Source organism: Mytilus trossulus, chromosome 9, assembly GCF_036588685.1.
Source record: "Mytilus trossulus isolate FHL-02 chromosome 9, PNRI_Mtr1.1.1.hap1, whole genome shotgun sequence".
Taxonomy (NCBI): domain Eukaryota; kingdom Metazoa; phylum Mollusca; class Bivalvia; order Mytilida; family Mytilidae; genus Mytilus; species Mytilus trossulus.
Window position 1 is genome coordinate 57,848,204 of NC_086381.1, and position 144,179 is coordinate 57,992,382.

General features: G+C 32.0%; 3 protein-coding genes across 6 annotated transcripts; 2 read left to right on the plus strand and 1 right to left on the minus strand.

Moving 5' to 3' along the window:
* Positions 1-7,264: 7,264 nt before the first annotated feature.
* LOC134684791 (uncharacterized) lies at positions 7,265-8,785 on the plus strand. The gene has a single exon (XM_063544101.1). The coding sequence runs from the start codon at positions 7,265-7,267 to the stop codon at positions 8,783-8,785; it is 1,521 nt and encodes a 506-aa protein (XP_063400171.1).
* A 15,420-nt stretch (positions 8,786-24,205) lies between these two features.
* Positions 24,206-99,826, minus strand: LOC134683163 (histone-lysine N-methyltransferase SETDB1-like). 4 transcript variants are annotated; one of them, XM_063542273.1, is made up of 33 exons: positions 99,718-99,826; positions 91,358-91,542; positions 89,657-89,812; positions 88,060-88,153; positions 86,708-86,911; positions 83,727-83,934; positions 82,706-82,791; positions 81,871-81,973; positions 78,598-78,709; positions 77,524-77,605; positions 68,349-68,422; positions 67,700-67,773; positions 66,057-66,115; positions 65,256-65,376; positions 64,563-64,689; positions 61,667-61,945; positions 61,247-61,348; positions 58,592-58,663; positions 58,106-58,211; positions 57,195-57,378; positions 56,300-56,485; positions 51,477-51,598; positions 48,068-48,172; positions 42,098-42,191; positions 41,196-41,383; positions 40,157-40,216; positions 34,489-34,563; positions 31,234-31,496; positions 30,827-30,898; positions 29,483-29,596; positions 28,564-28,667; positions 24,751-24,839; positions 24,206-24,522 (listed from the first exon to the last, which is right to left on the minus strand). In XM_063542273.1, the coding sequence occupies exons 2-33, from the start codon at positions 91,503-91,505 to the stop codon at positions 24,405-24,407; spliced, it is 3,981 nt and encodes a 1,326-aa protein (XP_063398343.1). In that variant the 5' UTR covers positions 91,506-91,542; positions 99,718-99,826; the 3' UTR covers positions 24,206-24,404. The 4 variants fall into 4 exon arrangements, with proteins under 4 accessions (XP_063398343.1, XP_063398342.1, XP_063398344.1 ...); XM_063542272.1 differs by having other exon boundaries at positions 34,465-34,563; XM_063542274.1 differs by lacking the exons at positions 89,657-89,812; positions 91,358-91,542; positions 99,718-99,826 and adding an exon at positions 88,720-88,764 and having other exon boundaries at positions 34,465-34,563.
* A 17-nt stretch (positions 99,827-99,843) lies between these two features.
* Positions 99,844-119,987, plus strand: LOC134683164 (ATP-dependent RNA helicase DDX55-like). The gene is made up of 5 exons (XM_063542276.1): positions 99,844-100,273; positions 112,412-112,896; positions 115,422-115,996; positions 117,145-117,406; positions 119,877-119,987. Exons 1-5 carry the CDS (start codon positions 99,886-99,888, stop codon positions 119,928-119,930), a joined length of 1,764 nt encoding a protein of 587 aa, XP_063398346.1. The 5' UTR covers positions 99,844-99,885; the 3' UTR covers positions 119,931-119,987.
* Positions 119,988-144,179: the final 24,192 nt, after the last annotated feature.

Genomic DNA, 144,179 nt, shown 5'->3' on the forward strand with positions numbered 1-144,179 from the left:
ATGTTAACGTTGCTACTTAACTTATGTATATTATGACGTTACTTATAGCAATAGCTAGACGTTAGAATAAACACGATCTATACACAACGCATTTTATCTACTTTACACAACATTTATGGTGCCGTGACCAGGATCTCCATTGCCATGTCGCCCAAACTATTGAAAGTTTCGCACTGACAAATGCCAATTACACCACTGCCGTTAATTTGCTCAAAGATCGTTTTGGATCGCCTCACAAGATTATTCATGCCTACATGAAAGCTTTAATGGATCTTCCTTCACCGTCAAATGATTTAAACAGCCTAAGAAGGTACGGAGACCACCTAGAAACGTACGTAAGAGGTCTTGAATGTTTGGGTCAAACACAAGAAATGTATGGCGCGCTATAAGTACCTATAATTATTAGTAAACTACCATTAGAAACAAGAAAAAGTATTGGCCGTGAATATGATAGCGATCATATAACTCTTAACAACCTCAGAAAAGCCATCACGGAAGAAGCGAGAATACTTGAAGCGGGAGAATTTACCGACCTCGAAGGTTTACATACTACCGCAACATTTCTGACCGAAGCTCGTATTAAAACACAGCGAAATTTCAAAACAAACAATTCACGTTTCAATGACAAGAAACGTCCATGCATATACTGCACTGGTGTACATTTTCCGGGAGATTGCACGGTAATTTCTGACGTGAATGCAAGATTGAACATCGTGAAGCAAAAGAAAAAATGTTTCAACTGTCTAGGAAACCACGGTGTTTCCGATTGTAAATCGTGTAACCGATGTAAGGAATGTAAAAAGAAACATAACACCAGTATTTGCGGGGAACAAGCTACAAATGGAAAAAAAACAGGACAGCAAGGAGACATTAACCGTTGTAAGCTTGGTAAAAACCGAAGAACCAGAAACCGCAGTAATGTATACCTCACAACATACAAGCGTTTTCTTAAAAACAGCTATCGCACCAATATCATACTGGAAACAGATCACAGAAGCTAGTATTTTATTAGACGAAGGTGCCCAACGGTCATTCATCACTCAGAGCATAGCAGACAAATTACAGATAAGACCAAGCGGAAGGGATACAATTGAACTGTCAGCTTTTTGAAACAAGGAGAAGAATATACGCCATTTGGATCCAGCAACCGTTCAACTACAAACTGACAAAGGTGAGATTGTAAACATTAATGCATTGATTGTTCCAGATATTGCAGTCCCACTTCAAAACCAGACGAAATACTTTACACGCAATTTGCCATACTTGAAAGATTTAAAGCTCGCACATCCGGCAAATAACGCTGATAGTTTCAAAATTTTACTCTTGATAGGAGCCGATTATTATTGGGATATAGTTCAAGATCACGTGATAAGAGGGAATGGACCTACAGCCGTAGCATCAAAAATTGGTTACTTGTTATCTGGACCGGTAATAAGAAACGGAGAGAAATCCTTGACTTCATCAGTTCTTCTGAATGTTACTTCACACCATGCAGAGGAAAGCAAGATCAAGAAATTCTGGAATCTAGAATCGTTAGGAATACGTCTACCACAACAGGACGATGAGGAGAGTTTTGTAAAGACTTATCAACAAGACTGTATCAAATTTGAAAACGAAGGTTATTCTGCCAAGTTGCCATGGGAACTGGATCATCCGGATCGCCCTATCCTGTACCCGCTCGAAATCCGAACAAACATTAACAATTTAGAAGACAAAAATGAAGATACTTCAACAGAGAGATTGACAAGAGTTCTACCAAAAAGAGAGGCATCTGTCCGAGCGCGAGAGAACATCAAGAAATGGACTAACCAAAAGTGATAGACTTCGTTAAAAATGGACATTTCATAAGTGAATTATTTGAATTTGTTTTAGAAAGACAATTAATTATTTAATTTTCAGTAATATCTATTCGATTGACATTTAAAGTATTTAATAATTTCATATTTTAACTTTTTCCGGCCCCGAGAATGTCGGGAATTTATCGCGAATTAAACATGTGAACGTTGCTACTTAACTTATGTATATTTTGACGGTACGTATAGCAATGGCTAGACGTTAGAATAAACACGATCTATACACAACGCATTTTATCTACTTTACACAACATGCCCCACACTGACTAATGGCGGCCATGTAGGCAAATGAGAGCAAAACTATCTACGATCAAGACGAAAAATAAATTACAATCGAAGAATTACTATATAATGACACATCATTTTGATTTGGACAGTTGTTGCTACTACTGCTGCTTCCTTGTCGTACATGAATCTCTACTATCCCTCTAAATTAAAAGCACTCTTTTTAAGATAAAACTGAGAATGAAAACAGAGAATACGTCAAAGACGCAACAAACCGCTCATGGAACAGAAAACATCCCAAGCCCACTAATAGGTCTTCAACAGAGCAATAAAACTCCTTATTCATAGACGGGATACAGGTGTCTTCTTAACAATAATGTATACAAGTTCAGCAAAATTGGACGTCAAACTAAACTCCGAAACATATAAATGACTCAAATTAAAACCATACAAGACTAATAATAAAGGCCACGAGTCGATTTCACTATAACAACCTTCGATAAGTCATGAAAAAATCAGTATACTTTCGATAAATCTGAGTCGTAAGTTAATTTGTGAAACTGACTCAACATGTTCCTAACTTAGGACAGTCGCAAAAATACAGCGGGGTTAAACATATCGTGTTTGGTGATATCTCAACTCCACCAATCTTAATACATCTTACCAATATTGAATAAAGAAACTCACAGCAATACGCATAATAGAAATCAGTTAAACAGAAATACTGATCTTTTTATAAGACCTCAACCAAAAACCGCTATGGCATTTTATTATCTCAAAACAGAGTGAAACCGGAATTGCTCTTTTTATTCAATGTATTTGCAGATAAGTCCCAGCTCTCGATTCACTCATTTGCAAATGCATTACCATTATGAATAGCAAGATATCTTTTTTTAAGAATTTAGCTCCTGTAAGCCTTATCATCTTGATTTAATGTTATGTTTAAACTCATTGAGGTGAAGTACTATCATTTGTTTTCTTTCTGAATTAAAGATTGAATGTAGAGTGACCTCTTCCGAATTTAAAAGGAAACAAAATATTTTTTTTTTACAATACAGGAACAAGTCTGTTATATAAAAAAGACATAAGTAAATCCCATAATATAATTATCACTTGTCTATATATTTTAATGTCCATCATTAAAATGTATGTTGTGGGTAATAAGGACATATAAATAGGCTTAGGACGGGTTACGGAAACAAGGAAACAAGGAAAAGAGAGGTCGATAGCAGGAATCAGGAGAGTGGAGTGAAGCAGGAGACAGGGTGCAGGAACCATAGGAAGAGGGAAAGTCAAAATAGGAATATGCTGGGAAAAGTCTTTAATTAGGACGGACATGGGGGAGTACGTGGTAACGAATTATTAGTTTTGAGGGAAGGAATGTTTGCGACATTAACCCCATGTATACCCCTAATTTAAAGCATTTTTTATTTTACATTCCATTTATTGATATGCCATATGTCAAAATTGCGTGAGTTATTGACGGGGTACTAGTTAAAAAAGGAAGAATTTCGGATAGTGTCCATGTCTCATAGTTTGTCCGATGCACAATGCGTTATAAGTTTTACATCCAAAACAGTTCTTTTTAATCATTAATGATTGTTAAGCTTTGAACATGTCATAGGACTATGTTTAATCTATTTGCAAATAAAGATACATCCTATAATTCATGACTTCGGTGACAATATTTTCAACTGGATACACTTTGTTAAAGTTATAAAAAAAAATCGTCTGACTTAGATATTATAATGTTTCATTATTCAGTATACATTTTGAATAATAGTGATATGGAATAATTTAGTTAACTACAAATTATCTGGGAAATTACCGTTTCCCGTTAAACTTTTGGAGATGTTATGATCAACGTGCTGAGTTTTGTTTATAAATGTTAGTTTCCGTATACGCTATGTTAGTGATCTTTCAAACAGATTAACAGTTAACTACAATTCGATTTCCTTTTTTCGGAGATTTAGGATAAAATCTTACTTTTTGTAACAATTTCTTAATCGTTTTCTTTTCCAGTTTACTTTCAATATCAGGATTGTGGCGTTTCAAAAAAAGATATATTGCAATAGAAGATCTTACTCTTTTAGTTATTTCAAACATACTCAAATTATAAGTTTTATTAATTTTTAAGCATTTTATAAATGGATTGGCTGAACTTACAGGTTCATGCTTGTGAAAGTAGGTGATGTCATATATAAGTGTATAATATTATTTTAAATTACAATTCTCTACAAAGGCTAGTAAAGATCTTTATCCATAATTTAAAGGGTTTTTATCATTTTGTAAATCAAATATGATGACATTCCGGACAAACAAACTCAAGCAGTTTCAGTTGTAATTTTATTGATTTTTAATTATTTTCTGAATTAATCCACTGGACTGTTACTGGTACACGTATATAAAGTAGGTGATTTATTATAAAAGTATACTATTTCTAAAAAGTACTATTCTCTACACAACTCAATAAAGATACACGTATCTATCTTATAACATTTAATTTTAAGATTTTACATACATACTTTTCTAAAAAGGAGAATATTTTTGTCTCGATGGAATTTTAACTACTGCAAATCAACATTGTAAATACACGATTCACTATTCACTTTCAGCCTTGTTCAAGTCAATCAACAAGTAATGGATACAAAAAGTAGAATAATAAAGAAAATGTTTCAAACAGAAACATAGTACTATACAACAGGATTAAGTTCATAGATAAAATAAATGTGTTACAAAATATGTGAATAACTAGCACAGAACAAACACAATGAATGTGATTATAAATACACCTTGTAGCTATATATTCCTGTTCAGATACATGTTAGTTCTAAAATTGTCTCGTTAAAGTCATACCAGTTAAAACCATTTTAGGCCTTGCCCAAACAATGTATTTTGCCTAAACCTTTTCATAGAAACATGTTTTAACCATGATCATGATCACAACAAACAAAGCATTTCAATAACTTTAACTTGACTTTTAAATATTGCTTCTTAAACTATCAAAATATGAAAATATTCGCCTTCCAAACTTTTTCCTTCCTCGGCTCATCATTGAGTACTTTTTTGGGGTTCCGCTTGACCTAAATAGAGAGATGTCTAAGTAACTACTTTTTTCTCCAGATTTTCAAGGGGAAACAATCTAATATAGTATCACCTGCTCATCTATGTGCTAACCAGTTTTTTTTTTATTATGAACTGAATGTTCTTTTTTTATTTTCTACCAAACAAAATGAATTAAATTGAAAGTACTTTGTTATGTTTATAGCAAGGTAAAAGTTATAAGAGAACGAAAAATGGAGCAAGATGTTTTAATTTATATTTTGAGTCTGACTCAATGAAAAATTTTGAAACAAAAATGTAGAACTTGATTTGCATCTGTTGAGCATTGTCTTTGAAATAATACATGAAATTTAATCAGTGTTTTTTAAATAAAGAATGTTTACGAGATGTATGCATGAGAGGGTCATATTTAAAAAAAACTGGTCTCTCGCTGACCCTTGGGACAGAGTAAATTATTATACGTTACGTTATTTAGTTAAGATTTTGATTGACGTATACGAGGGAAATATCATGTCTATCCTATGACCCAGCGGGAACCATTGGTTTGAATGTCACCTTCTCGTACAGACCTATCAAAAAAAAATTGAAGGACAACTATGAGATAATTACAATGCTCAAGATCTACGTTTTGGCCATTGTATTAGCCATAAAATCTTGCATTTTAATATGAAGTAAAACAAAAGTGCACACACTGAAATGTCTCGCCTTCTTTACTAATCATTGATATTATGTTGATAGTCCTAAGTGTAGAGCTTTATTTTAACTGTCACATAAACTTAACATTAACCAAGATAGCTTAAAAAAGACCAATGAACTGTGATAATGAGGTCAATGTTAGATGAATTATGCCAGGGAGACATATACAGTTAACAATGCTTCCACACATTAAATACAGTTGAACTGTTACTTACAATTTAAGAAAAAAAAACTAAAACACAAAAACTTAACACTGTGCAATGAAGCGTGAAATTAAGGTCAGGGTCAAATAAAACATGCGGGACTGACATATAGATCATAAAATATTTCCATACACCAAATAAAGTTGACCTTTGGCATATAAAATTAGATAAAAAGACCAAAACTCAAAAAATTAACTATAACCACTGAACAATGAAAATGAGGTCAAGGTCAAATAACATCTGCCCGCTAGACATGTACACCTTACAATCAGTCCATACAACAAATATTGTAGACCTATTACATAAAGTATCAGAAAAACAGACCAAAACACAAAAACTTAACTAAAACCACTGAACCATGAAAATGAGGTCAAGGTCAAATGACATCTGCCAACTAGACATGTACACCTTACAATGCAAGCATTCAATACATCAAATATAGAATACCTATTGCATAAAGTGTAAGAAAAACAGACCAAAACACAAAAACTAAACTATAACCACTGAACCATGAAAATGAGGTCAAGCTCAGATGACACCTGCCAGTTTGACATGTACACCTTACAGTCCTTCCATACACCGAATATACTAGCCCTATTGCTTATAGTATCTGAGTTATGGATTTGACCACCAAAACTTAACCTTGTTCACTGATCCATGAAATGAGGTTGAGGTCAAGTGAAAACTGTCTGGCGGGCATGAAAACCTTGCAAGGTACGCACATACCAAATATAGTTATCCTATTCCTTATAATAAGAGAGAATTCAACATTACAAAAAAAAACGGAAACTTCGTAACATGAGGCATCTATATACAATGTATGAAGCATCCAGGTCTTCCAGCTTCTAAAATATAAAACTTTTAAGAAGTTAGCTAACGGTGCCGCCGCCGGCTCACTATCCCTATGTCGAGCTTTCTGCAACAAAAGTTGCAGGCTCGACAATAAAACCAGTTATCTTATTTTTAAGCTGGATGTATATAAGCAATATCATCACAAAACAGTTCGGTTCCGTGACATTCTTGAAATTATGTCACAATTTTTATTTCACCAGAGACCAAAATTAATCACTATATTTCAATAACTTGGCTACCTGAATAAATGAAATACTATAAACATAGAACAAGATCTTTCCAGTTTATAATTGTTTTTTGTAGACATATGGCTGCTCGAAATGTAGGGATGTCCTGTGTTCTGAATGTACAATTTCTCACAAAGATCAAGCCATGTCTCGACATCACCATTTAGTAGAGATGGATAAAATACCAAAAGCAGTTAATCTTTCCAATAATTGTTCAAAGCATCAACATTTGCCTTTTGACTATTTTTGTGACTATCATGATGTAATATGTTGTAAAGGATGTTTGCCAACAAATCATTCAGCATGCAAGAACATCATATCAATTGATATTGCGTCAAAGAATTCTAAACAATCGCAGTCGTTCATGGATTCACAAGAACAGTCGCGCTCTATCTTAGAAGCTTTGGAAAAACTAATAAACAACCGCAAGGAAAACTGTAGTCGATTAGAAGAAGAAGAAGAGAATATTCTGAAAGAAATAGCAACAATTAAGCAAAACGCTAACAGTCGTTTTGAATCTTCAAAAGACACACTTCTAAAGCAATTATCCGAACTGAAAGGAAAATACGAAGCAGGTATAAAACGACAAGAGAAAGATCTAGGTGATTTGGTAACATCTACAAAAGGTGTGAAGGAGGAATTGGTATTTGTTAGAGATAACGGTTCTGACCAACAAGCATTTGTTTCAATCCATTCATCCAAACCAGTCTTAGATGAGATGGAATACAAAGTTGAGCAGCTAATCGAATCATTTGAAGACGTTTGTCTAGTGTTCGTCGAAAACATATCGAAGGGAAAAAATACAGATATCGGATCAATCGAAATGAAGGAAACACCCCTTTCTTTTTCATTCATTCCATATAAGCAGCGACAGGCACAGGTACCAGTCATTGGGAGACGTCAGATTTCATCCTTTACCCATCTCTATGACATTGACATGAAAAGAGAAAAGTTGGATGGAGTCACCGGTATCACGATATCAGATAATAACACATTGATTTTCTGTGATTTGAATACGAGAAAGATTTATTTTTGTGACGAATACGATATTTATCAATCATCTATCAAGTCTTCATATGAACCATGGGATGTAGCTGCAATACCAGGAACAGATATGGCTGTTATATCTGGTAGAAAAAATCCTTACATACAGTTTCTAGATATTGAAAGACGTATGATAACCAAGAAGGTGAAATTGGACCAGAGCGGAAGTGGCGGTATTACCGTAACAAAAGATAACATATACATAACAATAACACATAAGATACAGGTTCTAGACTTGAATGGAAAACTGAAAAGAACAATAAGTCTTAAACAAGAACAGAATATAAATTGGTATATATCTGTTTGCCCAAATGGGAACATTTGTTATTCTAATGAAAACGCAGTTCATTGCATTACAACAGATGGGTGCCCAATGTTTTCATATGCTTCATCTGATATTCGTTATGCCAGAAATACGATAACAGATGATGTAGGTAATATATACGTCTTGGATTACTATTCACGTAACATACACAAAATTTCGTCTACCGGAACTTTAGTTGACAAGATTTTCAATGATCGTTTGTCCGGACCTCTTGTGTTTTGTTTTAGTAAGGACTTGTCCAAACTTTACATTGCTAATGGATTTGGAACCAAAATATCAGTATTCACAACAAGTTAGTTTTTTTCTTGTATGTACTTTGAACGTAGCTTGTTTAAGTATGTCAATAAATTGCTCCAATTATAATTGGATTTTAAATTATGATTAGTTGTAAAAAGTAAAAATAATAAAAAAAATCCGAACTACAAGGAAAATTAAAACGGAAAGTTTCATCAAATAGCAAACTCAAAAACCGAGTGTTTTTTATGTATATAAATTGGTGGAATAAACCGGGTTTTACAGCAAGTTTAACTTCTCAGTTGTAAGATAGTTGCATAAAAATTACATAATATTGACAATGTATGAACTAAAAAAGCAGACACAACAGGAAAAAGTCAATAGTTGATGGCACAGAAGAAGCACCGTGTAATCATTGTAATCATTATAAAAAAATAAAACAAATCAAAGTAAAACATTTTATACCAGGTCAAGTTTTGTTATATATATAAACCTTTCCAGTAGTATTGTTTCGACACAATCTAGCACTCTAGGACATATTCATTTTGTTTAAGTAAATAGTTATCAAAGGTACCAGGTCTATAAGTTAGTACACCAGACGCGCGTTTTCCTACGTAAGACTCATCAGTGACGCTCATATCAAAATATTTATAAAGCCAAACAAGTACAAAGTTGGAGAGCATTGAGGATCCAAAATTCCCAAAAGTTGTTTCAAATACGGCTACGGTAATCTATGCCTGGGATAAGAAAATCCTTAGTTTTTTAACAGGAAAAAATGACCACATTATTGATATTCATGTCAACACCAACGTGGACTACTGGACTGTTGATAGGCTACATACCAACATATTCGCGTCATGAATGTTATATTAATAAGTCATTGAAAAGAAAATATAAATATATATTGATATAGGAAGATGTGGTGTAAATGCCAATGAGACAACTCTCCATCCAAATAACAATTTAAAGATTAAACCATTATAGGTTAAAGTACGGCCTTCAACACGGAGCCTTGGCTCACACCGAACAACAAGCTATAAAGAGCCCCAAAATTACTAGTGTAAAACCATTCAAACGGGAAACCCAACGGTCTAATCTATATAAACAAAACGAGAAACGAGAAACACGTATATATTACATAAACAAACGACAATTTGTCTGTTTCCTTGTTTGAATCATTGATGATTACCTTCATCTAAAATGTGTTTGATGTCAATTGATGATTACGCGTGATATATATCAGAGAACAGAATGTACGTTTGGTGCATGAAGCAAAAAAATCATATACAAGAGAGAGAAAAAAGTAACAATATACGCATTATGATAACATTAATTTGGGATGGGTCAGAGATTGTTGATTATGTTTTTGTCAAATATTCTAACTCAATTCAAATATTTGTAAAAATTACTGAGTTCAAATGGAAAGAAAGTTATTAACCACCTTCTTGGCCTACTCCTATCATGTTATCTTAAATACTTTTTCTTCCTAACAAAACTTAAAACGTGCTTTTCATCCCACAAAAAAAAAACTTGTATTAAGCAGCAAACAATAAAGAACCAGTAGCGTTCAAAGCGGACCCATTTGCTACCAGGAACGACCATATATATAAAAAAAAAAAAAGAATTATAATTGTGAATTTGTATTACCAACTGGAACTTCTAAGAACCAAAACGGTTTACGGTACACATTTCCTGACTGTTTTAGAACCTTTATCTATACCAATCGCTTCGATATTATTAGGTTTTTAAAAGACAAGGAAATACTGAAAAACGACAAACACAAACGTTATATACAAGTCGACGGCGAATGAGGGATAACGATCTGAACGGAAACGCACATACATTTAGATGATCACAGACAGGGGGATCACATCCGCAAACTTTCAGCAAGTACAGTCTGTGTGTTTTCATTCTTAACACTTGCTACAATCCCCTTCTCTTTCTTAAATTTGACCTATCGAATTAGACTATTTACCGGATTTGTTATCACATAAGCAACACGACGGGTGCCACATGTGGAACAGGATCTCCTTACCTTTCCGGAGCACCTGAGATCACCCCTAGTTTTTGGTGGGGTTCGTGTTGTTTATTCTTTTGTTTTCTATGTTGTGTCATGTGTACTATTGTTTGTCTGTTATTTTTCTTCATATTTAGCAATGGTGTTGTCAGTTTATTTTCAATTTATGAGTGTGACTGTCCATCTGGTATCTCTCGTCCCTCTTTAATGGACACTGTGAATCAAAATAATGGAGTCACTCCCCTCAATCAATCACGAATAAGAAAACACAGTTTATAATGTAATTTGACACTTCAAAATGAAAAGAAAATAACCAATCAAACATAAATAATACATTTTCTCCTTTCAAAAAATGAAAATAACACTTCAGATACTGTGTCGCTCACCTTGGTCTATGTGAATATTAAACAAAGGATGCAGATGGAATCATGACAAAATTGTGTTTTGGTGATGTTGATGTGTTTGTACATCTTACTTTACTGAAAATTATTGCTGCTTACAATTATCTTTATCTGTAATGAACTTGGCCCAGTAGTTTCAGAGGAGATGATTTTTGTAAAAGATTACTAAGATTTACGAAAAATGGTTAAAAATTGACTATGAAGGGCAATAACTCCTAAAAGGGGTCAAAGGACCATTTCAGTCATGTTGACTTATTTGTAATTCTTACTTTGCTGAACATTATTGCTGTTTACAGTTTATCTCCATCTATAATAATATTCAAGATAATAACCAAAAACAGCAAAATTTCCTTAAAATTACTAATTCAGGGGCAGCAACTCAACAACAGGTTGTCTGATTCATCTGAAAATTTCTGGGCAGATAGATCTTGACCTGATAATCAATTTTACATCTTGTCAGATTTCCTCTTAATGCTTTGGGTTTTGAGTTATAAGCCAAAAACTGCATTTTACCCCTATGTTCTATTTTAAGCTGTGGTGGCCATCTTGGTTGGATGGCCGGGTCACGCCACATATTTTTAAAACTAGATAGATACCCCAATGATATTTGTGGCCAAGTTTGGTTTAATTTTGCCCAGTAGTTTCAGAGGAGAAAATTTTTGTAAAAGATTATTAAGATTTACGAAAAATGGTTAAAAATTGACTATAAAGGGCAATAACTCCTAAAGCGGTCAACTGACCATTTAGGTCATGTTGACTTATTTGTAGATCTTACTTTGCTGAACATTATTGCTGTTTACAGTTGATCTCTATCTATAATAATATTCAAGATAATAACCAAAAACAGCAAAATTTCCTAAAAAATTACCAATTCAGGGGCAGCAACCCAACAACGCGTTGTCCGATTCATCTGAAATTTCAGGGCACATAGATGTTGACCTGATAAACAATTTAATCTCATAACAGATTTGCTCTAAATGCTTTGGTTTTTGAGTTGTAAGCCAAAAACTGCATTTTACCCCTATGTTCTATTTTAAGCCATTGCGGCCATCTTGGTTGGTTGGTTGGGTCACGCCACACATTTTTTAAACTACATACCCCAATAATGATTGTGGCCAAGTTTGGATTAATTTGGCCCAGTAGTTTCAGAGGAGAAGATTTTTGTAAAAGATTACTAAGATTTACGAAATATGGTTAAAAATTGACTATAAAGGGCAATAACTCCTAAAGGGGTCAACTGACCATTTAGGTCATGTTGACTTATTTGTAGATCTTACTTTGCTGAACATTATTGCTGTTTACAGTTTATCTCTATCTATAATAATATTCAAGATAATAACCAAAAACAGCAAAATTTCCTAAAAATTACCAATTCAGGGGCAGCAACCCAACAACAGGTTGTCAGATTCATCTGAAAATTTCAGGGCACACAGATCTTCACCTGATAAACAACTTAACCCCATGTCAGATTTGCTCTAAATGCTTTGGTTTTTGAGTTGTAAGCCAAAAACTGCATTTTACCCCTATGTTCTATTTTTAGCCATGGCGGCCATCTTGGTTGGTTGGCCGGGTCACGCCACACAATTTTAAACTATATACCCCAATGATGATTGTGTCCTAGTTTGGTTTAATTTGGCCCAGTAGTTTCAGAGGAGAAGATTTTTGTAAAAGTTAACGACGACGGACGGCGGACGACGACAGACGACGGACGACGACGGGCGACGACGGACGACGACGGACGACGACGGACGACGGACGACGGACGCAAAGTGATGGGAAAAGTTCACTTGGCCCTTCGGGCCAGGTGAGCTAAAAAGTAATGATACATATTCAAATTCATTTCTGAATACTATTAGTATAATGAAACTTCTTCAGCATGTTTAGTAAACTGTTTATGTAGAATATTTTGCAGTGTTAGAAAGTGGTGAAAATTTTAAAAAGGCTATCATTATCCCTTATGGCCAGGAAATACTACCGTGCCACCTAAAGCTGAATATTAAAAAGCAAATGATGTCTATAAACACGGAAACTAACGATAAGTTTTATAACCATTTAATAACTATGATCAACAAGTACTTTATCTTTATTTCTTACATTTCTCTATAGCCATGTTGCTCTCAGTTTCTTTTTTACTTATAAGTTTGGATGTCCTTCTGGTGTCTTTAACTTTCCTCTGTTCAGGGAAATACTCATCCGAATAACAGGTGTGTGATCTGATTTTCATACTTTCAAAATTAATACTGAAATCAATGCCAAATCAAACGTATACGAACCGCATCTGATTACTCAATGAAAATGGTAGAGGTTACATTGTATGGTTGGAGAAAGGGGTAGGAACCAATTGTATACCTCGTGTTAATCTATATAACAATAAATTCCTAAAGATTCGTAAGAGTTTGTTTTCAGTATGATACGGGAATGCACAAAATACATTGTCAGTTAAAAAATAAAAATCCAGGATGGTTCATGAATCTTTTAATGCTTTTAAAAACTTTCAATTCAGACTGTAAAGTTAACAGAAAGAAAAACTAAGTCTATTTATAAGTAATACATGTATACAGAAAAACAGGAAATATATTTTACAGAATGTCCTTCTAGATACTGTCGATAATAATCAGAAAAAAGCTTCTGTTCAAGTTCAAATCCAGGATCATCGCAAATACGTTATTAAAATTTCAAAAACTGTAAACACAGAGTGAATGTTTGTAGCGGCGTGAACAATTTTTTTGAAGCAGTCGAACATGTTAAAAATGAAAATCCCGGTCTTCTTCCCATACAAGAGAAGCTTGTAAACGTAAACTAACAACGCCATGACAAAACAAAAAAAACCAACATAAAACTAACAACATTATACAAAACACATCACACATTTTGTCACAGTAAACTTTAGACTGAATACCAAAATTGCAAACATCAGCAGACGAAACTTTTTATATTCGTAGTCAATCCACAAAAAAAATCCACCTCCCTCGTCCATGGATATCAAATGGTCGAACCCTGCTAGCTCTTGAATGATACTGTTTAAGCTCTGAACATTCGAGTACTATACCAATAACTCAAGGTGAGGGGTTCTTCGATTGCTTGCACTTTATATATTTTGCCTGTTTAACTTTTTTTATTCGAGCGTTACTGATGAGCCTTTGTAGAACGAATCGCGGTATTGGTTGCAAACATACAATTCCAATCCTTGTATCTTTGATGATTTTATATGTTGTTGCAGGGAAATCAACCAAATCTATGTGCAAGTCGTTCTCGTCAAAACTATGTTTAAACAATTTTTCGAAAAATTTACACACTGAGAAAAACTTCAAAACACACACTGAGAATTAAAAATAACACACCGAGAATTCAAAATTACACACTGAAATTTCATAAAGACGCACTGAGATTACAAAAATGAAAAAAAATCACTGAGAATTGAAAATTACACACTGAGAATTAAAAATTACATTCTGATATTTCAAAAAGACACACTGAGATAAATAAACTGAAAACACGCACTGACAATTTGAAATTACACACTGAGAATTCAAAATTACACACTGAAATCTGTTCACAATTTTTGTCCGCACGTATCTAATTTGCATACTTAATTTGAATCTATTACAAGCTTAAAACAACTACGGGACAGAACTCATTAGTCCTGAACTTTGTTCCAAATTATTTATAAAAAACTTTTTTTTTACAAATACAAGAACAAGAAAAATACCCACTTACTCTTATTACAAAATATAACCAAATGGTGAAAAACTTTTTTTAAATTATAAGAAAACATTGGAGCAAATTAATCTGCCAAAAATATCAAAGAATGCAAAATTTTTACTCAGGTATATAAAAAAGAAGATGTGCTATGGTTGCAAATGAGACAACTGTCCACAAGAGACCAAAATGACACAGACATGGTTAACAACTATAGGTCACCGTACGGCCTTGTCTATCATAGCATATAAACGTAACAAAAGAATAAAAGATTATCTTGCGAAATCAGGGTAACAGTTGAAAGACTTTTGAAAAGGGACCCACGCTTAAACGATTTTATTTTTTTTTAAATCCTGATACACTGGTGGTAATGTTCTGAATTATAGGCAACACACTTATGAATATGAGCGATGTTAAGTCTTGAAATTTATAATGAATGATGGTGAAAGGGATCGTATTACATTATAATGGGGGAAGGGGGGCTCTATAATGACAAGAGTTCTTGAGATCAAGATATCAATCTGTTGAATTATTCATATCATGAATATTCATTAGTAATTTGTATATTAACCTCAATGTGTACTTTTGAAATCTCAGTGTGTAATTATCAATTCTCAGTGTGTATTTTTTAATCCATTTCATCTCAGTGTGTCTAATTAAAATCTCAGTGTGTAAGTTTGAATTCTCAGTGTGTGTTTTTTATTTTTTTGAATCTCAGAGTGTAATTTCGATTTTTCAGTGTGTTATTTTAGGAACATAAAGAAATGTTCAGAATAAAACGATTGACGTGAGGGCATTGCTCTAAGCCACCGGTATAAGTCTACAGATTGTTTGAAACCAATCGTATCCCAAAAAAACTAAAATAACACACTGAAAAATCGAAATTACACTCTGAGATTACAGAGAATGGCTCTTAAATGTTCATTAAACGACCTAGATTGTTCTCTATTTCTTTATGGAACATCTCACATTCTTATGATTGTCTTGCTTTAAAAGATAAAAACAAACAATGGGATTACACTTAAACAACTTTCCTATAATATTCTTTTCATAATCTTCATGTTTGATAACTCACTTGACTTATATGCGTGTTTTTAACAACGCGGAAACTCAGAATTCAGCAGAATTCATATTTAGTGTTTTTTTATAATTTAGAAACACGTCAGAGGGAATTCCCAGTTTTGATAAAATGTGAGAGATCTCTGAATACCGATAAATTTATTTCTGCCATATAAGAACTGAAGTGGAGTTTTTCTTATATGTTACCGTTATGAAACTGATATTTGAGATTGTACTTCCATAAAGAAATAGAGAACAATCTAGGTCGTTTAATGAACATTTAAGAGCCATTCTCTGTAAGGACCAAAATTAGTGTTTACACCGATGTCACAGATTTTTACCATTCTTTGTACACATACTACATAACTAATATACTTAACAACTAACACTTTAAAAATTGATTTTGGGCTTTGTTACTATGGAAATGGCGGCCATTTTGATTTTGGGCTTTTTTTTCAATGAAAATTCTAAAAATTCTAAATATCAATGCTTATTTTCCCGGAATCCTGACAGTAAATGATGCAGACAATTATCACATCTAAAAGCTGTTACCTTTGCCTTTTTAAAAATATATCACATATTTGGCTGACAATTGTGTACATATGCTTATTTTCTATTGGAGAAGGGGGTGATTCTGACATCTAAATGAAAACCAAATTTCACCAAAATTCATTGAAGCTTTGAAAAAATTTCCGAGATAGTTTTTAGAAAATATTGTCCAAATCATAAGGATAAACCCCCCATTTAAAAGTAAAAAAAAAATTCAGGGATGTGTTTTTTGATTTAAGAAAAAAAAATGTGGATTGAAAACTTGAAAAAATCAACTATGTGTCTATAAATTATTATCTCCCCTTTATGGTTCGAGGACGTGGTGTTTGGCAATAGAAGTCGGATGCAGGGGCTTTGCAGGACAGTCAATGTGGCGGGCACTTAGGACCTTGGGAGTCGTAGGAGCAGAGAGGAAGAAACTGATAACAGAAGTGTGTAGAGAAGCAGAAGTGGCATCACAGTGGATTTGGAGGAAAAGAGACGAAGTGTGGAAGAGTACAAAGTGTTAGAACAATGAACAGTTATTGTGTAGATAAGGGACAGATATAGATATACAGAACAGCATTCAGTTACAGAAGAACAGCAATGACATCAGCTGAGACATCGGAGCCGTGTAGGCCATCCAGTTCCAGGTTCAGATTGATCACCTGATCCGGCGCACCTCTGGAGGTTGTTGTGGAATAGCGCCGAAACAGCCAAGGAAGGAGGACCCCACCTGATGATGGAATTGGATCAGCATTCTTTTGATGTTTACAAGGTAATAAACATTGTAAAATTAAATGCACAATGATGAAAAATGAAACACTGCCTTTCAGAAAAGGAAACATTTACCGTGTAAACTACCAGTTCCAAGTTCAAATAAAGGAGGAGGGAAGTCCTTTTTCTTCTTATTGGCGCAATCGTATGTTTTATTTTTGGCGCAAATGATATCATGCAATTTAAAAAGGCACTGGCGACGGTTCCATGGAAATGTAACAATAATAAAAATATTATTGTTACATTGGAGACTAATTGCCGGAATGCAAAGTTGGGTAAATAAAGGCAACAGTAGTATACCGCTGTTCAAAACCGATTAATTACGAATGTAACAATAATTATTGAGGCTACGGTTACATTGCGTTATTGTTACATGAAAAACAGCAATATACGCTGGATTTATTAAATTTAAATCTTCTATAGTTTTGTTGCTTAATTCTTTCATATGTACCAAACTAATACTTGTAATAATGACATATAATAAATATTATTATTCAACAAATTGTGTTTGAATAGTTTTACGTATTAATGGTTTTGATGTTCTTTAAGATACTGTCCCAAATCAGGAGCCTCTGGCCTTTGTTGGTCTTGTATGATTTATAATTTTAGTTTCTTGTGTATAATTCGGAGTTAAGCGTCTATTATCACTGAACTGGTATACATATTTGTTGAGGGGCTTGCTGAAGGACGTCTCCGGGTGTGGGAGTTTCTCGCTACATTGAAGACCCATTGTGGGCTTCGGCTGTTGTATGCTCTTTAGTCGGGTTAGGCGAAAATTATAGTTCAATGGTTTGTTGTTGAGAACCGAGTCGGGATGAGAAAAGTGTCCTTTTATCAGTATTTCACTGCACATCTACTCTCATAACTGTCATTATACTTTGAACAAAGGATGAAGAGATTCCTATTACCAATTTAGTTGGATTGGTTTGAAACGAAACTGATTTAATAACAAGACACACATTTCATACAATTATACAAACGCAGTTCTGAAAAAATTATATATCAAAAGCAAAGTTTGCTAACTGTGAACTTCTGTATACATGTATTTATGGAGGACATAATTTCGTTTCAAAATCACGTGGAGCCTAAACCAAAGGTAACTTTGTTCCCTTTTTTTAAATCTATATACCTATATACAAAATATTGTTTGGAGAGGTTTTTAAAAAAAAAAATGTGTCGGACTTTAAAATGCACATAAAACCACTTACTGGATATGTAGAAACTGTCATTGTAAATAAAAATAAATAAATAAATTGTATGTAATAATTGTACGTATTGTTAATATAAAATATATGTTTTCAACTTTTATTATTAGTACATATTACTAGTCCAATCGTACATTGCCGTTTTTTCATGTAACAATAACGCAATGTAACCGTAGCCTCAATAAGTATTGTTACACTCGTAATTAATCAGTTCCTTACCCATTTTTGCATTCCGGCAATTAGTCTCCAATGTATCAATAATATTTTTGTTATTGTTACATTTCCATGTAACCGTAGCCAGTGCCATTTAAAAATAGGTGGCGCAAACGTAGCATTGGAGAAAAAAAGTTGTGGCGCAAAAGGACGCATTTTTGGCGCAAGCGGATCTCTCCAATACAATCTAACTCTTTTTCATCTTGCAATAGTACTAAAACAGTTGACTTTTCTTCCACATTCCAAACTAAAAGACAAATTGAAAGAGTTGGTAGTACTTTGTTTCATAAAAACAGAATGGCCACGTAGATACAAGTATCTTGTCTAACGGAGGGATAACTACCTACTTTGTAAAAGATCACTCTACTTCAAACAAAAAATTCTCTTAAACTGACATTATCAAGATGCTTGATTTCTTGAATGACAACATATTTGTTACGTCCGGAGGACCTGTGTGTTTTCAACAGACTGTCAGCATTTCAATGGGAACCAATTGTACCCCTCTTTTTGCCAACTTGTTTCTTTATTATTATGAGGCTGAATTCATACAGGAACTTCTTAGGAAGAAAAATAAGGAGTTAGCAATATCCTTTAACTTTACTTTCCGCTATAAAGATGGGCAGTGTCTGCGCGTACCCGCATGCGGGTACGAATAGTCAAATTGCCGTTCTAGGCTGCGCGTACCCACATCCGGTTTTCTAATAAAATGCCTTCGAATCGGGTATAAAACGTGAAATATCTACGGAAATTATCGATAATATGGGGATATCGTGTAGAACGAGTGAAGAGTATGCAAAATAATACATTCAAATTGTATTTATCAAATAATGATACATAATAAACATTGCAAAATTGCAAAATTAAATGCACAGTGATGGAAAATGAAACTGTACAGTCCCTGTAAAATAAAAACATGATAGAAATTATTATACTCTTTTAAAATTTTAAAGCAAATTTAAAAAATAAAATGTTTATAAATTAAAAAAATACCCATATGATATTTTAAAATAATCTTGCAGTAAAATGTAAAACAGAAACTAAAATTTTAAAATATATAAAACTAAAAAAAAATAAAGCTTGAGTTTATAAAAAAATTAATTTAAAGAAGCGAGTAATAATGAATAATGAAACGTGAACGTAGGCTGGCAACATTAAACATTTTGAAATGTGCAGCCGGGTTGAAATCTGTGCCAAAACAATCATATTTGATATGAAAAAATTGTTCCAAATCTTATAATTAGTTACATGAATCTTTAATAATTGGTTTAAATTGATATTATTACTTGCTTCTTTAATTTTTTTAAACTCAGGCTTTAGTAGTTTTATTTTACTTTTTTCTTTTCAGGGACTGTACAGTTTCATTTTCAATCATTGTGCATTTATTTTTGCAATGTTTATTATGTATTATTATTTAATAAATACAATTTGAAAATATTATTTTTTTCATATTCTTCACTCGAAATCCCCATATCATCGATAATTTTCGTATATATTTCACGTTTCGTTCACGATTCTATGGCATTTTATTAGAAAACCGGATGTGGGTACGCGCAGCCTAGAACGGCAATCTGACTATTCGTACCCGCATACACTGCCATAAAGATGATGTTCTCTCACTAAATAATTTAAAATTTTGTGACTATGTTGAACGCATCTTTCTCATCAAACTAGATATAAAAGGGTACTACAGATACCGTTAAATCGGCCTCATATCTTACCTCACATCTATAAATTGACAATGACGGTCGGTTGACAAAAGAGATGATTTCAGCCTACTGATTGTGAACTTTCTATTTCTAAATAGCAACATTCAAGTGGCACCTGCATACGGGGTATATACATCTCTCAATTTATACGAAATTCCCGTGCTTGTATTTCCTATCATGATTTTCTTGATAGAGGATTGCTGCTTGCAAGGAAGCTATTAAACCAAGAGTTCCAAATGGTGAAGATGAAATCCCTTCATAAATCTCAAGGACGCCGTGATTACGAGTTGGTTTACCATTATGGAATAACCTTTTCAGATGATATCGGATATGTTCCTTACATCGTAACTACAATTCCCTTCCATTCATGAATGAGACCTACCGAGTTAGACTATTTATTGGATTTGTTATAACATGAGCAACACAACTGGTACCACATGTGGAGCAGGATATGCTTACCCTTCAGGAGCACCTGAGATCAACCCTACTTTTTGGTGGGGTTCGTTTTGCTTATTCTTTAGTTTTCTATGTTGTGTCATGTGTACTATTGTTAGTCCGATTGTCTTTTTCATTTTTAGCCATAGCATTGTCCGTTTATTTTCAATTTATGAGTTTGACTATCCCTCTGGTATATTTCGTCCTTCTTTTCTAAGAAACAGACTTAAACATGAAAACTTAACATTGACCAATAAACCATGACAATTTTATCAAGGTCAGATGAACCATGCCAGGCAGACATGTACACCTTACGATCATCGAATCAATGTAACCATTTAACAAAGTTGCCATATTGCTTATAGTATCCGAAAAAACATTTAACCATGAAAACTTAACATTGACCAATAAACCATGAAAATGTGGTCAATGTCAGATGAACCATACCAGACAGACATGTACACCTAACAATCATTGAATCAATCTTAGCATTAAACATAGTTGACATATTGCTTATAGTTTCTGAGAAACAAACTTAACCATAAAAACTTAACATTGACCAATAAACCACCAAAATGAGGTCAAGATTAGATGATACCTGTGAGACAGACGTATACAGCTTACAATCTTTTCATACAACAAATAAAGTTGACCTATTGCTTATAGTTTAAGAAATAACAGACCAAAGCACAAAAACTTAACAGTGAGCGATGAACCATGAAAATAAGGTCAAGGTCAAATGAAACTTGCAAGACTGGCATGTACATTATAGAATATTTTCATACACCAAATATAATTGACCTATAGTAATAGATTAAACAGACCAATATTGGTGGTAGAATTTATTCTTTTCTGATGTTTCTTTAGTCAATTGCTGATAAACTCTAGTATATATATTTGTTTAGGGGCCAGCTGAAGGACACTTGCAGGTGCGGGAGTTTCTCGCTGCATTGAAGACCTATTGGTGACCTTCTGCTGTTGTCTGTTCTATGGTCTGGTTGTTGTCTCTTTGACATATTCCCAATTTCCATTCTCAATTTTATGTTCTTTTTATCTGACGAAGTCAGGCATGGTTGCCTTTTTCCATTTAGTTACAACAAGTATTTCAGATAAAAGTTAAAAAAAAGTTGACATCATATTGGAATTTTAAGCAACAAAGAACTGAGATCAAACATACCACACATTGATAATTTAAGTAATAAACAAGCCAGGAAAAGAATTACAGAAAGATTTATAAATACTCCTCAGACTCTGTTTGTAAAAAATTAATTGACTTATGCACATAAACATATAATACAATTAACAACATATGAACACATGTATATTTAGAAATGATTATGTCATGATTTAAATGTTTAATGAAAAACAGACACTCATGAATAATGTACAAATATCTATACCGGGTAATTTTAAAACATACAGCCAAATGACTTGAGTGTGTAGGTTAAGGTTGCTAGCTGAACCATGAAGTCATTATTAGGTTAGGTATAATAACCTTCTTTATGAGAAGACTTAAGTATGACAGATAGCCAATCTATCAGTATGTAGGACTAGACTTCTCCCGAAGAAGGGTAATTTATCTTACCTTATAATGATTTCATGGTTCAGCTAGCAAGCAAGATAGCCAAAGATATTTACCTACACACTCAAATTTTTTTGCTGTAAATGCTTAAAAACAATAACTGGTCATCTGACTGATTTTAAATGTTAGAACGTTCATTGATAAATTAATGTTCTATGAGCATCATGTTACTCTGTAGAATTATGATCCAATGATAGTAATCATTCACTATCACAATAACTAAATAACAACTTCGACATTTATTTACAAATGCATTTAACATCAAGCATCAAATATCAAATATACCAGACATTTTTACAACTTATCCTTTTGGAAGAAGAAATCTCATGAGAGTTTGTGTATAATAAATTTTGCTAAAGGTCTTACAATGTTAAATACATCGTCATGAGAGTTTGTGAGGAATAATTTTGCAGAACGTTGATACCTGCAGGTGGTATAAGGTGAAATGGGTCAAGGTCAGTTCTGTGTAAAGCGGATATATTGAGCATACTGATTTTCTTAAATGCATTAATGGTAAATTCTATATTTCTATTGATCATGTATTATATCTCTTTCCAATCAAATTGGGTCTTAATAAGTGGAATCGACCATTGGTGGGTCTTGCATCAATACAAATGTACTTGATCATAATACAGAATCGATATAAAAACACCCTTTTAATAACAATATATTACGATATAAGTTGATGTTTCATGTGGACAATAGAAATAATAACAAACTGATACAGTCAAAAGGTGGTAATTTCACAAATTCATGACTACCATATAACTTGTCTATTCTTTTGTCATCAAAAGGTGAGGATTTGAATGATCAGTTCTAGTACACATAGTACATACATACATTCACATTCATAATCATAACATAAAATATACTGTTTCATGCATTTTACATTAATTACATTCATAGACTGACTTAGTATAAGATATGTTTTTTTAGCACTTTTAACTAGAAATGACAATTAAGAACTATTTCACATATTAGCGTACATGACATAGATAAATTTTAAATTTCTTTCTGAAATAAGTTATTTGAATTGCAAAATGAGCACATATATGCACAACTTAAATTAGATTTTTTGGTTAGCTCACAAATTTAACAGAAAGAGAAAAAAAAAGATAAGAAAAATATTGCGTGAATTGGAAATAATCATTTTTTATGTGACAAGTATAAAATAAAAGTACTTGACTCCATGACATTTAAGAAGAAAGTTGTATCTTGAAACATTAATTGTCATTTTATTTTTATTCACTATGATAAACAGTCATCCTAAAGTAGGGTGTTAAAGTCATAAGAAACCTCAAGTCAAAAAAATTTAATGCATATGTTTTTTATAACTCAATGGATAGTTTTCATTATAAAACTTATGTACATATACTTTTATCTGAAGAAAATTCTTTAATTTATTCATATTTAGAAGAAGTTTACTTTATTTGAATTGCTTCCTTCCAGCAAGCTATTCCCCCGACATATTTTCCGTATGCAAGGTGACCTCAGTGTGACCCATCTCGTAAAAATCCGGTGACCACAGTACGCATGGATGTGCTTAAAATAAACTATTATCTGTATTTACATGTTAAACACGTGCTCAATTTCCATGCTTTTTTGTTTATTTTTCGTCAATTGTTGACAAACAGGTGACAATCGTTAAACTTCGGCTTCAAAACACGAACTTTAATTACCTGCCATATTTTCACAACAACACTGACCGATTGATAAAAAAAATGACGATTATACGAAATTTACACGAAAAAAATGATAAATTCGAGTACAGATGACTAAGTTTATGATGTTTGTATGCGTTGGTTCAAGAATTGGAAGAACATTATTTTTCACCGGTCACTCGTTTCTTATGACTTTAAAATTCATTTTTCACTTCCCAATTTAATTCTTTCATATTTTTTTAGAAACAATCTGTAATTCATTTAGTTCACTATTACTTTATAAAAATAAACAAATTACAAGAATTAGTTATCACTTGTAAACTTTGAGAAAATACACCAACTTAAAGAATAAAGCTTAACACCTAACGACTGGTCCCTTGTTGTAACTAAAAAGTAATTTCATAACAGTCTTCCACGACAGTCTGAAGAACCACAATAACAGTATAGAACTTTTCCAGGCACACTGCCAACTTCATAGTTATAGTCCCATGTCAATTCTGTTCCTGCACGTATATATCTGTAATAAAATATATTATAACTGATCAGCTTCTAAAAATACTATCAAAACTTACATTGTGTGTATACATGTATTACCAATTAAAATTTTAATGTACCTTCAAATATTACGGACATTACTTTGTAAACTAAAAAGATGCAACAATTGCAGACATTTTAAATGGTCTTTCTTTACATTTGAACTTAATAAACTCATGTGTAAAGAGTTTATCTTAAAATAAATACTCACTGTCCAGCCCAAAATGTGACCCAGGGGAATCTGAGATCATGTGTGTCAACAAATATATTCTGCACAAACACATTTGGTGTGCAGCTATGCTATAAATAGAATGAAAATAATAAATAAACATTTATAAAATTTTCCCATAAAGTCACAATAATATGTTTGGTTCTTTATCCTGTGTATTGGACAAGGAAGTTCTCCAAAAACAAAACGAGCCTGTGTTGCTCACCTTGGTCTTTGTGCATATTAAACAAAGGACACAAATGGATTCATGACAATATTGTGTTTTGGTGATGGTGATGTGTTTGTTAATCTTGCTTCAATGAACTTTCTTGCTACTTACAATTATCTCTATCTATAATGAACTCGGCCCAGTTGTTACAGTGGAAATAATTTTGAAAAATTTACAAAATTTATTAAAATTGTTGATAATTGACCATAAAGGGCAATAACTCCTTAAGGGGTCAATTGACCATGTTGGTCATGTTGACTTATGTTTAGGTCTTACTTTGCTGTACACTATTGCTGTTTACAGTTTATCTCTATCTATAATTATATTATTTTAAATTACCAATTCATGGGCAGCAACCCCTTGTGAATGGTCTTAAAATTGTAAGGCAGGTAGATCTTGGATCTAATAAACATTTGTTCCCCATGTAAGATTTGCTCTTAAAGCTTTGCTTTCAGAGATATGAGCTAAAAACTGCATTTTACCCAATGTACTATTTTTAGCCATGTCAGCCATCTTGGTTTGCGGACAAGTTCATTGGATACCCTAATTGTGATTGTGGACAAGTTTGTTAAATTTGTCTTAGTAGTTTCAGAGGAGAAGATTTTTGTAAAAGTTTACAAAAATTTACGTAAAATTGTAAAAAATTTACTATAAAGGGCAATAACCCCTTAATGGGTCAACTGACTATGTTGGTCATGTTGATCTATTTGTAGATCTTCCATTGCTGATTTATCTGAAAATTTGAGAGCAGATAGATCTTGACCTGATAACAATTTAATCCTATGTCAAATTTGCTCTATATGCTTTGGTTTCAGAGATGTAAGCCAAAAAAAGATTTTATCCCTATGTTCTACTTTAAGCAATGGCGGCAATCTTGGTTGGTTGGCAGGTTCACCGGACACATTTATTTTCAACTTGATACCCTATTAAATCATGATTGTAGCCAAGTTTGGTTGACTTTGGCCCGGTAGTTTCAGAGGAAGAGATTAATGTAAAAATTAACAACAACGAACAACGACAACGGATGCCAAGTGATGAGAAAAGCTCACTTGGCCAGATGAGCTAATAAGCATTCATCATAATATTAAAATTTACCAATATTCAGTATGAAAATAAGGAGACGTGGTGTGATAGTCAACGAGATATAAACTATCTACCAAAGAAAAAACAAATTACAGATCAACATAATGCCTTCAACAATGAGAATAAGACCTTCTATATAGTAAGCTATAAAATTCAAATAAGAAAAAGTGAAACCAAAAGATTTTTTTTAAAGTACACATTGAAGTCAATAATAGTAATTATAACTGTTGTTAGTTCAATACAAAAATTTAGAAAGGTTTGTTATAAATCATGTCATGTACAGAAGTGCTGACTGTTGAGCTGATGATACACTCAGGGACTGATAGTCCAGGTATCTATTTACCCAGTGCTGACTGTTGAGCTGATGATACACTCAGGGACTGATAGTCCAGATATCTATTTACCCAGTGCTGACTGTTGAGCTGATGATACACTCAGAGACTGTTAGTCCAGGTATCTATTTACCCAGTGCTGACTGTTGAGCTGATGATACACTCAGGGACTGTTAGTCCAGGTATCTATTTACCCAGTACTGACTGTTGAGCTGATGATACACTCAGGGACTGATGGTCCAGGTATCTATTTACCCAGTGCTGACTGTTGAGCTGATGATACACTCAGGGACTGTTAGTCCAGGTATCTATTTACCCAGTGCTGACTGTTGAGCTGATGATACACTCAGGGACTGATAGTCCAGGTATCTATTTACCCAGTGCTGACTGTTGAGCTGATGATACACTCAGGGACTGATAGTCCAGGTATCTATTTACCCAGTGCTGACTGTTGAGCTGATGATACACTCAGGGACAGTTAGTCCAGGTATCTATTTACCCAGTGCTGACTGTTGAACTGATGATACACTCAGGGACTGATAGTCCAGGTATCTATTTACCCAGTGCTGACTGTTGAGCTGATGATACACTCAGGGACTGATAGTCCAGGTATCTATTTACCCAGTGCTGACTGTTGAGCTGATGATACACTCAGGGACTGATAGTCCAGGTATCTATTTACCCAGTGCTGACTGTTGAGCTGATGATACACTCAGGGACTGATAGTCCAGGTATCTATTTACCCAGTGCTGACTGTTGAGCTGATGATACACTCAGGGACAGTTAGTCCAGGTATCTATTTACCCAGTGCTGACTGTTGAACTGATGATACACTCAGGGACTGATAGTCCAGGTATCTATTTACCCAGTGCTGACTGTTGAGCTGATGATACACTCAGGGACTGATAGTCCAGGTATCTATTTACCCAGTGCTGACTGTTGAACTGATGATACACTCAGGGACTGATAGTCCAGGTATCTATTTACCCAGTGCTGACTGTTGAGCTGATGATACACTCAGGGACTGATAGTCCAGGTATCTATTTACCCAACTCAGGGACTGATAGTCCAGGTATCTATTTACCCAGTGCTGACTGTTGAGCTGATGATACACTCAGGGACTGTTAGTCCAGGTATCTATTTACCCAGTGCTGACTGTTGAACTGATGATACACTCAGGGACTGATAGTCCAGGTATCTATTTACCCAGTGCTGACTGTTGAGCTGATGATACACTCAGGGACTGATAGTCCAGGTATCTATTTACCCAGTGCTGACTGTTGAACTGATGATACACTCAGGGACTGATAGTCCAGGTATCTATTTACCCAGTGCTGACTGTTGAGCTGATGATACACTCAGGGACTGTTAGTCCAGGTATCTATTTACCCAGTGCTGACTGTTGAACTGATGATACACTCAGGGACTGTTAGTCCAGGTATCTATTTACCCAGTGCTGACTGTTGAGCTGATGATACACTCAGGGACTGATAGTCCAGGTATCTATTTACCCAGTGCTGACTGTTGAGCTGATGATACACTCAGGGACTGTTAGTCCAGGTATCTATTTACCCAGTGCTGACTGTTGAACTGATGATACACTCAGGGACTGTTAGTCCAGGTATCTATTTACCCAGTGCTGACTGTTGAACTGATGATACACTCAGGGACTGATAGTCCAGGTATCTATTTACCCAGTGCTGACTGTTGAGCTGATGATACACTCAGGGACTGATAGTCCAGGTATCTATTTACCCAGTGCTGAATGTTGAACTGATGATACACTCAGGGACTGATAGTCCAGGTATCTATTTACCCAGTGCTGACTGTTGAGCTGATGATACACTCAGGGACTGTTAGTCCAGGTATCTATTTACCCAGTGCTGACTGTTGAACTGATGATACACTCAGGGACTGTTAGTCCAGGTATCTATTTACCCAGTGCTGACTGTTGAGCTGAAGATACACTCAGGGACTGTTAGTCCAGGTATCTATTTACCCAGTGCTGACTGTTGAGCTGATGATACACTCAGGGACTGATGGTCCAGGTATTTACCTAGTGCTGACTGTTGAGCTGATGATACACTCAGGGACTGATAGTCCAGGTATTTACCCAGTGCTGTAAAATATGTTATATAACATAAATATCCATATTTATTAATGACAACTTACATTAAGGTATCTTCCTATGTTACCCATTGATTTAGCATCCATTATGTAACATTCTTGTCCGTCTTGAAAATAAGAACGAGTTGATATCATATCTTCTTGTTCTTCTGAAAAATAAAAAAATAAAAACATAAACTGGTTATTCCAGAATTTCTGGGAATTAAACATGTTTAAAGGCTCAAATCAAAATTCCAGAAAAGATCCTTACCCCTGTCTAAGGACCCTGTAGATACCATAAAAAACTCTTGACAAGGATTGCAACCAGTCTTGTTAAAATAAACAGCTGAATAAAGTTCAATAACTTCTCATTGTATATCCGAAATTCATGTAAAACTGAAGGGAGGTTATCTTAAGAGATATAAACCAGTCACCAAAGTTTCATGATAACTGCCCAAGAGCAAGAGCATTGTCGGAAAACTGGAAAATCCTTCTTTTTTATATATAAAACCCCATAACTCATGATCGTAAAAGTAAAATCCTATATTTATAAAAAACCAAAAGATATATACAATTCACCAAAGTCTCTTGTAAATTGGTGAAAGTGTTTTTGAGTTATTGTCCAAAAACTGGAAAATCTCCCTATTTTCCTGAAGAAAAAAAAACAGAAGTCAAAAACTTAAAATTTAATAATCATAAAAAATTAAGAAGAGCTGACATCAATAGATATAAACAGTTCACAAAGTTTCATGCCTATTGATTCAAATGTTTTGAGTTATCGTCCATTGTGTTGATGACTTACGGATGGACAGATGGATGAAGGTATATCCATAATAGTCTGTAAACAGGAGTATAAAAAATGGTAAAATTATAATTTTGAGAATTTTCCACCTTAGACAAATCAGTAAATTCTAAAATTTCCCAGAATGCAGTATATTGTTCTACCAATATTTTGTTTTAATATATTTTCTCCTTTTAATTTTACCTTCTTCCTCTTCTTCTTTGGTGACATCCTCCATTCTGACATTTGTTAATTTCTTCCTCGGATCAGGGAGGTTCTTAAAGCGAGAAGTCTTGTTTGCTGTAGTACTCCTTCTTGCTATAAATAGAAAACGTAGCATTGATAATATTGTTGATCTAATTTGCTTCTTGATGCTATACATAAAAAAAACCAAACTCGATAAGAAATTTTCATGTGTGGTCAAACTGACTGCCTGAGAGGGGGCCCAGTCCACTCTTGTCATGCTTCAGTGATTCCCTATATAATCAGCCTAAATTTTCCTAGAAAAGGGGGGCGCCCCATGCCCCTAAACCCCTAAACCCTCCTCTGCTATAGGTTTTGAAAAAAAGATGTAGATCCTTAAATAAGCAGTTTTTTATGAAATTCTTGCTTCTCTTCAAACCACCAAATATGTCTACTGGCTGATATACACTGTTTTTTTTGTAGATTATCTCCTCAGGAAATAAAATTCTCCAACAAAACCGGATCAATTGCCAGGGGCCCACTGGTGCATTCACACAGATTTTTTTTGTAGATAACGTATTCTAAGAAAATGTCTTTCTCTAATAATAAATCAAATTGCCATACTGACAGATACACACTGAGAGTTTCGTTGATGAATGATGGTATGCTCTCACTTAAAACTATCTACTGTTGCTACTGAATGATACGCAATGAAATAATCAGTTGATGATATCCCCAGATTTAACATACTGGTCAGTGATGTTGACAAAAGGAATTTCATAAAATATGTCAGATAATGATTTAATGTTAACCAATTAAAGAATTTCTAAATGATATGTCTTCTGTTATAAATAAAATGGTTAATTACAATACCGGTAGAGCTATTCAAATTTTAAAACTCATGGATGGGAAGAACATATTCTTGACCACAACCACCCATAATATATTGTGTACCTTTTACTTTTAATTCTTACCAAATTGTTCAGAAAATGATACAACTCCCCTTTGAAAACTTATATGCCTGCCATCTCCCAAATGTGTTTTAAGCTATCCTAAACAGCTCTTAATTATTCATGCCTAATTTTTATTAACTATGTTTTTACATTGTATCACAGATCTAAGTTTTATTTGTTCACTGTGTGTTAATTTGTGCAACTACGTTTTTAGATTGAGTTATTAAGCCTTCCAATTGGTATTTTAAAGTGTGTCTTTCTATCTTGTGATGTTATACTATTGTTTCAGAAAAGGGAGAAGGTACATTGACCTGTAATGGTTTACATTTATAAATTGTGACTTGGATGAAGAGTTGTCTCTTTGGCACTAATACCACATCTTCCTATATCTACTTTAAACATTAAATCTTACCAAATCTTTTAACACCTTCCTCATCTGGATAAACATCTTCCAAATTAGGTTCATCTGGGGCAAGAGTAGCACCTAAAATAGGTAAGGTACAATATGTATAAGAAAATGTTAGTAGGACACTATGTCAAGCTCACACAATAAAGTTCTGTACTGTGGATTCATATTTTTTTTTACTAAATTTCTTTGATTTTGTGGGTATATTTGAACCATGAATTAAAAATTATTCAACGATTTGCAAATTTCTAAAAGTTTGAATGCAGACTTTGTCATGCCAAAACCATAAAATTAAATATTTACGAAAATACAGGCATCTTCAATCCATGAGATGATTTTTACAAGCCAAAATTTTTTTTTACAATCCTGTGCTGCTATTCCTGTGGTTAAGCTTGAAGAATGTCAATACATACGTCTGGATCTTTCTTGAGTAATATTTTTGGTTCCCACTTTCTTTTCTTTCTCTCTTTGCTTTTCTGTTTCCTGAACAACTGGTTCTGCATCTAGATCTGGCAGGGAATCAGAGTCACCCATAGAATCGGCTGATGCTGACTGCTTCACTTCAGCAGACTGAGAAGATGATTTTTTATCTTGGTCTAACTCATCTTCATCGTCATCAATCATTATTGGACTTTCACTCGAAGACTGTTGTTTCACTGGGGTTGATTTTACACTCCTATAAAAAATAAAATGCCTCCATTGCAAAAAAACAAACATTCAGGGTTAATTACATAGAACATATTGTATACTCTCTAGTACTGACTTGTTCCTTTATTAGTTTTTGCTGCTGTCGATAATTTTAGTGAGTATGTTATAGATGACTGTAACACCTCCCAACTATGAGGGTGTTAAGGCTTGGTTTTGGGTTATTTTTTTCACTGTATGTGGTTCATTTTTACAAAAGAGCAAAATCGAGTAAAACTATCAAACTAGAGGCTCCAAAGAGCCTGTGTCGCTCACCTTGGTCTATGTGAATATTAAACAAAGGAAGCAGATGGATTCATGACAAAATTGTGTTTTGGTGATGGTGATGTGTTTGTAAATCTTACTTTACTAAACAGTCTTGCTGCTTACATTTATCTCTATCTATAATGAACTTGGCCCAGTAGTTTCAGTGGAAAATGTTAATAAAAATTTACAAATTTTATGAAAATTGTTAAAAATTGACTATAAAGGACAATAACTCCTTAGGGGGTCAATTGACCATTTCGGTCATGTTGACTTAATTGTAAATCTTACTTTGCTGAACATAATTGCTGTTTACAGTTTATCTCTTTCTATAATAATATTCAAGATAATAACCAAAAACAGCAAAATTTCCTTAAAATTACCTTAAAAGGGGCAGCAACCCAACAATGGGTTGTCAGATTTATCTGAAAATTATAGAGCAGATAGATCTTCATCTGATAAACAATTTTACCCCTGTCAGATTTGCTCTAAATGCTTTGGTTTTTGAGTTATAAGCCAAAAACTGCATTTTACCCCTATGTTCTATTTTTAGTTGTGGTGGCCATCTTGATTTGATAGTCGGGTCACCGGACACATTTTTAAAACTAGATACCCCAAAGATGATTGTTGCCAAGTCTGGATTAATTTGGCCTAGTAGTTTCATAGGAGAAGATTTTTGTAAAAGATAACTAAGATTTACGAAAAATGGTTAAAAATTGACTATAAGGGCAATAACTCCTAAAGGGGTCAACTGACCATTTCCGTCATGTTGACTTATTTGTAAATCCTACTTTGCTAAACATTATTGCTGTTTACAGTTTATCTCTATCTATAATAATATTCAAGATAATAACCAAAAAAACAGCAAGATTTCCTTTAAATTACCAATTCAGGGGCAGCAACCCAACAAAGGGTTGTCTAATTTGTATGGAAATTTCAGGGCAGATAGATCTTGATCTGATAAACAATTTTACCCCATGTCAAATTAGCTCTAAATGCTTTGATTTTTGAGTTATAAGCCAAAAACAGTATTTTACCCCTATGTTCTATTTTTGGCCGTGGCGGCCATTTTGATTGGTGGACGGGGTCACCGGACACATTTTTTGAACTAGATACCCCAATAACAATTGTGGCCAAGTTTGATTGAATTTGGCCCAGTAGTTTCAGAGGAGAAAATTTTTGTAAAAGATTACTTTAATTTAAGAAAATGGTTAAAAATTGACTATAAAGGACAATAACTCCTTAACGGGTCAACTGACCATTTCGGTCATGATGACTTATTTGTATATCTAACTTTGCTGAACATTATTGCTGTTTACAGTTTATCTCTATCTATAATAATATTCAAGATAATAACCAAAAACTGCAAAATTTCCACAAAATTACCAATTCAGGGGCAGCAACCCAACAACAGGTTGACCGATTCATCTGAAAATTTCAGAGCAGATAGATCTTGACCTGATAAACATTTTTACCCCATTTCAGATTTGCTCTAAATCCTTTGGTTTTTGAGTTATAAGCCAAAAACTGCATTTTACCCCTATGTTCTATTTTTAGCCGTGGCGGCCATCTTGGTTGGTTGACCGGGTCACGCCACACATTTTTTAAACTAGATACCCCAATGATGATTGTGGCCAAGTTTGGTTCAATTTGGCCCAGTAGTTTCAGAGGAGAACATTTTTGTAAAAGTTAACAACGACGACGGACGACGGACGACGCCGGACGCCAGACGCAAAGTGATGGGAAAAGCTCACTTGGCCCTTCGGGCCAGGTGAGCTAAAAATGTGCTTCGTCTGCCAGAAATTAAACTTATGTAAATGAATATCAATACATCTGTAAATATTTTGACCAGTTGAAAAATCTCTATGCAAATCATTTCACTGTTTGAAAATAGAGTTGATAAATGAACCCTACAAAACAGATGAAAAATCATCTTTTATTTTGTATTTGAATATCATGAAATCCATCAAAGTCCTACACATGTACATGTATGTATAAGCAGTTGCATAAGATCAATTTCTATCCAACACAGCTCAAATCATACAATCTCAAATATAGTTGACAACTGTTATATAAATTCTACACACTGATTATAATGCCGCTCTTGGATATATAGGGGGATTTCTAAAATGTCTATGTCATGCTTAGGAGTGTAAAAAACATCATGCAATTTCTGATTCCTAGACATATCAGCATTAAACAGAGGTCCAAAAATCATTTTGCTGTTTCTAGATACATTTCAGGATTTAACTATATTTCCTCTATAATTTAATTTTGGTGTAACAAGTCTTCTGATTGGCTGACAGTGTTTTGTCTATCAGCTCATAATGTTGTCATGTGACACCCTTTTTTGAATTAACAACAGTTTAGATATAAGAGACTTTTATTAAAATTAAATTAAATTTTACAAAAACACATAAATATTTGATGACAAAAACACCTTCAAAATTAAATTCTTAATTGACTGTGCAATTCAAGACAAATTGTGTAACTAGAAAGCAAAGAATCTGCTGGCAAATTTTGGTGTAAATGTCGAATAACTCCCTATAAAATAGTTAAATGGACTCTGAGTATTGTTGTCTTTTGAACAAATGTGTAGTCCTTATGAGACTATTACTTTACCCCCAGGGGTGCGAGATCTTAAAACAAAAAAAAACTACTGTAACCATGGTAATAATACTTAATGGTAAAATTACCATTCTTCATCTTTTACACCTGACCTAGAAGAATCTCTTCGTAGAACTATTTTTCCTAACTGCTTCCCTGTCGCATCAGTTCTGTTTCTTGATGACCTTCTGTGAAAAAAGCAATAACTAATCATTTTTAAAATCTTAACAAACACTTTTAAATTGATGAATAAAATAAGCTATTTCAAACAATGAAATACTTCTGAGTTATCAGTAGAACTAACAGCTAAAAGTAAATAGTCACAGTTAAAAAAAAACCCACCCCAAAATCCCTTAGCAAATTACAAATATGTTAAAAAAAAATTGTGTGTGTTTAGTAGAAACTTTAGAAATTTCATGTGGCCAAAGTGCTTTTCTCAATGTACCTTTATCAGGAATGTTCAAATCATAATATTTGAAAGCAAAAGATGGGTGACACTGTCAATTTTTTACATCTACTTCTCCATGGTCGGATCTAGTTTAAAAGGAAATCAAAAATACGTTTTTGAAACATTTCCTAGTTGAAATGTGGAACAGAATCATGAAACTCATTTTTGTTTTAATAATTTTTCTTCTTAAATGTTTTATACACAACTGAACAAGATGCATTTTGTGAGCAAATTGTCAATGTACTAAATGCAGTGTGTGAGTTTGAGACCATGTCAATATTTCATAGCACAGGTGGATGGCATACCATAGATGCAGGTTCAGTAAGTTAGTATTGTTTACACCATGCTATCATTGGTTTCTGATGGCAGGTTAGATGTAAAACAGAGCCAGTGTGAAATCATTATTTCCAACATGCACTTCTTGGCCAAGGTGTCGATCATTCTTTAATATATCTGTGTGAGTCTACCAATCTTGTACATGTACTGTGTAATTCAATATTAGTGAAATTTGTTGTCCTATTTACAAATAAAAATCCTTGGATTATATTTCTGTTTTAGATGGACAATTATCAGCAGAAATATTTGGACCACCAGTCTGAACGCCATATGTATAGTGAGCAGGGATCAGTACTGGTACTTCAATACTTTAGAACTATATTTTGTGCATGTTTCATTATAATACTGAGGGGGAGGACAGGGGGGTACCCTTCTCCCTTCTCCCACCCCTCTTCTCCTTTCTCCTACCCCCATTCTCCTTTCTCCCATCAGAATAAAACATCTCCTTTTGAGATATTTTTTCTTGGAAATATTAGATCATTTTTTAAAAGGAGAGATATTTTATTTTTTCTCCTTTCTCCAACTTTTTCTCCTTTCTCCCAGCCTTCCTCTCCTTTCTCCTACCCCCTTTCTCCTATCCCTTTTCTCCCTGTCTCCCTTACCCCTGTCCTCCCCCTCAATACTATATTTTGATTGACTATCAGCAATCTCATGTCATTCTGAAATTAACCTTCTTTCAAAATGAAATGTAACAATCATGATGACACGAGATTCCCCAATATTAATTGATCGCAGAATGCTAAACGTCCTGTGGCAAATATTTCATGCATGTTCAGGACAATTCACATTTTGCAATAAAATGCACAGGTAAATAAAAGAAAACGTGATTTAAATCATGTTTTCAAAATCCTAGCAAAAACATTTAATCCTAAGTATTGAATGCTTCTTTTAGTAATTCTATAGGGTTGGAAAAGCATTGACCTTGCACACATTTTTGAAAGAAATGCTTGAAGTTTACCTTAATAACTTCAGTTTGATAACAAAACATTATAAAACCTAAGATGAATATTTTGATCATGGTGTAGAAACTTAGTCCTGATATAATTTCACTTCTTATACTAAAGTTAGTTGTAAGCAAGGATGTTATTCATGTTATTATTATTTAACATTGCAAGTTCATCTAATAAACTCACTTCCTGGTTCTGAAAAAAGTAGGTCATAGCTATTACACATATACTATAAATAGCACAGCTAGATTTACACATAAACTATAAAAAGCACAGCTAGAGCACAGCTAGAGTTTGCTTAAATGATTCATTTGAACAACATTTTCCACCCAATAGTTCAATGCAATATGAAAAATCAAAAAAATTTGTGTTTTGAAAATGAAAGTGGATTACAATACAATTTTATGCTAATTGACCTTTTACAGTGAAAACACTTTATTTATTATAACAATTAATACCTGCCAACTTTTCCATAGGGAATTTTAAGTGCATACAGACCTAATTGCTCCTCTTATATTGTCATAAAAGGCTTTAATCTACTCAAATATTGAATATTTAGTGGGGATCTCACGGGTTTTGATTCCAAAATTCCCGGGCTTAAAGGTATGAAATTCAGAGGTCCCAAATTTAAATCCCAACAATCCGAAATTTGAAGAAAAAAAAATCCTGGATCCAGAGGGGGTCAATCCCAAAATCTAAAGCTTAAAAACACCTGACCAATGAGGTCCCAATTAAGTCCCCTTTAGTGTTTGAATGAGTACACTGTATTTATATATGTGCTTAGCTACTCATTTAAGTGTGAGATGTTCAGTTTATATAATAAATAATTTCAAAATTTAAGTCAACATCTCTCATGGTAGATATCTCCCATAAATTGGGAAAAGTTGTTATCTGAAAACTTGACAAAATATATGATAATTCAATGCCTACAGTTATAACCACATGTTCAAACAATATAACAAAATTATAAAAGCTGAAAAGTGAACAATTTCAAAACAATATAACAAAATAATAAAGGCTGACAACTGAACAAGAAACTTTGAAAAGCAAGGATAAATCTGAGTAAAGTGAACTTCCGTTCAGCTTAGACAGATTTTAACCTTATCAATAAAATTTTACCCATGGTATTTTCTGAAAGAAAAAAATGAATGTCATTGCAACTTTGGCAAGATGGTATAGCACTCTTTGTAATAAACATAATGATTGTAAACCAATATTCAAACCAAAAGATAATGCTCAAATGTTATGAGGCATGTTTATCAAATAGATATTTTGAAATGGATTTTCATGGTTTAGTAATATCAATAAAATGAATCAATTTCACTGTGAGTTTTATTCCGAGAGTGTTTTATTCCGAGAGGGAGGGAAACTAGAGGCTCTAAAGAGCCTGTGTCGCTCACCATTGTATATGTGAATTAAACAAAGGAAGCAGACAGTTCATGACAAAATTGTGTTTAGGTGATTGTGATGTGTTTGTACATCTTACTTTACTGAACATTCTTGCTGCTTACAATGATCTCTATCTATAATGATTTTGTCCGTGTAGTTTCAGTGGAAAATGTTAGTAAAAATTTACAAATTTTATGAAAATTGTTAAAAATTGATTATAAAGGACAATAACTTCTTAACAACAACAACAACAACAACAATACTTTATTTTAAGAGGGTTACACAGTTAGCTATATAACTAATCTTCCCTGAGGCCCTCGTAATGAAAAATCAAACAAAACACAAACATATACTAGTACATTGCATACATACATTAGCATAAAAAGTCAAGTGCTAGGTTGATTTCAATAAATGATCTGTTATTTTGTATTTGAAAGAATTAATATTTGTAATATTTCTTAACGGTATTGGCAAATTATTCCACAAGAATGGTCCAGAATACATAAAAGATTTTTTGAATAATTCTGTTTTTGGTTTAGGGAGTATGAGGTTTCCTTGAACAGCATTTCTCAAAGGGTACGGATTTCTGTCTGAAACATAATGAAACTTGTTAGTAAGATATGATGGGGCATCATTATTAATACACTTAAATGTCATCACTAACTTATTTTGCAGTTTATGGGGTCAATTGACCATTTTGGTCATTTTGACTTATTTTTGAGTCTTAAATTGCTGCACATTATTGCTGTTAACAGTTTATCTTTATCTATAATAATATTCAAGATAATAACCCAAAACAGCAAAATTTCCTTAAAATTACCAATTTAGGGGCAGCACCCTAACTAAGAGTTGTCCCATTCATCTTTAAATTTCAGGGCAGATAGATTTTGACCAGATAAACAATTTTACCCTTTGACAGATTTGCTCTAAATGCTTTGGTTTTTGACTAATAACCAAAAACTGCATTTAACCTCCATGTTCTATTTTTAGCCGTGGCGGCCATCTTGGTTGGTTGGCCGGGTAAAAAAACACAATTTTTAAACTAGATACATCAATGATGATTGTGGCCAGGTTAAGATTAATTTGGCTCGGTAGTATCAGAGGAGAAGATTTTTGTAAAAGATCATGGATATTTACGAAAAATGGTTAAAAATTGACTATAAAGGGCAATAACTCCTAAAGGGGTCAACTGACCATTTTAGTCATGTAGACTTATTTGTAAATCTTACTTTGCTGAACATTATTGCTGTTTACAGTTTATCTCCATCTATAATAATATTCAAGATAATAACCAAAAACAGTAAAATTTCCTTAAAATTACCAATTTAGGGGCAGCAACCCAACAATGGGTTGTCTGATTCATCTGGAAATTTCAGGGCAGATAGATCTTGACCTGATAAACAATTTTACCCCTTGTCAGATTTAATTTGCTCTAAATACTTTGGTTTTTGAGTTATAAGCCAAAAACTGCATTTTACCCCTATGTTCTATTTTTAGCCATGGCGGCAATCTTGGATGGTTGGCCGGGTAATAAAACACAAACATTAAACAAGATACATCAATGATGATTGTGGCCAAGTTTGGATTAATTTGCCCCTGTAGTTTCAGAGAAGAAGATTTTTGTTAAAGATCATGGATATTTACGAAAAATGGTTAAAAATTGACTATAAAGGGCAATAACTCCTAAAGGGGTCAACTGACCATTTTGGTCATGTTGACTTACATGTAAATGTTACTTTGCTGAACATTATTGCTGTTTACAGTTTATCTCCATCTATAATAATATTCAAGATAATAACCAAAAACAGTAAAATTTCCTTAAAATTACCAATTTAGGGGCAGCAACCCACCAATGGGTTGTCTGATTCATCTGAAAATTTCAGGGCAGATAGATCTTGACCAATTTCAGATTTGCTCTAAATGCTTTGGATTTTGAGTTATAAGCCGAAAACTGCATTTTACCCCTATGTTCTATTTTTACCCATGGCGGCCATCTTGGATGGTTTGCCGGGTAATTAAACACAAACTTTAAACTAGATACATCAATGATGATTGTGGCCAAGTTTAATTTAATTTGACCCAGTCTCAGAGGAGAAGTTTTTTGTAAAAGTTAATGACGACGGACGCAGGACGACAACGACGACGGATGCCAAGTGATGGGAAAAGATCACTTGGCCTTTTAGGCCAGGTGAGCTAATAAAAATACATGATCCTATTATTTAAAGAAATTCAAAGGACCAAATCTTCCATTTTTATTATGGGAAATATTCAAAGAAAAATGTATGGGAGAGTCAGAATCCATGTGACATATCTTCTGTGGGTTAAGGGGTAAAAGCAAATACAGTTATCCTGATTTAGAGTAATTTCTCACAGTTAGACTGGCTGATATTGTCCTAATAAATTTCAGTACAATTTTTTATAATTTGAATTGGAATTATCTCCCTTATACAATTGACATTATAAAAAAGGTGTTGAGAGTTGCTCTCTAGTCCTAATATTTTTTTGATTTTTCAGTTTTAGATCAAATATCTTAATATATTTGGTATATATCGTCCTATAAATATTTGAATTTGAACATAAAAAATTGTAATTTAACAAAATCACAGTGTGCACATGTGAAATCCTACAGATATGTAAAAAGTAAAATAAAACATAATTTACCTTGTGGTTTGAGCTGTGCCAGATTGTCCACTGTTCTTATAATCATCACCAGAAAAATCGCTATAATAGAACATGAAAATCATTCAACATTCAAAATGTGTCAGCAGAGGATTTTCCTATTTGTAAAGAAGAAAAATTTTGGGTAAAAATGATGAGGGGAATGCAAGGCAGATTCTAATCTCTCAGGTCAATAACAAGAATAATTTAAGTGTCATTTTGATTGATTGCACAGAGTAGACTCATTGGCAATCTTACCACATCTTCTTTTTTATATTTTTACTTTCACATCATTCTAACTTTGGAGGATAGTTGTTTCATTGGCAATCATACCACATCTTCTTTTTTATATTCTTACTTTCTCATCATTTTAACTTTGGAGGATAGTTGTTTCATTGGCAATCATACCACATCTTCTTTTTTATATTCTTACTTTCTCATCATTTTAACTTTGGAGGATAGTTGTTTCATTGGCAATCATACCACATCTTCTTTTTTATATTCTTACTTTCTCATCATTTTAACTTTAGAGGATAGTTGTTTCATTGGCAATCATACCACATCTTTCTTTTTTATATTCTTACTTTCTCATCATTTTAACTTTGGAGGATAGTTGTTTCATTGGCAATCATACCACATCTCTTTATTTCAATTTTCACAGATTCATTTAATTTTTAATGTATACCAATACTTGTCGATTGAGGAACAATTGTATTTTCGTTGATATTTGATGTTCCAAGCCTATAGAAAATTTGCACTTCATAGAAAATTTGAATGTGTAGTTTAAACATTAACAAATTGAAATTCCATTTATTATAATAAATCTATAGAACTGTAAATTCAGAAAATTTGTGATGTTTTTAAAAATGCTGCAGGGTGATCATCGCAATAATCAAAACTCCCATTTTGATAATTTTTCTTTGAATCAAACAGGATTTTCTGGATATTGCATAAATAAAAATCGCGTTATAATCTTAAATGACAAAATCGTAATAATAAATGCTGGCAATAATTTCTAAATTTACAGTATTCAGATATTTACCTGTCTGTGTCATTATGAGATAGATTGGCCCCTTCATCGTCAGTATCGTCAACATCTTCCTCTTCATCGCTCCCGTCACCAAGTCCTTCGTCCATGTCAGCCTCACTTTCATAACCTTCCTTCTGTCTCTCTACCACTTCTATGTAATCTAATTCCGCTAAATATTCATCACCAAACTGTTGTCCATCCTAAAACACAAAATGAAAAACTGACAGTTCAGAAATTGTTGCATTGATTTTATGATTGTGAAAAATGTGAAAAACATTGGTGACATAAGAAACTGCATTTCTAAAAATCTGAATAAATTGTTATGTAGCATTATTTTGTTTACAGTATTGTGTGAAACCATAATGATTAAACTAGTCCTCCAGTCAACTGTTGGACAATATATCAAATAAAAGCATGCTTTGAAAATTTCCTGTCCTACTAAGTCAAGCTATCTGGACCATGTATTGTTTGTTGTTGCTTGCCTTTATTTGTACATCTAGAAGCAGATTGTCAATGATTGACGTGACTGTTGTTCTTTCAAAGATTTGGGTAAATCCTTTTATCTTTTTCATGTTTTATTATATTAAAACAAATCAAAGAGGTTCTCTTATAAGCTGTCAATAAAATAAAAATATAGTAAACACAGTGTAAAGTAGGGAATGACAAAACATACAATTACCAGAGCCTAGAGATGATTCATAGGCCAACCAGTTCTGAAACCTTTTTCAGAGGAAAAAATTGTTAGAATGATTTCTGCTGATACACATATCTGATATGGATTCAACTAACAAAATTTCTTTCAGAGCTTTTGTGTTCTGACAGAAACCTCTTTACATCATTTTTCTCTTCATTAATAGAAAATTTCATCAGTACATACACACATCTTATTAAGTAAACCAAGAGATAAAACAAACCTCATTTGCACCTTGTTCTGTTAGCAGCTGACCTGCATATATACATATAAAGTTTCCTTTTGCCAAATCATCCAAACAACGGAGACCCCATCCTCTGGAAAAGTTCAAAACATAATATTTGATTGTACAGCTATGCAGCTAAAAGAAACACATGCAATTATGTCTTTCTTCTTAACATCAGATGGCATGTCAACAGTTTGTTAAAAGGTATTGATGAGGTAAGCTTGAAGGGGATTTCTAATAGTAAATCTACTTTTTTATTCATTGTCTTTCTTTTTCATATGAATTATATGCCCCTTAAAATTATAAGAACCCAAGTCCAGTACAGGCCTGTCGCCAGAAAGTTTCAAGGGGGGGGGGGGGGGGTATTTGGACTCACGAACTCAACTTCAGGGCTGTAACTAGCCTCTTCTATTAGTGAGGCAAAATATAATTGCCGAATAATTTTTTGGGCGAGGGGTCTGGGGGCGGCTAAAGGCCCCCAGAAGCTCTGAGAAAAATAACGCAAAACCATGCATTCTGAGCGTTTCTTATACTCTTTCTGACATTGAAACGCGATTGATTTTTACCTATTTTTTTCTCCACAAAATTCTGGTCTCAAAGCAAAAACATAGATTCATTATAATTTAAGACTTTTACGTTTTATGGACAACATTTGAAGACTGATATGTAGGATGAAGCAAAAAACGTAATTCTCATAATCATTAATACCGGATCCGTCTGTCTGTTCTCGTCTTGTATTGTGCTTAGACTTTGGTGGTTTTTTATGACTAAATTTATAAGTCATAAATATAGTGACAGTGCAGTATTATACTTAAAGTACTAGTACTGATTAAGTCTACACTAGGGACAATCTTGGTATTGATGCAGATTATTTTATTCTTGATGAACCCTCCAGCAACTTAGACCATTGATCATTAGTATTTTTTCTTTGCATTGACTTTGTGTGTGATTAGGTTTCGTGCACATTTACTCCATATTCCTTTATTTTCTGTTAAAGGGTCTGAACATGACTTAAAAAAAGTTTAACCCTTCAATATTGTTAAAGCTTATATGGCAATACATTATTGTTTTTTTTTTCAAATTATTTGATATCGGGAAATTGGTGACCTTACTTTAATTTAAACCATTTCAGCTATCTAGTTTTATCTACCAAAAAGCCTGTTTTGTTTTCTTTGATATCAAGTTCAATTAACCATCCAGAAACGAACATTTTTTTTTGGGGTCTTGTAGCATCGTCTATTCTTCTCTCGCACAATATCTGGACATCGGTGGGCATGCAAAACCACACGTTTAAAAATGAAAATCAACACTCAGACTATAGAAATAAAGTAGGACAATAAATGAAAAAAAGACAAAAGCGGCCGGACACAGAAATACAAACAATCGACCATCAACTTGAAAACTAAAAGTAAAATATAATTTTGGACCACGAAAAACAAACAGGGGCGACACTGGAGAGTGAGGACTTGCTTCTTGATAGACACTTTCCGTAAAAACAATTTGATATTAAGACAATCTTTTGTTTCAGTTTTTTTTTATTTTTTATTTCTAACATGAGGCATTTGCCTCATTTGCCTCAATGTAGTTACGGCCCTGAACTTTAGCAGTCACAATTCTAACAGAATGTTGACTTTAACAGTGCTAATTTGTTTTCAAGGGGGGTTCGGCCCCCCCGGCTTGGGGTATGCATTAAACCAGATGCTCCGCAGGGCGTAGCTTTATACGACCGCAGAGGTTGAACCCTGAACGGTTGGGGCAAGTATGGACACAACATTCAAGCTGGATTCCACTCTAAATTTGGATTGTGATTAAATAGTTGACACAGCATAGGTTTCTGACACAGAATGAATGTATTCAAATGAACTTAAAATTTTTGTTTTCTCTTAGAGCAATTCACTATGCTGTTGAATATTAATCCTCTCAAAAAAATGTTTGAAGAAATTTTCTTTTTATTTATGAAATTTCAAATGAGAAAAATTGAACCCAATTTTTTATTCACATCCCCCTTTCCCTTATTCCAAAACTAATTTCAATTAAAATATTCTAATGGAGTTTGCAACAATTACTACTCATTTAAATACATCATAAAATATTAAGATGTAAAAAAAACTGCTTGTTATCACTGAATGGTAAAGATTATTTAAATTTACCAGTTGGTAGTAAAAAGTGAATATACATTGTATATTGTATATAACAAAGATTTAAGTTGATTCTGGACAAAGAAAGATAACTCCAATTAAAAAAAATTCTTGCAGATATTTCTTTCTTACTATACTGGACAAAGAAAGATAACTCTTAATTAAAAAAAAAATTGCTATTTCACAATATTGTGAAATTAGATATTTCTTGCCATTGCACAATACTGTGCAATTGAAATGACTTGCTATTGCACAATACTTAATATAATAATTTTAGATCCTGATTTGGACCAACTTGAAAACTGGGCCCATAATCAAAAATCTCAGTACATGTTTAGATTCAGCATATCAAAGAGGCCCAAGAATTTAATTTTTGTTAAAATCAAACTTAGTTTAATTTTGGACCCTTTGCACTTTAATTTAGACCAATTTTAAAACTGGGCCAAAAATTAAGAATCTACATACACAGTTAGATTTGGCATATCAAAGAACCCCAATTATTCAATTTTTGATGAAATCAAACAATGTTTAATTTTGGACCTCGATTTGGGCCAACTTGAAAACTGGGCCAATAATCAAAAATCTAAGTACATTTTTAGATTCAGCATATCAAAGAACCCCAAGGTTTCAATTTTTGTTAAAATCAAACTAAGTTTAATTTTGGACCCTTTGGACCTTAATGTAGACCAATTTGAAAACGTGACCAAAAATTAAGAATCTACATCCACAGTTAGATTCGGCATATTAAAGAACCCCAATTATTCAATTTTGATGAAATCAAACAAAGTTTAATTTTGGACCCTTTGGGCCCCTTTTTCCTTAACTGTTGGGACCAAAACTCCCAAAATCAATACCAACCTTCCTTTTATAGTCATAAACCTTATGTTTAAATTTCATAGATTTCTATTTACTTATACTAACGCTATGGTTCGAAAACCAAGAAAAATGCTTATTTGGGTCCCTTTTTGGCCCCTAATTCCTAAACTGTTGGGACAGAAACTCCCAAAATCAATACCAACCTTCCTTTTGTGGTCATAAACATTGTGTTTAAATTTCATTGATTTCTATTCACTTTAACTAAAGTTATTGTGCGAAAACCAAGAATAATGCTTATTTGGGCCCTTTTTTGGCCCCTAATTCCTAAACTGTTGAAACCAAAACTCCCAAAATCAATCCCAACCTTTCTTTTGTGGTCATAAACCTTGTGTCAAAATTTCATAGATTTCTATTAACTTAAACTAAAGTTATAGTGCGAAAACCAAGAAAATGCTTATTTGGGCCCTTTTTGGCCCCTAATTCCTAAAATGTTGGGACCAAAACTCCCAAAATCAATACCAGCCTTCCTTTTATGGTCATAAACCTTGTGTTAAAATTTCATAGTTTTCTATTCACTTTTACTAAAGTTAGAGTGCGAAAACTAAAAGTATTCGGACGACGACGACGACGACGACGACGACGACGACGACGCCAACGTGATAGCAATATACGACGAAAATTTTTTCAAAATTTGCAGTCGTATAAAAACTGGAAATGTATTTTTTCATATTAGTCTTGTCCATACAAAACAGATATACCCTTGAATATCTAGTTAATGGTTTGACCCATAACAGTTTTTTCTAAAACAGGGACATCCAGTTACAATGGGATATACCCATATAGGACTAGGGTATCATACTTTTTAACAGGTAAATCTGGACAAAAATGGTTTAATCCATATGTATAACAGACCAGACCATTTTTTAATAGGTATATCAGGTTGTATGTACATCTCAACATAAGTTGAGTCCATTTTAAAATTTGTAATATTGGACAAAAATGGTACAGTCCTATACATTAGTTCATCTATTAAAAACTAATCATCAGTGTAGGACACAGCCGGTCGCCTGGTCGCCAAATGCGACCAAAACCTTGTTTGGGCGATTAGAAACTGTAAAAAGATAGGTAGTTACTGACCCAAAAATAAATCATTGGGCGAGTGCATTATTATTCTCAAAATCGTAATTACTCCTATAAATAACGCAACCCAATTTCGGAACAATCATTTTCGGAAATCCTCTGGTCACATCTTTAAAACGTACAAGTTGAGGAGGTGTTCCATAATTGGAAGGATACACATATAGAACAAAAATACGTGCATTAGAATATTAACATGACGGATGACAAACACATTGTGCGTGATATTGCGTGTTTAGTAGGTCAAATAACGCTTTACTGGCAATGGGGGTCGCTAAACAATTTGTGTTTTATAAAAGATAACGACAGCCATTGACAGTAAAATCCCGTCTGACCCACTAAACCAAACAAGGACAAGGGAATTTTGAAAAGAACTCCGAACACGGAAACAACCACAGGCACTTGTTTCTATCCATACGAAGGTCGACTATCCATAGAGCATGGATAGAAACAAGTGCCTGTGGATACAACTGAGAACCTGTCAAAATATTTTTCATACGATTGTGGATAGTACACCTCCAAGAACAGAAACAAGTGATCAGAAAATATTACGTTTATAAAATGTCTTTTGATTTTGTTTTGCACTGAATTTTGGACTGAAATACAACCTTTTGAAATGTGACCGAATAGAATACCGCGGAAATTCCCAGTACTAAGATCTACTAATTTTAAAAGATCAATTCGCAGAAAACTGTTTAATTTTAAACACAAGAACAAAATCTTCAGTGACGGGCACGAAATCACTATGCAACCGAAGTGGAACTTCACTTCTCGCTACTCTCATCATGAAATGAGACAGAGAGATCACTTTTTTCTCTTCAATACCCTATATCGATCTATATTAGGCACTGAACAGTGAGGTTCCATTAATTCAGTGACAATGAAGATTGGAAAGTTTTTTTAGTGTTATGTGTCGGCAAGGTTTGATTGAAGGATTAAGAATTTATATTGTTTTTTTTTCATTTTTTATGCGTCAACATGGAAAAAAAAATGTGTAAAACAATTGGGCTACCAATTTGCATTTTGGGCCTGTGAAGTAAATTTTTTACTGGCCCAAAAAAAAAATTTCGGGCCAGCCTTCGGCTGGCCCGACTGTCCTACACTGATCATCTGAACTCTGTTCTTCAATACTAATCAGAATTCATTTATAACAGAACCTAAGAAAAAAAGATTAATAATCAAAGAGAAAAAAAATCATGTCCTATGAGTGAACAAATCTCAACAATGATCTAATCTTGGTTTACCTACTAAAAATCCATAACCAGGGTCACAATTAATATTATCAAGCAGTCTAGTGAAAAACATTAATCATCATGCTGATCAGTATAATTTAAGGAAGCTGGCTTGTCAAGTTTTGGAATTTTGGTCAGATTTTCGGAATCCTCTGGTTTTAACCATTTGAATGCCTTAACAAATTTTGCCTGGTGACCCCCATTTTTCTTTTTATAATTCTTTTACATGTAAAATGATAAGCTGTCTGTTAAAATCTTATAAAATTTTAATCATTTTTTAATAGTTTTTGAAGACTTAAACCTGTCAATGATAAAGCTATGAAAAGTCAAGAGAGAACATTTTCCCGCCAAAATTTTAATGGCTAATATCTTGAGAACAAGCACGGTGACCTATATATTTTTTTTGCTCTATTGATTCCATTATCAATCCCCTATCAATATATGCTAGTGTTTTGAAAAGTTAATTACAATGAAACTGAGAAGCCAACTCCCTTAAAATGTATTTACATTTATTTAACATATATTTTATTACCAACAAAGCCATATCTACAAAATTTGGAAAAGAGAGAGTTTCAGGGATGAATAAACCAAATTTTTATACAAACACATTTGATGCAAATTGAATGAAAAAGGTATTTTCTTACTTTTTCTCTGTTTTGAATACTTGAAGTCTGACTTGAAGGCCATTCTGTACTACTCTATTGATACAACGTTGATCACATGAACAGCTTGCATTGCACTCAAACACCCTAAAATAATAATGTTATCATTCAAATTAGTACTGTTAAACCTCATACACCCTGAAATAATAATGTTATCATTCAAATTAGTACTGTTAAACCTCATACACTCTGAAATAATAATGTTATCATTCAAATTAGTACTGTAAAACCTCATACACCCTGAAATAATAATGTTATCATCCAAATTAGTACTGTATAACCTCATTCACCCTGAAATAATAATGTTATCATCCAAATTAGTACTGTATAACCTCATACACTCTGAAATAACAATGTTATCATCCAAATTAGTACTGTTAAACCTCATACACTCTGAAATAACAATGTTATCATTCAAATTAGTACTGTTAAACCTCATACACTCTGAAATAATAATTTGTACTGTTAAACCTCATACACTCTGAAATAATAATGTTATCATTCAAATTAGTACTGTAAAACCTCATACACTCTGAAATAATAATGTTATCATTCAAATTAGTACTGTTAAACCTCATACACTCTGAAATAACAATGTTATCATTCAAATAAGTACTGTTAAACCTCATACACCTGAAATAACAATGTTATCATTCAAATTAGTACTGTTAAACCTCATACACCATGAAATGATAATGTTATCATTCAAATTAGTACTGTAAAACCTCATACACTCTGAAATAATAATGTTATCATTCAAATTAGTACTGTTAAACCTCATACACCCTGAAATAATAATGTTATCATTCAAATTAGTACTGTTAAACCTCATACACTCTGAGATAATAATGTTATCATTCAAATTAGTACTGTTTAACCTCATACACCATGAAATTATAATGTTATCATTCAAATTAGTACTGTAAAACCTCATACACCCTGAAATGATAATGTTATCATTCAAATTAGTACTGTTAAACCTCATACACTCTGAAATAATAATGTTATCATTCAAATTAGTACTGTTAAACCTCATACACTCTGAAATAATAATGTTATCATTCAAATTAGTACTGTTAAACCTCATACACTCTGAAATAATAATGTTATCATTCAAATTAGTACTGTTAAACCTCATACACTCTGAAATAATGTTATCTTTCAAATTAGTACTGTTAAACCTCATACACCATGAAATTATAATGTTATCATTCAAATTAGTACTGTAAAACCTCATACACCCTGAAATAATAATGTTATCATTCAAATTAGTACTGTAAAACCTACGTGAATCAAAGGAGTAGGTCCCATAAGGACATAAAATTTCAGGTTCATCTGACGAAAGATTTTGACCTCTTTTTAAACACTTAAGGATGTATTTATGTGAGGTTAGGTAAAAATTAATAAATCAAGAAGTTAAAATTTATACTATAAGCTGGTAGAGCATCAATTAAGGATACAAATAAGCTAAAAATATTGATAGGTCATGGACCTCCTTTTCGAGATATTTGAAATTTAAAATATGGCGGGAAAAGACTGACTCGGACTTTTACCTTATATTTGCATCGGTATTATTGGGTCTCAAAACAAAAGAAAGAAAATTAAGAATCTTCTAATATTTTGGTAAATGACCTTTCATGGGGTATTTAATCTTATATGGAAAAATAAATGGGTATTATAGGGCAAAATATTTTACATTGTGTTGTATGGAAAAACACCAAGGAGTCTGAACATTTGACACAAATTCTAAAACCTCACCTAAGTACATCCTTAAGTGTCTATTTCAATTGAATCAATTAGTTAATGTGAAATTTTTAAACTGATTTAGTCATTAAAAACCATCCGATTCAAGCTCAAATATGAAAAATTTACCAAATATGTCGGAAATATGTCACTTTTCAAATTGTTTTTGTCAAAAATGAAAGCGGCCGCATCCCTGTTCATCCAAAACCTTTATATATGTTATGTATTATCCTAAAATACAACTCGCATTTCAATATTAAGGATGAACATGAATGTGGCCACTTTCGTTTTACACGAAAACCGTCTAAAATTTATCTAAAATGATAGAATTGTGAAGATTTCAGTAATTTAGCGTGACTTAATGGTGCTAGTACTCGATATGTGTGCATTGTATTGCCAAAAACAACCCATATTTATGTAGCAGAATCATTCCACTGTCCAATAAATACCTAAAAGTTTACATTTTAACTGTTTTGTAAAACTGTTATATTTTGGGGCTAAAAAAAGGTCTTACGGGACCTACTCCTTACCTGGTGGTAAGAAACATACAGGAGGAAGACAGTTTCTATGGGCATACTAATGAAAAATCTCAAGATTTCTGTTAAGGAGGCTCGAGGGTACAAAATTTCAGCAAACTTTTAAACATTCACTTTTCATTACAAATTTTATTTGTTACCCTATTAGTTGTTACTTTATGATATAGTACAAAAATCTTCCAAAAAAATCGATTTGTTTTGGCCCCAGATGACTTTTAAAATGTTTATATTGTTGAAAAAGCTCCAAATTATTTCCCTTTTTTGCACAAATGACATTTTTTTGCATGAAAATTGAGATATTTTGTTATATCAATTATTATTTTTTCAAATAAGCTGTACTTTTCTTGTAAAATTTAAGTGATTTCTGTAAATTAGTTCTTTTTTTTATTTCAATATTACCTCTATTTCTGCTGTTAGTTCAACAGAAAAAAAGTACTTTAACAAAAATGCATGCTTTTTTTCGAAGGCAGATTGTGAGCTCAGAAGAACGTTTTTTTATTTTATTTGTCTATCAAATATACAATTCAGTTCATTTATTGAAAAAAAAATAGCAAAATCCTATAATTTGAAAACAAAATTGATTCACACACGCGAGCCCCCACTGTTGAGATGATAAAAGGATTCAAATTCAATTAAAATCAAAAGTGAAAGCTTCTTAAAAAAGTTTTTTACAATGAAATGATGCTGTAAAATCAGCAACTGATTAAGTAATCTGATATTATTGATTTTGTTAATAAAGGATAAAAATATATTAAGATGAAATTGAGAAAGAAAAAGGGAATGTGTCAAAGCGACAACAACCTGATCAAAGAGCAGACAACAACTGAATGAATATTTATTCATATGAGGAGCTATGCTATAATTTTGATCCTTATGAGTTCCACAAGTGTTCTTCATTTAAATAATAAATAAATACTTTTTAGTAAGCTACTGCATGTTCATGGGTGTTTATTTTTTAATTCTTTTCTAGTCACAAAATGTAATTCCTAATCAATTTACTTTTTAAGGGTACTTATGTTTTTTTACATTTGCGGTATTTGAAATTAGCCAAAAACCAGTATTTGAATATGTACCAGGTGAAAGTTGATAAATAACAAGCTATAAAACCTTACCCAGTTATTAGAGGTTCTTTAAGACGTCGGTGTTCCATACCAGCATTGGGATTAGGTTTCCCAGATGAACTGACTGCTGTGGCATCTACAGTTAGTTGCTGACAGGCACATTTAGATTTATCCTACAAAGAAACATTATTTTATTGATTCAGACAGTCACATTTAGATTTATCCTACAAAGAAACATTATTTAATTGATTCAGACAGGCACATTTAGATTTATCATACAAAGAAACATTATAATATTGATTCAGACAGGCACATTTAGATTTATCTTACAAAGAAACATTATTTTATTGATTCAGACAGGCAAATTTAGATTTTTATCTACAAAGATACCTCATTTTATTGATTATTGTGTATAATTATTCAAACGGCACAAACTCGCCTCAGTGGTCTTGTGTATGCAAAAAAAATCTATGATATTGAAAATAAGATAATGCGATTTAAAACTTCTTACATAGAAAAACGCAAAAAATTATTATTTATAAAATATATATACATAAAACATATATCCATATTTTCAACTTTCAACATGATTGTGGGAACATAAATAGAAGAAAACTGTTAAATATGAGTCTATGTATATAAAGAGTCAGGCATTTTAGCAGAATTTAAAAACATTAGCCAGACAAAAATGCATCCCAAACCATTATATTTTGAAGTTGTCCTTATCCTGAGTAAGAAATAGTAGGTCTTTTGTTTCTCCATGTTCTGGTAATTCGAGGAATATTTAGATAACTTTCGGTTAGAATGACAGCAAATTTGTTCCCTATAATTATTAATTACTAGTGAAATTAAACCAGTGATTAGTGATAGTGATAGTGTTTAGGGGAAGTGGCCCATGGCCAATGCAATTGGAAATACAGTTTTGTGAAATGTTGGTTTTGGGGAAATATTTTAGTTCATTTATATCGATGGCACACAGCATCAGCCATATCACTGGGATTAAAGAGATAATAGTAACTGAAATTACGATTATCCCAATATGGCGACGGTAGATATAGGTAAAATCTTTACACTCGTTTTTCTTAAATGTAGCATGTACATGTATTTGTCAATAGTTACTCAGCTGCAAGGTTTATCTATACCATTTCATCATATTTTAATCGTAACGGTGCTCTGGAATTGTTTAAGCGCTGTGAAAATAGCCGTTGAAAAATTCGGGATGATAATCGTAACTCGGAAAGAAAGATAATCGTAATTATGTATCTAAAAATAAAAAAGATAATCATAACTGGAAACTGTTTTATTGATATTGACACTAAAAACGTAAATCTGATGGCATATTATGAAATTATGGCGATGAATTATTTACGAAACGTACCAACATCTTATGACATTTCTTTTCATGCATATATTATTAATAGTTCTTACGAAAACAGCTACATACTAGTATATCATAAAATTGGAAGGGTGAACAAGCTTCAAGAAATTTGGAAATGGGAAAACACGAACTTTGTTAATTTACAGAAATTTCCAAACACTAGGTATGCCACAAAATATGTGAATGAGCGATGGAAATTATGATGCATGACAATAATTGTCAGGCGACACGCATGTGTCACCTTATATCAGATTTCTGATTAAGACAGTAAACAAAAATTAATTCCTGAAGTAAATAGTAAATATAGTTAATATTGTTTAAATTCATTTATTGCAGGTGGTTATATGTGCTATTTCTGCCCCCGGGAAGCCACTGCTGATTTAATTCTAGAACATATACCCTATTATGCCAAAAACCGTTTGACGAGAAATTAGTGGCTACAGTTTTCATGTCACTTCGATCATTTTTCATGGATGATATCATAACTTAAAAGCTATGATGAATAAGGGATAACTTTGAAAAGTGTTTTACAGTGTCATTTCAGAGTCTTTTATAGCTGACTATGCGGTATGGGCTTTGTTCATTGTTGAAGATCGTACGGTGACCTATATTTGTTAATGATGAGTCCTGTCGGTCTCTTGTGGAAAGTTGTCTCATTGGCAAACATACCACATCTTCTTATTTATATTGGCTACTTCATGACTGTCACTGAAATTCAGTATCTCAGATATAAACTATAAAAAAATCAAATTTAATTTTGAATTATGATAATATGACATCCTTAAAACATTTAATGCTATATAAGATAAGAGAAAGATTGGCCCTACATGGGATTCTTTGTGTATTATGAAATTAAGTAACGTGGAGTTCATTGACAAACATGGATTTGTGTTCTTTTATAGTTTGGCAAAAAGACCGAAAATCAAGAAATAAAATTGATGTGGCTTTAAATTTTCTTACAAGAAATACTAATTCAAAGAATGACTGCAAAATTGAGAATTAAATAACGCATATTCCCCAAAATAAGAAACAAACTTATTAAAAATTCATAAATGCTCGGTATATGAAAAATATGCTGCATACATATGCATGGAAGATATTATAGAAAAAATATTGAAGGTACTAAACAAGGAACATTTTTGTATTTGCATGCTTGCCATATATACTGAGCCAAAAAAGTTTAGCAACACTTTTTTTTTATATATTTTTTTTTATTGTTTTTGGAAAAAATTATTCAAACATTGATATAATCCTTAGTTTTACCTGTAAATTAAAACAGTCGTACTTTTTTCCTGCTGTTTGATTTCGCGCCATTTCAGCTTTGCACGTGTAAATGATGTTTTATCTTCTGTATCTGTACTTTTAAAACAATATTAAAAAAAATCTTTTTCACTAACGTTCAGAAACACACCATTGGTAAGAAAAACACAAACACCTTTGAAAAAATTGCATGGGGAGTCAACCAGGCCTCCCTGAAAATGACAGTCAGAAAGGTCTTGAAACGGTTGATGCCGGAATGAGGGTTGCTGACATTATAGCTCGATTTAATGTGCAAAAGGCAACAGTTTAGAGACTAACACACAGATATCAACAAATTACAACTGTACAGGATAGGTCGATATCTCTTAGACAAAAAAAAACTATCGTCAAGGGAGGAGCGATTCCTTCGCTTTAAATCAACACGTGACAAGGTTTTTCCGGCTAAAAAAGTAGTGCATTGACTAAAGACAGCTGCTGGTGTGCCTACCAATCATTCATTGGTGCACTTAGGGCATGACTGAAAAAATTGATTTTGAGAAACACTTTACTCATTTACGCATTTTGACCTCTCGCGCTCCATACAAAGAACATCCTAATGAATGTGAGTGATAAACATTCATGTTGCTTCTGACATATCATAACTCCATTTTTTTATTATTTAATTTATATGTTGTTATGATTTTGTAATAAAATAAAATTTCACATTTTTGTTTCTAAACTTTTTTGGCTCAGTATAATTAGTACTTTTCTATTAAATTACATTTTTAACACACAAAATACCATTGAAATGCTGAAAGACACATTTATTATGTTTCAGTTACTATTATCCGATTAAGAAAATTATGATTATCAAAGAAGAAAAATACCATAGAGTTACGATTATCATCCCGAATTTTTCAACGGATATTTTCACAGCGCTTAGACAATTCCAGTGCACCGTTACGATTCAAATATGATGTAATGGTATAGATAAACCTTGCAGCTGAGTAACTATTGACAAAAGCATGCTACATATAAGAAAAATGAGTGTAAAGATTTTACCTATATCTACCGTCGCCATATTGGGATAATCGTAATTGCAGTTACCATTATCTCTTTAATACCAGTGCATATACAACTTGGAATTGCATGCCCCCTAGATAATTTTGAAAAATTTGGTGCAATAACCTGCATTTTAAAAGGAATAAGTTATATTGCATGAATTGTGAACAAGATTCAATATATTTGTAAACAAAATACCACATTACGATACTAACAAAATCTGGAAACCATGTCTATATACAATTGGGAATTTAAGAGCTGAATATTGGGAAAAATAGCATATTTCTCTTTGGGACAGGGGCCCAAATTCAGACCCAAATATGAGGGTTGGAAAATCCCTGTAAACCAAATTATATCTAACTATTCCAGAATATGGGACAAGGAAATGATTGTTATATGTGTGCACTATCATACAGTCTGAACTTAATTGTAAAATAATGAGCAGGGTTTCATGTCATGATTTCACCACTGCCTGATTCTTAGGTAGACTTGCACTTAAATATCTATTTGTACTCTACTAATAAATGTCTATTTATACTCAACTAATAAATATCTATTTATACTCTTACTAATAAACCTCTATTCATACTCTATTGATAAATACCTATTTATTCTGTGCTAATAAATGTCTATTTATACTCTACTAATAAATGTCTATTCATACTCTACTAATAAATATCTATTTATTCTCTACTAATAAATGTCTATTTATACTCAACTTATAAATGTCTATTTATACTCTACTAATAAAAGTCTATTTATTCTGTGCTAATAAATGTCTATTCATACTCTACTAATAAATGTCTATCTATATTCTACTAATAAATATCTATTTATTCTCTACTAATAAACCTCTATTTATACTCTACTAATAAATGTCTTTTTAAACTCTACTAATAAATGTCTATTTATACTCAACTAATAAATGTCTATTTATACTCAACTTATAAATGTCTATTTATACTCAACTTATAAATGTCTATTTATACTCAAATAATACGATGTCTATTTATACTCTACTAATAAATGTCTATTTAAACTCTACTAATAAATGTCTATTTATACTCAACTAATAAATGTCTATTTATACTCAACTTATAAATGTCTATTTATACTCAAATAATACGATGTCTATTTATACTCTTCTAATAAATGTATTTTTATACTCTACTAATAAGATGTCTATTTTACTCACTCTACAATTGTCTGTACAATCACAGCATGCCATGAATTCTGGATTAAGATTTAGATTAACTCCCTTGGCTGGGATACGGACATTTGAGTATTCTACATAGTCGGGATACTGTCTATCTATACCATTGACACACTGGATAGGAACACTTTCTTTCCCGTATGACAGATCTTTGATGTCACAGAATGTCTACGAAAATAGTTAAGATATTATGAGATAAAATCAAGTTTAAATAAAGCCATATTAAATAAAACACATGCAAAATCTTTTTGTGAAGACACCAATCATTAGATAATCATTCAATATGTTATTTTGCTTTTTATGTTTTTTTTGGCTGTGAATGTATTGCTTTTACTATTATACTAAAATCCTACAAAAATCAATTATTACAAACTTTGCAGTTATCTCCCATTTATAATGACCATTGGATCATAGCTAATATTTTTTTCTTCTTTTTAGTGCATTCTTTTGTAAACCAATGCCAAAGGAAAACCACTGTCATCTTTTATCATTGAAGTTAAAAAAGTCAATTGGAAATTGTAATCATTTTTTTCATGCATATCTTCAAGAGATATTTCTATCCTATCAAATACCAACAATTTGTTAATGAGAGGATAGGAATACTTTGGATTCATTATTATTCGTAAGATACCAAATTTCATGGATTTCCTGGGTAAAGGGCAACCATCCATTAAAATGTTCAACGAATTAGAAATTTGCTGTATGGTTATGGTTATATGCAAACTTTTGTGAAAATCAAGAAACCAAATATACAGGTTTTCCTCAACCTAACAAAATTGGTACCCATGAAAATAAATGAATTCACAGTAATAAAAATGTTCAAACTATTTCTATTTTCAAATGTCAAAATTCCTCAATTAGTAACATATGCTCATACCTTTACAGGAACAAATTCTGTGTGAACATGTAATACAGGATCATAACAAAAGAGATCAATTGTCATCTGAGAGGATGTCAACCCTAGATATTTATCTAACTCCTGCATGTTACGTAGCCGTCTGCCACAGGGTGCTCTATAGGCCACCATGCGTCTTCCACCTGGCTTTACTTTACATACATGTCTACAAATAAATAATAGATATGAGATGTTATGCATGATTGTTTCTTTTTTCGTGAACACAAGTTTTGAACATCTGCTTCTTTTTTCATGAACACAAGGTTTAAACATCTGCTTCTTTTTTCCTGAACATAAGCTTTGAACATCTCTAACTATAAATCCCTCTTTATTGCATTATCTCCCATTCTAAATACTGTGTTTTATGTGGATTCATTATTTTTCGTTCGATACCTACTTTTGTGGATTTCTTGGGTACAGGTAGAGGAACCAATAATTTACCATTTGAAACAAGTTACGAATTTTCTATAGGAAAGTATGCAAATTTAGCAAAATGATGAAATCAGACATCCTCAATCTATGAAAAATTGGTTACAATGAAAATAAATTAAATCTATTGTAGATGTTTAGAAAAGAGCTTCAGTTGTATTCTTAATGTCTCTAATTGTAACAATTTCATATAACTTTATGGAGATTTATGAAGCCTTGAATTTGAAATTATACTAGAACAAATTCAACATCTTATTTGAAAATTAATTTGTACAGTTCCAGAATCCTTGTAAATGATGTCTGCACCAATCAGAAATTGTGAATTTTCCATAATGCAACACCATTTCTGAAATTGTCATTTGTTATGAGTAAGAACTGAAGAAGAAATAAAAGCGAAACTGTATTGCAAGTCTTTCAAAGCCAGTCTATTGTACACATCCACAACATTATATATATAAGTGTACCTTTCCCAGCCACACAAGAGTGGTATGAGTAATGGGTTAGTTCCCCTGAATTTCACCGGATCATCTTCTAAACCTTTCAAACACTTATGACAGCAGCTGTGTGGATCTGTAAAAAATTAAAAGAAAAAGAAAATAAACAACATTTCAAAATTAATATACTCTTTCTCAATGAAACAAACAATGAATTAATATATGAAGGAAAACATAAAACTTACTTACATTTATAGGGGTGCTTTGCAAATATAATTTGCAAAATAATCAGTTTTAATTAAATCCAATAATTTTTTTCAAAATAGACAGCAAGTCAATTTAGTCTTGGTCACAAAGAAAATAAACAAATGTCAAATAATCGTTTATTTTTTTTCAATTTGTTTTAATCTCTTAAACTTCACTATAAACCTTTCTCCCTAAGAGCAATATAATTTCCAATTGCATGTCCTTTATTTTTTATAAAAAATATCTTTCTGTGCAACATACAGGACTTACCCATATGCTCTTTCTGTCTGTTCTGGATGGGAACATTTACTTTGGATTCAACTCTCTCCCCCATGCATTCTTCTACAATAATAAATTAAGTAAATATATAACCTTTTATTAAATATAAACCAGATGCTCCGCAGGGCGCAGCTTTATACGACCGCAGAGGTTGAACCCTGAACGGTTGGGGCAAGTATGGACACAACATTCAAGCTGGAATCAGCTCTAAATTTGGATTGTGATTAAATAGTTGACACAGCATAGGTTTCTGACACAGAATGAATGTGGTCTAATGAACTTAAAATTTTTGTTTTGCCTTTGAGCAATTCACTATGCTGTTGAACATTAATCCTCTCAAAAAATGTTTGAAAAATTTTCTTTTTATTTATGAAATTTCAAATGAGAAAAATTGAACCCCCCCCTCCCCAATTTTTTTTTCACATCCCCCTATCCTTTATTCAAAAACCGATCTCAATTCAAATTTCTAATGGAGTTTGCAACTATAATCACTCATTTAAATACATCATAAAATATCAAAATGTAAAAAAGTGCTTGTTATCACTGAATGGTAAAGATTGTTTTAATTTATCAGTTGATAGTAAAAGTGAATATACATTGTATATTGTATGAAACATTGATTTAAGTTGATTCAACTACTATTCTGGACAAAGAAAGATAACTACAATTGAAATTTCTTGCTATTGCACAATATTGTGCAATTAGATATTTCTTGCTATTGCGCATCACTGTGCAATTGAAAATACTTGCTATTGCACAATACTGTGCAATTGAAAATTTCTTGCTATTGCACAATACTGTGCAATTGAAAATTTCTTGCTATTGCACAATACTGTGCAATTGAAGATTTCTTGTTATTGCTGAGTACTGTGCAATTGAAAATTTCTTGCTATTGCACAATACTTAATATAATAATTTAAGATCCTGATTTGGACCAACTTGAAAACTGGGCCCATAATCGAAAATCTAAGTATATGCTTGGATTCAGCATATCAAAGAACCCCAAGAATTCAATTTTTGTTAAAATCAAACTAAGTTTAATTTTGGACCCTTTGGACTTTAATGTAGACCAATTTGAAAACAGGACCAAAAATGAAGTACATACACAGTTAGATTTGGCATATCAAAGAACCCCATTTATTCAATTTTTGATGAAATCAAACAAAGTTTAATTTTGGACCCCGATTTGGACCAACTTGAAAACTGGGCCAATAATCAAAAATCTAAGTACATTTTTAGATTCAGCATATCAAAGAACCCAACCGATTCAATTATTGTCAAAATCAAACTAAGTTTAATTTTGGACCCTTTGGACCTTAATGTAGACCAATTTGAAAACGGGACCAAAAATTAAGAATCTACATACACAGTTAGATTCGGCATATCAAAGAACCCCAATTATTCAATTTTTGATGAAATCAAACAAAGTTTAATTTTGGACCCTTTGGGCCCCTTATTCCTAAACTGTTGGGACCAAAACTCCCAAAATCAATACCAACCTTCCTTTTATGGTCATAAACCTTGTGTTTAAATTTCATAGATTTCTATTTACTTATACTAAAGTTATGGTGCGAAAACCAAGAAAAATGCTTATTTGGGTCCCTTTTTGGCCCCAAATTCCTACACTGTTGGGACCTTAACTCCCAAAATCAATACCAACCTTCCTTTTGTGGTCATAAATATTGTGTTTAAATTTCATTGATTTCTATTTACTTTAACTAAAGTTATGGTGCGAAAACCAAGAACAATGCTTATTTGGGCCCTTTTTTGGCCCCTAATTCCTAAACTGTTGGAACCGTAACTTTCAAAATCAATCCCAACCTTTCTTTTGTGGTCATAAACCCTGAGTCAAAATTTCATAGATTTCTATTTACTTAAACTAAAGTTATAGTGCGAAAACCAAGAAAATGCTTATTTGGGCCCTTTTTGGCCCCTAATTCCTAAAATGTTGGGACCAAAACTCCCAAAATCAATCCCAACCTTCCCTTTGTGGTCATAAAGCTTGTGTTAAAATTTCATAGATTTCTATTCACTTTTACTAAAGTAAGAGTGCGAAAACTAAAAGTATTCGGACGACAACGACGACCCCAACGTGATAGCAATATACGACGAAATTTTTTTCAAATTTTGCGGTCGTATAAAAACGCAAGCTTTCTTGTTGAAATAAAAAAATAAAGATCAGTATATTTGTATGAAACATTTAAGGATAATTACTTTTTATTGTAGTGGAGAATTGATATTTCTCAAATGCAATTGTGTCTAAAAATTAAAGGATGTTTTTGTTATGGTCAAATGTCTACATAAATAGAACTGATAACACTATTTTTTTTTCTTAAGCTTACTTTTTAGTAATGCTTTTAAAATAAAAATCATTTAGAGTTCAATTTGCTTTAAAAAAAAAAATCTTATTAAATACATTAGCCGCTTATTGTCCTTTTTTCTGATTTTTCAATATGCTCACTCTGATTTTTTGGATGCTAGGATCGGAAATATGTTGGCAGTGTACACACACATGTTCAAAATAGAATTTCCTAAGTTCAATTTTTCCAAAATAAGTATCCAATTCTTTTTTAGCTTTTGTCATAAATTTTTCAATCCAATACTTCCAATAACTATGAGGAAAATTCACTATAATAAGTTCCTTACCAATATCATCAGAGGGGTCAGCCGTTTTGGACAATCTTTCTTGTAATAGACTGGCCATATCCTTCCCAGCTTTGTTACTGCTTATACTACTGGCTATAAAGTCTGCAAAATTCACAAATTATTTAAATCCCTGTTCCCTTCAAATTCTGAATTGGCCAACTCACACTTTCATTTTCTATTTTTTTGTACTGGCAAAGTTGCACTTTATCAGAGTGCTAAGTTTCCATAAAGTATTTTTATTTTTACTAAAACATTGGTCTTTGTAGTGGATTCTATCACTGATACAGATCCAGATGAGCCTGTTAATAGGAGAATGTCTCGAGATAATGGTGAACAGGGAAAACCCAAGAAAGAACAACAATGTTTGAAAGTAAGGACTACAAGATCTATCAATATTTCCATCCATACATTTTTTTTTACCTGTAGATTTCTGTAAATTAGCCGCAGAGCTATTTTCTTGTTTTATTTGGGTAATTTCTGGTTTCTTTTTCTGTGGCGGCGGCTGTTGAAGAGATTGTTGATGAGGCTGTTGATGTGGCTGTTGCTGTGGCAGTTCCTTTTTCAGCCAAGGTGCCTGCCAGGGACCTGAACTATCTTCTGATGAGGACATTGTCCTAGATCCACCTGAAGTGCTTTTTCGGGCAACAGCTCTTTTCTTTGTACCTTCTTGACTTGGTGATCTTTCAATTTTTATAGGAGCTAAAAAACAAAAAGGCATTTTGTATTATACTTACATCTGTCATCTCAAGAAAAACTTTATCATTTTTAGTGGCAGTCCATTGTGTGTATGAACTTATTTAGTTTCATGGGAATCAAATTATTTCGTTCCTTTCCTTTTATCATATTTTATTGTTTTGCCAAAGCCTACACAGCTACTTTTGCATAGGTACTATTTCTGTACTAAAAATATGCAGTACTGGAAATTTACTTTTAATATTTAGTACAACTTCTTTACCCTAAAATTATGGTAATATTTAGGTACTTGTATTTTACATTACTTGATTTGCACTAAATATTTTTGTACAGAAATAATACAATATTCCATGTTTGAAAATCATAACTTTGAGAGATTTGTAATAGAAAAATCTTACAAAATGCTGAAAATGTAACGGTAGTAACCAAAAATCTGTTGTACCTAAATTTCAAGTACAAATACAATACTGTAAAATACAGGTACCTAAATATTACCATAATTTTGTAGTAACACAATAGTACTGAATATTAAAAGTAAATTTCCAGTACTACAAATTTTTAGTACAGAAATAGTACCTATGCAAAAGTAGCTGTGTATAGAAAATTAGTACTTAGGTAAATTTTTTTTTATTATGGAAATATATTACTAGTACTTCCATGTTCTGATAAAGCAACATCTGCCACATTAGTCGAAAGACTATTTAGAACTGCTGTCAAAGTGTTCAGACCAGGGGGTTGTAGACGAAATGAAAAACAAACATTAAAACTACAAATGATCATCAAATGCTTACATGTACATGAACAGTTTACACATGCGTTATATGTATTTGTATATATAATATTATTAAAAAATGTTAAGATGAAATGTAATGTGTAATTTAATTAATTACTTTAGTAAAGTAATTGTAATTTAATTAATTACATTTCAAAAACAGTGTAATGTGTAATTGATGTAATTGATCATTTTTGCAATGTAATGTGTAATTTAATTAATTACATTCCATTGTAATTGACCCCAAGTCTGAGTTGAATATTTAAATTCATGGTTCACCTTCATCCATGATACTGATTATTTTATTCCTTAAATAAAGATAAGACCAACATGCTTTTAATATCTTTCATATCAAGTCTCTTCCCAAAGGGGTATAACTGTAAATTCAAAATTCAGAAAAGCTATCTGAAATTTAACCTCACATTACAAATTTTGAGAGCATTACTGTGGATTCATTATTATTCCTTGGATCAGGGCTTCCAAAAAATATTTGAGCCAGCCGGACATTTTATATCTGATCCCGATTTTAATCCCTTAAGACTTAGTCACAAAAGGCAATTATGGTAATCAGATGGCCATTCCAATGATTGACATTACATTAAAAAAAAAAACTGATTTTAAACTTTTAATTACTTTGATATGATATGAATTTGATGTTTGGATGTAAACTGTTGGCAGTGCATCATTCAAAGTATGCACATCAGCGTGCTCATATCTACATAAGACTCTTCATTTGTGCAAAATGACGTTGTCAAAAACTTTTCTTTTGTTTTGAAAATCACATTTTTCTAACCGGATGTTGACTTGACAATGGTAATACATGGACCATAAACGGATACGTAAAATCCGTGTATGTTTACAAAGCTCGACTCTTTTCCGAGTTATTTCTTCAACAAAATACTTGAAATGAACGTTAGATACAGGTATAAATGATAATTTTAGCATTTTTGAAGAAATGTTGGATGCATAATTAAATTTCCAACCTGTGCACATGCGCACACATGTTCTAGTTAATACGACATAGTTCTGACGATTTTTCATTTAAAACCTCTTTAAATTTTTCATCAAATCATGTTGATAAACTAATTTTTCATTATTTTAATCTTTTGGACTAAATCAATTAGATACAAACCACTGAAATGTAAGAAAATAATTGTGTGAATAAACCGATAAATTTATACGATGTCCGGTACTGAACAAAGTTCACCTGTCACCTGAACAGGTAGATTTCAGCTGTCCAACTACTAATTAGCCTTGATTTAGATTATAAAGTATTGAAGTAGGTGTTGTTTTGATAGTAATTAATCATCATGTCACATTTATGACCGGAAATGTGTTGATGTTAAAGGCAAAAGGTTGGGTTAAAAAGATCGTGAATTATGTTAAAATGACCGAAAAAGCCTTGAAAACTAAAAGTATATGACCGTTTCATGCTTTGCCCAGCCCGACTTTTAACGGACATTATACAAATGACCGGAATATATGACCGTTTTGGAAGCCCTGCCTTGGATACCAATTTCCCTGGATTTCGTGGGTACAGACCTAGGTAAACAAGAAATAAATTGTTCAACAAATGACAAATTTTCTAAAGTCTTGTATGCAGACCTCGGCAAAACCATAAAATTAAATATCCACAAACATATAAGTTTTCCTTTATCCACGAAAATTGGTACCCATGAAAATAAATGAATCCACAGTATTCATATGCAGCATTTACAGAACTTGCAATAGCTATTCTTCAATTTTTGTCCATTCTTCAAGAATTCTAAGTTCTTAGTACACACTTCGATAGTTTATTAGATTTTGATTTTAAAATCATAATTTGAAACAGAAATTAACTCAAGAATATACCTGAACCTTCCTCGTTAGTATTATCACTAGACTGCCCTCTGGTGTACTCCACCACTGCTTTCTGTTTAGAACTATCTAAGTTATGTCTTTTTACTTTCCCGGTCATTTTAGTTTGTTCCTGATTAGCCTGTGAAGATACAAATTTGAAAATATTTGAGCTGCATCGAAAAGTTAAGACGGCATGCAAGTGCATGTAGGCATTTTCATGTGTAAGACTTTGATAGATTTTGGGAACATTCTAAGAAGAAAGAAAAAGATTAATTTTGGTGTGTTTTTTAGGGGTTAGTACAAGTCTGTAGCCAGGGTGGTTAGAGGGGTTCATATGAACCCTCCTTTGAAAACAAATAAGCACTATAAAAGTCAATGTTTTGTTTGAAATGTGACTATTAAAGTTTAGATTTTGTTTAATATGTGAGTTGCTATTACCCTCCTCTCGCTCCTTTCAAATTCCTGATACATTGGTTGCAATGATTTACCAATTTGCCTGTCAAATAAAATAAATCTAATTTCACAGGTAAGAAATTCGAGGGGTTTTCCAGGCACTCAACAAGTTTTTTTCATTTTTAGAAGTTGAACCACTGATTCAAATTTCCAGGGTTTTTCTAGTTTTCATGGTATTTATTCCAGGGTTTTTCTTTGTCCTTTGATAAATGAAGATATGCAAGTCATCTAAGAAATATATTTCAAACTTACAAGTGCTGAATATAGAGGTTCCAATCGGGTTGATCCTCTGTAAATAAGTTCTTCTCTTTTGTCAGCAAGGAAAAACATTTTAACCAGACTGGCATCCACTTCAACAACTTTTGCTGTCCACCTAGAAACACATTTCATTGTGAAAATATTGGTTACATTTCATAGCTTATCGTACGATTTATCTGTTAAAAATTTTCAGATGAAAATACAAAGCAATTAGCTTATGCAATATTTATTTTTACATGTTTCTGGGTCTAGATTATGTTCTGATACTGCGGACTCATTTATTTTTATGGTTATCTTAAAATAATTGTAGATTGAGGAAAAATATTATTTTGTCATAGTGTATATAGAGAATAATACATGGCAAAATCCGAATCATATGCCGTATATTCCAGAGACACCAATATCAGCCCAAGGGTGATAGGGCATGTGATACAGATTTTGACATGTTTTATACGCTTTTAATCATATATTTCAAGTAGGGGTGTAATAAAGGGTAAAGGTGTGATAAATGGTATGCGATAAAGGGCAGGGGTGTGATAAATGGTATGTGATAAAGGGTTCACATCAAAGTTGCACGATATGGATTAAACAGCAGGCTATTTATCGAATATTCAAAACTACTCTAATTACTACTAAACATATGATAAATGTGTATACAATCCTATTGAAAATTTAAACTTTGTTGAATCTATAAATTCTTGGTTAAACTTATCTTCCATGAAATCAAGAAAATTAGTATCATATGCATAATAATGAATCAACAGTACGTTCCTGAACTTTGACCTAATGACATACCATTTCCCATTCCACTCTGTTTTAACTTGTTGTCCTTTGTGCAGTCTAACCATAGGTCGCTGAAATTTTACAAAATAATTTTTAAATAAACATCCTGTAACCAGGCCAGTAGCCAGGAATTTCCAGGGGGGTGTTCGTTGGACTCACAAACTCGACTTTAACAGTCACAATTTGAACAGAACATTGCCTTTAACAGTGCTTATTTGTTTTCAAAGGAGGGGGGGGGGGGGGGGTTGTCTGAACCCCTCGAACCCCCCTGGCTACAGGTATGCTGTTACTTACACTTTCCTTTGATAAAAAATCTGATTGTAGTCGTCATGGTCATATATTGTAATAAACCTTGATAACTGATTAGTAGATATTCAAATAAACAAGTTAATATTTCAAACTGAACTAATATAAAAGTTTAAGTGATGAAGTGCTTAAGGTGGTACCTCACACTACAGGGAGATAACTCTGTAAAATCAGCTAAACGTTTTTATCACGTTGTATTGTTAACGAAATTTTAAGCTTCTCAATAATCAAATTTAGTGTTATTCAAACTGCTATGTATCCAATGAAAATTTTCTGGGATAGTGTTTGGTTCAATTGTTTTGAAATTTTATATTTTTGTCAAAGGGTCAAAGTGATTATTTTGTCAAAAGTTTATGAAAATTAAATGAGCCAAAATAATCTTTGTCAAGATGTTTGGTACCACCTTAAATATCTTGTAGTATATGCATGTGTTCATTGTTGGGTTGCTGTGTTAAAGATTAACATTATTTTTCTTTGTTTTTTTTCATGAAAAAGGTATAAACCATATTTCACCAAATATAGTGCCCACACGATAAAATGGGAGATAAAAAACACAAAATATTTAGAATCTAATACAATCATGCACAGAGAACAAAACGAATTTTGTATTGCATCCAATATGGCTTTTCGATTTAAGCGTACATCCTTTTCATTTAAACTTTGATGGATATTTGTCAAATTGGTATTAATTCATACCGCAATAACCACATCTACTTATCTGTTTATCGTAACCAGAGAATGTGTAATCAAAAAGACTGACTACCTATAGTGGCAAATGAAACAAATATGGGTCACCATGCAGCCTTCAACAAAAAGAACCTTCTCTTTAAAAAATACATGTTACCATGGAAAAGCTCAGATGCTTCTTTATTAAAAAGATAGGCTAATTTTGTGCCAAAAACATATTGTAGCATCTTTATTCTGTCTCATTGTTTATTGTGTAATAATTAAATAGATCACAAAGTAATAATAAATTTTTCATGCAAATTCTAATTGACTTGATAAAAAAATCTCCAATCCTTGATACTGCTGTAGTCTCTACGTCGAAATGTTTTTTTATACATTTAAAACATTTTTATATTTTGTTTAAAAGCCTCAATATAGTTACAGTATAGCAGGTAATTTTCGTGTGTGGAAAATTTTGCGATTTCCATTAAATAAGGTATACGAAATATTTTGGCAGATTCAAAATTCATATCAATACCTTTGCATGTGCACTTTTAAATGGGCAGAATTTATTTTGGCGATTTTGTTCTATCTGCAAAAATAAGCAAAAAATTTACACCCCAGGAAAATAACCTGCTATACAATATCATTTTTATGATCATTACCCTTAAAAAGTCTCATACCTCAGGATACTGCTTAAGATATTCTTTGATAAATTCTTGAGAGTCTTGATGCACATCTTCCCATACGTTGATACCTAAGATACAAAAAATATTCCAACTATAATTTATTTTATCTCAAAGTTTACTGTTTCTATTGTCCTTCATAATCACATTTAGTAACACACTCTTCTATGAAACTAATAATAGAAATAGTTTTAATTTGCCCTTATCTTATATTTCTAAGGGACATAACTCTTTTTTTTAAATGGATCATCCACAGTTATAGAACTTGTCCCAGACATTGCTGATATTAACCTTTAGAATAAGATTTTTAAAATTCTCAAAAATAAATGCATGCCATAACTTCTGAATTTACAGTATTCAACTTTTATTAAAATCATATCAATCATATTAACACATGACTGACTGTTCCAAAGATTTTTGAAGGTCGTTGTTCATATCGACATAAATGAGTAAAACACCTTTTTCCACAGCTTTTCACAAATATATTTCCATGATGGTTCTTGAAGAAAATGGTTCTGACTATTATTTCTATTGCATAATACCATAATTGTGTCAGACCTTTGCAAAATTATTGTGGTCAAAACCTTCAGACCACCACTTATCGGAAATTCTGATTCCAACACTCAAAAATATTTTAAATACATACTTTGATCAACAACTTTGTGAATTTCTTGTTTAGAAGAATATTGAGCGTAGCCATCATCGAAGAATACCAAGTATCTAAAAGAAAAAAAATTAACTACTACAATATAAACTGTTACGATGGATTCATTTATTTTGTGAATTTGAGAAAAATACATATTTTGATGAAATATGTGATTTTGTGGATTGCCAAGTCTTCATATCAGCTTATAAACAATATGAACTTTAAACATTTATGCTGTTAATAGTTATCAAAAGTTGCAGGATTAAAAGTTTTATAAACAGGAAATTTATAAAAATGACAATATTATTGATATTCATGTCAACACCAAAGTGCTGACTACTGGGCTAGTGATACCCTTCACTGGTATTAAAGAGATAATCGTAACTGCAATTACGATTATCCCAATATGGCGACTGTATAGGTAAAATCTTTACACTCATTTTTCTTAAATGTAGCATATTTTTGTCAATAGTTACTTAGCTGCAAGGTTTATCTATACCATTACATCATATCTGAATCGTAACGGTCCACTTGAATTGTCTTAGCGCTGTGAAAATAGCAGTTGAAAAAATCGGGATGATAATCGTAACTCTATGGCATTTTTCTTCTTTGATAATCTTAATTTTCTTTATCGGATAATAGTAACTGAAACGTAATAAATGTGTCTTTCAGCATTTCTATGGTATTTTGTGTGTTAAAAATGCAAATGCCCAGTTTAAAGATGACATTGGTGCATATAAAATAAATAAAGAAACTTACAGGTTAATATCTAGGATAAATTTACCTATATATCTCTATTTATAACTTACAACAATGTGCATAACCTTTTGATATATACATGTACCTGTTAAACGGGAAATGAAGCAGCTGTCGAGTCAGTTATTGTGGTAAGTAGATATTTTTATCAAAGTTTCAATGATGTGCGCGCGTTTAAGTTTGTTTGTTTTGTTTTTTTTTTTTTGGGGGGGGGGGGGGGGGGGGAATGAGAAAAAGGATGGATAAGCTATATTTCATATCCCAAAAGTGCAATCCTTTCAATTCATTGCTCAAATGAAAGTCAGAATTCTAAGCGAAATGAACAAAATTTTCCGTCAATAACTTTATAATTGTATTATCGGATTTCGTGTTCGTATTTCCCTTTTTCTTATAATTCAATAAATATAGCCGTCCATATTTTTTCCCTTGGATTCACTTTTTTCTATTTTATACTGATATAATATATGATTTTAAAAATTAAATTCAATTGTTTCGATCAAATACCCATGTATTTAGGACGTTTCTTTAAACGCCTTCTTTTAAACAGTATAGATGGTAAAGGATCTAGAATAGTTACCAGTTTATTGTTACTTTTGTTGAAAAAAGCTTTTGACTCTCTACAGCGAAACTTACTTCTGTTCAAATTATTGCAGAGTGAAGTAAATGGGGAATTTTTTTCGTGTTATTCAGAGTATGTATAATTATGCCAAATCTCGTATTATAAATCAAGGTAAAACATATGATTTCTTTCCTTGTGAGATGGGGGTGCGTCAAGGGGAAAACCTTCACCTGCTTTGTTTTTCATATTTTTAAATGATCTTCAAACTTTTTTTGAAAAAAGTTCGTAATAGGCTTAAAATTTATAATACAAGAAATTGAAAATGAGCTGACAGTATTTTTGAAATTATTTTTACTTTTATATGCAGATGATACTGTTTTATTAGCAGAAAATAGCACTGATCTACAATATATGTCTAGTACATTTAACGGTTATTGTGAAGAATGATAAATGAAAATAAATACAAATAAAACTAAAGTTTTGATCTTTTCGAGAGGCAAAATGCAAGCAAATCTCAAGTTCACAGTTAATTGTAACCACATTGAAATGGTAAAAGGATACAAATATTTAGGTGTTTTGTTTCTAGGAGTGGATCCTTTTTATCAAATAAAAAATATTTAAAAGAACAAGTCACAAAAGCTATGTATAGTGTTTTAAAAAAAAAGGTAGACAAAATAATTTGACAATAGACTGATCAGTTTCAACAAGAATGCTTTGAATTTGTTGCAGAATCACCTAAAACTTTATGCTATCGTATTTTTAAAAATAATTTTCAATTGGAAAAATATTTTTCTGTTTTCCCTTACAAAGTCGCCACTTGCCGATTGAGTCTTGAAGATGGCAGGGTTTACCGAGAGAAGACAGAATCTGCCGTCTCTGAGACACGAACGACATTGGTGATGAGTACCATTACATTATAAATTGTGGATCATTTATGTTTGAAAGAAAGAAATGTTTACCTACATAATGCTGGTCTAACCCTAATATCTATAAATTTGATCAACTGTTTAATTCATGTAATATTGTAATATTAGAAAAACTATGTCAATTTATCAAAGTTAGAAATGTGCAAGTCAGTCCTCCAATTTAATTTCATTGAATTGTTCACACATGCTTGTAAAAATTGAACCTTATAGTTATATTTATGTATGTTCTCTATAACTATGTAATTGTAGTTTTATGAGAAATAAAATATTCGTAGTATTCGTTTAATGTTACTTTTGTTTATTGTTAATTTTGTTGATTGTTACTTTTGTTTTTTGTTAATATTAGCCTTACCTATAGTCTTACGAGGTATTTGACGGACTGAAAAAAAAACCACAAATATTTTGTAGCATACCTAGTTCTTTGCAATTTCTTTATATTAACTTAGTTCGTGTTTTCCTCATTTTAAAATTTCTTGAAGCTTGTTCACCCTTCCAATTTTATGATATACTAGTATGTAGCTGTTTTCATAAAATCTATTAATAATATATGCATAAACAGAAATGTCATAAGATGTTGGAACGTTTCATAAATAGTTCATCGCCATAATTTCATAATATGCTATCAGACATACGTTTTTAGTGTCAATAACAATGAAACACTTTCCAGTTACTATTATCTTTTTATTTTTAAATACCATAATTACGATTATCTTTTTTTCCTTGTTACGATTATCATCCCGAATTTTTCAACGGCAATTTTCAAAGCGCTTAGACAATTCAGGTGCACCGTGACGATTCAAATATGATGAAATGGTAAAGATAAACCTTGCAGCTGAGTAACTATTGACAAAAAATATGCTACTTTTAAGAAAAATGAGTGTAAAGATTTTACCTATATCTACCGTTGCCATATTGGGATAATCGTAATTTCAGTTAGGATTATCTCTATAATACCAGTGCCCTTGGGGACAAAACTTCCTACAGCAGTGGCATCAACCCAGTGGTGTTAAAAGTTATCAAAGGTACCAGGATTATAATTTAATACGCCAGATGCATGTTTCGTCTACATATGACTCATCAGTAACGCTCAGATCAAAATAGTTAAAAAGCCAAACAAGTACAAAGTTGAAGAACACTGAGGACCCAAAATTTCTAAATCCTTAGTTTTTCAAAAAATTCATAGTTTTGTAAACGGGAAATTTATAAAAATTACCACATAATTGATATTAATGTCAACACCGAAGTGCTGACTACTGGGCTGGTGATACCCTCGGGGACGAATCATTATTCCTATGTTTATTTGATATGCTTATCTTTAAAAAGAAAAAAAAAGACGGGTTTTTAAATAAATATTTCTAAGACTGGTCTTCAAAAGATAATTTCAGATGTTACTTATTCAAAAATTTCACTGATATTATCTTGAGAGTAATAGTGTATGTAGACTTCTTTTCAGATATTTTAATTTTTAATAAATATCAAAATTTCTGACACAAGTAGAAAATCTATTTTCAAAGTGTCTGCCCCATGGGTGTCATCACTGTCATGTATAGTTCTTGTATTTATATTGTCAGAGAAAATTTAATATCAAAATACATAACACATTTATTGGTACATGCACTTGGAAAATAATATCTTCAATTGAAAACTTTTTCAGCAGAGATGTATAAATCAATGATATAAAATTTATATACATTTTAGGTATTTTTTACATATAGCTCTTCAACAATTTTCAGTACTTGTCTATCTTCAGATTTCAAATGTTCAGCTTTGAGCGTTCCTGATGAAGGAAAATCCAGAAAAGCGCTTTGGACGCAAGAAATTATTAAACGTGTTGTTTTCAATTTTTTACATCCCTGGGTTGATACTCCTGCTGGTGGACTATCAGTCCCCGAGGGTATCAGCAGCTCAGTAGTCAGGGCTCCGGTACTGACATGATTTAACAAACTTTACTAAAAATGTCCGTTAATAAATTTTAAAATTATTATGAAACTTAGGTTTCAACTCCCTCAGACAAAGTTGACTTAAGATAAGTTTGGCTATTTATTTTAGGTATTTTTGACATATAGCTCTTCAACGATTTTCGGTACTTATATCTATCTTGGGATTTCAAATTTTTGGCTTTGAGCGTTCCTGATGAAGGTAAATCAAGAAAAGAGCTTCAGAGGCAAGAAATTAATTAACGTGTTGTTTTAAAAAATTTTAATGGATCTCAGAAAGAAAAAAACATTAAGGTGGAACCAACACTACAGGGAGATAACTCTCTAAATCACCTAAACGTTTTAATGACGTGTTGTTAATGGAATATTAAGCTTCTCAATGATCAAAATTAGTTTTTGTCAAACTGCTATATAATCAGTGTAAGTTTTCTGATCAAATGGTTGGTTCAATTTTTTTGAAATATTTATATTTTTTTTCCAAGGGGCAAAGCAAATACTCTGTCAAAATTTAATGAAAATTAAACGAGCCAAATTGATTTTAGTGAAAGTATTGAGTACCACCTTAAGAATTTAAAAGTGTCAAAACACAAATCTGTTTTATCAAGGAAAATTGTTCAATATAAACTAAATAGTAATCAAACACTTTATATTGCTTTTTATTTCTTAATCACTGGCTGGCCCAAGAACACAGTTATTTCGTAGTGCATTTCTTTTAGACAATAAATTCAAATTAAAAAAATCGCACCTGCTCTTTCTCAAAAAGATTTTTACAGTGTAGTGTACTACCAGTGAGACAAATAATATCAAAATTATAGAAACTTCTACCAGCTCTAACTCAAAATATTGACAATTCTGTGTTAAGGGGGTGTAAAATTCAGTTTGACAGCTTCAGACGTGCTAAAATTTGACCTTTTAGAACTGGACCAATTTACTTCTTAACATAAAGATTCAGCACCCAATTTTTTTTTACATGTTATTACATCCCCCTACTTGATATTTCATGCATTTAATATCAAGAAATAAATTGGGAAAGTGTATCAAATAAGACATGCAAGTTATACACTGTTTACACTAGGGACTATATTCGTAGACAACGAAAACCAAAGGACGATAACTGTGTCCTTGGACCTAACAGGACAGAAAGACTTGACCAATCTTTATAAAACTTTGCATAACCTAAGCTTAGGCAATTGCGAGATAGGTTGCCAAGTTTCATGGCCATATGACATATATTAGAGACACTAGGGTCATTTTAATATAGACATTTGAATGTTTATTTTTGACGTGTAAATCAAATATCTTCAACTGTCAAGATTTTGGCCTTAAAATTTAAAATTTTGCAAAAATTTGCTTTGTAAATGCTCTTGAATATCAAATATTAAGTATTAAAAGCATCTGAACACTCATTTTATTTATCAGATGTATTGTAATTATTCCAAAGTTAAATTTATATAAGCCTATGCCTGAAAATAGAGATTTTCCAATTTAGGGACGCCTTATATAAATATGCATTTTTCTCAGCCAATTTGAAGATTTTGAAGTTTTTTATGCCTAATTTATTCTTTCATATATATAAAATGTACTTTAAATGTATAGAAAAGTGTCAAAAAGCATACCACATGAGTATAAAATGGTCTTGGGCCATGAAGTACTGAGAATTATTTAGAGTCGATTTAGGCGGTAGCCCATATTGACATATAAAAATGCACACAGAAGCTATTAGAAATGAAAATGTGTAACTTTTTGCTCATTTCTATGCTAAGGCGTTATGATACAAGAAGTCTAATTGCAAAAGGACTCTTGCATTTAAATTTTTTAGAAACAATATGGTCTGATAGCCAGTTTTTTCACTTTTCAATGGAAAACTTGCATTTAGTTTTAGCCTTAATAGGCATAAAGTTGGACCACTTACTATCATACAGAGAAAAAAAATGGTAACCTATGAGAGGAGTAAGGTGTACTGAGTATAATAAAGTGCTTTTTTTACAGATTTAGTGAAATATTTGTGATGGACTACAGATTTGATGTACAAAGCTCTTCACATTTTACATACATCTATTAGGCCGTTTAACCATGACCGTGAATACAAATATCTGCACTTTTTTTCTGTGATAATCTACTTTTCTCTATATCCAGAGTTCACAAATGGTTAATTAAATTTGATTTAATCATAGAAACACAAATATCAGGAACAAAAAAGCTGTCAGATAGAAAGTCAGCATGCCTCTTAGCCATAAAATGTAAACTGCTTTAAAATGCTTATTATAGCCGTAGAATGCCAAAATGGCACATTTTAACAGAATTTCTGTAAACCAAAGATGTAAATCCTTTACTTTGATTGAGTTTGACAAACTGAAACCAGCAAATCATTCAGGAAAGTTGCCAAAGTACAGAATCTAGATTTCAGGAATCCATCTCTTAGGCCCGAGAACACAGTTATTTCGTAGTGCATTTCTTTTAGACAATAAATTCAAATTAAAAAAATCGCACCTGCTCTTTCTCAAAAAGATTTTTACAGTGTAGTGTACTACCAGTGAGACAAATAATATCAAAATTATAGAAACTTCTACCAGCTCTAACTCAAAATATTGACAATTCTGTGTTAAGGGGGTGTAAAATTCAGTTTGACAGCTTCAGACGTGCTAAAATTTGACCTTTTAGAACTGGACCAATTTACTTCTTAACATAAAGATTCAGCACCCAATTTTTTTTTACATGTTATTACATCCCCCTACTTGATATTTCATGCATTTAATATCAAGAAATAAATTGGGAAAGTGTATCAAATAAGACATGCAAGTTATACACTGTTTACACTAGGGACTATATTCGTAGACAACGAAAACCAAAGGACGATAACTGTGTCCTTCGACCGGCTGATAGAAGAATTACTATAAAACAAAAGTATTAAATTACAAAATGAAAATGGAATGAACCTTTTTCTCTAGTATGACATCCCTATTGGAAAATGGACTTGTTATTTTGGGATATACCAATTCAAGTAAGATGTCCCTAGATTTTTAAATGGACTGGTCCATGCATGAATTATTTTGGGACATACCATTTCAAGTATAATGTCCCTAGATGTTTAAATGGACTGAACTATTTGGAACATACCGTTTTAACTTTTAAGTAAGATGTCCCTGTTCAAAAATGTTTATGGATTAACCCAATTTAATATGGACTTCCCCGTTATATGAGAAACGAGAAGAAATAATAAAGTAAACAACTGTTGCCCAAAACAATATTTACCTAGAAAGTATTTTTTACATATTCACCAGCAAAACATGATTTTGGGGTGGTGCATGTACTCTATGATGTAGCAAAATGATTCCTTAAATTTGCATATATTTTATAAAACCTAAATTGTTTTGATGATAACATTTAGGTTTTGATAAGATATATATGCCAATTTTAGGAATATTTTTTTATTTTCATTCAAACATTTCTGAGGTCAGTCAAAACATACACAAAATGGGATAGTCGATAGTATCATTGGTTTTCAAATTTAATAATTAGATCAAATAAAGCAAAACAATGTACCTTTTTTTCAAAGTGCACTAATGCCATGTGTACTTAAATTGAGAAGCTTTAATATCTAAAACAAATCTGCACATTAAAGCAGTGAGCATAGATCATTGATATTAATTCACTTTAGATGTGATAGTTCAACAGATCTCAGAAAAAAATACACAATTTAAAAGTGAACACAAGTCTACATTTTTTCTGTAATATAAAGGAACATTGTTCAATACAAACTAAATAGTGACCAAACTCTTACTAACTTGCTTTTTGTTTACTAATCACTGACTGATAGCCTGATCAAAATAAAATGAATGGAACTGTTTTAAGTAAGACATCCCTATTGTAAAATGGACTGGATTATTTTGGGACATACCATTTTAAGTAAAATGTCCCTAGATCTTTAAATGGGCTGGTATATTTTGGAACATACCATTTTAAGTAAAATGTCCCTAGATCTTTAAATGGACTGGTATATTTTAGAACATACCATTTTAAGTAAAGTATCCCTATATCTTTAAATGGACTGGTATATTTTGGAACATACCATTTTAAGTAAAATGTCCCTAGATCTTTAAATAGACTGGTATATTTTGGAACATACCATTTAAAGTATAATATCCCTTAATCTTTAAATGGACTGGCATATTTTGGAACATACCATTTTAAATAATATATACCTATCAGCTGTATTTGTATGGGTATGAAGATACCAATTCTGGCTTTTACTCAATGGGAGAGAGAGAGAGACCTATTGGCAGAGTTGGAGAGCAGCCTTGAAGCTCTCTTAACTATATTTGTGCATACAATATTTTTTAATGGACTAGGTTATATTGGGACATACCCTTTTAAGTAAGATGTTCCAATTGAAAGTAAATCTGGATTCATCCAAATTTAAATTGACTTCTTATTTTACATCATAAATGATCACTTGACATGCATAAAACTACATAAAAACAACCGTTGCCGAAAATAATTTTTACCCAGAGTTATTTTTGTACTTATTTATTTACAAGCAAAAACAAATTTTGAGTGATGCTTGTACTCACTGTAGATTTGTCTAATAATTCCTGAAACTTGCATATTTTTTTATTGAATTACTTTTAAGGTTTTAATAAAAGCATGTTTGATCTTCCTCAATCTTGTTTTCTTTGTAAATTTTGGGAAATATCTTTTTTTTTTCTTTTGGTCATGGTGTTATCATCTCCCCAAACTGTACCTTCCTATTTTTCTGATTACATGGTTGAAAGAAGTAAAATAACAAAAATACCAAACTATGAAGAAAATTGAAAACAGAAAGTTTGTAATCAAATGGCAAAATCAAAAGCTCGAACACATTAAACAAATGGGTATCAAGTGTCACTCATATTCCTGACTTGATACAGGAATTTTCTTATTTAGAAAATGGTGGATTAAACCATTTAAGGCTAGCTAAACCTCTCACTTGAATGAGATGGCTGGACATAACAAAATACCTGAACTGGTTCCTGCCATTTGGTGTCTCAGCAATGATCCCTGCATAGAACGAGGCAGTTGACTCTTCGTCTCTATACAAAGCTGAAATTTTTTAGCAAATAAGTGTAACAAACTATCAATCATTTTATTCTTCATTTAAATCAGTAAATTATAATAGTGCATTTCAAGGGAAAATACTAGTTTTTTTTCTACAGAAAGTTTATACATAGAATCTAAATACAGTATTTAGGTTAAGTGAAAATAAATCTCATTCATGGAGAATCGAACGCTAGCTATTCATAAACAGTAAATACAGAACATTTGAAAATACCATTGAAAGTTAATTTCCTTATAAAAATCAGCGTTTGTGAAACTGAATCAATTTCTATTGATTGATACCCCAGGGAAATAGAAAATTGTCAAATTAGTCTTCTTCAGACATGCATTTGTCTTATTGTAAGTAAACTAAGTTTAAGTGGTCACTCAAATTTTATTAGAGACATCATTTTGAATGCTAGTTTTGAAAACGTATATTAATTAATTTCTATAAAATAGATAGCTTATATGTAACTACAGTCTCAAAGTAGTATAAGCTATAACAGACATCTTGAAACCAAAAATGTGTACATAGTACATGGATGCCCCACAGGCACTATCATTTTCTATGTTCAGCTGATCGTGAAATTGGGGTCAAATCTCTAACTGAGTATTAAAATGAATAAGATCATATCATAGGGAACATGTGCACAAGATTTCAAGTAGATTGGACTTTGATGATGAACTTGCATCAAAAACTACCTTGACCAAAAACTTTAACTTGAAGTGGGACAGACAGATGAACAAATGAATGAACAAACAGACGCACACTCCAAAATACATACTGCCCACAAGTGGGGGAAACTTGACTCAACTTATCTTTTTGCTTAAGATATTCAAAACTTCTCCCAATGAGATTACAAAGTGGGATGCACAATTTCACTGTATAATCAACAATTTAATAGGTTTGAAAGCTCTAAGTGGGATGTACAATTTCAATGTATAATCAACAATTGAGAATGTTTGAAAGCGCTAAGTTTACTGATACCCTGTCTTACCAACTATTCTGGTACCCACAGCTACAGTTATGTTTATATGATCTCTGAAAGCTATTTCCCTGGCAGACAGTGCCCTTCTTCCTTTTCCATCAAACTTAATCATATATTTTCTCTGAAAATAACAGAAAAAATAATTAAATTTGACTAAAACATAAAAAAAACACAGTTAAACAAAGTACTCCACAAGTACAAAAAGATCCATTGTTTCGATCGGCTGATCTTTAAACTTGACTAATGCATTTAGTATTACTGTTATTAAAAAAAATATATAATAGAAACTCTTATTAAACATATATATTGTTTAAAAAAAGGCTGTTAATTGGTATTAGCTATACTGATTTTCTTAGCACAAATAATTATTTAGAAGTGGGAGAAAAGTTCAAATATCATGTCAGTTTGTGGTGTTGTTCAATAATATCACCCAGAATGTCAGCTGGTAATAAACAGTACATCTGTATAAACATATGGACCATAATTTGCTATTGGGCTCCGTTTCCTATAACTATAGAAAAGTGATAAAATGTGAATTACTGTAAGAAAAGTTGTAACTACATCTAAAGATACCATTATTTTTATAAACATACAAGTGAATGCTACTCTTCCTTAGAATTTGAAATATACGAATTTCATCGATTCTACAACCGTATTTTTGTGTCGTTTCTCGCGTTACTTTTTGCTTCTGAAGAGCATAACGCTGACTGATTTATAGATAATCGTCACTGGCAAATTCGTAACTTTTGCTTTCAAATAACAAAGAACATCGACCAATAAGAATAGTGAGAAGAAAATGCCGAGAACTATAAGTATTTATGTAGCAGATGTAAGAACAGTGGCCTGACTTTTGTGTCCGATTTCATAACGCAAATTTTAGATGATGTAATCTGCTTTGTTGTAATAGAATTCTTAAAAACAATATGCAAATATGAACTCTCGCGAGATGTTCAAACAGGTAAATCAGAGATGATTTACATTCTTGTATTGATCTTCGTAATAGTTAGGTAAGAAAATGACGTTATTGTTATGCGTTACATTTCACACGAAACAGAAGTCCAGTTATTTATTAAAATTGTTTTTGTCCTCAAGTTCTAATCATTTCCGGTCATACATGAAACATGTGACTAACATGTGATCACGCCCTTACAGCCGACATACGATATACTAGTTCTAAACATTGTTTTTGTTTCCAACGGGATGTTAGCAAACATAATCTGTAGACTTGTTTCGACTTGTTTAAAAAAGGAAAATACAATTTTCAAAGAGATTGCGCCGGGGGTCTATTATTTTTCCTATGTGCATAATGTTACATACGATCTTGGTTGAAAATAAATGCCCAATGACTTGACAAAATTGATTTCAGATTTGACCGACGTTTAAACACACTACGTTTCCCAATAACGATGTAAAGGGTCCTTGGAAAATTCAATCGAAATTAAGTCTCTTATCATGGTGCCGATGTTCGTTGGATTGATTTTGCTTCAGCAGTAAATATTACTGGATATTTTAGGTGAATAAAGATAATTAAATGAAAAATGCATGTTAATATACCGTTACACTTGGAATGTACAAAGTTGGTAACTTTGTAACAATTTTTAATTATTTTTTTTTATTCATGGTCTGCAAACACTTTTCAGAAACGCAATAAACTTGTCAAAGGAAAAGTAAACTTTTACCTAGCATGACTTGAAAGGAAGTACTTTATTGATTTTAGCCCACTAAAGTAGGTTAAAATGTGGAAACCATGAAGTTGGTGTACAGGTCACAAATATCACATGGTGCCTATTTTAAAGGATTAATTCCAAGTTAAAAGTTTTTTTCTTTACTGGATTTAAAGAATTTTACATTGCCAATGATTTGGAATAAATTTTATATAACTGGAATTTCAAAACCATATATAAATATATTTTTTTGGCCAAAACATCAAGATACAACGATTATGGTATCTTGTATCAATGAAGAAAATATGGAAAATTCTGAATAAATTGTACTAATTGTTTTCAAAACAAGCACATATTTAGGAGTTTTATAATACTGTTACATTTAAGATGGATTTTAAGAAAAAGTATACTGTTCAGATTATTTTAAGCAGATTTTGCGATAAAATAAAACTAAAAAAATGCTTTCGGTTTCTTATGGTTTCCTGTCACGTTTAAAAAAAACTTTAATATAACATTGAAAATAGATATTAAATATTAACATGAAGCAAGTAACACCAGTAATGGTGTTTATTTATGCCTTTTGAATTATATTGTGCAAAATAAAGAAAATAAAGATTGGTTTCCTGTCACATAAACAGTGAATCAAAATGTATTAATTTTTTCTCGAAAAACTCAATTGTTCCATTCATACTATTCTAACACCACCCACAAAATAAAACTTAAAATTTTAGAACTTATAAAAAAGGATACAAAAAGAAACCAAAGGCAGAATACCAAATTATGGTCCATATCACACTTACATATTTGTTAACATGTCCTAATAATGCCTGTATTTGTTAACGTGTCCTAAAAATGCCTGTATTTTGTCACGGGATGTTAAGCATACTGTCAATTCAGAAATTAATGTGTGCATTAATTATTGTGATTTTGTCATTTAAGGGGGTACAGAACACCAAAGAAAAGATAAGTCTTACTCAAAGTCTGATTCATTACTGTGTTTTAAAATTATGTGCAATATGCAAGCTTTTAAAAGATCATGATCAGAATGTTTACATTATTGCTAAGATCAGCTGTACACCCTTTGTTATTCATTTAATCCTTAAAAATCATTTAAAGTTAATCATTTTCAATAAATAAACCTCCAATGAGACATATAAGGGAAATTTCAAAGTAAAAATAAATTTACCAAAAGAAAACATGGATGTTTGAAAAGGAGGGAAACAGAAAGAGAAGGGATCATAACTGTTTTTCGTTTTTTTTTTTTACGATATAAAGTATTTGGGATATTAAGAAAAGTTTAATTCATATAAAAAATTCAAAATGGAAGTTTAAATTATTGCGATTATAACCCTGTCGCATTTTCGCAATAAAAAATTGCAATAATTTCTGAATTTACAGTATCATGAGTATGTTTTACATGATCATCAATTGTCATTTCATGATTAAAATCAGGGCAGATATTTACATTTATTTAAATATTGACTCAGTGGCAGATCCAGAGGGAGTGTTCCCGAGGGTTGGAACCCCCCTTTATTTTGGACATTTAATGTATTTGAATGGGGATATATAGTTGGACATCCCCCCTTTTAAAATGGCTGGATCCCCCATTGTGACTTACCTCATTGACAGGAAGCTGACTATTCTGAATATTTTCAATTGATCCACGATACCATACTTCATTCATTTTTTTACCATACACCTTTGAATCTCGAGCTAAAGCTCTAAAACAGATTTTTTTTAAATCATAGTTATATAGATTGAATCAAGTGTATTACAATATTTTCTTACTTAAAACTACAATTAAATTTTAATGTTTTAAGTGGGAGGCTTGCTGAGCTTTTTCAAATAATTAAAATTTAACTGTTGAGAGTTGAGAATAATCATAATACACGAGTTAAACAGGGTTCTCACATGACCGCTAATCCATGGGTGAAGGACTCAATGAAAATCTGTCTGAACTCAATATTAATACTGTCAGATGCGTCCAAAGAGGCATCAAGATAAATATTTTGTAGAAACACACTTAACACACATATCTTAATTTTGTAAATAAAATCAAAATAAATAAATGTACTAATTTAATGACACTTCAGGTAGGAGAGTGTCTCAATCTGAATTGGAAAGAAAACAAATGTTAAATCCGAAATTCATGTGAAAATAAAAATAGAAAGCACTAATCACAAAAAAAGTTGTTTTACAGTATACCATGGTACTGTAAATTCAGAAATTATTGCTTAAATTAATTATTCCAATTTTGTCATTTAAGACTAAAATGAGTTTCTAATTTTTACCTCTTGAAAAAAGTCCAGTTTAATTCATATAAAATATTTCAAAATGCAAGTTTGAATTATTGTGAATATAACCCATAACATTTTTGGCAATATAAAGAAAAAATAAAAACATCGCAATAATTTCTGAATTTACAGTATGATAATATACAAATTTAAACTTACTCTACTGCAGGAAAATAAGCTGATGCTGTCTGTGTAAGTGTTAGACTTCCGTAAATAACCTGTCTGCCATTGGCCACCTCAGGACCCTGTGATGAAAACAAAATTTATCAAATTATTCTGTACTGTGGATTCATTTATATTCGTTAGATACCAATTTTCATGGATTTAGAACTATAGTGGGTACAGGAGAAGCAGGATTTCAAATATTCAACGAAATACAAATTTTCTAAAGGAATGAGTGAAGACTTTGCCAAAACCACGAAATTAAATATCCACGATTATGTAAGTTTTCCTCAAATCACAAAAATTGGTACCCACGAAAATAGATCAATCTACAGTATATACATAAAATTATATAGTGAAACCTGCCTCCAAAAGATTACTTTTGGACAGAAAATATAGTTTAGATTAGACATGTGTAAAATTTCTGCAGGCTTGAAAGCATGGCTTTGCCCAAACCATAAAATCAAATATCCATGAAAATACATTCATTCCTCAAAATCCACAGTACTATTCTACTTGTTTGATGTCTTTGCTAGTTCATGTACATGAATTTGTTTTTTTAAAAGTGTTACAGCCAATTTCATTGAGTGTGTAGCTAAAGATAAAATCTTTGAATAGCTGGCATGCTAGCTGAACCATGAAGTCATTACATGTATAAGGTAAGGTATACTACCCTCATTTCGAAGTAGCCTTGTCCTACAGATAGATTGGTTATCAGTCGAACTATAAAAAAAAGATGTGGTATGATAATACTATGATTGCCAATGATACCACTTTCCACAAAACACCAAAATGACACAGACATTAACAACTATAGTCTTTTCTTAAAGGAGGGTAGTTTACCTAACCTAATAATGACCTCAAGGTTTAGCTAGCAAGCAAGCTAATGAAAGATATTACCTTCAGCTACATACTCAATGAAATCAGCTGTAGGCAGAAAATGTACTTTGTAACACTGGTCAAACTTTTTTTTTTCTGTTTTTCTACTGAGTAACTAAATGCATTATAGCAAACTTACCTTAATTATTTGTACAGTGGTCCCTGGTGGTGCCATTTGCACTGTTTGTTGCGGTGAAGCGGTGCTTGTTATAACTTGGTGTACTTGTTTGTTGATGGTAGCTGCTAAAGCTGCCCGTAGATTTTCTAGTTTAGATTTTCCCACTTCTGGACTAGCATTTGCACTGAAAGCACTTGCTTGACTAGCTGGTACTTTGAGGATAATGGTTCTGTTATATAAAAAAAAAATACATAGAAATAGAACTGTTACAGCAGAAACCATTTAAGTGTGTTAACTCATCTTTGTTTTCTGTGTGTATGGTGAATTTGAAATACAGTTCATTCCACCTTATTGGATATTGGCTAACTGAATTTATCGTCTATTGTTATATTATTTCAAAACACCAAACTCTTCCCTATATAATTAGTGTTCATTTTATCGTGTTATCGAATATTGGATATAAGAATTTATCATATGTTTAGTAGTAAATACAGTAGTTTTGCATATGTGATAAATAGCCTGCTGTTTAATCCATATCGCGCAACTTTGATGCGCACCCTTTATCGCATACCCTTTATCACACCCCTATCCTTTATCTCACCCCTACCCTTTATCACACCCCTACTTTTTTTTCTTTTTTTTTTTTAACATAAAGTCAGTTTTTGTTTTTTTTGCTTATGAACAATTTTCCTCAATTTTTTTTATGACGTCATTGTTTGGTATGTGACATCACGAACGTCGTTTTCATATTGTATGTGACGTCAAGAACGTCATTTTTTTTTCCTTAATTTTTGGCACACTAAATGCAACTATAAAAAATACAAAAATAAACAAAATATTTTTAAAACAACAGCACGTAAATTGTAAGGTAACCAAGGTGCTTCGGATTAGTAATTGAGCAGTTCTTTTTTAAGGCCTTTAAAACAAGACAAAAGTAGAACTGAAGGTAACCCAGTGCTATGAACCAGAAAACAGTTCATATAATACTCTTCTTTTGAAACATATGATAAAGCGTATAATACATGGCAAAATCCGTATCACATGCCGTATCACCCTCGACCAATATCATATGTCGGGCCTAAAGGCCCTTGGGCTGATATTGATGTCTCGGGATGATACGACATATGATACGGATTTTGCCATGAATTATTCTCTATGCATCAGCAATTCATATTCAGGTAATTTTATTAAAAAGTAATAATTTATAAGAAATTACATATTTAAAAGTTTGAGACATTTTAAGGTAATAGCAGAAGATAATTTAACAAAAGTTTTGTTAAACAATTTTAAAAACTTGTTCATTCAGGTAAAACAATTGTTGATGAGCTGATACTTAAAGACAATCCTTAATTTAATTGACAGGATATTTCTTAGATTTATAACAAGTAAATCTTTCTCAGTTAAACTGTAACTCTATAACAGAATTCTTAAAGTATAAGCAGTATATCAATATAAAAATAAGAAGATATGGTACGATTGCAAATCAGACAACTCTCCACAAGAAACTAAATGACACAGAAACTAACAAAGGTCATTTTACAATCATCAACAATAAGCAAAACCTATACCACATATTCAGCGAATCTATTCAGATCAGCATACATCCTGTTTTGGTATTTTTCAATGGATAGTTGTCTCATTGGCAGTCATACATATTATTTCAATTTTTATACCATCATCATCATCATACCTAGGACCTTTACTAGGTGCAGGGTTTCCGCTGGCGGTCGCCATTTTCGCAATTTGCGAAAAAATAATCATTGTGGCGATTAAAATTCGTCATTGGCGAAAGAATTTGGCGAAAGAAATATATATACAATTTATTTGTAGCCATCTTTTTTATTTACATTTTTTCGGGTTTCTCGGATTTTACCTGATCAGACAGTATACTCGGAATTTACCTTGAAATCGTTAAGATTTTGACAGAAAATCAATAATGATCAGCTGATTGCATTTTGTGATATCGATAACAAAGGACTAATTAATAAAAGTGTTGATTGGTTTGTTTGACAAAATTATATGGTTAAATGGCTTCTGCTAATGTCATTTATTGAATTTATTAACTATTTTGCAACGCACGTGTTTGAAGCAAACTTTTAAAGATAGTTTAGAGAAGAAAGCTGTTTATGTGATGAAAAATGTTCAAAAGCAAGAAAACTCTCCGATTTAAAACTATAATTATCCTTTGACTTTTATATAGGTAATTGATTAGGGAGACAACTTCAAAGTCGTTTGAGTGACACACGTGTTTCAAGCATAGTTTTACTTCTCAACTTTTTCATTTACGATGGTCAAGAAAAGAAAACTGTCGTTATGAAGAAATCTATCAAAAAGGTTGGGAACAACCCCTCGAATGAAATGAGGGATCAATTTAATGTGATAAAAGCTTTTGTTTTGTTGTAAAAACCACTGCACTTCTTAGTACATAAGGGCACATCAGTATTTTAATTTTAAAGAACTTTCCTTACGAACTATACTGGTATTTTACATGTTATATGATCAAAACATGTCCATTAATTTTGTTATATTCCAGGACTTATATCTTTATTTATAAAGTATAAAAGTATAGTGGTCCCCTCATTTAGAAAAGTTGTTTAAAATACAACGAATACTTTTCCTTTTTAAGTTAAAACATTCTGTTGTTTTAAAGTAAATGATTTAGTGTTCATTCATTAACATGTAGACTCTTAAATAAGTCTGAGAGAATAATCAAAGACACAATGGGGCAAAATCATCTTATTTAAGGTTAATTTTAAACGAAAAATATGTTTATGTCATTTGGCGAAAAAAATAATAAAGTGGCGAAAAATATATTGTTTTGGCGAAAGAGGTGGCGAAATAAATAATTGACCCAGGGGAAACCCTGACTAGGTGAGGTGATATTCAGTGTCTATAAACTCATACCTAGACCCTTTACTAGGTGAGGTGTTATTCAGTGTCTATAAACTCATACCTAGGCCCTTTACTAGGTGAAGTGTTATTCAGTGTCTATAAACTCATACCTAGACCCTTTACTAGGTGAAGTGTTATTCAGTGTCTGGATCAAGTTGGTACTTTGTTCTACGATTGTTTTATTCTTATTTGCAACATCTTGATCAAAACTTTCGGATATAAACTGTACATCGTCGTCACTGTCAGTTTCCTCATTCTTTAGGTTGGCTTCGGCAGCATCTTTGGCAGCCAATTCTGCAGCAGCTTCTTTCTGTCTATAAAAATATATATATAAAAAATTAGATTGATTAGATAAGTAACTTTGCTATTCAGCATGTATTCATAGCTTGTAATTTTATTCTCTGATTTAGGGAGACAGATTTATATAAGAGAACTGCTCTTGTTTTCTAATCCCAATTATTGAAAATTTTGTATATTTCATATTTATGTCTTTACCCATATAGCTATATATATAACGATTTCTTTAATCAAATATGTTTTCATGACTAAAAACACAATTTTTTTACCAAATACTATTTCATTATTTTTATTTGTGTGGTATTGGATTGATTAGTTGTTGCTGTTTTAGGCCACTTTGAACATTAATGGTTATAATGTAACTGTCCGAGTTTACTGTATTTTTCATCCAACCGTATTGAAAATAAACATTTAAACATGTTTAACCTGCCGCATTTTTGCGCCTGTCCCAAGTCAGGAGCCCAGGACTTTGTTAGTCTTGTAAAAATTTTTAATTTTAGTTTCTTGTTTACAATTTGGAGTTTAGTATGGCTTTCATTATCACTGAACTAATACATGTACATATATTTGTTTGGGGGCCAACTGAAGGACTCCTTCGGGTGCTGGAATTTCTAGCTGCATTGAAGACCTGTTGGTTTCCTTCTGCTGTTGTTTTTTCTATGGTTGGGTTGTTGTCTCTTTGACACATTCCCCATTTCCATTCACAATTTTAATGTACTGAGTTCAATACATTTAATATTGTTTTTGTTTAGATTTTCAACAGTTTACTTTTCACTCTTTTAGAACTGACCCCTCCTCTAGATCTTTTACCGTATTAACAAAACTTTCAATCTAATTCGATTCAAAATTTCAGAAACTCTTTCGAAAAATTCCACAAACATTTAATGCATGGCCACTATGAGTATTCTGTAAACAGGAAGTGGATATGCAATGAGTCATGCCTTCCATTTTATAACCCAAAATAATTCTTCTTTGATAGCTATAGACTGGGCTGCAAAATGGTACCAAAGTGAGTCAATATGTCATTTTTACAAATTGCCTCAGGTTACCAGGTAATTTTTAAGCAAATAAAACATCTCAATATAAATTTAAAGGTGACAGGTTCTTCTGGATTCAAGGTCACCAAGCCTCTCCAAGGTCAAAAGTTGGAGGTACATAGACTTACTCTTCTTCTTTATCAAGATCTTCCAATTCTTCTCTATATTGTTGAATCTTTTCATCACATTCATCTAAAATTTTGGTCACTTGCTTTTGTTTGGCTAAAATACAAATAAAAATATGATAATTTTGTGTCTGTAGGTTTTTTGTTTCAACGGCCATCAAGCTTAGAGAACTTAATAAAGAATAAAGTCATCCCTGACACCAAAAAATTTAAAAAGTATGTTTTATAATAAAATTTCGAATGACTAGTGTCAAAGCAGTAACTCCTGCAAGCTAATAGAGGGGGGATAGGACCTTTGTCGGGACTACAGGATCGGGTGTTTTTAAGCTCAGGATTTCGGGGTTTACACCTTCAGGGACCAGGAATTAATTTTTTTCAAATTTAGGGTTCCTGGATTTATCTATATTTAAATTCGGGACCTTTGGATTTCGATTTTTTAAGCCCAGGATTTTTGGATTAGGATCCCTCCTAACCCGACCCCATCCCCCCCCCCTTATACCCTCAGACAGTAACACTAAACTAGAAGGGCAATGACCAAATACGATGAGTTAAGGTGAATCATATAAATAAACTGATGATACAGAGAGATATTAAAAAGAGAGAATTTTTTAGATAGTAAAATTAGTGTTGAAGTGTCATTCTGTTGATTCTTTATTTACTTACATTCGACTGTTTTAAGCTGAGTTGAGAAGTTATTTTATGTCTGTCATTCTGTTGATTCTTTATTTACTTACATTCACCTGCTTTAAGTTGAGTTTTCACCTGCTTTAAGTTGAGTTGAGAAGTTATTTTATGTCTGTCATTCTGTTGATTCTTTATTTACTTACATTCACCTGCTTTAAGCTGAGTTGAGAAGTTATTTTATGTCTGTCATTCTGTTGATTCTTTATTTACTTACATTCACCTGCTTTAAGTTGAGTTGAGAAGTTATTTTATGTCTGTCATTCTGTTGATTCTTTATTTACTTACATTCACCTGCTTTAAGTTGAGTTGAGAAGTTATTTTATGTCTGTCATTCTGTTGATTCTTTATTTACTTACATTCACCTGCTTTAAGTTGAGTTGAGAAGTTATTTTATGTCTGTCATTCTGTTGATTCTTTATTTACTTACATTCAACTGTTTTAAGTTGAGTTGAGAAGTTATTTTATGTCTGTCATTCTGTTGATTCTTTATTTACTTACATTCAACTGTTTTAAGTTGAGTTGAGAAGTTATTTTATGTCTGTCATTCTGTTGATTCTTTATTTACTTACATTCGACTGTTTTAAGCTGAGTTGAGAAATTATTTTATGTCTGTCTGTCTGTTGATTCTTTATTTACTTACATTCGACTGTTTTAAGCTGAGTTGAGAAATTATTTTATGTCTGTCTGTCTGTTGATTCTTTATTTACTTACATTCGACTGTTCTAAGCTGAGTTGAGAAATTATTTTATGTCTGTCTGTCTGCTGATTCTTTATTTACTTACATTCGACTGTTTTAAGTTGAGTTGAGAAGTTATTTCATGTCTGTCTGTCTGTTGATAAGTTATATACTTACATTCGACTGTTTTAAGCTGAGTTGAGAAGTTATTCAATGTCTATTGATACGTTTTCTACTTACATTCAACTGTTTTAAGCTGAGTTGAGAAGTTATTTAATGTCTGACGATATTTTATTGTGTCTTCATCTTTATCTAGGTCTGTTAGGTCTGTTAAAGTTGATCCAATGAGCTCATCCAAATCAAAGTCAAATTTATATACAGTATCATCAGAGACATCTGCCAAAAAAAATAATATTCTATTGATATGTTACAGTGTGTTTTAAACTATCTATGTTAAGATGTTACACTATTGTTTTAAATAAGGGTGAAGGTTGGTACCTATTTAAACTCTCTGCATTTGTTTACACCTGTCCTAAGTCAGGAATCTGATGTTCAACTTCAGTAGTTATCGTTTGTTGATGTGGCTCATAAGTGTTTCTGGTTTCAAAAGTTTTTTATTTAGATAAAACAGTTGATTTTCCTGTTTGAATGGTTTAACACTACCGGTAGTTATTTTTAGGGCCTTCGTAGCTTGCTTCTTCGGTGTAATCAAGGCTCTGTGTTGAAGACTGTATTTGATCTATAATGGTTTGCTTTAACAAATTCTGACTTGGATGGAGATTTGTTTCATTGGCACTCATACCACATCTTCTTATATCTATATCTTAAATTTGTTTCATGCAACTATTTGTTGGGGTTTAAATGAAGGCATTGACAGAAGAACATTTTGCACTTCGTACTCAATTCATATAAAACAATCATTTGATAAACATGACTTATACTGATTGTCTTTTGTTACAGTAATTGGTTTTCCCCCTTCTCACCTTTAAATTTCAGACAAAAAACACTTTTTGTAACTGTTAGAAAATTTTGAATAAACCTCCTATAGTTTCAAACTGTGTGTCATCATTTGCTGTATTTTCAGAAGAAAAAAAACCCCCTGTTTTCTATCATTAAATAGAAGTTAAAACTGATTGCAAATAGTTCTAGAAATCTTCACCAAATATAATTGAGAATTTTGTGTATGTTTAAACAGGAAGTTTGAATAGTACATGTAAAATAAAATGAAATATGGTGAGAGTGTACATTTAATTGTATATTTCTAACTCACAATGCAATATTAAAGACACCAAAAATTGAAATCAGATAATTTTATCAGAGACTTGTACGGTAATTGTATATTTCGATCAATAGGACACAAAAAATCTAAATCAGAAAATTTTATCATGAGACTTGTACGGTAATTGTATATTTCGATCAATAAGACAAAAAAATCTATATCAGATTATTTTAACAGAGACTTGTACAGTAATCATGGTAATTATATATTTTGATCTGACAATAATGCAATAAGACACAAAAAGTCTTAATCCAATAATTTTATCAGAGGCTTGTATGGTAATTGTAAATTTCAATCAATTATTGAAGACACAAAAAATCTAAATCAGAAATTTATCAGACTTGTACAGTAACTGTATATGTTGATCAATAAGAAACAAAAAATCTATATCAGATAATTTTAACGAAGACTTGTACAGTAATTGTATATTTTCATCAATAAGACACAAAAAATCTAAATCAGAATTTTTTTATCAGACTTTACGGTACCTGTTTGTTTCGATCGATAAAACACAAAAAATCTAAATCAGAAAATTTTAACAGAAACTTGTACAGTTATCTTATAATTTTCGATCAATAAGACTGGACACTAAAATTCTAAATGAGAAGATTTTAACAGAGACTACAAAAAGTACAAAATGGTTGCAGAATAAATCTGTATACCACTTTCTTCATCCAAATCAGTCTTCAGCTTCTTTGCTGAATCTTCAGTTTCAGTGTCTTCTTCTTTCTTAACATCATGAACACCAGGTAGATGTCCCTTCTTAAACCATCCTTTCTTTCTTCCCATTTTGCCTCTCGATTTTCCCATACCATGAAGAAATTATGGATTAGGAGAATTCATAGTCCTACAAATACAAAGTGTAAACTAAAGGAGACTCGAGGGTAAGAGAATTTCAGAAAAAAATAAACATTTGTTTTTCATTACACATTTTATTTGTTACCTTTTGTAGTTGTTACTTTATCATATGGTACAAAAATCATTCAAAACAATCAATTCGTGTTGACCCCAGATGACTTTCAAAATGTATTCATCATTGAAAAAGTTCCAAATTATCTCCCTTTGGTGGAAAAATGCCATTTTTGGCTTTAAAATTGAAATATTTTTTTCAACTCATCGGTGACCTATATTTTTTAATATAATTTCCATATAAGCTGTACTTAAACTAAATTATTGTAAAATTTGAGCGATTTCTGTAATAAATTTCTTTTTTTTATTTCGATATTAACTTTATTTCTCCTATTACTTCAACAGAAAACACCCACTTTTACAAAAATGTATGCTTCTTTCAAAGGCAGATTGTGAGCGCAAATGAACGGTGACCCCACTTTTTTATTTTATTTTTCTATTAACTATAAGATAGAGTTCATTTATAGAAAAATATAGAGAAATCCTATATAAATGATTTAGACCCGCGAACCCCCTTAAGCTGAATGCCAGTCTAAACATGCTAGAAGAGATGTTTTCAATAATAAAACAACTCCATAGGTGAAAATTACTTGCCAAACAAGATATAGTTTTTGTACGCTGGTCACAGTTTAAGGCCAACTAAATTTAATTAGTAGATTTCCATCCAAATTTTTGAAAAAAATGGGGGGGGTGGGAGGATTTTACTTTTTATTTTTTATTTCATATCAAACCATCTTGTGACGTTTCATTCATATATATGCAAAAGTAATAATAAGCTTATCGCATGTCTATACATGTACAAATAGAAGCGTAAATTATTTTTAAAAATCCTTAAAATTAATATAGATCTCTGATTGGCAAACACTGTTCTACATGTACATGATGATGTTGCCGCTTTAGAAACCTATTTTTTAGTAAACGACAATCACATGGGAAAATGCTCTCTTCAGTTAAACTAACTAAACAAAGTTAATTTTGCTTTCTTAGAATGAAGCAAATATGCATTGGTATGCAACACAAGAATTATGAGTACAGAATAAAGTGAAAACTCAAACAGTGTTGAAAATAAAAGGGTTGGTGCTTTTAAGATTCTTATCATGATATCGATGCAAATATAATAACAATGTAAAACACGAATTTAACAATAAGAAAAAGGTGTTTAATGACTCTATTGAGGGTATTGGGGCAGAGGTTGTTTACTGTTTCTGATCTCAACAAAAAAACAATAGCCATGGTTAAATCTAAGTGTATGTTTACCGACTTTTTGAACTCAGTATACAGTAACAAGTTCGAGCTTGTGTCAATTGTTTTAGTCCAGTCATTTTTGTACCAACGTGTTCCACAATTCTTTGGCTTGGGATATCATTCACAGTCCAAAATTCCCAACACAAAGGCATTGACATTTTACAGTATCAATAATAATTTCCACGGTTTTCTAATCATAGAAATTTGTGTCATGCCACAGCGATTTGCATTCTTGGAACAGCGTATTAAACATAACCCTAATATTTTATGCCCTTCTCGTAATCAATCTCTATTCTCGGTAGATGATGTTGTCATCATAGATCTGTAATGTCATTCTAAATTACTCAAAGAAATACGAAAAACAAAAATTATTAAAACAGGATGTTTTGAATGAAACGAAATCATTGACGTTTAACGGTAACAGAAATGAACAAAATCCTGAAATCGTAAATTTTTCAAAATAAAAAAATCCGGGGCGGAACGATTTCAGAGGGGCAGGCGGGGATGAAAATCTATCAATTAATTTTAATTGGCCTAATAGAAAATAACAGTTTCATGGAGAATTGTTTTGGACTATGGGTTAGTAAATTTGATGATATACATTTGTATTGTGAGTTGTCTCCCCTTATTCATGTTAATGTATTGGCTTACATTTTTTTTTTATCTATAAACATTCATTGCATGTAATACCTTCTGATAAAACAATAAGGTTAATTTGAATGTGCATTAGTTACTAATAATAAAGTCAAGATAGTTATGATACCATTGAATATTGCCTATTACTGAAAATGTATCTTTTTTTAAATCAACCTCTGCTGTCATGATGCTAGGTACATGTACCAATAAAATTACATATTTTAATATAAAATAATAATCTCCTCATGCATGTCCTAGTCATACCTTTAAATTAAAAAAAAAGGAAAGTAAAAGGTAAAACAAATATTTGTAAACTGGACCTGTGTTGTGTCCACTTCTCGCTACACTACATGTATATATAGCATGTATAGCTAACAACAGGTACATGTAGGGCCTAATAATCCAGGGCCAGTGGTCAGCTTTCTGTCTATGTGATTAATAATTTAGACGAGACTTGTGCATCATGTCATATGTTTAATACATGTATGCATGATCATATATTAAATTGAATGGAAATCAAATGTGAAATTTGCACATTTCTATCTCTAAGTGTGTTCTAACACAAATGAAAGATACCAGCTCAATTTATCAAGAATATGATAAAACTTGTGGGGTATTTATCTGTGATGCAACCATGGGTTTCATTAACAAATAATCAACAGATACTTGTTTATTTGCAGCATCACAGTATTAACATTTGAAGTCATGTTCCTGTTAATATAATTTGTCAATTTTGTAGCGAATCGTAGTCCTTGTAAGACTTGTCTAATTAAAGTAAATGAGACAATTCAGAATTGCTCCAACCAGTGTTCTTTCAGTGTGGAGATTAAGATGGAAGGGCCAGCCAGTTTAAAACATTCTGTGTCAAATTGACTTACTCAGTAACCAAATTGGCAAATATCCAAATGACTTTAGGTGCTGATTTGAGAGGGTGGTAATGCGCTTACCATTTACCGTCAGGCGTCACACAATTATTTTCGGTTACCGTTAGGGTCAAATTGGTTAAAATTTTACCTCATAGCGATTCGTCAGATGTCTAAAATAATTACCTTTACCGTTATTTTGGAGAGAAAAAATAGCGTGATTTGTGAAATTCAGCTGATTTTTCTGTTGTCTTAAAGAAAGTGTACATTTTATCGTCATGCACTAAAAATTACTGTTAACGTTATTTGGCAAGAATTTTTACCGGTATACGTCATGAAGGTACCCCCATTACTACCCTCATTTGGCCAGGTGCCTAGTTGATTATTTCTATAGGTGCTGATTTACCTGTGGAATCAGAATTTCTGTTGAGTTAATAAATATTTTTTTATATGTACAGTCAAACCTGATTAAACCGGACCCTGAATAAACCGGATTCCTGTCCATTCCGGCCGAAAATAAAAGTCCCATATTTTTCCATACAAAGTCTTTGTTAAAATACCCTTTGTAAACCGGACCTTGTGTATTCTGAATTCCGGTCTAATTATGAAGTCCCAATACTCTTAATTACATTAATTATTACCTGCCAAAACCGGTTTGTCTAATAAATTTCAATGATCGATATGCAATTAAAACATAATTGATTATCAATTAGTCAGGTGTCAAACTGTGAACCTACATTCGTTGTAGTAGTGAGCTGTATTATTTATTAAAACATTATAAACAAGTAAACGAAAAAACACACCGAATATAATTCGGATTGAACTTTTGTTTTAACTTGGATAAACAAATTACGTTTGATAATAATCTGGCTTTTTAATCGGCCATTCCAACATTTCAAATTATTGATCATGGAAATAAAACGAAACTCTCGTCTCACAATCCAAACAATGCGAGCATTATGATGCATGTGCAAACAATGAAAACGAAGTGAAAGTATTTTAATTTATCAGATATAATTTATGATCAGAGAAAACTTTAACATGCAAAATGTCGGACGTCTCAAGTCATAAACTTCCGGTCAAAACGGAAACCTGAATAAACCGGGCCCACTGTCTAAACCGGCCCTTTTGCATAGTCCCGTAGCCGGCCGGTTTATACAGGTTTTACTGTATATACCAAATAATTTTATTTTCTTGAATAAAATTTGAGGAATTATCATACAATTTTTTTTTGATAATGTGATAATGAATTAAATTATTAAATGTTAATTATGTATGACTACTGCTAATTGGTATTTATACACAGCCTAATTTGGTGTTAGTTTTTAATGTTTAAAAATCATGATCTTTTAACTTGCTTTGATGTAAATAACTGCATACATGGCATATATTTAGCTTGGTATGACTAAAACTTTTAAGATTTTAAATATAAAACATGAAATATAATGGTTTAAACAGCTTGTATCCTTTGATCTCCTGTTAGTTTGGAAAAGAATGTAAAATGATGGCCAAATATTTATTGTGTATGTTCCGGACCATATGAGTATTTGGACCATACGCGTATGGTCATGACCATATGCGTATACTCATATGGTCCGACCGTACCTGTATGGTCGGACCATATGAGTATATACTCGTTTGGTTATAAACGGGCCGGACCATATGAGTATTTGGACCATATAGGTATATTTTTCAATAATATGCATGAAAAAACTTTATAAAATAACAATGATTGCTACATGCAATTGTATTATTTACAATTCAAATAACATTAAATATTGATTCCAAAGTTAGTTTTCATCGCTAAATGTCCTCTTGCATGGATGCGTAGGGTGATATTTACGTCCACACGGTATCATAGCTTTTCTTAGGGTCCTTGGCCATTCCGATGTGTCTACGGTGAAAAAGCTCTAGATCTCCGATATCGTAAAATGACTGAAGTTCATCGTATCACCAAAAACTTTCAAAAATAAACTAGTGTCCTTGCCGGTGACGTCATTCATTTTTTTTTTACAAAACACGTATAAGTATAAAAAATTATGAATATTGCACTGCTGATGCTAATTATATTAAGTTTCAAAAGTAATCAATTTAAATAGACTCTTTATCCTGTCAACTTTTACGTCAGGTTATTATTAAACAGTTTACTTCTTGTGTAACAGTTCATTAATATATTTTTGGAAGTTATCTTCCCAGGTCGACATTTTGCCATTAACTGGTAATAACATATCGGTAATGAAAAAAATGTGTTTACTATAGTTTTGACTATTGATGAAGTTTACTGTGTGAAACTGCTTATTTAATTTGTTATCTTGTTAATACTAATTGTTAATGAAATAATGACCTTTGGTATTGTCTTTTAATGATGTGACAACTAGAAGGGTTATTTAAAGAGGTAAGCATAAATGTACCTGTTAATTACCCCGACCATACGCGTATACCCATATGGTCATGACCATACGCGTATGGTCCAAATACTCATATGGTCCGGAACATGTACAATTTGGAGTTTAGTATGGCGTTCATTATCACTGAAATAGTATACATGTATATTTGTTAAGGGGTCCGCTGAATGACGCCTCCGAGTGCAGGAATTTCTCGCTACATTGAAGACCTGTTGGTGATCTTCTACTGTTGTTTTTTTCTATGGTCTGGTTGTGTTGTCTATTTGACTCAATCCCAATTTCCATTCTCGATCTTATAGCAATTCACTTTCCAAATCATGTTTACAAATTCTTAAACAAAAAGCCAATAAAATCATTAATTTTTATTTTTTTACAAAAACAAAGAAGATTTGAAGAAAATTAGATACAATGTACAATTTTTTTTTATGTGGGGACAGAGTCCCAAATCAGTAGAAAAATCAAAAACAAAAATTCAGGAAAATTTTCCCGAAATTTTCATTCTACTTATGACACCAAAATAGTTTCCTGCATCTGCACAAAAATCAACTGCCTTTTTCAGGTCTTGTTTGCATGAGACTTTGAATAAAATATATATTTAAATCAGTCTAGTAAAACATAGGATTAGGAAGGATCTCAATACCAATTTCGATGATTTTTAATAGTTTTTTTATATGAAAAATATGCTACATGTACCTGATGACAGTGTTTCTTTGTTTACATTGAATATATATATATATGACATGTATGACGTCATAACTTAAATAACGTCACAACTAAAATCCTTAACAATAGAACCAAAATTGGAAACGTTACGGTATTTCCGCATACATGTGATGGACTGTGAAACTCAGATCAGGAGATTTGGAAATTTTGGTCAGGAGATAAGGACTCAGATCAGGAGGTTTTTAATCGACATAAATTTTGTCGTAAATGTAACCATATGATGAAGAAATTGTGTTTTTTCTTCAAATTTCCATCAAATTGCTATATGTTTATAGTAAGTATCCTTATTGCCTTTCTATTTGAATAAAATAAAATATTAAGAAGAATCCGTTTCTTGTTTAGTTTTGTTTTATTTTTGATAAATGATAGTTCACTGCTTGCAAATAAATCATTATATTTATTTATCTTATCTGTATAGATTTTTATTCATGTCTCCATTTCCTTATCATTGGTAAATGTATAGACAAATAAGAAAGAAATAAGCTCTACATGTATATTTGCAACATCATAAATTAATTAAAAAATAACAAACACTAACAGTAGTACTGCATGGCTTTTAATCATTATGAAAGTCATATTTGTAGAAAACTTACAAAGACTTTGTGTAAAATGTTTTGATAATCTGAGCAAGGACTTATATTAGACGTATATACGTCCCTGTTCTGGGTTACACAATAAAATCAACTACCATTTTCAATCCCAAGGTTTATTAGCAATTAAACTAACTTTAAAAATCAAAATGTACATATTGTGTATTCCATACACTAGATAGCTAATCAGATTTAGAATATAAACTTCAATTTAATCCTTGAAAGAAGGTCTAGCTTGCTGTAACAAATTATAAATTTGTATTTTTTTATTTGTCCCAAAACATTTAAATTCATTTAATCAACATCCTTTTATGATTATTTGATTAAAATATTAATCATTTATAGTCTTTTTACAATTTACATTTTTAAAAGCAAAATAACTGAAAACAGGATAAAACAAAGGGAAGTAACAAAAAAGTATTTCAATATTCCCAATACACATCGTTTTGATGACGCAACGGCAGTTAGCCGGAGGCAAACATCGTTGATTACCAGTATGTTTGACACCCAAGCTGTCAAGTGAAGCCATATAATTACACATATTCTTTGATGTTCAGGTAAAATTTAACACAGGTGTCAATTACACCCGTACAGTAGTAAGAAATGATAAAATATGGCGTCTGAAAATTTTCATTCATGAAATATTTCATACACGGGAGTTTTTTCTCCTTAACGGGAGGACGGGAGGAGACCCCTGAAAACGGGAGTTTTGTACTCCCGTCGGGAGGTTCACATGTATGTTTCCGTTTCTTTTTTAACATGTCTGAATTTAAAAAAAAAAAATCATACAGACTTCGTCCCCTTTCCCCATTTGTTCCCAGGTAATTATAAAAAAGAAGTGGTACATGTATGATTGCCAATAAGACAACTATCCACAAGAGACCAAAATAACACAGACATTAACAACTGTAGGTCAAAATACAGCCTTCAACATTGAGCAAAGCCCATACCGCATAGTCAGCTATAAACGGCCCCCATAAGCTAGACAATGTAAAACATTTCAAACGAATGTGTCAGGGGTAATTAAACATGTGTGCTTCATATTAGTTTATGATAGTTTAATTAAAATTTGGGCTCGAATGTGTAGGGTGCAAACATACTTTCTATGCGAACATGTAGGGTGTGAACAGACTTTCTATGCAAACGACACGTATAGGGGCAAACCTGAAAGGTGGTGAATGTGAATGGGCGCGAAAGGAATAGGATTCTTGGAACCGTAACCTCTACTGTGATAGTCGACTTTGGTATCTTTTTACCCCCTTATAGTAATATGATAGGATTTCAAACTCCTGTGGTATTACATAAAAAAATCAGTAGCAATAATTCATATATATCTTTAAATTAGCTTGTGCATTTTTTCTGTTTTAAGTTGGAAGTATTATTTGTTCAAATGTTAGTTTAACCCTTTGTTTGAGAGAAGCTCTACTGTGATAGTCGACTTTGGTATATTTTCATCCCCTTTATAAAAATTTATTCAATATTGATAGGATTTCAAACTCCTGTGGTCCGAGCCTGTGGTATTACATTTCAAAAAAAATCAGTAGCTTTAAATTAGCTTGTGCATTTTTCTGTTTTAAGTCGGTATTGTTATTTGTTCAAATGTTAGTTAAACCCTTTATTAACTTTCAATTATTATGCATACACAACTTACACTAAACTATGAAGCAATCAAATCGGCGTGCATATTTTCTTGTTTTGCATTGTTTGTAAGGGCACTCTTTCCATTGAAGTTAAAAAGAGTCGGGCCTGACTGATTCATTATTATCCTTGAACTTAATTCGCTATGCTCTTTTAGAAGTTGTCAGAGGTACCAGTTAAAATGGCTGGCACGTGGAAAAATTTGTCAATCGGACTTTCGTTACCGATCTGTAACATTTTAAGGGAACTTAATTTCGAAGAGCCAACCCCTGTTCAGTCAGCATGTATTCCATTGTTCATGAAAAACAAAGATGTAGCCGCGGAGGCAGTTACTGGAAGTGGCAAAACATTGGCTTTTCTAATACCAATTCTTGAAATGTTGCACAAGAAAGAACCTCTTTCAAAACATGAAGTTGGAGCAATTATAATTACACCTACCAGGGAATTAGCATGTCAGATATACGAAGTTTTGTCAGAGTTTTTAAAAAAGTTTCCTGGAATAACATCTGCTCTCATAATAGGAGGGAAGGACCAAGACGAAATGATAGAGGCTTTAAAGAAAAATGGAGGCAATTTACATTTTCAATTTGTACTTAAGTTAAGATACATGTAGTTGGCCATCTTTTACTTTTGGGGATTGATGTACATTGTGGTCAGAGTAAGGTCTGAATTTGGGTCAGTTAAGGTCCATGTTGGTATTGTGGTATTGCCACTAGTTCAAGATTACCCTGACGTCCAACGACTGTTTTTCCAGAAAAGCTGGGGCTGTGGGACATCAGAGCTTGTATAATATCAAAATTGGATACTTGCCTGTCCAAAACAGATTTGCTACTTTGTCGCTTCTGGTGCTGACTAACAGCCTTGTAATTTATTATATAAATAGACCACTTTCGAGTTCACCCGTCTCCGGAAAAAACTCGTCAATTATTTGCGTCTTTATGATCATTTACCAGATAGAGGGGGTCGCCTGTATCCCTGTACTATTAATGTTCATCTAGCGTCTTGGTGAACGTCATTGTGCAGGATAAACTAGAAATAATTGTTGTTCTGTAGGAGGGCAAAGTAAAAAAAAATGGTCCAGATTTATTTTTTTTGGTCAAATTTCAACATAGTTTTAGTCCATTTTCTTTTACAGTATCTTGATACATATACATTTAAGTTAATAAATCCAAAAGGATATAAAAAAGTATAAAGAAACAAAAAAGTTCTGTAACTTTATTGACATAAACCAATTGAAAAAAATTAAATCAAATATACCTTTTGGGAATATGATTTCAAACAAATTCTATCAAATATTAATATTTTTTTCACCCCATTTGATTGCAGAAATCCAAACATTACTTTTAATGCAAAAATTAATAATCTCATCTTTGATTATATTTTTTTTTAATCACTTCATTGAGTTTGGAAACGTTCATCGCTTTGGTAAGCCTGGTCTTAATGGTGCTCGCCCGATCGTCGCTCGATTCATTTATCACAGCGACCTCCAATTTGTGCTTAATAACGCCAACAAGCTGAGAGGTGCCCCATTTGGCATAAGTGAACAGTTCCCTGCAGAAATTGTTAAACGTAGGAAAAAACTATTCCCGATAATGAAAGAAGCTAAGCAACAACAAAGGGATGTAGTTCTCGTCCGGGACCGCCTGTATATTGATGGACAACTTTACAATATACAGGAAGATGATGACTTTGAAAGACATATGGAAAGTGACAGTGCTGTAAACCAAGCCCTTCCATCACCATTGAGGTCACCGCCGAACAACAGAATAACGCCAGATAAAAGACCAACTAAAAGACGTCGTCAAAATGGTACAACGCCGAGTTAGGGATGTCAGGGAGAACCCACAAGCACAAGTCTTATTGTAGATAATTCAAACTGTTTCCATCATAATGACATTAATAAACCTGTTTTGAATGTTAACAAAACAAAATTAAAAAGTAAAATTGATGAGGTTGATCAAACCGAAAATATTGACAATCAAAATGTTATTGATAAAAATGTAAATATGACTACAGACAGTTTCTATGATACAAATGCTTCTTTTGATACAGAAAATTTAGATATGTCAAATAGTGGTTTAAAAAGTACATCTCCTGATATGCTCAATATTTTATCACTTAATTGTTGTGGAATTATTAAAAAACTACAATATCCTGAATTTGAAACTTTGTTAAGAAGTCATGACATTATATGCTTAGTTGAAACCAAACTTGATGATAGAGATGAAATAAAACTACCAGGTTATATATTTAAATTTAAAAATAGAAAAAAAATTGCAAAAGTGAAATCTGGTGGAATACTACTTGGTTACAAACAGAAATATGAACACTTCATTGAGGTAATTGATACATGTAGCAAGTTTGTTTTTTGGTTCAAGATAAGTTCTAAAATTATGAACACTGATACCGATACAGTTTTTGGAATTGTGTATATTCCACCAGAGTACACGTCTTATGCATCTTGGGATGCTTTTAGTCAGATTGAAAATGAGTTTCTGGACTTGTCATCACGATATAAATTTGTCAGTTTGGTTGGAGATTTTAATGGTCGAACAGCATCAGAGAAAGATTTTCTTACTTTAGACTCACATGATCCTTCAAATAATTTCTCTGATTTAATAGAAAATAGTGTGTCCATTTTGGACTTTTTAGATATTCCGAGGGAAAGAAAAAATAGAGATATTGGAAAAAATAGGTATGGTTCTTTATTATTGGACTTTTGCAAAGGGAATAACTGTTTTATACTTAATGGGAGGATAAATGGTGACAAGGAAGGAAAGTTGACTTGCAGGAATGCAAGTGTTGTAGATTATTGCATTAGTAATGTGAATTTTATAAATAGATTTTGTACTTTGGAAGTAGTAGATTTTTCAAAATTATTTTCTGATGTACATTGTCCATTGTCTATTAGTGTGTATGCAACAAATGTAGAAGGATGTGAGGTACCTGATTATATAGAAGAAAGTGTAGAAAGGATAAGAAAGTGGGACAGTGATAAATTGATAGAATTTCAGCAAAATATAAACCAAGGTAAAATAAAAGATCTTTTGTATAACCTGAAAAACCAAGGGTTGATGTAAATGTAAATATACATGTTGAGAAACTATGTGAAATTTTTATAGAAAGTGCAAAAGCTACATTTGGCATTTCTCATAGTAAAAACGGGAAAACACGTCAGAAATCGTCTATGAGTAAACCCTGGTTTAACCGAGAATGTAAATTTGCGAGACAAAATTATCGTAAATTTAGACGAAAATTTAAAAAAAATCGAACTACAGTAAATAGATCCAATTTGGCTGGATCGGAAAACATATACAAGAAAACTCTCGACAAAAATCATAGATTATACCGACAAAATCTTTCAAAAAAATTGAAAGAATTGAGAACAAAAAATTCTAGAGACTATTGGAAAGTACTTAACCAGGGAAAGCGTAAAAAACAACCGGATATCCCAATAGAGAAATTATTTGATTTCTTTAAGGATCTAAATGCTTCTCCAACGGATGATAATGGAGCTGATTTACCACCTCTCGACGAAGAGCAGGTTAATCAACTTAATTATGACTTGAATTTGTATATAGAAAAAGGAGAAATTTTGAAATGTATTAAAAATTTGAAAAACGATAAATCTTGTGGTGAAGATGCTGTTATAAATGAATACATAAAAGCAACTTCAAACCAGCTTATCGATATTTATGAAACATTATTTAATTTGATATTTGATACCGGATTTGTACCAGAGAGTTGGTTAGTTGGTAATATCATACCAATATTCAAGAATAAAGGAGACCGAAATAATCCTAAAAATTTTCGGCCAATTACCATTGTCAGTTGTTTGGGTAAACTGTTTACGGCTATTCTAACCGCGCGTTTGAACAAATATTCTGACGATTTCCTAATTTTACATGAAACACAATGTGGCTTTAGGCAAGGCTATAGCACTATGGATAATTTATTTATATTACATTCTTTGTTTGAACTTTTGAAGAAAAGAAAGAAAAAACTTTATTGTGCATTTATAGATTTTGAAAAGGCTTTTGACAAAATTTGGAGGGATGGACTTTGGCATAAACTACTATTAAACAACGTAAATGGGAAAATGTTAAATGTGATTCAAAGTATGTACAAAGATATTAAATCAAATATTATTTTTAATAACAGCAAGTCTGATTATTTTCCATGTAATAATGGGGTAAGGCAAGGGGAAAATATGTCCCCTTTTTTGTTTGCAGTTTTTTTAAATGACTTGGAAATTTTTTTACAAACAAAAGACTGTAAGGGCCTTTTGACAGTTACAGAAGAATTAGAACATGAACTTGATGTATTTCTCAATATCATTTTATTATTATATGCTGATGATACTGTGTTAATGTCTGAAACACCAGAAGATCTTCAAATACAGTTAGATTTTTTTTAATGAATACTGTAACTACTGGAAATTAAAAGTAAATGTATCCAAAACCAAAATATTATGTTTTTCATATGGAAGATTACCGGACAATTTACACTTTGTTTTAGATGATCAAGAAATAGAAATCGTTCAAGAGTTTAGCTATTTGGGTATATTGTTGACAAAAACGGGAAATTATAAAAAGGCGATTAAATCACAAGTTGAAAAAGGGACAAAAGCGATGTATGAGATACTAAAAAGGGGAAAATTTCATAGCCTATCAGTTTCTTGTCAGTTAGATCTTTTTGATAGAGTTGTAAAACCTGTTCTTTTATATGGATCAGAAATATGGGGATTTAGCAACTGTGATATTGTCGAAAAGGTTCATCTAAAATTTTGTAAGTTGCTCCTAAATCTGAAATCTTCCACTCCAAACTGTATGATATACGGTGAGCTAGGACGTTTTCCACTCTCTATTGATGTAAAATTAAGGATGATATCCTACTGGTCTAGATTAATTATGGGAAAACAGTCAAAGTATTCATGTATTATTTATAAGCTACTGTACCACTTGTATTGTACTAAACACATAGATTTTAAATGGTTAATATGTGTTAAAAATATATTCGATGAATGTGGATTTTCTTATATCTGGAACACACAGCTCTTTTTAAATGATGTATGGTTGAAATATAATATTAAAGTAAGATTGTGTGATCAGTTCAAACAAACATGGAACGATACTATTCAAAACTGTTCCAAGGCCTTGAATTATCGTATTTATAAGAATTTATTGTGTTTTGAAGAATATTTTAATATTTTAGACGAAAAAGATTTTTTGACATTATGTAAATTTAGAATATGCAACCATAAACTTCCAGTCGAACTTGGAAGATGGTACAATATAGAAAGGGAAAATAGAAAGTGTAATTTATGTAAGCTAGATATTGGAGATGAATTTCATTACATTATTAATTGTTCACATTTTAGAGAAGAGAGAAATAAATTTATCAATCGAAATTTTAGTGTAAGGCCAAACATTATTGTATTTACTGAAATTATGTCGTCTACAAATAGGACAGATCTCATTAATTTATGTAAGTTTATACGAATTATAAACAAGCGAGTGTGTCCTCCTGAATAAGTTCTTTTTGTCTTTGCTGTTGTTGTATATATTGTATATTTATGTTTATGTAGTTAATATATTGTATTATACATGCATGTCTTCTCTGTACCTATGTATTTGGTGATGAGAATAAAGATATATGCCAATGTTTTTGGCTATTTTTTGTATCAATTCATTTAAAGTTAATTAAAAAAGTTTTAATTAAAAAATAATTCATCAATTAGTTGATAAATAACCTTCTCCTTATCAAAATTAACCTTTTTTTAAATTCAATGACAAAAAAAAATGATAGGTAAATCTTTTAAATGCTGTCAAATTCATGGTCACCAATTTGACTCAAATTCTCATATTTGATTAATAACAATGTAAAACATTTATCCAATCTATCAAACGTTCAAAATAAACAGTTTACAGAGCATGGGGTAGATGATATTTAGGTTCATTTCGTGTGTATTTAAATCCAGATGCCATCTAATTAACTATCGATTTGACCTCAGATGACCATATAAGCGATGTAAACACAAATAAAGATATGAATAGGTTAAACCAGCACGTGCAATTGGATTTTTATTTGTCTGTTTGATTTGAATTTATAGATTTAAAATATAAGTTTCTCATTGTTTTCAACCGTATAAGAATGATTTATGTGGATCGAATTAGTAATCAAATGATTTACCGTAGTTTCACTTTCATTGTTGACATTTTTTTCTTTAAATAACCAGTTCACGTACAATGCATGCGTTGTCAGTCTCTAGCTAGGGGGTTAAATTGAAGTTCACATGAATACCGGTTAGAATGATGATGACGTATTTACTTGCAAGTGAATCAGTCAAAAATTATGTATAATTGCTTATTTCAACAAAATTAAAGCAAATTGATTGCTAAAAGCAAATTATTATTTCATTATTCCGATTTAGTTAATGATTAATCTAAAAAAAAATCATACTTTATTTTTTTATATATATATCGTAGCTAGTGCTCCTTTAAGAAAAAAGATGTATCTAACAGAAAATACATCCAATTTCCCCTGTTTTTGTTGCACTCCTGACATATTATACACCAAACTAAAATACAGAAACTAGAACAAAATGCTCATGATTTTTTAAATTTTTTAATCATTTATGGTTTATAAGGACCTAAATCTGTCATTTGAATGTAATTTCTGTTTTACCTTATGCATCTTATGCACTTCAGACCATATTTAAATTGGATTTTCTGACACATTCTTATACAATTGAGGGTAAGTTACCAAACTATGAACTAAATTCCATTAAATATCCATCAGAATTGTTGTTTGACAGCTTAAAAAGAGATCTGCAATCTTCAAAATTTTTCTGAACTCTTATTGTTTTTTAAATTATTACCTATATAAGGTACTTTATTTTACCCTATCTTGTTGCACTCCTGGCATTCAATATATATCATAACAAAATAGTTTATCCATTATCAAAACATACCATGATTTCTAGATTAAGTGTTTATATACATTTGTGCCTTTCAGATTTGACATTTTATTTTCATTTAAACAATATTTTTATTAGCTATATCATACATATCACTTATTGTATAAATAAATTCACATCTCATCACATTTCGCTACTATTTTTTTTAAATAACAGTGATTGCAATGTCAAAATGGGCTGAGTGTTGTGGCTTGATGTGTAGATTAATCCTGCTAAATATCTTTGTTAAATTTCGAGCATTAGACAAATTACATTAAAAAAAAAATGCCAAAATTGTCAGGAGTGCAACACTTTTTCTTGACATTTGAAAAAAAAATGTTTTATTTGAAAGACACAGCAACTTGTAATATGATGACATGTGCCATAGATTCTTATGTATATTAGAACTAGTATGTCTTAGGGATGATTTCAGCTCAGAATGAAGCTTATCTATTGAACCTTTTTGATACGAATGTGTTTTGAAAAAGAGTCGTGCCATGTCAGGAGTGCAACACAAAAAAAATAATGTTACTGAGGAAAAGATGAATTTTGCTTAAATGGCTCACACCTAAATATAAACAAATAGCAATCCTGTATAAGGCAGATTTTACAGTATTGTGTTCTGTCTCCTACTTTCATGTTGCTAACGTGACGGAGACAAAAATAAGTAACGTTAGCGACATTTGGACATGTAACATGAGCAACAACATCTTTAAAAGTTCAAATGTATGCACACAGTGATGTTTAATATATGCCTGGAGTAATAAAATTGTACAGTCTGGTTTAGAATTTCTTAATATACAGAATGTCATTTGCAGGTGTACTTTATATCAAATGAATACACATGAAACCAATTCGTAATAGTAACATTAGCAACATCTACTATCATGACATTACGTTTTGTTGCGAACGTCTTTTTGATGGACGGAATACATTTAAGGTCCTCTTGTAACGATATTACATACAACTAACCTTCTTTGCTACCCCATCATGTGAAGGAACTGACTCCGAATCTAATCCTGCAAAGGGCGATATCGTAACTCCTATACAGGAGAGTTACAGATCTAAATATATGTTGCTCACGTGACACTGATTTGGACGGAAACCTCAAGTAGTAACGTTCGCAAAAAATAAAACAGCCAATGATATTGATTCCTCAAGTCCTTTGACCCCCTTACGTCATCCAAATTTAATATGATTGCTATTTTCAATTATTTATAAAACCCGGGATAAAAATAACTACAATTGCCTGTCTGAGAACCAACAAGAAAATTGCGATCGTGACATACCACAATGGACGGAAAAGACGTGACGTTAGCAACAATATTATTAAATTACCTTTTTTAGCCTTTACCAATAAAAATCTGCCTTAAAGTTATGATTAAAACACAAAAGAAGACTTTTTATTAAAATATAAGTCCATGTGATAAGGCTCAACTTATAAATAATACTTCAAAATTCCACTCCAAATAAGCTGGATGTCAGTAAAGTAGGTCATGATGTCTATTCCATGTCCAATATTTTGAAATTGAAAACCCTCTAATTCTAACAAAAAACACAAGCACAGAGTAATTTTTATTTTTATTTACTCAGAAAGACACATTTTATTCAATAACATAATGCATTACTCCATTACACAGTCTGTTTCACAGTTTCAGCAATTGCTTTTTTGATGGATACAAAAAAACAATAATTCCTTCTTATTGTAAAATCTGCCATAACAAACATGTTCTTTTAGAATTTCAAAGCAGGACTCATAGATTTATTAGTTTTAAGTATATTTGTCCTAATCAAAAATTCTTGAATTTTTATATAATTTAGGAAGCTGATTCTCATAAACTGTGCATTTTTAAGAGAAATAACCATATTTCAGTTTCAAAAATTTTATAATGGTTTCTTGAAATACTAATTAAATTATTATAACTGTAATAACAAACAGTTAATTTTTATGAACTCCTGACATGAATTTACCCCAACAAAAAGTGTTTGCATATATTCAATATTTTTATCGTAGAAAGTTTCTCAAATTTTGAGTTCATCTTGCTTATCCAACCTTAAAATAAATAAAAGATGGGAAAGATAGTTGATGAAACTAAACTTACTAAACTTACTTGAGAATAAAATCAGACAGACTAAGGGACCAAAACACACCATCAAAGTCAACATCGACTATAACTTTGATGAGCAGAAAATTGAGAAAAAAATCTGAAAGAAGATCCACCTCAAGGACACACTAGACATTATATAACCAAAGAAAGCACAAGAAATGTAAAACTTAATTTAAATACAAAGACTTTAACCTGAAATCAAAAAACATAGTTTTAATAAATGGAAGAAAAAATAGAGAGATTGGCAACAGAAGAGAAAAATAAATTTACACAATCCAAAAAAAATTGAAACCCACAGAAAAATATCCAGTTGATAAGTAAAAGTACATGTTAAGATACACCATCTAGAGAAACAGAAAGAGAAGACTTGGTTTAGGAAAAATTCGTCCTGACAAACACAAATCTTGCCCTATAAAACAATTGAATACATCATAGCCACAGCTAAACCAAGGTAGTTAGAAAGAACTAAAGTACTGATGGAAGTGTGCTAGAAGTTGATGGGAGCTGAAGTGGAAACAAAGTTGAGAGATCCTTAATAGATTTGGAAACTTGAAAAGAAACTGGCATTTTCAAAAAGAATAGAGGCTACCTAAAAAACTTAGACTTAGAACTTAAAAGGAACTCTTTGAAAATGTCATTTTCTTTTCAACAGTTTTCAGATATTTAAGGGGTTCCTCATCTTTGATTATACTTCAACATTTTAAAACTCATCAATTTCTTGTACTCAGCTGCCATCAGTTCTCATTAACTCTGACAACCACCTTGGTGAAGCTGTGGATATGATGTGCTCAATTGATTTAGCACAATATTTGGAATGGTCAGGCAGATAATGTCTTTTTTTTTTACTTCTCTTTCTGATTTTTTAGGTATTGTTAGTCCATCTGTACTTTTGCTACATGACTGGACAATTTTCTGTTGGTTTGCAACTTTTTCAGCATGTGTCAAGTTTCTTCTTCTCTTTTGTTACCACTTTCTCTGTTTTGTTTTCCTTCTCTCATATGTGATTTAATTCTGGTCAAAGTCTTTTGAATTAAGTGTTACATTGTTTTGTTTTCTTTATTCTTTCTTTGTTTATATTTGTCTAGATTAACCTTCAGATTAGGATCTTAATTCATTGTTTTTCTCAATTTTCTACTCCTCAAAGTTGAAGTTGTTGTTGACTTTGTATGCACTTAGACTGTCTGATGTTACTCTAAAGCTTAGTTTCACAACCATCTTTCCAATCTTTCATTCATTGAAAGGTTGGGTCTTAAAATTGAACTCAAAATGTGATAAATGGTTTGTTATGGTAAATCCATGTCAGGAGTGCAACACAATTAATAGTTTGTTATATCAATTAAAATAATTTAATAAGTGTTACATGAAACCATTCTAAAACTTGTAAAATGAAATATGGTTATTTCCTAATCAAATGACAAAGTTTAAGACAATTACCTTCCATAATTTGAAAATTATATGAATATTAAGCATAAAAATATGTTTGTCTGTGACAAAAAACAATTCTTGGATCTAAGTCCTGCTTTGAAACCTACCTTTAAGAATTTATTAAACCTCAAACATGTAACCTAAATAATTAGAAAACATGTTTAGATGCATATAAGTCACTAGTAGGTGAAATTATCTTAAAATGTAAGTCCAAGAAAATGGTATTTTAAAAGTGTTGCACTCCTGACATCAAAGAAATGGTTCTAAAAGAAAAGTTCCTTGTCTATCAGACTTCTCTTTGGGTGCAATCTTGTATCTAGTATAGTATCTTTTGAAAAATAAAGCAGAACCATATATTTGCTTTTGCATTTTTTAAGTGCGAGTCTTTAAACTTCAAAGTTGCACTCCTGACACTCATAGGGAGGCCTTATTTACTTGACTCTGACACATTTTTTATATCAATAATCAGGTAAATAAACTATTTATTCTAGAAAGGACATATTTGTTTCACAGAATTGACCTTTGTTTATGTTTAGGTGTGAGTCATTTGTTCAAAATTCATTCTATTCCTCAGTAATACTAATTTTCGTGTTGCACTCCTGACATGGCACAACTTTTTTTCAAAACACATCTGTATCAATATGGTTCAATGGAAAAGCTTCATTTTGAGCTAAATTCATTGCTAAGATATAACAGTTTTCAAAGAAATAAGAATTTATGGCATATCACTCCATAAAACAATTTGCTGTGTCTGGAAAAAAAAGTATTTTTTCAAAATGTCACAAAAAAGTGTTGCACTCCTGACAATTTTGGCGTCTTTTTTTAACATAACTTTTTTAATACTTGAGATTTTCCTAAGAAATTTTGCAGGAATATTCTACACATCAGGCCACATCATTTGAAATCAAATAATACAATCAAATTATCAGCATGGCTGATAAATATTGCAATATATGCAAGGAACCATTTTTTTGGAAATTTGCCCAGGACAATTCCCTAACGACAGCAGTGCCGATTGTCAATTTTCAGAATTCAATCTGACGACTAATTCGTACAATATAGAGTTATAGTTTTCCAACCACTAGCTCTACATTGGAATGGAAGTGACGAGGCCCCTAAATGCACAAATGACATTCACTAAAACTAGAGTTTTTGACGGAATTGCATCGAACTCGAAAGTTGTCTATTGGATATCAATTTGCTCAGTTTTCATTTATCTCTTCATTCATGTAAATTTTATCTACCTGCCACCCTTTAATTTCTCATATTTTGACAGTTTTCACAGTGACCCATTGATTCAGACATTTTCGCTTTTATTTTCAAATTGACGTCATGATACGAGAGACTTTGCAACCTCGAGACGCAAATCTGCAATTATTTATGCATTTTCCATCTCCTTAATAGGAGATCGGTATTAAGCATTTAGTAGCTAACCACAATTACATTTGGAAGCTCTCGGACAGTTAGATTCCTTGCATTGTAAATGAACGAGGTGTTAGATTACATAAATGTATTCATATTGACATTGGGTCATTTGCATAAATCATCTCACATAAACAGTGGAGTCTTACTTTTTTTCTCCTTGATCCCCTGACAATCTTGCAAAATGAAAGTTTAAATGCTAGAATCTATGGGTTAATCTCATTCTGTAAGAGTCCTGTAATGAAGACTGAGTCGTGTGTATTTTCATAACTTAGTAACCCTCTGGAATGTCTGGGGAAATTTACAACAGAACATTATTTTTTAAGAAAGAGTTCTCCCATTTGTTTTATACACCATATAAATAAGAAGATGCGGTATGATTGCCAATGAGACAACTATCCACAAAAGACCAAAATGACACAAACATTACCAACTATAGGTCACCGTACAGCCTTCAACAATGAGCCAAGTCCATACGGCATAGTCAGCTATAAAAGGCCCTGATAAGACGATGTAAAACAATTCAAACGAGAAAACTAACGGCCTTATTTATGTAAACAAATGAACTAAAAACAAATAGTTAACACATAAACAAATGACAACCACTGAATTACAGGCTCCTGGCTTGGGACAGGCACATACACAAATAATGTGGCGGGGTTAAACATGTTAGCGGGATCCCAACCCTCCCCCTAACCTGGAACAGTGTTAAAACCACTTTTCAATTATCACATAATTAGTGTGTAACACATGATTATTGTGCAACTTATTAATTTAATTCTAACTTTTTTCAGGACACATAATTATAGCAACACCTGGTAGGCTAGAAGCAATGCTAGAGAAGAATATTAACCAATGCAATCTTGCCGGAAGAGTTAAGTCCCTTGAGGTGTTAGTACTTGATGAAGCTGACATGTTACTTGATATGGGATTCGAAACCAGTATTAATACAATATTACGTTATCTTCCAAAGCAGAGAAGAACAGGTTTATTCTCAGCAACTCAAACAGACGAAGTTGAAAAGTTGATAAGGGCAGGTCTTCGAAATCCTGTACGAATTAACGTGAAAGAGAAAAAGTCTGCAGAAGATGTTGTAGATCAACGGACACCATCTTCATTACAAAATCATTACATGATTGTAGACAGTGATGAAAAACTGAATCAACTCGTCAACTTTATTCAGTGTCATCGGAAAGAAAAAGCAATGGTGTTTTTCAGTACCTGTGCTGGTGTTGAATATTTCTCAAAGTGTTTGCAGGCTATCCTGAAAAATCACCAGGTACCTATGGGCCATTTTTAAAAAAAAGAAGCAAAAGTGTGACATGGGGGGTCCAATTTCAAACTTAATATTTTGTATTTCTTTTTGTCTTGCCCTATTACCAATACTTTAAATTTTATAATTCCAAAGTTTCAGGCCGAACGAAACAGACACATTGAATAATCTTAAATTTTAATAGCATACATCTCAAAAATATTTAACAGAAACCTTACTACTTAAAAACAAGTTTGGTAATAAAACAGTCAAGAAAACATTACTCAGACCTTTTCCAAATGAAAGTCAATATAAAAAGGAAAATTTTAAAACCAAAATTTCCATCTTTTCTGCTAAATCATATAATAACAATCAAATTGAATAGCTTAATTTGAAAAAAATAATAGTAACTAGTGCCAATAAAAAGAATCTTAATATATTTCAGTTACAATAGTAAACTTTGAAAGCCCTGAGTTTTTGTGATCATTTACAAAAAACAAAATGTCATTTCATTGTACTGTTTAAATGTAATTGTATGTAGAAAAAGCCTTCTATTTTCAGTATTTTGTCACACTCCTGACATATTTTATAAAGATTGAAAAATGCTTTAAACTTTCACAAAAAATCACTAAACACATTGCTAAATCATTGATTTCAATTTCTGATATCTTTACCCATAGAACAGGACTTTCTTTTTAGGACCATTTAAAAAAAAAACAAAGAGAGGCACCCCAAAATGTCAGGAGTGTGACAACTGTCTTTAAACATCTACCAAAGAATACAAAGGACTTAAATGTTTTATTTTTTTAAGATTTACCAAAAGTTTCTAAATTACTAGCTGTCTTTCAACTATCTGTTCTAAAAATAAAGCTAATTTTCATATTTTTCTTAAATTGTTAAATTCATGTCAGGAGTGTGATGAATTACATCTGAATGGTTAATCCTTGAAACATCTTTAAATATACCATTTTAAATCAAAATGATTGTTCTATTTTGTACAAAATTCATTTCCACACTTTCCTATATGATTTTATAGTTGTACACACTTATTTCCTTTGATAAATTTGCATTACTCAGTGCACAAAAAATAGAAAAATGACTAATTAAAACTTATTGTGTCAAAACAATCATGATAAATAACACATTTAAGAGGTAAATGATAGGAATATAACTTTGTTTTAACATTTTTAACACAAAGAAACTTGTTGAACTTGTCCTTGTGAAATTATGAATTGACAGAAAAAGCCTTAAAAAAAGCGTCACACTCCTGACATATATATATAATGCACTCCCACATCTATGATATAAGTATAACACAGTTGTAATAATTTGTTTTCTTTTCTTTGGAATAGCCACTACTAAAAAATAAAGAAGAAGAACATATTTAAGTCCTATGTATTCTTTGGTAGATGTTTAAAGACAGTTGTCACACACCTGACATTTTTGGGTGCCTCTCTTTGGTGTCCATTAAAACAATAAAATATGTGATTTAGAGCACCAACATACCCTTAACTATAGAGCTTATATACCAATACAAACTTATTTCCCATACTGGCATTATTGGACTTAAAACATGGTTACAAGGAAGCTTTAGTTTTAAAAGTGTCATTTTTTTAAAGACTTTATTTTTTGTACATACCTTCACATTAAAGGTCAGTGTTTACTTATCTTAAAATTTTATTGAACAAAATTACCAAAATATTTAAGACTAATAATGTAGCAACTACCAGAAATATTTCAGTATAGCATAAAAACGATCCACTTTTTTCAATACTACTTTGAAAATTTCTATTTTTTTAAATGTCACGCTAAAAGCGTCACACTCCTGACAAAAAAGACCTGTTTTTAAAACATTTCTCTGCAGTGGTTTGAGATATCTTCATGACACTTTGCAGCAAGCTAGCCCTGACTATCCTGCATTTTATAACACCTGTGTTATAATTCTAAACTTAACTAATATAAAAATATACCACAAAAAGTAAAAAGCTTCATTTTTTTTTAAATGGCCCAAATATAAAGCTGCAATATGCTTTAAGCTTATTATAAAGGTCACACTTGCAAGTTGCCTTATTTTAACACAAGAGATATTTGAATGTTACATAATTATTATATACTATGTACTTGTAACAAAAAATATTTTTATTCATGTCATTCCCGTAGCCTGCAGGGGGAGTTCATATGAACCCCCCTTTGAAAAACAAAGCAGCACTGTTAAAGTCAATGTTCTGTTTGAATTGTGACTGTTACAGTTGAGTTTGCAAGTCAAGATACCGCCCCCTTGAAATTTCCTGGCTAAGGGCCTGTCATGATGATACAAAATAGGCATTGGATACATGTAGTATAGACAGTGCAGATATAGTCATGATAACAATTTTTATTTACTTTGTCAAGAATATGTTGAATATATATATACAAATTTTTTTTAAAGTAAGTTATTAAACAGGACTTTTATGAGTATTACCATGATTACTCCTTACTGATTTTCAGCTATGAAAGGTACCAACATGATAAAACAATTCAAACAAAAAACAATAGCCATATTTTTTTTCCAGGTCTTGAGTATCCATGGTAAACTGAAACAAAAAAGAAACAAGATTATGGACAAATTCAGAAAATTAGAAAGTGGACTATTAATATGTACAGACGTTATGGCACGTGGAATAGATATTCCAGATGTCAACTGGGTTATACAGTATGATCCTCCCAAGTCGGCAGAATCGTTCGTTCACCGATGTGGAAGAACTGCTAGAATCGGAAATATAGGAACTGCTCTCGTCTTCTTATTACCAGCAGAGGAAACTTATGTGAAGTTCATTGAAATAAATCAGAAAGTGTATTTAAGACCTTTGATAAAGAAGGACGATGTAAATAACTATTTACCGAAATTGCAAAATTTGGCATTAAAAGACAGAGCTATATTTGAAAAGGGTGCTCGAGCTTATGTGTCTTTTGTACAGTCATACATTAAACATGAGTGTAGTATGATTTTTCGGGTGAAATTATTGGACTTTGGGAAATTAGCGACAGGTTTTGGACTTTTGAAAATCCCTAAAATGCCTGAATTGAAGGGAAAAGTTCTAGAAAATTTTCAACCTACTGAAGTGGAGTTATCTGAAATTCCTTACAGGTATATATATACACGATATTACATTACATTTTCAGTCTACGCCATACATGTTTTAACAATTGGTCAATAAGCTCAATAATGACAATTTAAAGAGTGTTTTTTGGGGGAGCTGTAAATATTTAACATGTTTAATATGTTTTATTTTTGATGATATTTTTTCTCACATACACATATATATATATATACTTGTACATATTTTATAAGCAAATAAGGTTACAAGATTACAGTTACGGCAACCCATAAATGTTAATTTCTGTGTCATTTTGGTCTCTTGTGGGGAGTTGTTTCAGTGGCAATCTTACTACATCTTTTTTTTTTTAATTAGGTAATTTTAACAGATTCAGAGTTAAACCATGGTCGTAAGGTTACCTATAGTTGTAAAATATTATACTAGGTTGAAAAATTGTTACATATTTTATTGGGTACAGATTGTATTTTATGCAATCAAAACCATATGGTCATGATGGTACTGACTGCATCTAAGTCTTCCAAGGTATATAATTACCTTTGAGATATATATACAAAATATAGTGCATTGATTATAACATCTTTTACATCCTATCCCTGAAAATTTCCTGAAATTATCAATTTTATTCATATGCTCAGATATTCAAGTGACACAATGATGTTATACAGTCATGACAGTGTACTTGTCAAGAAAATACATAACTTTTGAAAAAGACATGAATTCAGCTTTCCAATTGTGAACTTTCCATTTCTAAGTAGCAACATTCCAGCAGCACCTGCATTGGTGGATCGAGGAATGGGGGGGAGGGGGTTTCGGGGATGGACCCCCCCCCCCCCTTTTTTTTGGACGATCAATGCATTTGAATGGGAGCATATAGTTGGAACCCCCCTTTACTCTGGGTTGGGAACCACCCTTTTTAAAATGGCTGGATCAGCCCCTGATCTGTATATCAATGATGTAATGCATTGTTTAAGGCATCTTTATAAATTGGAGATATCTTCCTTTATTCAGAATTCTAGTCGAATCAACTATAACCAATGTTTTAACATGTTTAATAATACTTTATACAATTATATCACCCACTGACAAATGACTGATAAAAAATAAGACTATCTTACATGTCTTAACCCTTTGCTTACAAGCACTTTTAAATTTATTTCACCATTTTTATTTTTATTAGGGACAAAACAAGAGAAAAAATAAGGAAGCAGAATATAGCCAAAGGCATAGAAAGTTCAAAGAAAAAACAAAAGTCACGACCTCCAAGATCAGTTGCATGGTCAGACAAGAAGAATCAGAAAGACAAAAAGAAAGATAGAAAAGATGGAAAAACAAAAAATAAGAAAAGGAAATTAGAAAAGTCTGTAGAAGTTGAAGAGGATAATGATGACGATGATTTGGAACAAGATTTCAAAATGCTAAAAAAGCTCAAGAAGGGAAAGGTAAAATTTATAAGTTTTTTTCTGTTAATTTTCCTAGTATTTACATGTTCATGATGTATGCATTTTAGCATTTCCAGATAACTTCTCCGACAGTTTGAATGCTAGGAAGTTTTCACTTTGCTGGCTATATGTACATATTAAATAGAAGGTGTGCAAGTGGTCAGGGTTTTGATTTTTGTTAAAATTTGCTCTTTTGGGAGATAGTTGAACGTTGTCATATTGGGGTAAAAGTGGTAAAATGTTATATTGTCCCTGGGCTTCTAAAATGTTGTAAATTACAAATTTTTCAAGAAAAAAATATTTCACAAACAGGCTTTGAATATTTTGGCAAAATGCATGCTGCCAAAATGTCTTATGTGAACATGAACATTTTTGTAAATAGCAGTGACTTAAAAACTTTGACATTTCTGGATTATCAAAGAACTTAAATTATTTTCACAGAAATAAAGAAATGTACAATTATTTTTTCCCAAAGCCATTCGACAACGATTTTCAAGTTTTCATACAACATTTTGGAAGCAAACTTTACAAACAACTGACATTTGCAATTTTGTAATATGTCCTATTTCACACATTTTGATTGGTCTAACTGTATGCTTTTTTGTAATACCAAAGATTTCCTCCCGTCCATACCATTAGTGTCAAAAAGTATTTTTAGCCAAAAAAAGTCATATACGATATTTTAGAAGCCCAGCCACGATATTTAAAAAAAAAAATAGCACTTTGCATCTGACAGGACATCAATTGTGTCTACCAGACACAATAATTTATCAAAGAAAGTCATTGAATACAGAGTGGAGTAGGGGCATCACTTTGTCTATAGATATAGGAAGATGTGGTATCCAAAGAACAATTTATAAAATTAAACTATTATTTCAACACAGAGCCTTGGCTCACACTAAAACAGCAATTGTTAACATATCATTGTCTGGTACTACTCTTTTCATGCTATATTTAAGAGATTATACATTAAATGAGAATATAGATATAAGAAGATGTGGTATTTGTGCCAATGAGACAACTCTACATCGAAGTCATAACATGTAAAAGTAAACCATTATAGGTCAAAGTGTGGCCTTCAACACCAAATAACAAGCTATAAAGGGACCGAAAAATTACCTGTGTTAAACCATTCAAGTGAGAATACAAGTGTTGTAACAAGAAACTATTATGAACCACATCAACAAACAACAACCACTGAACATCAGGTTTCTAGCTTGGGACAGGTGCAAACAAATGTATACACATTAGTATTAACAGAACACAAGTAGCAACCAATCTAATTTTTGCCAGTGAATAGGAAAATCCAAAACACAGTTAGTTACATCATGTACATGAAGAATACCTTTTTCATGTTATTAGATGACATTTTTTAGCATAGATTTTGAGTCAATAGCCATTTTTGAAAAATTGCTATTTAGTTCCCTCTTTAGTTGGGTTATTGCGCTGATACTCGTCAATTACATGTAGGTTGATGTTACTGTTCTTGCATGTACATGTTCACTTAATGATATTAAAATTTAAGAAATGGAAACAGAATATGTCTATGTCTTAAGAGCAGAAATGTTGTAGAAAGTGATGAACATTTAAGTTTTTAGTAAAATTACATGTACCAAATTAATTGTTACACTGTCAATTGACCTCATGAATGACAATATAATTTATAGTAATTGTGTGTTTAATTGATACTGACCATTCATGGCAAGTTTTTATGCCCCAATGATGAATTTGAAGTCCAATCAACTTGAAACATAGTCATGATAGTATACATGTTTCCTATTATGATCTTTCTACTTTTGATGCAAAAATGGAGCCTTGATCCCAAGTTCACAGTACACTGAACTAGGCCTCTACAATAACGCTTGACCGATTGTTCTGTACCAGAGGGAAAAAAGGTTGGACAAGTAAAAGCTGTATCAAGCTTGCCCGACGGGACAAGTACATTATTATTCTGCAGAAAATAAATTTAATCCAACTTTGATGACCAAAGTCTTTATAAACAAAAAACAAGAAAACAAATATCAATTTGACATGTTTTTGTATTCTGTTTATTCAAATGCAAAGCCTTTTTCTACAGCATGTTTACTTGCAATCGATAATTTTTAACTGCTTCTTTGTCAGGTAATTTTTAACAGGTATACTATTCTCGGAAACCAGTCTTACTGATCCGAATCAGTGATGCAATTTAATTTTGTTATATATTGTTTAAATTCGTTTTGCTCCTTTAATCAACTAAAAATGTTAAAAGGTTATTTTTAATAGAATTTTTTTTGGACAAGTAACAATTTCATTCGGACAGGTAAATTTTGGTATGTACTTGTCCTACAGGACAAGTTGGAAAAAAAAGTTATTGTAGAGGCCTGTGAACATATAAAATGATAGTGTGAGTAGGACATCTGTCTACTATGGACATATTCTTATTATGACTAATCTTATAGACATAATGAACAGAATTATCTCTATATTTCAGGTTTCTGTGGAGCAGTTTGATAAAGAATTCATGGACTTGTCAGATGGTGAATGAAAGACAGAAAGACAATTTATTTAAATCAACTTTGAAATTAAAATTAAGTTATTTATAGTATTTGATATATATGAATAATGAAAAAATATATCTTATTAGAGTATTGCTAATAAGATCTTTTCACTTTTCTTTTGAGGCCATTTGTTTTTGATTATTGTTGAGTCTTTACACTTTTCTTGTTTTCTCCTCTGCTAAACCGATTTCTTGCAGTAGAAATTTGTTTCGCAAGATGTTGCTAAGATCAATGTTTTATGTTGAATTAGTTTCCCTTTTGACTCCCCCTGTTAGTCTATGAGTTTTATTGAAAAAATTATCTCCTGAAACACTTTTTTTGGCAAGTTTGAAACATTTATGTTGTGAAAGCAAGACATAGGGATCCTAGAGTCTGTTGTTAGAGACATCAACATTTAAGTTCAGTTTGTTTTTTTAGACCAAATAAATTTTTCAACCTTCATGGAATTTTAAGAAATTCAGAAAAACTTACTTATGACCAAAATTTAGTGTCCAGATCAAATTTTTGAAAATATTTAAAAAAACAACAACAACAAAAACATAATATATATCATACCTGAACACTTTCATTGATAGGAGTTAACTTTCTGCATCCTTTTTTGTAGAGTCTGCAACAGAAAGCTATACATAGAGCAACGGCGGATCCAGCCATTTATAAAAAAAAATGGGGGGGGGGGGTGTTCCCAACCTAGGATGAAGGGGTGGTTCCAACCACTGTCCCAATTCAAATGCATTGATCGCCAAAAAAAAAGGGGAGTTCCAACCCCCAATACCACAACTGACCCACCCACCCCTAGATCCACCTCTGTAAGGATAGTAATCTTTATATTTTAGAAGGAGGAAGACCTAGATTCTTCATACTTTGTTTGTATATATAGATGCCTCATGTTACAAAGTTTCCGTCAGTCACATGTCCAATGTCCTTGACCACATTTTCATGGTTCAGTGACTATTTGAAAAAAAAGTTAAGATTTTTTGTAATGTTAAATTCTCTCTTATGAAAAAATGATAAGTAATAGGATAACTATATTTGGTATCTGCGTACCCTGCAAGTTCCTCACTTGACCTCGACCTCATTTCATGGATCAGTGAACAAGGTTAAGTTTTGGTGGTCAAGTCCATATCTCAGATACTATAAGCAATAGGTCTAGTATTTTCGGTGTATGGAAGGACTGTAAGGTAAACATGTCCATCTGGCAGGTATCATCTGACCTTGATCTGTTTTTCATGGTTCAGTGGTTATAGTTAAGTTTTTGAGTTTTGGTCTTTTTATCTTGTACTATATGCAAAAGGTCTACTATATTTGGTGTATGGAATGATTGTAAGGTGTACATGTATAACTGGCAGGGTTCATCTGGCCTTTGACCTCATTTTCATGGTATCAGTGGTCAAAATAAAGTTTTTGAATTTTGGTCTTTTTTTTAATACTATATGCAATAGGTCAACTATATGTGGTGTTTGTGGATATATTTTATGATCTATCTGTCAATTGTGCAGATTGTATTTGACCTTGACCTCATTTCACGGTTCATTGCTCAGTGTTATCATTTTTTTATTGGTCTATTTTTTTTAAAACAATAAGCTATAGGTCAACTATTTTGTTGTCTGGAAGAACTATTATCTGTACATGTCTGTCGGGCATGGTTCATCTGACCTTGACCTCATTTTCATGGTTCATTGGTCAATGTTTAGATTTCTTTGTTAATTTTAAGTTTATGTGTCATGTGCAATAAAGCTTTATATTTGGGACTATCAATATGATATCAATGATTAGTAAAGAAGGCGAGACATTTCAGCGTGTGCACTCTTGTTTTCTAATAATCTTATTTCTCTGTCTCTGTCAAAGATGTCAACAAAATGTTGTTCCAATTTGTTCGTTTATTCTTAAACATAATTTTAAAAGTGTGTGGTTATGTTATACTGACGTGATCCAATGACATCTCAATTGAGTTATTTCCCTTTTTGTCCCCACAGGCACCTGTCTCAGAAAAATAATATTTCCTCTATACCTTTATATAACATAAAGGTATAGATGAATTTTTATTTTCTGAGACAAGTGCCTGTGTTTGTCCCCTACCGACGAAGTCGTCTATCTGTCTGTTTGTCTGTCTGTCCATCCATCCATCCAACAGTGCGGCAAATCAGTTTTCCACACTTTTTTTCTTCATGCTTGAAGATATTGATTTGATATTTGACGTGTTGTTTTATCATGAAAAGATCACGTCCGAATTTTGTTCTGATCTAATGATTTTGAACAGAGGTCCTTTGACCTAGAATGTTCACTAAAATATTTATAGTATAACTAATCGCCGTATGTGAATATCAAAAATAAGACAACGCGTGACCGAACGACGCATGGATTAAACGAGTGCGCAGCACGAGTTTAATCAATAGCGGCGTTCGGTCACAAGTTGTCTAATTTTGATATTCAAATACGGTGATTAGTTATACTTTTTATTACATTGACTAATGGCTTTTTTTTTTATGAAATTAATGTTGAAAATGTAAGAAACTATATGTTTTTCCTACGCATTCACAATTTGTTTTGATCCGACGTTATCGACGTCTTGACAAAGCCTATTGTTGTATGACGTCAGAGAGTGAAATTATCGGTTTTTATCTAACTGGTATTGCCATGCAATACTCACAGAATGCTTGTTCATATTTGACATAATAGTTATCAAAAGTACCAGAATTATAAGCGATTGGTTGATTTTTTCTAACACCATAAGTTGTAAAGACCTGAAGTCTTTTGATGTAGTCAGTGTTTCATTAAGAGAACATGCTGTCACATCATTTTCTACTTTTAAAATAATTGGTTACATCATGGTGCGACTTCCATGCATAAAGTCAAATGTGTTTTGAAACTATTTTTGAATAGCTTAACCTCTCCTTGTCTCGGAAGAAAGACAAGCTGGCATGTTTTAGACATATAAAACATATGGCTATGTCAGCGTAGTCATTGTCTGAGGACAGTTGATTTCTAGACAATAACTTAATAGTACAAGTGTATGAGTGAAATTGTATCACAAAGTTTCATCACCAAAAAAGGGTCCTACTAAAATGCGCCCGGGAGCGCCCGGGTGAAGAAAAAGCGCCCGGGGAAAATAAAAAGCGCCCGGAGAAGAAAATATAGCGCCCGGGGAACAGAAAAAGCGCCCGGGGAAAATATTTAGATATTTTATTGGCATGAGACAACTTTGTTAAGTTATGGACATTGATTTTTTTTTAAATTTTAGACAAGTAATTTGCAAATTCAGACAATAGACATTTGTAATAAAGCACAAAAACAAGTATGAATATTTCAATTTTAACAATATTATATGAATACTATTTCGAAAGACTGATAATAATATTAATGGATCACAGTTTATGCGGCAGATTTATAACATGTAAGACATCAAAAGACATGTTTCAACATGCAGTTTCGAAAATAATAGACCTCAAGCACCGATTATTTTTAATAACCGGCAATCATGATTCTTCTTTATACTCTTATTTATATTTATTTACTTACTTAAATACAATTTTGAAATGTAAAATGTAAAAGTACAACAACACTTTAGATGTAGCATCGTACATATCCCCATTTTTATTACTTAGGACAAAACAAGCAATGATTAGTTATTTTTTAAGGAAAAAAAATATTGTTATGAAATATTATTATTTTCTTCTCCCGGGCTCTTTTTCTGTTCCCCGGGCGCTATATTTTCTTCTCCGGGCGCTTTTTCTTCACCCGGGCGCTCCCGGGCGCATTTTAGTAGGACCGCCAAAAAAGGAAGGTTAGGATTGATTTTTGGTGATGTCCTACCTGTTAAGTAAGAAGGGTCCAAAAATAAAGCATTTTTTGTTTGTTTGAGGACAAGAACTTTTGTACAAGTGTACTGATCTGACAGGATCTCTATGACCTCCAGGGTTCCATACCTCTAAAGGAAGCTTTTGATTGGTTTAGGGGTTATGGTGCATGCAAACCTATTTGGAATTTAGGGCAAAAACTAGAACTGTCTGGTTTCAGGACTATAACTTGAGTATCAGCTGTCTATGGATCTCTTAAGAATTAAATTACACTACATTGTTTGATACCGAAAATAGGGTTGGAATATATTTCAGGGTTGATGGTCCTAACAGATTATGTTTAAGGGACCAAAAACAATACTTTATACTTATTTTTTTACCATTTACAATGCAGTTTATTTCAAAATCTTGAATTCTTTGGGTTCTTTAATATCACAAATCTAACAGTGTATTCATATTTTAGATTGGACACTACTCGAAGTTGAGGTTAAAAGAGTCCATAAAAAATGAACTTGTTCGGTTCTTTGATATGCTGACAGCAGTTATCAAAGGTACCAGGATTATAATTTAATACGCCAGACGCGCGTTTCGAAAAATTCAAAGTTTTGTAAACAGAAAATTTATAAAAATGACCATATAATTGATATTCATGTCAACACCGAAGTACTGACTACTGGGCTGGTGATACCCTCGGGGACGAAACGTCAACCAGCAGTGGCATCGACCCAGTGGTGTAAACAGTTATCAAAGGTACCAGGATTATAATTTAATACGCCAGACGCGCGCTGAATCTGACCATACATGGAGATTTTTAATTTTGGGCCCAGTATTCAAATGGGTTGAAATTAAAATCGATTTGATTTTTACAACAAAATGAATAATTAGGGTTCTTTGATATACCAATAAAATTGATAATGGAAATGGGAAATATGTCAAATAAACTCATCATAGATACCAGGACTAAATTTAGTATATACGCCAGACACGCGTTTCGTCTTCAAAAGACTCATCAGTGACGCTCAAATCAAAAAAAGTTAAAAAGGCCAAACAAAGTACTAAGTTGAAAAGCATTGAGGACCAAAATTCCTAAAAGTTTTGCCAAATACAGCTAAGGTAATCTATGCCTGAGGTAGAAAAGCCTTAGTATTTCAAAAATTTGTAAACAGTAAATAAATAAATCTAACCACATCAATGACAGTTCTTGACAGCACAAAAAAGTGCTGACTACTGGGCTTGTGATACCCTCGGGGAAATAAATCTCCACCAGCATTGGCATCAACCCGACTATGTAAGTAAAACGCTATATATATATATTATGTTTTAATTATGATTTGTGAGATCTCAACCCTCTTTAAATCAAATTTCTTTTAAACACTATTAGAAAGTTTTTATTTGTGGTTTTCATTTCATTATATTCAGAAACTTTGATGGAAAAAGTTTAGCTACATTCATCAGGCAAAAAGATAAAAGTATTTTCTAGTATACCATATTAGAATACTTTTAAATGAATTTGTATGACTGCGATGTAAGATTCCCTGTATCCGTATACTCCCATATTGTTTGACTTCACGCATGGTTCATCCTTTGCAAGTTTGATATTATTCTAGAACATTATGTTTATGGCACAAGCATTTGATTCCACGAAACGAGTGAACACTCAATCAAAACATGATAACAATTTACTTCAGGACCGAGCTGACCAACTACAGAAAAATAATACTCTCTTAGTCGATAGCGAGCAGAAAATATAAAAAGAGGTTAAATTATGTTCTACAACTAAAAAATAAGAGCAAACTTGCAAAGGATGAACAATGCGTTAAGTCAAACAATATGGGAGTATATGGATTAGTTATGTCCTATTTTCGGTGCAAAATATAGTTAGCTTGCATTTTGTGTCAGGGGATACATGGACACGTATGTATGTAACTATATAAACAGATAAACAATCGATGTCTATTATAGTAGTTACAGAAGCCCAGTGTTATATAAAACTTGTGATTTAGGCGGACACAACTGGACACAAGTTTACTTCTATATAAAACATAAAAAAAACCTACTGACTATACAGGCGGACACAAGTGGACACAACGCAATTTCTATATAAAACTTAAAAAATCTACTGGCTACAGGTGGACACAGCTGGACACAGTGCTATTCCTATATAAAACTTCTTAATATCGGGGACACAGGCGGACACAAGTGGACACAACGCAATTTCTATATAAAACTTATAAAATCTGCTGGCCACAGCTGGACACAGTGCTTTTTCAATTAAAACTTCTAGAAATGAGGGGACCCAGGCGAACACAAGTGGACACAACGCAATTTCTATGTAAAACTTCTTAATATGGTGGACACAGGCGGACACAAGTGGACACAACGCAATTTCTGTATAAAACTTATAAAATCTGCTGGCTACAGGTGGACACAGCTGGTCACAATGCCTTTTCAATATAAAACTTCTAGAAATGAGGGGACCCAGGCGGACACAAGTGGACACAACGCAATTTCTATATAAAACTTATAAATTCTGCTGGCTACAGGTGGACACAGCTTGACACAGTGCTATTTCAGTGTAAAACTTCTAGAAATAAGGGGATACAGGCGGACACAAATAGACACAACGTATTTCTATATAAAACTTTATGAAATAAGGGGATACAAACGGACACAGCTGGTCCCAGTGCTATTCCTATATAAAGCTTCTTATTATGGGGGACGCAAGTGGACACAACGCAATTTCTATATAAAACTTATAAAATCTGCTGGCTACAGGTGGACACAGTGCTATTTCAGTATTAAACTTCTAGAAATGAGGGGATACAGGCGGACACAATTGGCTCTAATATAATGTTCTGTTCAATGCTAGGAATATGACAGTTGGTATCAATTCGTTTGAGCTTTTGATTTTGTCATTTAATTAGCGATTTTCGGTTTTGATTTTTCTTAGTGGGTTCTTTTACGCGTTATGTGACTTTTTATCTTGATTTCTGAAAAAAACCATGAACCATACCAATGTAATCTCAAATAAAATTGAAAATTGAAATCAAAGTACACATATTTTTGAATCGAATGATATTTGATATAGCTGTGTAGTATTGTTGATGATTAAAATATCATAATTTAGACTTTGGTGATCACCAGGCTATACAATTAAAATCTTTAATAGTTAAAGTTCTTACAAAACTTTATTAATAACTTATTTGTGGATTCATGACTGTGTTTAAAAGTAAACATATCATTAATGTGAAATCCTACCTAATAAACCAATGACACCATAATACTTCATAATTATGCAACTATTCATGTCATAACTACGTACGATAACTCTGCATGTGACTGGTTTAATTAGGATTATATAAAATGTACTGGTTTCCCGTGTGATGATTAAAAAAAATATATATAAAGATATTTCATCTATAATTGTTACCACAAATCATCGGATTTTGTCTAATGTTTAGTCTGTTTCTGTGTATGTTACATCTTAGGCCGTGTTCACACCAAACGCCATGTAGAGTAAACATGTTTACAATTAGTTTAGTGTAGTGTACACTGGTTTCACATTACATTTGTTCACACCAATACACCGTGTTTAGCTACCTGTACATAAGATTTGTTCCCACTTGTAAACTATATGTCATTTAAATGTTCATTACGTAGAACTGAATTCAAAATTTTTGAATTTTTTTTCTAGCGGTAAGGTAACAACCATTTGACTTCAAAAGGGGAGGGGTGTGGATAGGAATGGAAATATTCCGATCCCCAATTTGATAAAAAAAAAAATGGTCATACAGATGATAAAAAAATTATTCTGAATCAAGAGTTTCCCCATACATTATAGTGTTAAATATTGAAAAAAAGTATTTCATCATCAGCATCGAAAAAAAAGGAATAAAAACGTACGCGCGAAAAAAAATCTGACTCGGATAAAAAAAAATAACACTCCCCCTTTTTTTAAGTTAAGTGGTTGCTACTTTATGAAAGCAATTTTTATAATTTGCAGTAGTTTGAATATACTAGAGATGTCTCGATAACGCATTAGAAAACGTTAGCTGCAACAGCGTGCTTACAGCCGAAAAAAAAGGATTGAGATATTAGGGATCACTTCATTTTTATCTTTTCTGTTCGTTTCAAATGGTATTTCTTCTCCAAGGAGTATTTGGTAAAGGAATATGGTAACGTTTTTTTTAATTTATTTTACGTGTTATTTAACGGATCTGAGATACTAGACAAACATATCATTTACCTCACACTTTTTGTAGTCATGCATTTATACGTGAATCGTTTTTGAGTAAAGACCATTGGCGAATATTTCTGTGTACGTCAAGTCGATTCGGGAAGACCTTTTCAAATGAATTAGGCAGCAACTATTTACTTCATTTTTTGTAGAGGGGGAGGGGGCGTGAACTATTGATTTTTTCAGGACAAATTTTGGTGACAAGTCGAAATCAATTTTAGCATTATATATAGTGGCAGCTGAGGGTGAAACAAACAATATTTTTTTCAGGGCCAAAAAACTGGAAACATTTGTTGTTTCCAAAACAAAATCTATAGCTCACCACCCCCACCCCCTTGCCTTTATGTTTTATACTCAACTATAATAGCCCCCCCCCCCCCCCCCGGAAAATCAATTGATTACTGCCTTATGGGTTCGGTAATGATGCTGCTTTGAGTCTTGATTAGGGGATGATAAAGTACGTTAATTTTTTTTAACAAAAAAACCTCTGTAAAATTTAGACAACTAATAATTATCAAAAATAGCAATTTTACTCAAAAATAGTTTCCTCCTTACATATATACACGATAAAACTAATGTCCTAAATGCTTAGTTTTGTGTACACTTAACCTACACAAGGCCTACATTGACTATCGACTGTGTGTAGGTAAAACATGATTTAAACTACATGTAAACATTGAGTTTTATCAATGGGAAAGCAATTGTGTTTAGTTTACGTGTGAGTTACACTAACACAACACCGAATTTAGGTCAATGTGAACACGGCCTAAATGTTGAGTCGTTGTTCTCCTTTTATATTTGATGCGCTTCCCATAGTTTTAGTTTGTTTTGTTTTTCGTCCATCGACTTCATTTACGAGTTTTGAACAGCGGTATACTACTGTTGCCTTTATTTACCATCCATTCAAGGTTTTATTTTGTTAATATAAAATATTATCATGAAAGGATTTCATAAACAATCGTACAAATAATTGAAGCAAAAATTTGATACCTTAACTGATATGGTTTTCGATTTCATTTATATGAATATGTTGTCGATCTTATTAAGGGTTGGGAGGATATAAGTGTAATGTTTATAAGTCGTTAAGGATGCATTCTTCTGAGTTTTCAGTCCCGTTGAAATCTCGTTCTTGAATTATTTCCAGCTGAAACATGTGATAGAAGTGGAAAATGCCAATGAATTTTTAAAAAATCAAACATTAACCTGCGAAAAAATTGTGTATTTACAATGAATGGTTTTTGAGTAATCCAGTTTTTCAAATTTTACGACCAGTCAAGTCAGTATTTTTAGCAAAAATTTTGAGAAAATAGGTGAGGGATACAAAAAATGACTTTACAAGAATCATGTACATCCCATATCATTTTGGTCTTTTCAAATTTCTTAGATATGTTTTTTTTCAATCATTTATAACAAAAAAGTTGAAATTATATGCATTTTGTTATCAAAACTGAGAAAAATCACAAGAATACAAAATTGACAGCATGGTAAATTGTACACAAAAAAGCGTCAAAATATGATAAAACTTTCTTGTATTAACACCTACCTATAGTTTATGTAAGTAATATTTATTCAGATTGGTTCATTTCTTCTTTAAAAAAGAAAGTATGGAAAAAAGTTTAATTGTGAAACTGTGATTTTTTTCACGATTAAGGCCCAAAAATAGCTAAAAATCGATAAAAAATGGGAAAATCATCAAAATTGGACATTTTCAAAGGTCTGTAGCAAAAAAAGAAGTGCACCACCATATGATTTTTTCTTCACCAATTATTTTGTTATAGTCTTATAAACCCAAAAATCAGATTAAGAAAAAAAGTTTAATTCTAGAAATTTTTGGCTCCTCAGAGGTGTACATCCTTAAAGTTACAGTTGAGTAGAATCTTAGTGTAGAAATGCATGGTTTACACTATAGAAAGAGTTAGGCAGATTTAGACGTTTGGCGGGGAAATTAATGACCGGATCGAAAGTCAAAGGGGTGATCGTAAGGAACTCGCTATGCTCCGTAAGGGTTAACATTTAGAGAACATCCCTATCAAGTAAATAATGGTATCGACCACGGGTATATAAGAGAGTGGGAAACGGCACTCGGGGCTGTCGGTTGGCTGTCGATGAGCTGTCATCCTTCAACCGAGCGTACGTCGGATATATTAAGTGCTAGAAGGGCCTTGATATATAGAGGACTCTTTGTACTGGGTACAAAGTGGGCGTACACGTTGACAGGATTGACATAGCAGACTGTCCCACCCGGAGAACAGGCTGTACCAGCCCGCACTGTCCGGTAGTGACAGACTGTCCCACTCGGAGGACAAGTTGTACCAGGTCGCATTGTCTGGTAGTGACAGACTGTACCACTAGGAGGACAACTTGTATCAGGCTGCACTGTCTAGTAGTAACAGACTGTATCATTCGGAGAACAAGCTGTACCAGCCATACTGCCTTTAAGTGACACCTCGAGTGACACATCGTCCCATCTTGAGGACAGGCTGTTCTATTGTATTATAGTTGTATACATATTTGTCTATTGTAGTCAGTGTGTATATTCTAGTTCATTGTGCATGTAGATGTAGTTTTTAGTATTGCAGTATTGTTTGTGAACAACTTGGATTCAAGTATTGACTGGAACTGACGTTTGGGATATTAACGCCTGGACTGGTTACACGTTACATAAGTAACAATTAAAAAGTTTAGAAAATTGATTATTCAAAAAGATCCCATTGCAATTTTATCGAGCTTTAACGAAGAAGTCAACGGAGTCTGTGTGGTTATGTCACCTCAAATTTCAAACTTATTCCGAAGCACGAAAACATATATCTTAACTGATTTGATTGTAAAAATTTGTATACTGTAAAACGCGGGGTTGGTAAGTAAAACACACAATATAACAAAGAAGTTATGACCGTTTGATATATGTACCCCGTTCAATTGGCCATTAATTATATACACCTTATGTGTAAAAGTCACGTGATGACCGAGATAGTTGGATATGCAAATGAAAACAGTAAAGCCGAATTCGTGAAGGAAAAGATAAAATTATATTCTTATACATCATAAACGAATGCTTAATGTATTTGTATGATTAAGACGTTAGATTCCCTGGATCCGTATACTCCCATTTTGTATCGGGATTTAACAGATATTGTGTCATTAACATCAAGTATGCCTACGACATTAGTCGTGCTTGTATCATAGCCGTTTGCAACTGATGAAAATGCATCCGCTATCATTACATCATTCTTATATATACGAAAGCCAGATTCGGGCGTGGTTCCAATAACACTCAACGAATATGATACACCCCACTGACTTCACATTTGAAAATTCCAAACTTTTGAAATGATGTGATATCTGTAATTCCATATGCCACAAATACATCAGGAAATAATATCACTTGCATCACTTGATAACTTTCAGCATGTTCATCTTGTATTGTTGCGGATAAAATTACTGCAATAGAGAATATCAATTATATAGAGAGAGATAGAGAGAGTCTGTTTTTAAATGGTTACTAGTATATTAAATATATTTTTGTTTTTATCTTAACGAATTGCACCTTTCTTATAATAGTCTTTCTTTATGTATCACATCATTATATATATATATCTTTATAAGTTTTTTTATCCAATTTTTACTTCATGAATGGACAACTCTCGTATAACACTACACTGGATGTGATATGAAAATCTGCGTTAAGTTTATTGTCTTATCAAGCATCATAAGACGATATTGCTGCATTTTCATTGTCTGTTTGTTGGGTCAATGACGACTTTTAAACGTTACGCCAATGTGCATTTTATCTTCGGCAACGGGCATATGTGATTTCTACAATAATAACAAAACGCTCTTGCTAATGTAAAATATTATGTTCGCGACATCAAACTGTGACATATCGGGTAAAGATGCAGTTTTGACGTCTGTTTTGGTCAACGATGATTTTTTGTTTTTAAATTTGATGAATATATCGCCAAAAAATTTAGTTTTTCCCAAAATCATACAATTTTGGTATATATTAATTATTTTCAAAGAATTGTTGTACATAATAATAGCATATTTATGCAAAAAAGATTTTCATCCAAATAATAAATTAAAAATTTGGCAAACATATTTGAACTGATTAGGTGAAAAACATCTTGCATGCAAATTTTCGTAAAAAAATAATCATTGGATCGAAACTGTGTCGTATGTCTTGAACCTACACTTGTACAAGTTTTTATTCTGATTTAAAATTGATATTTTACCTTCATCAAAAGTTATGATCGGCGATAAATGATCGCATTTGATTATATCATAATTCAGGAAATTTGAGAAAAGAAATGGTATCATTGAGCATAATTATAGTATGTTGCAAATTATCAGAAATTTCACATTATACACCTCAACCAAGGACGATGACCCAATCATTTTTCAAACGTAATGTTGATTCTTCTATCATACGTCATAATGTGACGAATCCTTACCTCTATCAGTCAGATATTTCCATCTTTGATCAAACAGCATCGTTGTATTTTTTAGGGATCTTTCAGTAAATTCTGCTTTACTAAGGAGAGCAAAGAAATCTTGCTTTCTAGCTTCCGCGCTATTTTCAAGCGATAGCAATTTCCCATTTGTTTTTTGAATTTCCAATGCAAGATGGATTGTTTCGTTTAACGCGTTGTTCACGTTTTGCAAGTCTGCTATTGTTTTTAATTGCATAACATAATCCACCCGCGTTTTAACTTGCTGGACTTTATCGACTAAGAGAGTATTGTTTTTCTGCAGTTGGTCTGCTCGCTCCAAAAGGAAATCGTAATTATGTTTTAATTGAGTGTTTACCTGTTTCATATAATTTAATTCTTGTACCATCAAAACTAATGATCTGTTCAATGCTACGGTATCGTTTACTAAATCCGTACAAATCTTAAATTGCTTTGTTGCATTGTCTTGATTGCCTTGAAGATACTTTTGTGTCACCGCCTGTTGTGTTTTTAACAGTTCTTGTTTTAACTCTGTAATCATTTTGTCTTGGCTACGCCTATCTCGTCTTTCTTCCATTAACAAATCCATGACCATTTCATAGTGTTGATCGGTCATTGTAGAAACAGTATTTGGAGTTGGTTGTGTTCTACCTTCCAATAAAAATCCGTTAGAATAAACAGTTAGAAAACTTAGAACAAAGGAAAGCAGATTCATAATTAGCTGAAACATGTATAAAACACTATTTACAGTATAAAAATAATTTTCAGATAGATAATTTAGTTACTAGTAAATGACAATATCCACATATCCCCGTAGCTAATGATTGTAAGCCTTGACCTGTTTTCGTTTATCTTTTTATCAAACTTAAGTCGTATTCTGTCGGTAACAAAGACATTTTTTGATAACCAATACATGTATAAAGGTGAATATTATTTGTCAACAGTCACAGATCGATGTAAAAAATGCAATGTAAGTCAAATACAAGTATTCACTTGAAATACTAGTCATAATTTGAACAAAATGAGATATCCTGTCTCTATTTAGTTTCGTTGTAATAACTTTAACGATTAAAGAAAGATATTGCACGGAAGAAGACATTTATAGAATGTAGATCTGCTAAAAAATCTGTTTCCGAGTGTAGGCCATTCAACTATCAACGATACATCAATGTTTTCTTTTGACAGAGATATTACCATGTAGCATATTTCTCGGTTAGTATTACTCATTACAACACATTAGAGTCAAAATCTCAACACCAGAATACAACTAAGTTTTCTTCTGTCAGAGATTTTACCATGCATCATATTTTTTGGGCAAGACGACTTTGATGGCTTTGGCTTACAGAAGAATGAAATAGGGATTTACTGTAAAATAACTAAATCATCTGTTGATTCCTGATAGTTGTTATGAGTTTACCCATTATTAGCGGAAAATATTGTTAATGAAGAGAAACTTTAACCTAAAAAAGAGGGCAAGACCAAAGGTAAACAAATGGCAGAAGCCCTTGAATGGCGGTTTTCACCCATTTTGTATGTTTACAGAAACTAGGGACAACTATATATATAACAAAAATGATGCACTGGTTAAGATCTTTAGATAAGACAACATGTCCTAAACAATCGGTAATTGACCTTGAATAACAATTTGACATAAATACATCATATACTGTAAACTAACTTATTTTCGCGACTTTCGCGAGTAGAAAAATAATGCGAATATAAATCGTCGCGAATATGTAAACCTTGGATCTTTCCTTATTAAACTTCATCAAGAAAATCAGAAAATCGCGAAATTAAATAGCCGCGAAGTTGTCAGGAAAGGGTAAAACGCGAAATTAAGTTCCGCAAAAATAAGTTGGTTTACAGTATGCCGGATATCTAAACGTTATAATTAAAACCATCACTATTGGCCTTTATTATATTTGTCTCCTTATAAAAAAAAAAGCACGAACTAAACAGTGATGCTTAATCACCAGACTAGATTTAAGTTGTTTTGTTGTAGTTTCAAATGAGAACCCAGATCAACATCACAATACATGTTATTTCATTTATAACGACAATGTTCCCATGGTAGCATATACGTACGTTTTGTTCGATGTGTGCCATTTCAAATGGTTATCTCATACGTTATTAACCACAATGACAGCATGTGGTATTTAACAAATTTTGCAGATAAATGATTCAGTGACTAAATCAACAAATGCTATTGTGATACCAGCATAATTTCATTCGTAAGGTATTCATGAGTTCCATTGTTTGTTACTACAGAGCTTGATGCAAAAACGATATATTCTCATAGGGTTTAAAGTAACAAATACTTTGTATAACTATCATATCACTTTCGAAGCATGATCATCGTGGCCTTTCAGAACATTCCTGTAAATCTTCTTCCATTGCCGAATACGAAAGCTTGAATTTATAAATTCGTATCATTTTAGAGAGAGGTTTGTTCATGTTGTTTCCCTTCACAACTCTTTGATAAAAGATACAACCTAAGTATATAACTATCATTTATATTCTTTAAACGAAACAGCTCAAAAATAATATTTGAAACGTTAAAAAAATGTTTATTAGATTTTTCAATTTGGCGTCGATTCTAAGTAGATTAGGTGCACTCGATTATGTTATAATTATGAAATAATTCATTGGGGCTTGCATATATCGTGATCTTACCACGGGTTGGTCCTTTATAACAAATATGTTACATTGAGCGATAGCGAGGGTTAAAATATCGGCATAAAGGGACAACCCGTGGTAAAATCACGATATATTCAAGCCCCAAATATTTATTTCGATTCTAATAAGAATCTAAGCGCTCTAGGTTTTCAAATGTAGAAAATGGTGAATTAAACCTTGTTTGATAGCGCTAATCTTCTTACTTGGTTGACAGTCGCATCAAATTCCGTTATATTTACAATGATGCGTGAACTAAACAGACATAATAAATAAATAGTCAAAATATGGGTACAGCAGTCATCATCGTGTATCAATTTTAAAAGGAACAATTTAACACAACACAAAACATCTATCTACAAACAAAAGTATTTAACTATCATTTTTTTCTGAAACGAAACAACTGCAATATATTATTTTAAATGATCAAAGTGGTAAAATATTGATGAGGGCTCCATTGCTTGGTTCAAATTAGACGAGACTTGAATCTGACACCGATGTTCAACATATGTTGAATTTACAAACCATACCAAATGATTTGAAAATATTGATGCAATATCACCAGACCATAAGTAACATACTTTTTTGTCATCTGATGAGATTACACCAAGCTTTACAACACTAATATAAATGATGTTCATTTAATAGACCAGTTTCGACTCTCGAGTCCGTTGCATTTCCATCAAAAACTTTGGATTTAGTGAACATTATATGTGCGTTTAGGGACATAGTCACTTCCTTTTCATGTTGTAGGACCGGTCGAAAAAATCTGATGCTATATTGCACGAATCGATCCCCTATATCTGAAAAATGACGTCATAAAGGCGCGCATAATTGACAAATTTTTCGGGTGAAGGACATTACTTAGTAGTGGTCTATTACATTGTGTCCATGCCTTTACTTGTTTGTTGCTTTGTTCTTTTTCAAGTGGTAATTTCAGAAGAAATTTATTAATTAACATTAAAAATGACAGCACGTTGTATGTTGTAAAATTTGGTGCGTCATTTAATGCGATAATGTATTCTTTATTTTCGTAAAAAAACCACCAAACGATATTGTGTTAACGATATTATTTCATTTGGTAAAATATTGATGAGGGTTCCATTGCTTGGTTCAAGTTAGACGAAACTTGAATCTGACACCGATGTTTAGCATATGTTGAATTTACGAATCATACCAATAGTTATAATGTATGTTACATTGTGAAGCTATTGTTATGAGAACATCCCTAAATCCTTTTGGTTTACATTTTATTATGAGCTATTTTAGAATTTGTTTGTATTACTAGTATTCAGTGTGAAATAGAATACCAAAATATATATGTTTTCATTTTGAGGTCATATTCATTTTTTCCGAACTTGATTTATCTAAAGTTATTTAGCTTATATATGGGGGGGGGGGGACATGGGGTACCCTTTTCCCTTCTCCCATCCTCTTCTCCTTTCTCCTACTCCCGTTCTCCTTTCTCACATTATAATAAAACATTTCCTTTTGAGAATTTTTTTCTTGAAATATTAGATAATTTTTTAAAAGGAGAGATATTTTATTTTTTCTCTTTTGTCCAACTTTTTCTCCTTTCTCCCAGCCTTCCTCACCTTTCTTCTCTCCCCTTTCTCCCTGTCTCCCTTACCCCTTTCCTCCCCATCATATATTTTGACTTCTTTCTGATTCAATCTTTTTGTTAACGGCATATCCATATCAAAAGTCGTCAGTAATGTATTATTATTAATTTACCTAAATAATATCAAAGCGTAATACACTTTTTGTTTGGGTATTTTGTATCTTCTGCCGCGTTTGAACATTATCACATAAGCAACACGACGGGTGCCACATGTGGAGCAGGATCTGCTTACCCTTCCGGAGCACCTGAGATCACCCCTAGTTTTTATTGGGGTTCGTGTTGTTTATTCTTTAGTTTTTTATGTTGTGTCGTGTGTACAATTGTTTTTCTGTTTTTCTTTTTTAGCCTTGGCGTTGTCAGTTTGTTTTAGATTTATGAGTTTGACTGTCCCTTTGGTATCTTTCGTCCCTCTTTTATCTTTAAACACCAAAATAAAAACAAAAACTATTTGTTTCATAAAATTACAGATTAATCAATATAAAGAAAGAGTAGTCTAACGGATCGTATTGTTCACAATTTGTTTTGATGTGACTTCATCGACAACGTCTAGACAACACCTATTGTTGTATGATATCGAATGACTGAATTATCCGGCTTTATTCCACATATAAAAGTATCGGTTTGTATGTCACTGGGAAATTACGGTAATTCATTGCAACCAATGTAATATTATTGCTTTATGCAACCTGCGTCATTTGACATTTTTTTTATGTAAAAATTTAAAGTGCACTTGTTAATGTGCAAAATTCTCCGTTTTGCAGTTGTCTGAAACAATGAAGTTGTCATGAATATTTGAAAACTTTATAAGGAAGTTTTAGCTGTTCATAATAGTCATCGATTCTATTCGACAATACACCACTGATCGATGTACATATGAGTGGATTGTGCATAATTACCAATGCAACAACTATTCTCAAGAGACCAATTAAATTGCAAATGACATGGCTGTAAATGATTTTTGCGCTTGAAGTATGGAGCTTAGGGTAGCATTTTTAGATCCCCCCTCTGTAATAACACCATCTATAATACGATTAAACGGAAAAGACATTAATTTTTCAAATGCCAGAAAGAAATATTTAAAAATAGATATACTTCTGCCGATCAAACTCACGTCTGAAGCTACGAAATTAACAAAGTCCTGCAGAGTGTCACCTTTTATGAGTTTAGAATTATACTTACCTGTTCTGTCAGTTCGCATATTATAAAAAAATGTATCGATCTCTGTGTATGTGTTCTGAATTCAGCATTTTGATAGTCCCATGGACATCGGCCTTTATTTTGCATCTTGAAGGTATATCAAATTATTAAAATACGAAAAGTCCATTTGGGGATACAAAAGAATGATTTTGGCACAACTTTTTGGAATTTTGGATCCTCAATGCTCTTCAACTTTGTACATGTTTGGCTTTATACATATTTTGATTTGAGCGTCACTGATGAGACTTAAGTAGACGAAACGCGCGTCTGGCATACTAAATTATAATCCGAGTACCTTTGATAACTATTAGAGTAAACTAATCCAAAACGGAACTTATCAACTGTACGCCGTGTCAAGGTTTTTTAAACCATACGATACATACTTATTTTCCGGGACTTCATGATACTTATAACAACTAGTGTGTTCCAAATTCTACATAAAGTTCATTCGAATAAAAAATTGAAAACACTTCACTTTGTTTAATCGGTGTATACCTTTTATCATTATGTTAACACGTATTTTTTTGTTATAGCGGTTTTATTTCATTTTTAATTTTGTTTTTATAAACAGTTATTAATGCATATCTCATGAATATATTAGGTTTCTGTTTAGTTTCGCATGATGTATTATCATTTGCAGAATAAAAAAAAATAACAAAAAGTGATATACAATCTTGGTCCTTTTAAAATACATTGTCAAAACATATTACAAAAACAATTATAAGCTATGTTAAAGTCATATGAAACGAGTCCCTGGTGAAAATTAATGTTATTCCAGTTCTTCAACCAATGCAAGCAAACATCATAAACTTAGTCTTCTGTGCATGATGTTATCATTTTTTTCGCATAAATTTAGTATAATCGTCAATTTTTTTTTTCAATCGGTCAGTGTTGTTGTGAAAATATGGCAGGTAATTATAGTTCGTGTTTTGAAGCCGAGGTTTAACGATTGTCACCTGTTTGTCAACAATCAACAAAAAACATGGATATTGTGCACGTGTTTAACATGTACAATCAGATAATAGTTTATCCATGCGTATTGCGATCACCAGATTTTTATGAGATGGGTCACATTGAGGTCACTTTGCATACGGAACAAATGTCAGGAATTACTTCCTGGAAGGAAGCAATTACAATAAAGTAAACTTCTTCTAAATATGAACAAATTAAAAAAAATCTTCAGAAAAAGGTATATGCACATAAGTTTTATAATGAAAACTATCCATTGAGTTATAAAAAAAACCATATACATTATTGCTTTTTAATTTGAGTTTTCTTATGACTTTAACAATATATAAAGCATGACAATCAAAGCAAGATTGATACTTTTGAGGTGAAAGAGTGGCAACATGAGCTTAAGGAAAGCTTGATTATTAATCAACCATTAATACAAAAACAATTTTAATTTACTTTTTCATAGATAGTAAAAACGTAACAAGCAGGCTCCAACAAAATATATAGAAGCAGTCACAACAGTACGATCATTTGTCAGAATTGTGGTGTCACCATTTTCATCTTTACTATAACTCGAATTTATATCGGTTCATGGCGTATTTTTGAATTCGTGATTAATCCAAATATAATTAACTGCCAATTAATTTTCATTATGAAACCAACCTGTCTGTATCTTTCCAGTTTGTCATGTGACAAACAATGTACATATATCAATCAGAGGTTGCAGAGTTGATAAAACATAATTACCAAAGTCAAAACCGGACAAGGGATGAAAGTTAGATCCGAAGGAAAATATATTTTTTAAAAGGATTTCGTAATCTTAATGACGATAATTTTAAATTATATCTGTATTTCCATGCCATAATGGACGTAATTTTGGTAACCATCGGGGTATTGGGCCATTGGCTGTAATAACATCTCACTACCAAATTTACACGAACAGATTCGCTAAAATTTCAACAAGAGTCAGCTAGTGTTTTAAATGATACCGTTTCGCTGTCTATATCTTGCCAAGCACGGTTAACATTAGAGGACAAGAATAAAACTTACAGATTTGGACAACCAGACTTCCAATCTAGGTGTTATTGCTAATTTTTGTATTTTTGGAATTGTTATATTATGATTATTTTTTACCATTTTCACTGTCGACTATTTCATTTCGTGTATTTTTTCGATCACAATTTATATTATTCACCTTTGCATCTTCAAAAATTTGGATTGAGTCTCCCCCTTCACAACGTATGCGACTGTCAAACACGTAAGAAGTGGAGCTGGCTAAAAACACCAGGTGAAATTTAACATTTTCTACAAAAAAGAAATTCTGTACCAGATCAGGAATATGACAGTTGTTTTCCATTCGTTTGATGTGTTAGAGCTGTTGATTTTGCCAGTAAGAATATATATTTTGTTGGACTACGTCATTCTAATTTTCAAAAAAGGAAAGATTGAACAAATAAATTAAATGAATTGACTGTCATCAATGTGAAGACGGATATTGTTACGGATTTTATAACCACTCAGGATCTGATTTACAATCTACATTTATCTTATTACAATTACAGCGAAAGAGCTATGCTTTTCGATTGGATGATTGTGAATCCAATATTCGAATTTTTCAGCCAATGTATAACACGTATAACGAACAATATCCTATTTATATATACTAGAATGCATATTTTGTTATAAAGCATCATTTAATCCATTTAAAAGTATCATTTGATTTCCAACGCTACTATCAACATGATATTAAGTCTTGGACACTTGTTGCTACCATTGGCTAACTTGCTAGTAATAGCTTCTGCTGAATGCAAATCCGGAATTTGGATTATGAATCCAGACAGGATGAACACTAGGCTCACAGGATATACAATTCGTACATTTAATAACATTTCCCCGATAACCTGTTTCGACAAATGTATCCGGAGACCTAGATGTAATTCTTACAACTATAACAGACATATATTACGTTGTGAACTGAACAACAAACCTAAACCTGGTTTTGTCGAACACTTTAACAACGAGGTTGGATTTGTTTATGTTGATGTTAATCATTATAGAGGGGTAAGCGTTATTTTTATCCATCTTTCATGTCTTTAGTAAACTTAATTCATTTACTGTCAAATGCTATCCTTGCAACAGCATTAGTAAACTTGAGAAAGAAAATCTGTGAGAGTCTTTCTATGTTATGTGTAACTATCACCTGCTATTTAATTTTTTTCTTTCTTATTAAAGCTAAGAATGTAAAATCGAATTTCAAATTAACAGATATAAGAAGATGTCGTATGAGTGTCAATGAGACAACTTTCCATCCAAGTCACAAATTTATAAAAGTACACCATTATAGGTCAAAGTACGGTCTTCAACATGGACCCTTGGCTCACACCGCACAGTAAGCTATAAAGGGCCCCAAAAATTACTAGTTGAAAACCATTCAAACGGGAAAACCAACGGTCTAATCTATAGTAAAAACGAGAAACGAGAAACACTTATGAAGTTATAATTTCATTATATTGTATGTGAATTTTGTTTTTGATATTACCCCTTCCTGCTAACAGTGCATCATTTTATTGTTTAACTGTGGTAATTGACGGATTTCTGGTAGAATTAAGGAGGTACCCTTAACACAATATATTAAGGTGCTTATTTTCAAGTCTATTAAAAACATAATCTACCAATGATTTATTTATAACAAAATATTTAGATATCAATTTTTGGAAGGATTATGAAAGTTCCACCAACATGTTACATAAATGGCTGATTTTGTAATTGTAGTCTATAGACTTTTCTGGAACTATAATATAAAATGTCATGTTTTGTGGAATGGCCGTAAGTCAAATGAATGTGATATTAATTTTGACAATGTTCAACTTATAATATATATAAATATTCAAGGAAACGTTTTCAGAAACAAATTTAGATTAAACATCATCTATTTATAATAAATTTGCTACCATAACGATTACGTATTTTGTTTACAAAGCTTTAAATCATAAAATTATAAAGCTTAACAAATGAAAATTTGCATAATATTTATAATTTTTTTAAAGCACCGAAAAAGTACACCAAGTTATAAGCCTGATATCTTTGATTAGCTTTTACACTTTAAGTAAATCTAGTTCTACCTATACTGGTTAATCATCTATAAGTTATTAATACACCTCTTTCTTTTGTTTTGAAAAAAATACACCATAAAAGAATTAAAGTCGCTCTAGTGCCTTTTCGAAGTTTCTATCAGAAGTGCCGTATTTTTTGTTATCTTAATCTTTATAGGGAATGAATCAAATTGGTCGAAAAAAATAGGGGGTTCCGGACCATTTAAGTCAAAATATTACTTTTAAGGGGGCTCCTGGGTATAAATGATTGTTTTTCCTAATATAGGATTTGGCTATATTTTTTCATAAATGAACTTTATCATATACTTAAAAGGAAAATGAAATTAAAAAATGGGGTCACCGTTCATTTAAGCCAAAAATCTGCCTCTGGAAGAAGCATACATTTTTGTTAAAGTACTTTTTTTCTGTTGAACTAATAGGAGAAAAAGAGGAAATATCGAAATAAAAAAATAACCTAATATAAGAAATCGCTTAAATTTTACAATTATTTAGTTTATGTACAGCTTATTTGAAAACAATAATAAAAAATATAGGTCACCGATGAGTTAAAAAAGATTTTAAAATTTAAGGCCCAAAAATGGCATTTTTGCACCAAAGGGAGATAATTTGAAGCTTTTTCAATTTTTAAAGTCATCTGGGGCAAAACCAAATAATTTTTTGGGGTTGTTTTTTGTACCGTATCATAAAGTAACAACTAATAGTGTAATAAATAAAATGTGTAATGAAAAAATAAAGGTTTATTTTTTGGCTAAAATTTTTGTACCCACGAGCCACCTTAAAGAGGTATGTAAAAGGGACCTTTTTCCAATAGAATGATAGGGAAAATGGAGGTGTCGACGCGAAGTATTTTTATCGAAATATCAAAAAAACGTTCTATAACACTTGGTCCAAAACTGTAATATAAAAAGCTGACATCTTGCTTCAAAGAATGAGCAAATAAAAAACATAGGTCACCGATAAAGAAAAAAAAATATTTGGCCTTAAACCAAAATTTTGGCGGGAAAATGGTGAAATTGGGTGAAATGTCATTTTGAGTCTTTCACAGATACACACAATAACGATAATAATTTGTAAGGGACAATAGTACTATAATTTAACATTTTTATTTAATCAATAATTCAAAAAAAATAGTGAATTTACAACACAAACTTTTCGTGTGCATGCGTGAAATTATGCGCAGTCGAATAGTCCCGAGCCAACTTAATATCTTTATTGTCATATAAACATAATTACTTTGTGGAGAAAAAAAAACAATCACAAAAACAAACATAATATAGCAAGGAAATAGTAATTCTATAAGAAATGAACACATGGAAAAAAATTAAAAACTTCTGCCCTTACTTCTAATGACTGTTTTAAAGAAGCCAAGATTTTTAAAATGTATAATGTGCTATTGTTGATGTGGAATTGATTTTGTTAATTTTAAAACTCATACATAAAGATGTTTATGATTTGTTTGTCAGCTATTCGGAATTCTATCGTTTTATCCATGAAGTTTCAGTAACAATTTTGCCCGCTAACCCCTACTTTTTTTCATAATGTTATACATATAGTTAAAAAATGAATTTTTGAAAAAAACTTATGACATCATTGTTATTTTTTCATAGATTTTGACAGAAAAAAAGAGCAAATGTTAAATGTACGAAAAATCTAGAGAGAATCTTTTCCCGCATTTTTTTCAAATGAGTATATCTCAAAAACAAGAGAACGGACTTTTCATTTTGCTTTTTAAGTTCTGTTATTTTTATACTATCTTTTTATAACAGTCTTTTAAAAAGCTTGTTATTTTTAAATAGAGGATCTTACACCCTTAAAGGAAATATTAGGTGCACCCACCTTACACACGGCTATATTATATATCATTCGAAACTTATTATCAAGACTTTGTGTTTTTCACGGGCTATAAAGATTTGTAAAGTGTAATTTAAGTTACCACATCATTTGTTAGTGCGCCTGACAGAGACGGAACGTACAGATTAAGTAACAGGTGACATATACTTTTGGTATCGGTATCGGATTCGACGCGAAACTTGTAAATTATTAGTAATATTGATTATGTGGCAAACAAAAGGGCCAGGAATGGTGAAATTTTTAATCAACATAATTTTCCTATATAAATAAAGGCAATAGTAGTATACCGCTGTTCAAAACTCGTAAATCGATGGACAAAAAACAAAATCGGGGTAACAAACTAAATCT

Excerpts from the sequence above, each read along its gene's own strand:
- LOC134683164 (XM_063542276.1), top strand. The coding sequence starts at position 99,886 with ATGGCTGGCACGTGGAAAAATTTGTCAATCGGACTTTCGTTACCGATC. Across the intron at positions 100,274-112,411 it reads GGCTTTAAAGAAAAATGGAG|GACACATAATTATAGCAACA; the intron begins GCAATTTACATT and ends AACTTTTTTCAG. Across the intron at positions 115,997-117,144 it reads TTATCTGAAATTCCTTACAG|GGACAAAACAAGAGAAAAAA; the intron begins GTATATATATAC and ends TATTTTTATTAG.
- LOC134684791 (XM_063544101.1), top strand. The coding sequence starts at position 7,265 with ATGTCTCGACATCACCATTTAGTAGAGATGGATAAAATACCAAAAGCA.
- LOC134683163 (XM_063542272.1), bottom strand. The coding sequence starts at position 91,505 with ATGGGAAAATCGAGAGGCAAAATGGGAAGAAAGAAAGGATGGTTTAAG. Across the intron at positions 64,690-65,255 it reads AACCTCTATATTCAGCACTT|GCTAATCAGGAACAAACTAA; the intron begins GTAAGTTTGAAA and ends GTATCTTCACAG. Across the intron at positions 51,599-56,299 it reads ATTGTACAGACAATTGTAGA|GATAAATCTAAATGTGCCTG; the intron begins GTGAGTAAAATA and ends GTTTCTTTGTAG.